The sequence below is a fragment of the Garra rufa genome, chromosome 8 (genome assembly GCF_049309525.1).
Source record: "Garra rufa chromosome 8, GarRuf1.0, whole genome shotgun sequence".
Lineage (NCBI taxonomy): Eukaryota > Metazoa > Chordata > Actinopteri > Cypriniformes > Cyprinidae > Garra > Garra rufa.
Genome location: NC_133368.1, coordinates 15,005,139 through 15,149,317, shown reverse-complemented (window position 1 = coordinate 15,149,317; position 144,179 = coordinate 15,005,139). Strand labels below are relative to the sequence as shown.

Genomic DNA, 144,179 nt, shown 5'->3' with positions numbered 1-144,179 from the left:
AACACATAATTTTTGCTTGGTTGGAACAGCAGCTATGCTAATTATTTCTCTATTTGTTTTCCTGTTTCTAGGAATTACACAAGATTCAGCCCGGATTCAGAAGAAGAGATGATGCCGACCCCTCAGAGGACCGCCGATGATGCCAGCCTTGAAACAACATACAGCACTACACCATTTTTCTACAAGTTTGATTGCAACACATACTCATTACTATTAGTGTTCATCATCTTTTTTTGATTACACCATTACTGTTTTTAATATTTATACCATATATACATCGACTTAACATACAGTAGTCACCACTAATAAGCTACTAAATATATTGTAGTAGCCTACATTTTTTTTGTACAGCTGCTTTGAAACGATTTGTATTGTGAAAAGCGCTATACAAAAAAACTTGAATTGAAATTGAATTGAACTGATGACAACAATCAGACATACAGCGGAAACAATATTGCAATATGACGGGTTTAGAAAGATACATTCATTTACATTCAAGCACGCACATTTAGCTCTCACTGAAGATAGCAGAGAATGAAACCGAAAGTAAGCTTGAACTTCGGCAAAACTACAGTCAGCGCTCTGTACACGCACAACTTAGTCACATGCCCAATAACAAGACTACCCTTACAAAACGAATAAGGAATTTAGTACATAGAGATTATTAAATAAATTAGCATGATAGTATTGATAAAGCACTGCAGTTTATGCTAGCCTGGGTTTTCCCATGCTGCCTTGAGCACAGCGTGGTTTTATTCACGCTGCTAGGCAGCCTGGAGTATATGGATCAAATTTTCACCTCAGATTGGGAACCAATCACAGAACGCGGAGGGAGCAGCAAGACGATGACGCCTTCTATGGGACTCACCGAAGCAGTTTTTTTATAACTATGGATCCAGCATGGCAGCAGACGCAAAGTTATCTTTCGATGCAGCCTTAATGTTCTAAGTGGTTTAGAAAGCAAGTTTATGTTTATGGTGTAATTGAAACGATTGGCTGTGAGCTACGCACAGGCACATTTGATAGACATTCGTAGAGCCCAATAAACGTCTCTGGGCATTCGTAAACCACGCCTCAAATACGAGAAAATGAACATGTGGTTCCCAGACCACGAATCATGACATTGTCATGACGTGGTTTGGCGTTAGCCAGGCTAAGTTTATGCACAAACGTATTTCTCTATTCTTTATCAGAACTTTAACCAATAACAACAAACATTTACTTTCCATCGACACATTTCTAGACAATTGCGAGCAAACAGATATTGCTGTTAGCCGGGTAGCCAGAGATCTTCAAGCTGCACAGAGCAAACACAACACCAGACATCCTCCCCTGCAAAACCTCATTTCAGGGAGGTAGTTCAAACTGCCCTCAAATCCAAAACGCAAAGAGCGGGAAAATTATGTTTTAATTGGTCAAGAATCTATTTGGGATGTGTCCAAAAGCAGAGTTTAAATACTCAGGACACTAACAAATCTTACTCGTTCGCGCTTCTTCGTGCCGCTGCCTTTCGACGCTGCTGTTAGAGATCTTTTTGAAAGCATGAGGAGATTGTTACACTTCTGTCTTTTACTTTAAGTCTTTTCTTTCCATTGAGAGTTTCATGTTCTAGTTAAGTTTTGCCGCAAGCCATGACCCAAACGTCTGCGCCCACCTGAACTTTAACCTGCGCACAACTCCGCATCCTCAGCCAACGGCCAACACTTTACATATGACCACGAGAACTTCCAACCAATCAACAACCTCAGGAAACCCTCTTTCTGGAACGACGCGATGAAAGGAATTCCCTCAACACAAAGGCAACGCAAGTACAACCTCCAGATTCTAGCTGAACTGGTGCATTTGATATAAAGTTTAATAACCTCATAGAGAGACTCAATACGAGGGTTAATGTAAGTGACTGATGGTTGTTCAAGTCTAAGCAATTGCACATATTGCTATAAACTTGGGACTTCATATTTTCATTCCTTTAAACTCATTATTTCCTCACTTTCTCTTTCTGCAACCTGTGTGAATGCGTGTGTTTATGTGTTGGACTAGTTTGTGTGTTTTAGGTTTATCCAATAAAATCATATTTTTATTTGAAAAGATAAGTATCTTGTGTTTCGTGCTTACAAGTTAATGTCTTAAACTGTTGATCTTGCTAATGTACTAATATAGTGTTTTCACTATATTCTGGATAGTAATATCCATTTCAGAGTTACGTTATACGGCTCATATGGAGCTCATATTATGACAAAACTTTTTGAATTTGAATTGTACAAATTTGAATTATTGACAAGTGTCATTTAAAAAAACTGAATATTATATGGTATTTAACATAGTTCTGAATTCGATTTTTTTAAAACTTGAATATTGAACATTTGAAATTGAACACAACTGAATTTTCAAATCGCAGATTTTCAAATAGACATGTATTTTCAAACAGCAGATTTTTGTTCTGATTTCTAAGACTTCAAATATTCAGTTTTTAAAAATACAACTTCAAGTTTTCAAGATGAAAAAAAATTCGGAACATCAAATTCAGTGTTCAAAATTCAAAGCGCAGAAATTCAGATCGTACAGAAAGTAGGTCAGAGGTTATGCACAGGGAAGAATAGATGATCTACGAAAAGTCGAACGAAGCATTCACTGTGACCGAGAGGGGGCATGTTTGGTTCACTTAGGCTAGTTTTGCCGTGGTCACAACATATTAACTCGTGGGTACGTGATAATACGCCGTGGCCACAATATATTATCTTGTGGGAACGTCATATTAACTCGTGGGAGTATGATGTCATGGCAACAAGATCTTTTTGTAAAGATAATGACATGCCGGAATCGCCGTGCGGCTGCTGCCTTCTCTTGTAGTGGAAGGGTTTTGTGCAGTTGAGGCGGTGTTCGCGACGCGGTCACAGTGCGGACGCTGCCGCTCACAAAAAGATTTAGAATTTAAAAAAAATTATCTTTGGCTGCGCCTGCTGCGAAGCGCCGTGTTCGTGGAAGCGGCAGGATTTTGGGTGCAGGAGCACAACTTGCACTTCGCCTCCGCGCCGCTCCCATTGAAAATGAACTAGACACTCGCGACTGCCGCGTCCCGTTTGAAAAGGCCTGAAGTGATTTGTGCTTTTTTGGGAAAGACATTGCTATAGTTGCAAACAACAAGATCACATTTGATTTCGTTAAAAATAAACACAACAGAAATGTACTATATGTGTTCTTCTATTTATAATTCATAGTCCCATGAATAGTCTTCATGTCAGGCACATCTCTGTAATTTTTTTTTTATTATTATTGATCATACTAGGAGAATTCCATTACATGATCTTCGTTTTCAACACTACCGACAAATGTTCTATTTGTTGTTAAAAATCTGGTTAAAGGACATAACATATTTTTTATCTCTGGCGGCGCCTGACGCAAAGAGACGTAAGTGGCAGTATTTTGGCTGCAGGAGCACCGCTTGCCTGTTAACGGATCGGTTCTTTATATTTCATATTTGTATATTATTATTATTAAACAGTAGGCTAATACAATAGGCCTAATTTTATAATAATTATATTAACTGGTTAGGGCTATATTTATGGGCTATATTAATTTTTTTTTATGCTTATTTCCCTTTCAGTTCGTGTAGTGCTTTAATTAACTCTCTGTATAATTATGCTAGTATTATTAATATGCTAAAATATTTTGCAAATACTGTAAACGCCTGACAATTATGCCAATTAAGTTTTTACTTTATTAATGTATTTACCCCAGTTTGTGACGATAAATGAGCATGTTGTGTTCATTGTGTTTCAAATGAAACTGCATGAATGATTTATTCCTTAACTATAAAAATGTATTAGTTTATCAATAAGCCGAAATGAAATATGTTATATTCACCCTTTAATCTGCACTTCCAGTAAAAATTCCTCGTCGGCAAAACTTTCAGAACCTGAAGTCAAGAGATCTCAAGTATGATACAAAGCTATAGACAACTAACACAACATTTTATAGCCCGCATACTAATAACAGCCTAGATATGTATGTAGTCTAATTGTTGGGGAGTCGCTCTCCAAACATCGGGTATTAAAATTGCCTTTGAATACGCGTGCGCGTTTTGCTTTCAGTTTCGTTTTACGCAAAGCCGACTGATAAAGAAGTGGGTATATGCCGTATAACTATGTATACACTGCCATCTTGTGGCCACGACATATTATCACGCTCCCACGAGTTAATATGATGTTCCCACGAAATTAAATGCTTCATTCGACTTTTCGTAGATCATCTACTCTTCCCTGTGCATAACCTCTGACCTACGTTCTGTACGATCTGAATTTCTGCGCTTTGAATTTTGAACACTGAATTTGATGTTCCGAATTTTTTTTCATCTTGAAAACTTGAAGTTGTATTTTTAAAAACTGAATATTTGAAGTCTTAGAAATCAGAACAAAAATCTGCTGTTTGAAAATACATGTCTATTTGAAAATCTGCGATTTGAAAATTCAGTTGTGTTCAATTTCAAATGTTCAATATTCAAGTTTTAAAAAAATCGAATTCAGAACTATGTTAAATACCATATAATATTCAGTTTTGTGAAATGACACTTGTCAATAATTCAAATTTGTACAATTCAAATTCAAAAGGTTTTGTCATAATATGAGCTCCATAGTTTCATGAAACGCGCTCCGACTCTGAACAGCCGTAAAACAGCGACTCTGTTCAAATTCCCTATCGAAACATAATCAAATCCCTTTGAGCTAAATTAAAAGTGTAATAACCCTACATTCACTTTGTAAACACTGGGTCGGCAGCGATGTAGGGCGGTTTTGAATTTGACCACTCCACTGGCTCCCAGTTATGGCCAGAATTAAATGTAAGGCAATAAAGCTGGTTTTCAGGACTGCAAGTACAAACTCCAGATTCTAATTGAATTGGTGCATTTAATATAACGTTCAATAGCCTCATTGAGAATCTTAATGCAAGGGTTAATCCAATGATTAATGGCTGTTTAAGTCAAGGCAATTGCAAATATTGCTATAAACTTGGGATTTTAAATTTTCACTCTTTATATTCTTTCCTCACTTTCTTTCTGCAACCTGTGTTAGTTTATATGTCTTAGTTTTATCCAATTAAGCCTTATTTATATTGAAAAGTGAAGTATCTTGTGTTTTTGTCTACAAGTTAATGTCTTAAACTGCTGATCTTGTTACTGTGCTGATAAATAGTGGTTTCAGTATATTTTAGATATTAAAGGTCCCATATCGTCAAAATCAAAATTTCCTGGCTTTTTTCATGATAACTACGGTCTAGGGGCTATCTAACTACCATATGAGTTTCAAAACAGTCAATCCACAGTAAACTGCACACAGCCTGCTTAAAGTAGCTGTTCATTTTCACGAGCAGCTGTGACTTCCGTAACGATGTGACGTCCGATCGACTCAAGTCACCGCCTTCAGTCACAAACCAACGTCCCACCCTCCTTTTGTCAAACCCCCAGACAACAAGGCATCCATTCCATTGAGCAACAACAACAGGAAAACAAGTTGAGAAAACCCTGTTCAGTCGATAGATGTCAAGCTACGATCATTGCACAGGCTTCAGAACAACGTTAATATAAGAGACCAGCGGCACGTCAACTTCAGCCTCTTTCACACAGCGATTCCGGTAAATACACGCATAATGTGTCCCACGATTTGTTCCGGAATTGTTTAATTTGGTTAATTCACAGTTGTTTTCCGGAATCTGTGCTTGCTTTACACACAAACCATAAAGACATGTGACGTTTGGATGTGAGATGTAATGCGACGCGTACGTTTCACTAAACTGAAACTAACCTGAACAAACTGTGCTTCAGCGCTGATAGTGAGGAGCTGGCTCTGCCTGATGATCGCTGCTTCATTCCACTTTGCACGTAACGTTATTTTTCGTTGTGAAGAGTCGCTTGATAACGTGCATCATTACTACAACACTGCCTTTAGGTTCTGGCTTTGGTTCACACAGTTCCCGTAATTTTTCAGAATCAGCGCGCATTGTGAAAGGGGCTTTACTAAAGCAACAGTTATGTAGCCTACTGCATTCGGTGTTTGTAAAAGAAAAAACATTAATGATCATTCTAAAATATCCTGTTGAGTATCAGCTCTCTCTATTGCTCTGAGCTCGCTTACGCTTACAGCATACATGACCGTAGTTACCTGTGATTGGCCTGGTTGTGCGTCACTCAGAAAACAACAGGCCAATCAGAAGAGAGGCTCATGAATATTAATTAGATGGGCCAAAATCGACCTGTTTTTGAAAGAGCTCCTAAAAAAGGAGCTGTAAAAATATATTGAGATGGATTTTGGCACTTATACCGTAAATATATATTCTTAAGGACATCAACAAATAAAATAAACCTCCAGAAATGTGTACGATATGGGACCTTTAATCTCCATTGCAGAGTTGATGTTATACGGCCCGTTCAATGAATCGCTGACTGACTCAGAACAGCAATTCTGTTCAAATGCCCTATAAAATCTTAATTATTTCCCTTTGAGCTTAACTGACCTGTTTCCCTTACAGCTAAATAGAAAAAAATGTAAATGTAAACTTTCCCAGCACCTCAGTCAGACATCAGGCATGATGATGCCAAATTAAAAGTGTTTACTTTTTTGGGGGTAGTTTGTACTTTGACTTGAGTACGGAACTTAAGGGCATTTTTCCAGAACTGTTTAACATGTAGACCACAGAAATGCACAGGACAGCACAGCTGAAGACTAAACCAAGAAGCAGCCAACAGTCATCAGTGGATCCTACAAAACATAGAACAAGATTAGAGAGCAGTCAGCTTACATCTTCCATAATAACAAAAACAAAGGCAGTTCACACCATGACGTTTTAAAAATCATTATAATTCTATTAAAATAATGAAGTTCGCATCACAACTCTAATGATAATGACACAGAGGAACAATATCGTTAGAATCAGAATGAAGTAGCTGCAAAACAAGAAGCAGCTAAAGAAACACCTCTTCTACAACCACTATCCACCTTTTTCTTTAATGTGGAAGTAAACATACAGTGAGGGAAAAAATTAGTTGATCCCCTGCTTATTTTGATCATTTTAATGAGTGAAATAAGTATTTGACCCCTTTGCAAAACATGACTTAGTACTTGGTGGCAAAACCCTTGTTGGCAACCACAGAGGTCAGACGTTTCTTGTAGTTGGCCACCAGGTTTGCACACATCTCAGGAGGGATTTTGTCCCACTCCTCTTTGCAGATTGTCTCCAAGTCATTAAGGTTTCGAGGCTGACGTTTGGCAAGTCGAATCTTCAGCTCCCTTCACAGATTAAGGTCTGGAGACTTGCTAGGCCACTCCAGAATCTTAATGTGCTTCTTCTTGAGCCACTCCTTTGTTGCCTTGGCCGTGTGTTTTGGGTCATTTTCATGCTGGAAAATCCATCCACGACCCATTTTCAATGAGTGAAGTACATGGTCCTGTCCCCTTAGTAGAAAAACACCTCCATGGCGGGGATGGTGTTCAAACACGGCGAGTTGAGTTGATGCCAAAGAGCTCAAACACTTTCACCCAGTTCTCCTCATAATCATTCAGATGTTTATTGGCAAACTTCAGACAGGCCTGTACATGTGCTTTCTTAATCAGGGGGACCTTGTGGGCACTGCAGGATTTCAGTCCTTCACGGCGTAGTGTGTTATCAAAAGATTTCTTGGTGACTATGGTCTCAGCTGCCTTGAGATCATTGACAAGATCCTCTCGTGTAGTTCTGGGCTCATTCCTCACCGTTCTTATGATCATTGAAACTCCATGAGGTGAGATCTTGCATGGAGTCCCAGACTGGGGGAGATTGACAGTTATTTTGTGTTTCTTCCATTTTCTTACAGCTGTTGTCACCTTCTCACCAAGCTGCTTGGCAATGGTCTTGTAGCCCATTCCAGTCTTGTGTAGGTCTACAATCTTGTCCCTGACCTCCTTGGATAGCTCCTAGGTGGGCAAATGTGCAAAATCAGCAGGAGATCCTTTTTTCCCCCCTCACTGTATGGGTGAGACTTCCGGTTCATTATCAACTATACACTCCCTGACATAAGTCTTGTCCCCTATCCAAGTTGTAGGAACAAAAAAATAACTTGACTTCTAGTTGATCATTTGGAATTAGAAGTGGCTTATTATGCATATTTTACCAAAAATAAAATCTTATCATGCCTTGATTTTTAATTATTTAATTAGGACAGAAAAGTCAGACTTTGCTTAGACAAAAGTCTTGTCACTTAACAGAATTAATGTACGGTACAGAACATAAAGTCATGGTGCAGTGTAAAAAGAATTAATATTGTGTATGACTCCCATGAGCTTAGAGGACTGCATCCATACGTCTCGGCAATGACTCAAATAACTCAAACAAATAATAAAGTCATCTGGAATGGCAAAAAATAAATGATTCATCGGAAAAAACAAACTTCTGCCATTTTTCCACAGCCCCTCCTTCCTGCAAGCTGTGGACCTTGGAAAATGCAACAAGTTTTATTAGTTGTCTTCTGTTTAATGCGGGTTTCTGAGCACTAATTACGGCCATTGAGACCACTGTGTGAGAGAGTTCGACAAACTGTTCTTGTAGATACAGGGGTTTCTGGTGACCAGTTGTTATGTAGCTCTGCTGCAGTTGAAAAAGGACTGGCTCTGGACTGTTGAAGCAACAAACGGTCCTCTCTAACAGTTGTCTTACGGGGTCTACCTGACCTGGGCCTGTCATGAACTTGACCAGTTTCTTATAATCTTTTTCTTATCCTCTCCACTTGATGTTTAGATACATTAAAGATGTCTGACACCTCAGCAGGAGACTTGATCTTCAGGCTCTTGATGATCAGCACTTTTTTCTGTGGTTGAATCTTTGGCATTCTGTCAGGTCAGGATGCATTTCAAATGAAGGTTGGGTGTGCTGGGGTTCTTCTTCTACACACCTGAGAATGTTTGTAGTAATTACAGAATTTGTCACAGATGACGCTTTAATCTGTGATTGGTTGAATTCTTTAAAGATGTGACAAGACTTTTGTCTAAGCAAAGTCTGACCTTTCTGTTCTAATTAAATAATTAAAAATCAAGGCATGATAAGATTTTATTTTGGTAAAATAGGCATAATCTAGAGGCCTTTGCCTTTCATCTTAAGCCACTTCTGATTCCATATGGTCAAGTCATTGTTTGTTTTTCCTTCAACTTAGGGGACAAGACTTTTGTCAGGGAGTGTAGGGAAATAATGAGAAGAATAACAAAGTACAGTGAACAGTAAAACTGATCACACTACAAACCAGTGTGTTCGTAATTAGGAAAATACATTAAAATAATATGGTAAGACACACTAGTTTGCAATCTCAAGCAGCAAAATGAGCTATACAGTAAAGTAGTATTATAAGACACTATGTGTCACGTATTGGTCGTCTTGTCATCATGAACTCTTGCACACACATTCAGGACTGCAATCCCCATAAGCCACTGCACCAATCACTGCACACAGCTGCTCCTCGTTTCCCACTGCACTGATTGCTGCACACATCTGTTTCACATTGACTCTCATGCATTTAAGCCACTGACACACACAGCCACCTTGCGAAGTCTTATTGTTCCGTATGGTCTGTATTTCCGAGCGTTTCTTCCCGAGTTTGTTTTCCCTGTGTTTTGATTCCTGGACTCCCTCCTGTGTTTGATTCTTGCTGCCAGCCCTGATCTTTCTGCCTGTGTTTGACCACTCTTTGGATTATCCTCGTTGTTGTTGTTTGCCGGTGATTGACCCTGTCTGTTTACCACGCCTTCCAAATAAAGCCTGCATTTGGATCCGAACGTCTGTCTCTGACCCTCCTGTGTTACACTATGTCTCTAATTATGATTTATGGCCTGATTTATGGCCCTGATTTATGGCTAGATTTATGGTACCTGTCAGCATTGATGGACATTTTGACATGTAAAATGTATGTAGAGTTGAATATATGAGAGGATTTATGGGGTTTGTGGCCCCTGTCACTCTGACAGGCATGTCACCAGGGGTCCTGTTACAGACAGGACATGACGTGACAGTGGGTGTGTAAATCAGAAGATCTAAGAACAGACATTATGTTTGACTTTAATTAGATTTATAAGTGAATTTGCGATGTTTTATCTCTCACCCCATCCGATCCCCTTGTGTTTTATGGTTGTTCCTTTTTGGTCAACTCAGTCTGGAAGGGGGTTTGGGTTCCCTTGATTGTGAAAAATGGCTGAGTAATTGTGTGTGTGTGTGTGTGTGTGTGTGTGTGTGTGTGTGTGTGTGTGTGTGTGTGTGTGTGTGTGTGTGTGTGTGTGTGTTGACACCTCAACAGAACGAGTTTTGTTTGATCAGTATGGTATATGTTAATGCAAACAGTGTACCTATCAGCCCATCTACATCCAGCCTGGATAAGGAGTTTGTCCTTAGCAGGATTGGTGCCTAGACACCAAAGTCCATAGCTTCTCTCCTACCTGTTTTCTACCACAATATAGTTGGTGTCTGATATGTTTTTAATTTTTTTTGTTAATGGGAATGTGCTTTGTTTGATGGTTAAAAGACATCCAAACACATGTCCATGTCAAACCCCTAAACAGTTCAGCTCTGCCTGATCTATAGGCTAAATGTTGAAAATTAAGACTTCACTGTTTTGATTGCATATGCCAATGCTGAAATGCTTTTGCAATACTAATGCACAAATATTTTCCATGCCAATTCCCAAAAAACTGAAAAAGAATGAAAAAAATTCACCAACATTCTAGTGTAAGCATGTTAAAGTTTCCACACTCTTGTAAAGAGTAAAGATTAGTTCAGCCCAACCTTTCGTGCAATCAAGAGACCAAAACACCAAGAAGGAGAATATAGCAAGAAAATACATGTTTATAATGAATATAGAATTTGGAAAAATCAGTTTTGGACAACTGTGAAAGTTTTTAAATGTAGATTTGTAAATTTAATTTTTATTACACCATTAGATTTAGCCATCTTGTTCACTTAGCAGATGACACAATTCACATCTCGTTGGTTTAGCTGTATTTGTTTTAAGAATTCTCTGTAAATTCATGCTAATCCTTGCATGGGAAAGAGAGCAGGATGAGCACATACCTATTCATTTAAGAAAATCATTAAATAGTTGACTAAACTTTTTATTTTTTATGTTGACAAACCTCCATTTCAATTTATTTACCCAAGGTGTTTATCCAGAGAATCTTTTGAACACATCCCGCTTGACGTTAAAAAAATAAAAGAATGTTTTAGAGTTACTATCGTCATCTTTGTTTCTCTACTTCTGTTATTTTTGATAGATGGACTACTCTTGTAATACAATCACATTTGGGAATTATGATGTTCCACACTTTTGTAAAGGTTATAGAAAAAATTAAAACATAATCTTTACTTAGAAATTATCTGTGCACAACACTGACTAAAAATCACTGAGTTACGAAATGCAAAAGTATGTATGGAATTCGACAAAAGAGAGGTTTAGCTGTAATGAGCACGTAAGACAGAAATCCTCTCTTCTGCTCTATTGTGAATTTGTGATTTGTAAATGCTATTTTCCATTAGAGATAATCGATGAGTCTGTTTCCATTTAGTTTTTTTGAATAGTTTTCAGGTGATGAATTCTGTCTGATTTTGGTCAAACATGCAGTACACGTTCACAGGAATTTATGAACAACTACAGCATAAAAAATAAAATGATAGTCCTTCTAGATGAGAGTGTGATATACTAAAAACTAAAAAGTGTGATATCCTTTTGGTTGTTTTTTTTTTCCAGTCCGGCTACCCATGCCACATCTTGCTATTTTTCTGTTATGACTGTTACACTTAATACTAACCCCATCTATTACACTTAAAGTTAGACATTAAACGTCAAGATTGCCACCGAAACTATTTCCTCTGTCTGTGTCTCTAAAGATTATTCCAGTAAATAATTCACAGATGACATGCAGTTAATTCATTGAAAGATGCATGTTTTTAGATGGCCTGCAGCATCACATCGACACATTTTAGGTATTCATCTGACCAAATGGTTTGATCGGAGAAAAACACACTACTACAACTGCGTGTTGTCATGATTGTCTTCATATTGTTTGACATTTATTAAAACAATGTGGCATGAAATTATTGTCCTTATCAGCACAGTCCCCTGAAATATTGTAGTATATCTTTATATTTTTTTTCTCTCTAAATATCTAAACATGTATTTGTCTTAAATATTAGTAACTGTAGTAACATGTTTGTTACTATGTTTTAAATTTATCATCACCTAAAAGTATTGTAAATGTTTATTTTTATAAACATGGGGATGTTTAGCATCATCTTTAAACTAACTGGATTATGTGTTTTATACGTTCAATAAACTTAAATGTTGAACACATGTTTAAAAATGTATGATGAATGATTGTTTTAGCTGTAGTAACATGTTTGTTACTTTGATGTTTTATAACTTCAATAAACTTAAAAATATAAAATGAACGTTGAATAATGATTTGTTTTGCTGTAGTAACATGTTTGTTACTATGTTTTATATTTATGATCAGCTACAAGTATTGTAAATGTTTATTTTTATAAAAATGGAGATGTTTAGTATCATCTTTAAAAGAAGCGCATGATATGTTTTATGCGCTCAATAAACTTAAATGTTGAATACATGTTTAAGATGTACAATGAATGATTTGTTTAGCTGCAGTAACTTGTTTGTTACTATGTTTTATAACTTCAATAAACTTAAAAATATAAAATGAACGTTGAATAATGATTTGTTTTGCTGTAGTAACATGTTTGTTTCTATGTTTTATATTCATGATCACCTAAAAGTATTGTAAATGTTTATTTTTATAAACATGGAGATGTTTAGTATCATTGTCACAAGGAGTCAGACTGAGACGTGCGGATCCATTTGCAGCATTTATTAGAATCGTCAACAGGCCAGAATAATCACCAGAAAACAGGAACAACGTAGGTAATCCGGGAAACCGTTCGATAGACAGGGAATGGTCGCAATGGCAGGAAGCAGGAATCGTCAACGGGGTACACAGTCCAGAGTCATACACAGATAATCCAACACAGAGATAAACGCTTAGAATTACGACCATAGGAACAATAAGACTTCGCAAGGTGGCTGTGTGTGTGAGTGGCTTAAATGCATATGGGTAAATGATAAACAGGTGTATGCAGCAATCAGTTCAGTGGGAAACGAGGAGCAGCTGTGTGCAGTGATTGGTGCAGTGGCTTATGGGGATTGAAGTCCAGAATGTGTGTGCAAGAGTTCATGTTGAGATAGACCAGATACGTGACAGAGCCCCTCCCCAAGGAGCGGCTTCCAGACGCTCTAACCACATAATACAACCTGGAGGGTGGTGGAGCGGAGGCGGAACAGGGGGAGGGATGGAGGGCCAGGTCCATGTAGGGGTACTGGAACCACGAACTGAGGCGGAAGGGTTGGCTCCTGCATGGGGCCGACCGACGGAGGTGGAGCCGGTGGAGCCCGAGGCGGAACCGGAGAGTCGATGGTCCTGGGCGACACAGAGGATCCGGAGGGCCAAGGCGGAACCCAAGGCTCTGGCGACCCTGGCGGAGATGGAGGTCCGGAGGTACGCAGCGGAGCCGGAGTGACAGAGGATCGAGGCTGTGCCCACGGGAGGGAGGAGGTCCACAGAGCTGGCAGGATGGAGTGACGAGGCGCAGCCGGAGGAGTAGAGTCCAGAGGCGAAGGTGGGGCGACGACTGACCGGGGCGGAGCCGGAGAGACGATGGAGCCCGGAGGAGCTGGTGGGCCGACGGCCGACAACGGAGACGAGGGAGCACAGAGCCGGGGTGGAGCCGCAGGGTCGGAGGGCCGAGGTGGAGTCCAGGACTCTGAGACTGGAGGTGATGGTGAGGGGTCCTTCAGTCTGGACACCGATGGAGACTGGCAGTCCCACGGCAAGTCCTCTGCACCGAAGGTGGGATGTGGGTGAGCAGAGGGACTGTCAGGAGACAGAGGTGGCAGAACTGGAGCAGCAGGGAGGGTGGGTGGGAACCCACACAGTCCATGCATGGCCTCCTTGACCAGAACCGGGTAGACAGGAATCTCAGGACAACTGGACAGGACCAGTGGAGGATCAGGAAGGCTGGGCGGAACCAGCGGAGGATCAGGAAGGCTGGGCGGAACCAGCGGAGGTTCAGGAAGGCTGGACAGGACCAGCGGAGGATCAGGAAGGCTGGGCGGAACCAGCGGAGTGTCTGGAAGGCTGGGCGGAACCAGCGGAGTCTCTGGAAGGCTGGGCGGAACCAGCGGAGTCTCTGGAAGGCTGGGCGGAACCAGCGGAGCCTCTGGAAGGCTGGGCGGAACCAGCGGAGGCTCTGGAAGGCTGGGCTGAACCAGCGGAGGCTCTGGAAGGCTGGGCTGAACCAGCGGAGGCTCTGGAAGGCTGGGCTGAACCAGCGGAGGCTCTGGAAGGCTGGGCGGAACCAGCGGAGGCTCTGGAAGGCTGGGCGGAACCAGCGGAGTCTCTGGAAGGCTGGGCGGAACCAGCGGAGTCTCTGGAAGGCTGGGCGGAACCAGCGGAGTCTCTGGAAGGCTGGGCGGAACCAGCGGAGGCTCTGGAAGGCTGGGCTGAACCAGCGGAGTCTCTGGAAGGCTGGGCTGAACCAGCGGAGTCTCTGGAAGGCTGTCTTGAGGAGCGGGCTCTGGACGACGCTCTTGTGAAGCGGGCTCTGGACGACGCTCTTGTGAAGCGGGCTCTGGACGACGCTCTTGTGAAGCGGGCTCTGGACGACGCTCTTGTGAAGCGGGCTCTGGACGACGCTCTTGTGAAGCGGGCTCTGGACGACGCTCTTGTGAAGCGGGCTCTGGACAACGCTCTTGAGGAGCGGGCTCTGGACAACGCTCTTGGAGAGCTGGACGACCCCAGCGGAGATTCAGGAGGGCTGGGCGTCTCCAGCGGAGACTCTGGAATGGCGGCAGCCATCTTGGGTGCAGATTCTGGAATGGCGGCCATCTTGTGAACTGGCTCAGGAACAGCAGCCATCTTGTGAGAGAAGTCAGAGGTGGTAGATCTCTTGTGAGCTGGGTTCAATTGGGTGACCATCTTGAACGCGGACTCAGGAAGAATAGTCATTCCGAAAGCAGATTCTGGAAAGGCAGCCATCTTGTGCTGAGGCTCTACCTCACCCACAGTAAATGGAGAATCACAAAACAGCAAAACAAAGTCTATATACTGTGTGAGGGTCCAACTGGGGTCTTCCTCAGGTAAGCTCAAACTGATATCAGTATCCAATCCGCTCCAAAAACATTCCTTAAGCATAGTTTCATCGCAAGGTGCCAGGTGACTATAAGCAAGGAATTTCTCCACATAATGCTCGATGGGACGGCCATCTTGAAAAATGGAGCAGAGTAGACTCACGGGATCGGACAGACTTCCTGATAGCTCCATTCTTGAGTGGTCGTTCTGCTGACGAATAAAGCCGCTGGATCCGGGTATTGGCGAAGTCTTCTGTCACAGGGAGTCAGACTGAGACGTGCGGATCCATTTGCAGCATTTATTAGAATCGTCAACAGGCCAGAATAATCACCAGAAAACAGGAACAACGTAGGTAATCCGGGAAACCGTTCGATAGACAGGGAATGGTCGCAATGGCAGGAAGCAGGAATCGTCAACGGGGTACGCAGTCCAGAGTCATACACAGATAATCCAACACAGAGATAAACGCTTAGAATTACGACCATAGGAACAATAAGACTTCGCAAGGTGGCTGTGTGTGTGAGTGGCTTAAATGCATGTGGGTAAATGATAAACAGGTGTATGCAGCAATCAGTTCAGTGGGAAACGAGGAGCAGCTGTGTGCAGTGATTGGTGCAGTGGCTTATGGGGATTGAAGTCCAGAATGTGTGTGCAAGAGTTCATGTTGAGATAGACCAGATACGTGACAATCATCTTTAAAATAAGTGAATTATGTGTTCAAAAAACTTAAATGTTGAACACATGTTTAAGTACAATGTACAATGAATGATTTGTTTAGCTGTAGTAACATGTTTGTTACTTTGATGTCATGTATAATTATATATGTATTACCATCTATTGTAACCCTCTGGGGACTGAGGGGGGTTTGGAAACGCTGCTGATGTTTTGTCCTACCCTGACATTTGTGTGTATCCAGCACCTTAAAACATATTTATGGTTATGATTATACTTTATTCATCACAAATTGGGCTACAATAATACGTGAGCAGCGTAATCGTACATGTTTGTGTTTTGAGAAAACAAAAATAAAAAAAAATTTAGTGACAATTTTTTTCTTTTTTACGTTTTTAATTTGTCTTTTGCTTGTGTTTTGTGTTTGAGTTTGCATCATGTGTTTGCTTTTTGTGTTTTATTTTGCATGTATGTTTGTGTTTTAGTCTGCATGATTGTGTTTTGTGTTTGAGTTTGCATCATGTGTTTGCTTTTTAGTTTTTAGTTTGCATGTTTGTTTGTGTTTTGTGTTTGCATGTTTGTGTTTTAGTTGCATGTATGTTTGTGTTTTAGTTTGCTTTTTGTGTTTTATTTTTCATGTTTGTTTGTGTGAGTGTTTGAGTCACTTTTTAGGTTGAAATGTTTATAGATCTTATAGACTTATCAGATCACAAATTTGTATAATAATTTGGATTTATGATGAAATGTCTTGAGTCCTACTATAATAATTTAGATGACTTACAATATTTTATTACAAATGGAAGTATGTTGAACTTTTTGTGTGATTGGTAGGTGTTCACTTTGTAGAGTACAAAAACTATAAAAAAGTAATCCAATGTAAATGATGTTTATTAAAAAATACAGAAAGTTTTAGTGTGATTGGGCAGGTTAAGGGGGGTGATACAGTTTCAAATTGACATGTCCAGGCATGTCCAGGGCACCATAACCCTTATAGTTTGGTCTGTTAAAATACATTTTTCCCTTTACTTATTTTGACATTGCTGGCTCCCCATTACTATATTTACTGCTACCTAAAAACTAGTGTAAATGTTTTGCTTTGATTTATCTCATGTGTGATCACATCATTTATATTCATTTCTTTTTATAGAAAAGAATAAGACTTGAAGGACTGAATGTGTGTTTGTGTACATGATTAAGCTACAATGTTGGACCCAAGTGTTATCATTCACACACACACACACACACACACACACACACACACACACACACACACACACACACACACACACACACACACACACACACACACAATTACTCAGCCATTTTTCACAATCAAGGGAACCCAAACCCCTTCCAGACTGAGTTGACCAAAAAGGAACAACCATAAAACACAAGGGGATCGGATGGGGTGAGAGATAAAACATCGCAAATTCACTTATATATCTAATTAAAGTCAAACCTAATGTCTGTTCTTAGATCTTTTGATTTACACACCCACTGTCACATCATGTCCTGTCTGTCAGGGGTAACAGGACTCCTGGTGACATGCCTGTCAGAGTGACAGGGGCCACAAACCCCATAAATCCTCTCATATATTTAACCCTACACATATTTGACGTGTCAAAATGTCCATCAATGCTGACAGGTACCATAAAGCAGGGCCATAAATCAGGCCATAAATCATAATTAGAGACATAGTGTCTTATAAAACTACTCAGTAAAAAATAGCCGGAAAAAAATAGCCACAACCATAAAACTGCTGATTGATACTAATTGCTGCGCCCACTCTTATCGGAAGAAAAAGGCGGATACACCCTGCATATAAAAACGACCTAACCATTTTAAAATATAAACATTAAGTGACTCACCAGTGTTATTCACATAGAGAAACCCCAAAGCACTGCCATACTGGTTTGATGCAGTACACATGTATATACCATTAAAATCAGAGGATGATTTTGAGATGAATAGCTTGTTGCCAACAGAACGAGGTGTACGTCCACTCACTCTGTTAATAAAGACACATTAGGGAGATTAGTGAATCCTACATGTGATATTTACATGAAAATATACATGTGATAAAGTAAAAGGGTAAAACAAAACAGTAATCTGAAAATTTGAGAAAAAAGCACTTAGCAGTCTTTTGTGTAGCCTTTTTACAGGACAGATATCAGTGTTGTAATCAAGTCACTGTGAGTAAGAGGCATTCCTAGATCAACAGCCTCTTTTGCATTCCTGACAAAATAACTAAAAATCACTAAAATCAGAGGGAAGGGTTGATCTAAACAATATAGACACCTTTAATCCTAATATAACCCCAACCCTGATATTAGGCCTAAATTTAACCCTAAAATCAAATGGATGATATTGACTCAGTGGAATCACTTCAGCAGATGGTGATCTCCTGTAATCTAACACTGTAAATACAACTGTATGATGCCAGTTTTGCCATATCAAGCCTGTGTATGATAATGAAAGTCAAGAAGATAAAATAAAAAGCTTTAATATGCATAAAAACATTTTATTAAAAAAACTAAAAATATCATTAGTTGGTTAATTTTGGAAGTCAATAAAATCAGTTAAAAAAAATTGTAAACTTAAGCTAATAATGATGAATAACATTTAGAAATTTATTTTTATTTTTTAAGAGACTGTCTTTGTAATATGTTCGATTCGACACTTGTGGTTGTCTGAAATAAATGTTCCCAAGTGCAACATTCCTAAATATTAAACTTTATATCAGTACGCGTTGTCCAAACTAATATTAAGTCATAATATCATAAATTAAATATTTATAGAAACAAAACAGCTATGCCTGGAAATGAACAAGCAACTCTGACATACAGTACATTTCTAAACACTACTAAAAACTTACTTGGTCCAGATGTAGCTGGTTGGTGTTGGGTTACAATCTGCTGAACAAAAATATTCTTGAGTGTTGTCCGGATCATCAGGAGATATCACCACTAATTCTGGAGGATCTAAGAATTGAATAATATAAAAAAAATAACAGTGACCATAAAAATAGCTCAGGTGGCTTTGAGAACAGCAGGAAAACCAAAAACCATACCAACTTTCTTATTCTAGAAACCTAGTCCAGATTCTCAGCACAATTTACAGTCACAGGAAATCTACAGGTATTCATTCAGCCTTTACGAGTAACTTGTTTATGATGTATACACTGTATGACTTGTACAGTGTTACTCACAGTGGATATTTATCACATGGTCAAGTTCCAGTTCCTTTGTCAGTGTGCTGTGTTTTACCACACATTGGATTTTCTTCTGGTTTAGGTATGTTAATGGCGCACCAAGTATGCTGGACACAGCTGTGGCGCTTCCATCTGGGTGCTCTGTGTAATTGGTTTCCACCTTCAATGAGTCATTCAGAGCTCCTAATCTCCAAAATATCTCTGCTGCAGGCCGGCCTTGGGAAGCAATACACGATGCCAGAATAATGTCGAAATGATCCGAAACATGTGTCTTCCCTGTCACATTCCCCACAGGAGGAACTACATTTGAAATAAAAACAACAGTTTTGAACAGTTAGATTTGTAATGATTTTTAAAGAAGTCTCTTCTGCTCACCAAGCCTGCATTTATTTGATTCAAAGTACAGCAGAAACAGTAAAACCTTTAAATATTTTTACTATCTAAAATAACCCTTTTCTATTGAAATATATTTTAAAATATGTATGGTGAAAACAGCAGAACTTCGTTCAGGTTTCTTTGACAGTTCACAAGAACAGTATTTATCTGAAGTAGAAATCATTTGTAGCATTATAAATGTCTTTATCATCACTTTAAAGCATTCTTGCTAAATAAAAGTATGAATTCATATAACCCCACCAAAACATTATACTGACTGCAAGGTTTTGAAATGTATAGTGTTTTATTTAAGTTAAATGCTGATCTTTCCAAATGTACTCAACTCAATATTTAAATATTGATAAAAAATAATTGAACAGCAAATTAGCATATTAGAATGATTTCTGAAAGATCATGTGATACTAAAGACTGCAGTAATGATGCTGAAAATTTAGCTTTGATCGCAGGGATACATTTTATTTTAAAATATATTCAAATAGAAAGCAGTTATTTTAAATAGTAAAAGTACTTCCAAAATGTACTCTTTTTTTTCTGTACTTTGGATCAAATAATTGCAGGCTTGATGAGCAGAATAGACTTAAAAAAAATACATTACTGTTCAAAAACTTTTGACTGGTAACTTAGCTCAGCTTTGCTTCAGATTATTACAAAAAAGCTACATTTTAAAATTCCATCCAATAGCCAATCATTATTTTCGACGTTTGACAAATTTCAGTATACAAAAACAAATTACACTGGATATAAAAAGGTAATTATAGAAAATATCATGATGAAACATTTAAAAGGAAAAATTCTGTCATACATTTTTTTCATGTTTTTTGGAAAAAAATCACAGGGCTTGAAAAACTGTTTATGAGCATGCATGAGTTATGTAAACTAGTGCTATGATGTTATGCTGCTATATATTTTTGCGCCCTTTTCTGATGTTTCACAGAGCTTGAACTACATGGGTTTGTAAATGATGACACGCCTGTATTTTTGGGTGAACTATCTTTTAAGAGCATTTACAAGTTTAACTTTTAAAGCAGCTTCAAATGGGAGAATACTATTCACAGTCTTACCAAGTACGTTGACATTGATGTTTGTCTGATTTTGCCCATTCGGAAATATGAAGATGCAAGTATAGATCCCATCATCCATCAAAGTTATTCCCAACAGCTGAATTGTTCCATTTTTCTCTTTAACATTCCCAACAAATTTGACCTTTTCCAGTAAGTTTTTGTGTTCAGTTTTGCCATCTTTGTCAATAGTCAAGAAGGTTTGCTGTTCAGGCTTTTCTCTTGTTTGTTTCCGCCAGACAATACGAGTTAAAGTCTCCTCTGTCTCAATCAGATCACAAAACAAAGTGGCATTTCCTCCTTTTAGGATTGATGTATCATGACTAATAATCTTAACACCTGCAAAATACATAAAAAGAAAAGAGTGAGTTAACATAAACGCTGAGCTGTGCTCACAAAACAAAACTGAATCAGGGTTGATTTGTGTTTTGTGTTACACAAATGCATCAAATTATTTAGATTTAATCTTCATTTACTGAATCTATGATATTACGTTATAACTCTCAAATCAATAAACCCTAAAATACAAAATTCAAGTCTTACATAGTTAACACATAGCAAATAAAGAAAGAAGTAGCAGCTTACCTGCTATGCTGATGCATCTGAAAACAATCAAAAACAGACCGCAGAATAATAGGTCAAACGCAGATCTTCTCACATCTAACAGATGCATGTTGTCCACAGCCGTTATAAATCACTTTTACTGGACTCTCATGTCTCTTGCTTTAGTCTATGTGCTCAATTTGAGCCAACTTACTTTCTCACATTAGAAAGCAAGTTTATTCAAGTCCAGTTTGCACAGTTGGATGAGCAGATGGGAGGGGAGGGGAGAGTAATGCTGGGTTCCTGGCAGGCTTTTTAACTGGTAAATCACCACTTCAAACCACAACTCATGACTTTGTAGTGTTCCAGGCAAGTCACGCCAAACTGCCTGAGCACATTTATGAATTATTATTATTTTTATATCATTATTTATTTGATTGCAACGTTATATTGTCCTAAGCTCTATTTTTCCACCGTGTGCCACTTGCATAAACACCGCACGCATTAGGGCTGACTTTGTTTTTTTTTTTTTTAGACTTATTTTTTATTGTTTTTTTAGAACAGAAAAAACACTTCACATTACAAAAAAGAATTACGCCCCGTTCACACTAGCAGCGACTTCTGTCGCTGCATGTCGCCAGAGGCTGGCGATGAGGTCGCTAGTGGGCGTTCTTATTACTGGTTGCTTAGTAACATCATTTAACAGACGTTTTTATCCAAAGCAACTTTAGAAACAAAGACAAGCATGTTACAATTCATTTTAATGCAGTTAATATTATTTTTAATATGGTACGTTTATTTGCTGTTTAATCATTTATGATTTTGTCTGTTGTCATACATTTAACACATTTTGGTTTTGATTTTTTAAGAGGTAATATCTAATTTTACATCCTATTAGTTCATTAAAAACCTACTTGGAATCCCCACGATATTGGCCACCCCTTTCCATGCCTCATTTTTAAAATTTATGTCCCTGTATGTGCTAACGGCAGGAATTAATTTCTCCTCTGCTGGAGCTGAAAGGAGAATGATCACATGAGCACTATCATCTTCTTTCCTATTGGCTGTCGCTCCCGAAAGTCGCTCTTCATTTGCATAAAGTTCAGAGATTCTGAACTTTGTCGCGTCGCTCGACACGCCCACATCCGGTCGCCAACGGTCGCTGTCGCTCTCGTTGCCGGAAATCGCCAGCTCTCCATGGAAATGAATGGGATCGCGTCGCTGTGTCGCGTGTAGTGTGAACGGGGCTTTAGAGAGAAAAAAATAATAATAAAAAATAAATTAGAATAATGAGGGTTGCCACACATTACATATAAACATTCACGAATAACAAAAGATTGTCATATGTTACATATAACTCTTATATAATACACAATTATATTCATTTACAAATGCAGATATTTAAACCACAAAGGAGCTTGTTAACCATTTCCTCCATTGGTTCTCAAAGATTTGTGTTTGTAGCCGAAGTGTATATGTAAGTCTTTCCATTTCTCTAACCTCTGTTACTATTTGAAACCAGTCTTCTCTCGTAGGTGGGTCTTCCTTGTACCATTTCCGGGTTATCGCTTTTTTACTTGTTGCCAATAAAATTTTAAATAAATATTTATCATCTTTCCCAACCTCATCTGGGATGTCTCCCAAGTAAAGAAGATAAAATGATTTTGATATATGTAGGGTGAAAATACTATTAATAGTAGACCGTACAACCTCCCAAAAACTATGCACTTTTGAACAATGCCAGAATATGTGTGTATGATGGGCCTTTTCTACACCACATTTCCTCCATCATGGGTAGGAGGTTCTCGTTTGTAATTCCTTAATTCTGGGTGTGATAAAAAAAACGGGTCAAATTTTTCCAACAAAACTCCCGCCACATTCTTGAGCTCGTTGAGGTATGTAGGATAGTACATATTTTATTCCATTGTTCAGGTAGCAAGGAAATGCCAACCTCTTTTTCCCATTTTAATCTTAAATATTCTATTGAATGATTCCTCAAATTACTTATCCCTTTATATAATTTGGACACAGTCTTACTTGTACCTTTCTTATATGCCTGTATAATAACCTGCACAATCTGATTAATCTCATCATTATTCTTTATTTCTTTCATATAATATTGACGAACCTGTAGATATCTAAATAGGTGGTGATTTACAAGACCAAACTTGTCTTTTAAAGCTTGAAAGCTCTCCATGTTTCCATTGTTGGTAATTGTGCAGAGTGCAGAAATTCCTAAGTAAATCCACTGTGTAAACCTATGATCTATTGTCCCTGGTTTGAAATCTGGGTTATATGCCACCCAGTTCAAAATCTGAATTTGTTTCTCCAAGTGAAATTCCTTGACGATTTTAAACCAGATTTTCAAAGTAAATTGAGTTATTGGGTTAATATATTGTATTTGCCTTTGAAAATGAGATTTTTTACCTATTAGAGCTTGAACTGGTACCCCTTGAAACTCGCTTTCTATTTCCTTCCACTTTGTCTCAATCTGTAAATCACACCAACACACCAATGGTCTCAGCTGAGCGGCATAATAGTAATCTTTCAGATTGTGGAGTGGCATACCCCCTTTATTTTTCTCCAATTGCAATGTTTTATATCTAGTTCTTGGTTTATTTCCATTCCAAATGAATCTAGAGATTTGTTTATCCCATTCTTGAAACTGTTTAGGTGGTATTTCCACAGGAAGTGATTGGAAGAGATATAACAGTCTCGGAAGTACATTCATTTTTATACTTTCAATTCTTGAACTAAAATCCAAATGTGGTAAAGAAGACCATCGCTTAAGATCTTCTTTAATTTTTCCATTGATTATATTATAATTCTTCTTATATAACTTTGTTAAATCTTGTGTTAGCCATACCCCCAAATACTTAATTGCTTTTTGATTCCAATTAATATTTAATCGTTGTCTGAGTTCTTTTATTGGATTGAAACCAAATGATAACATTTGGGTTTTCTTTATGTTTAATTTATATCCCGAGAACCGTCCATACTCCTCAAGAAAGTCAAATAACTTAGGAAGTGATATGTCTGGATTAGAAAGATAAACTAGCACGTCATCAGCATATAGTGCCATTTTATGTTCTACTTTATTAACTGTGATCCCTCCAATTATATTATTTTCCCTTATTGCCTGGGCCAAAGGCTCAATATAGATTGCAAATAATAAGGGAGAAAGAGGGCATCCTTGTCGGGTTCCTCTTTCTAAGTTTATCTTTTTTGTAAGGCCACCGTTTATTTTAATCCTAGCTTCTGGTTTGAAATACAGGGATTGGAAACTTCTGACTGAGTTTTCTGAAAAACCAAACCTCAAAAGAACCTGAAATAAATATAGCCAATTCACACAATCAAATGCTTTTTCCGCATCTAGGCTAACTAAAGTTGCTTTAATATGATCTTTTTTGATTTGTTGTATTATGTGAAGTGTTCTTCTAATATTATCAAAAGTCTGACGTCCTCTAATAAACCCCGTTTGATCGGAATCAATCAGATCGGGTAGAAATGTCTCAAGTCTTTTTGCTAAAATGGAAGCAAATAATTTGTAGTCCACATTTAAAACTGATATAGGCCTATATGAGGTACACAGGGTTTTGTCCTTTCCTTCTTTGGGTATAATTGAAATAATTGCTTCCCTCCAAGAAGGGGGAGTAACCGCTTCTTTAAGGGTCCAATTAAATGATGAAATAAGAAGTGGTGAAAACGCTCTTCTAAATGTTTTGAACCACTCTGAAGGCAGACCATCATTACCAGGCATTTTATTATTCTTAAGATTATTTAATGCTTTATCTAATTCCTCCTGTGTAATTTCTTTTACCAGAAGATTATTTTGTTTCTGTCCAATAGAAGGAAGGTCAAGAGAATCTAAAAATGTTTTAATTGAATCATTATTTACTTGCGTCTGTTGTGAATATAAGGATTTGTAATATAATTCAAATGCCTCTTTAATCTTATCCAAGTTATACAACATGCGCCCTGAAACTGGGTCCTGTATCTTATAGATTGTTGCCTTATGTTGTTGTTTTCTAAGTTTCCATGCTAATCTTTTAGTTGCTTTTATACCCGTTTCATAAAATGTTTGTTTTAGAAATTTTAGTTTTTTCTCTATATCATCTTTGTAAATCTCATTTATCTTATTTTTAATATCTTTGATCTGCTTCAAAATCTGAGAATCATTGCTAATTGCATGTTGTTCTGTAAGACGCTGTAATTCACCTTCAAGATTCTTAAAACGAAGTTCTCTTGCCTTCTTAAGGGCTGTGGTAATAGAAATGATTTTACCCCTTAACACAGCCTTGGCTGCATCCCATAATATAGGGGGGCTTACTTCCCCGTTATCATTGTTCTCCAAGTATATACTAATTTCTGATCTAATCTGGTCCACCACATTCGCATTACCTAATATGCTTGTATTAAGCCTCCATATTTTATCCATGAATTTATCATTTAAGTTTAGAATGAGACATATTATTGCATGGTCTGATATATCTGATGTTCCTATTGTACAATCTTTTACCCTGTGTCTATCTTTATTATACATAAAGAAATAATCTATTCTACTGTACACCCCATGAGGTGCCGAGTAATGGGAATATTTCTGTTCCAAAGGGTGGAAATCTCTCCAGACATCTATTAATCCCAAATCTTCTAATGAATTCCTAAAAATTTTGGATTGTGCTGTTTTAGTTCTCTTACTGTTGGATGAATCTAGTTTTCGGTCAAGCACAATGTTGAAATCACCACCACATATCAGTGTTCCTTTAGATTCTGTGGCTACAAGATCAAAAATTGTGTTAAAAAAAACTGTTTTACTTGCTGGGGGTGCATAAACATTTACTAGGGTAATTAGATGATCTATTTTTCCCTGTACCTGAATATATTGGCCTTCTTTATCTAATATCTCTTTCACCAAATCAAAATTTATAGAGTTATGTATTAATATGGACACACCCCTTTTATAAAATTTTCTAAAAGAACTATAAAACGTCTGTCTATACCCGTATTTTTTCAACTTGTCATGTTCAGATGGGGAAAGGTGAGTTTCCTGCAAAAATATAATCTGGCTCTTTTCACGTTTTAATTTGGCTATAACCTTGCTCCTTTTTATTGGGTTATTTAACCCATTTACATTTAGTGAAATGATTTTAACATATTGCTGCATAACGTTTTACAGATTAAGAACAAATGCTGGCAACCTCTAAAACAAACATAAAACTGAAATAAAAACGAACACTCTAGAACAGTGACTTCCACAGTTAAGGTCCATAGATGACCTGGTAAATCCCAGTTCCAATCCTGGGATGAGGGATCTTCTCCTACTTCTGGTAAGGGACCCTCGCTATCACCTAAATGGGGGATGACCTCCCTTAATAGTATAGCACCACTCATAAATCAGATGACCTAACTCGGTCAGCTTATATAGTTAAATGAAAGCAAAAAAAAAAAAAAGTATATATATATATATATATATATATATATATATATATATATATATATATATATATATATATATACATATACAGTTGAATCATTAAAACAAAGACTCGTAGAATTAGTAATTCTTTTACCTATAGAGGAGTATTCAGACTCGATGTTCGAAGCATATTCAGTCCGCCAAAATGTTATTTAAACCCTGTTAAATCTGCATACCTCTTCAGAGTTTAGTCAGGTAGTGTCCATTCGATTATTTTATTAATCCGATGGTAATGGTTGTCTCTGGAAGCCCTGAAGCTTCTCCCGTATGCGATTGTGAGCGCTGCTTTTCACTTTCTGCCACTGCGTGCGTCGCGTCAGCCTTTCTTCCCACCGGCGTTCAGATCCTTCGGATTCCGCTGTCAAGTCCACCGCATACCCCCTCTTATTCAGATCCTCTGCCACCTCCACTGCACTGTCATATAGCTGAGGTCCTGTCTCCCAATGGATTCGCATCTTGGCAGGGTAAGGCGTCTGGAATCGAATTTTGTTCTCCTTAAGGACTCGTTTAACTTCTTTATATTCCTTAAGCTTTGCGTTAATTTCCGCTGGATAGTCGTGCGCAAAAAAAACTGGTCTGCCCTCATAATGTATTCCTTTCGCCCACGCTGTACGCAGGACCAAATCTTTTGTACTGTATTGCAAGAAATTGACAATGATCGATCTCGAGTTGGCATCATTTTGAGGTCTTGGGCCCAGGGATCTATGTGCTCGCTGTATCTGCAGGTCTAGATCGTCATTTAGGGAGAGCTCTGTTTTCAGTAGGCCACTGATGAACTTGAGCATGGATGCCCCCTCAGCTCCTTCTTTAATGCCATAGATTCGGATATTATTTCGCCGTGACCGACCTTCGAGATCCGTGATCTTGTCCTGCATCGTCTTTTGATCTTTCAAAGCATGGACTAGCGCGTCCTTCAGTTCAACATTTTCAGATTCGAGTCCAGTAATTCGTTCTTCCGTCTCATCTAATCGCGTGCTATGCGACTGAATATCCTCAGCAATATCTTGCAGCTTCTTGTTTATGTCTGTTTTTAAATTTTCAACTTCAGTTTTTATATCCTCCTTAAATTCTTCCTTGAATTGGTTAAATTCTTTTCTTAACTCCGTCTTCAAGTCGGATATATCTTTGCTGAGTGCTCGCACTGCGCGTAAAGTTTCGGCGCCCTCATTCTCCGATGGAGGTTTATCATTGCCATCCACCGTCTGATTACTCTCCTCCGCTGTTTTTTGTTTCGTAAGTCCTTTTTTAGGCTTCGCCCCACTCATTTTACCGTCGTTTTTCGTATTTGAATTAGAAATTCTTAGAGTATTGGGGCTTTTTCCACTCAATGACCGGGAGCTATAGTTTTATGCTGCCATCTTGCGCCTCGCTCCAACCGGAAGTCAGGGCTGACTTTGTTGTTTTGCGGGCTATGTGACGTCAGAACTCGGAACTGGGAGTACATCGATCTAGTACGAGTTCACGAGTGGGAAGTCACGGGTTTGACTGCCGTTTCAGTGCACTTTCACTGGTAGAAGGTCGGAAAAACACGGGTTACGGGTTGTCTGGAACGCAGCATAAATTTCGTGGAAACATGTGATTCGCCACATTTGGAGAGGCTATCAAGCTGTGCGAGAAGACACCTCGCAGTGGGGTTTAAGTTGTACCCCTGGGGTGCAAAAGCCCCCCAAATTTGCCCCATTGACTTTCTATGGTAAGAGACGTCCCATGAAAACCCTTTGTTTTTGCATTGAACATAACTTTGCATTTCAGTGTCATAGAGACATGGGGGCGGGCTCATTTTACTAAGACAACCAATCAGACTTTCCGGATCACTGTGAACCTGTCAAGCCACGCCCTAGCAACCATTTAGAGCACCCTAGCAACTGATCCCATAGACTGCCATTATAATGACCCATATGTATATCTTTGGATCACAATGCCATAGAGACATGGGGGTGGTCTCATCTGACTCAGGCAGCAAACAGCCAATCACGAATCACCATAGAAACTTTCTAGCCACGCCCTAGCAACCGTTATCATGACCCTAGCAACTCAAACTCACACAGGCATATCTTCAGATCTGAATGTCATAGAGACATGGGGGTTGGTTTATATCGTTCATACTGGCAAGTAGACTTTGAAGTATCATCATTGGCCACACCCTAGCAACTAAATAGAGTACCCTAGCAACCATTTAACAATTCCTATATCTTTGCATTAGAATATCGTAGAGACATGGGAGTTGCTTCTTTTGGCTCATGCTAGCAAATAGAACTTCCAACATACTAGTCATGCTAGCAGTGAATAGCTACATGCTAATAGTGATTAGCTAAGGGCTAAATCAGGCTAAGAACTCTTTAACACTCAATAGTAACCATCTGTGACAACAAGCAACTGCCTAGCAACACCCTAGCAACCACCCAGTTACCATAGCAACCACTCCAATTACCCTAGCAACCACATAGCAACACCCTAGCAACCACCCTGGGTACCCTAGCAACGGCCCTAGCAACCACTCCGAGTACCCTAGCAACGCCCTACCAACCACCCTGGTTACCCTAGCAACCACCCTAGCAACACCCTAGCAACCACCCCGGGTACCCTAGCAACCGCATAGCAACCACTCCGAGTACCCTAACAACCGCCTAGCAACCACCCCGGGTACCCCAGCAGCGGCCATAGCAACCTCCCTGGGTACCCTAGCAACTGCATAGCAACACCATAGCAACCACCCCAGTTACCCTAGCAACCACCCTGGGTACCCTAGAAACGGCCCTAGCAACCACTCCGAGTACCCTAGCAACCGCATAGCAACACCCTAGCAACCACCCTGGTACAATAGCAACAGCCCTAGCAACCATCCTGGGTGCCATAGCAACTCCATATCAACACCCTAGCAACCGAGGGCCGAGTTTTGCCACAGCAAGCACCACTCACATTTTCTTCAGGAAATGTACATATCTAGAGGTCCACTAACAATACCACACACAACCAACAGGAATGACACTTTAAACTGAAATGAAAGTCAGTTGGGGGCATTTTAATGTGTCTTTCATGGGAAATATCAGTGAACATGATGAATTGAGCTGCAAATAATCCAATATACCAGTATCTGAATATTATTTTTCACTATATGGAAACTTTTGTGTAATGCAAAAGGTGTTACATAGATGTAAAAATTTTAAACCATAAATGTTTTTTATCTTTGACGACTTGAGTATGTATGTGTGTGTGTGTGTGTGTGTGTGTGTGTGTGTGTGTGTGTGTGTGTGTGTGTGTGTGTACCTGGTATTCATCACGTTGTGGGGACCAGATGTATAGGAATACCAGTAGATTTACCAGTAGATTTTGACCTTGTGGGGACATTTCTTAGGTCCCCATGAGGAAACAGGCTTATAAATCATGCACAATGATTTTTTTCTGAGGAAGTAAAAGTATGCACAATCTCCTGTGAGGGCTAGGTTTAGGTGTAGGGTAGGTGTAGGGCGATAGAAAGTACGGTTTGTACAGTATGAAAACCATTACGCCTATGGAATGTCCCCATAAAACATGTAAACCCAACATGTGTGTGTGTGTGTGTGTGTGTGTGTGTGTGTGTGTGTGTGTGTGCTTGTGTGAAATGTGTTTTGTTTTAAAGCCTGTATGTATTAGGAGTCATTCTGAAGTTGCATAACAACGTGGATGTGTGTGTGTGGGCTCACAAGGAACTGAGTGAAGCCAGCATATGCTGCAGTTTTTTCTTGGTTTGTTTTTTTCTTTGTTATTGTTTTGTTTAGCATTGCTGTTTATAGTGTTTCTATTGTGCGTATTTTCAATTCGCAATTGCAATTTTATGGATAATAGAAACTGATCATTGACGTTAAACTGGTGACACCATGCGTTGCCGAACTGTATTATGGATCCGTTGTGTCACGCCACTGGCATTGCTTGTGGCAGAAGTTGAAAAACTTTTTAAGGGCCAATGCAGCCGTCAGCCAATTAGAAAGCCTTATGCCAAACCCTAGTGCAGACTCTAGCCAATCGCGTTCATGCAACACCAGAAAAGTAAAGTGATTGGCTGTTGTCACCATGACGGTTGCATCACAACGGTTGATTAAATGGTTCCATAAAGAACCTTTAACATCTGAAGAACATTCCTGTTTCACAAAAAGGAGATTCTTCAGATTATGAAAAGGTAAGAAAGAGATGGTTCTTTAAAGAACCTTTGACTAAATGGTTCTTTGTGAAACCAAAAATGGTTCTTCTATGGCATCGCTGTGAAGACCCTATTAAAGCACCTTTATTTTGAAGAGAGTACAGACTCATGCCTCAAAAGGTCACTCAGTCAGGGCATTGAATACATATTCAATACTAATACAAGATTAATAATGATAGAAATATAATAGTTCATAAGACATATTCAGAATACAATTAATAATGCATGATCTTAGATATGAGTATGCAAATTCTTGTTAATTCCATCAAGTCGACACATCAGAAACATGGCTACTGTTTTTATTCAGGTTTTCGTACTTTACACTGAGACGATAACAATATCTGTTCAGAAACTTAGTAAGGAGATTGTTAAAATAGTTCATGTGACGTCTGTGGTTCAGCCGGAATGTCATAAAACTACGAGAATACCTTTTGAGCGCAAAGAAAACAAAAATCCAAAATTTTCGTATATGTTTTTCCATTTTATCGTATATTTGTCAACCGTTCCTATCACAATGCTTGCTACAGATGCAAAAAATCAAACAAAATCACAGACGAAAGTTTCAGAGGCAGTGTGCAAACGTGACTGACACAACGTGAGGTCGTATTTTTGCAGACTGCAAAAGCTGATTCCAAATCATCAGTACTCATTTTGCTGGACCTATCTGCAGCTTTTGACATGGTGAATCATAAGATCCTCCTGTCCACCCTCTCATCGCTGGGCATCACAGGGACTTCACTTCACTGGTTCAAATCCTACCTCTCTGGTAGGTCTTTCAGAGTGGCCTGTGTAGGGGAGGTATCCAAAACTCAACACTCACTCCTACCATTGCTGGTTATTATGCCTAAATATGGTATTTAGCCATAAAGACAGCAGTGTTTCTATAACCAAAGCATCCTGACGACTACAGTGCCTTAAAAGAGTTGTTTTAAAAAGAGAGTTTGTAAACGTGTAGAAATCATCAGAACTGAACACTGGCACTTTGGGCGGTGGGCGGATTGTAACTTAGCCACCTTCGATTAGCCACTGTGATTATCAAATCAACAGATATTTCTGTGATTGGCTATGGCTGAACGCCGTAAAAACACTTCTCCAAGTGGATGAGAAATCCCGAACCGCAAATTGAAATGATTTTTGTGATGGTGTTTTTGTCGCAGATCTAACAGTTAACAGTCAGTGTTCCAGTCTATCCGTACAGCATGTCCACATGTAAAAAAAGAAAAATAGACTAGCTGTACACTGAGGCATATGCCTGCTATATAATTTTATGTCCGACGGGAAGATCAAGACCGGTACTGTTCTTTAAAGCCCATAGTGTTTTAGTTTTGTCATGTTAATTAGATAGTTATTTAATTCATATATATTTAGTGTAGGCCTATTTATTTTATTCTTTTTTTTGTTTGTTTGTTTGTTTTCACAAGCGCTGCTGATGCCTGATAATTTGAGTATATGCGAATACAGTTTTTGTTGTTGCTCTGCTGCTCTGTATGCTGCTGTTTGCTCGTTAAAATGAAACATTTGCTTGTATTTTTATCATCACAGATACTCCTGCTAATTTATTATTCTAATTTTAGCAATTAACGGTTAATGTTTGGATAGCGAGCAGCGGTTGTCAGTCAGGAAAATTAACCAAAATGACCATCCCTATCTACCACCATGCAAAAGTTTGAGCAAGGCATGCTAACTGTTCTGTCATTGGCTGCACAGATGAGCACACAACACTATTTAGAGTCCCAGCTTCAGAGGAGACAAGAGAGCAGTGGATTTATTGATTTATTTACTGTATGTTATGCTACTAGCAAACAGTTTAAGTGCAATATGTCTTGAAAGAGATCTTAGTTTAGTATTCACATGTCGCGTCTGTCGTGGCGGCCCTTTCGGGGCACATGCTTTGGATATGTGCGCTCATATGTGCGCTAATAAAGTTTAAAGGGGTCATCAGATGCCCATTGTTCACAAATTGATATGATTCTTTACGGTCATAATGAAAAGTCTATAACATCCCTTACAAAAATGTCCTGTGGTATTCCATATGATAACACATCAAAAGTACCACATACTATTTGTGTGGTAATTGTGTAGTATTGTGTTGTTTTTTGGGACATTTTACCACAGAATTTTGTTGTACAGTATGTAATATTCCTGTAATATTCTTGTGGTAATGTGTGGTATTATTTTCACATTTTTTGTAGTACTTACCACATGATTTTGTTGTACAGTATGTAATATTCCTGTAATATTCTTGTGGTAATGTGTGGTATTACTTCAGTAGCACCTCACTGCAGAACATGAAATCCACTGGGAGGAGTTGGATCCAGATCCAAGGGGCGGAGTTGGATCCAGATTCAGGGGGCGGAGTTGGATTTCCTCCCACTGCATTCTGATTGGTCGACAGGTTCCTAGCGTTTCTCACAGGTTCGCGTTTAAAGGCTGTGTAGAGAGAATGGTGCCGTCAAGCTGCGCCTAATTTAATAACAAATGATCGTTGCGACGGAAGCGAATCAAACTAACTTTAGCTGGAAAATAACTTTATTAAAGAACCGCTATAAAGCCAAAACAATCTCCGTTTACTTAAATTATAAGTTTATCTCTGTAAAGCTGCTTTGAAACAAATCTACACTGATAAAAGCACTATATAAATGAAGATGATTTGACTTTTGATGGAAAAACAAACTTGCCGAAAACAAATCTTACTTAATAAAGTTTAAAAAGTTACAAGCATTGCAGTTTGTACATTGTGTGAATGTGATTTTTTTTTTTATTTGGAAAAATAAACCAAAAAATTATAATCCAAAATAAAAAGAATGATTAAAAATTCTTAAATTTCATCTTCCCTGAAAAGCATGTGGTTCCTTGTTACATGCAAGAATAAATATCTCTTAAAAGGAAATGTATTCTTTGACTGGCTGATCTTTTACCCCTCTCATTAATAAGTAGGCGCTTCTACTTTTGAATAATATTAAATCAAGTTTAAATTCAAGTAGAAAATGTGTGCTTTTCCACTACTGATTATGCAACTGTAAGTGACTAAATTATAGCACCACTAATTTTATACTTATAAATGAAGAGTATCTCACATAAATTCATTAAAAAAATTAATTACCAGCACAATTGAATAGGAGAAAAAAAAACATGTTTATTGACACACTAGGTAAAACAAACATTGTGAAAACAGTAGGGAAACTTTGAAGGCAGAACATAAGGAAAACCACATTGGGAGCACACGCAGAATGACACAAACATTACAGGGAAACCACCAGACATTCACAATTAACTATTTATCCTTTCAGGTCAGCACAGATCTGGCAGAACTCGCTGCAGAAGTCTGGGTGGGTGTCTTCACTTATTACTTTAAAAAGTTCCCCCTTTCTTCCTCGACCTCCATATCCTGTGGGTTAGCAAAGAAGGCAAATATTTCAATATTCATTATTTTTTAAATGTTTTAATTCATCATTGAAAGTAAAACACTCCATGGCAACAACTAACAATGCATACCTGGAGTGCAGTGTTTGTAAACATCACCACATTGCCTACACGTTTCCAGTTTGTACATTTTGTAAGTACTCCGCCTTGTAGTACGGTGAGAAAACGGTCCAATTTGTGACACCTGTAAACATAAAACATTTTTTTAAAATCACACATTCAAAAATACACAAGGCATTAAACAGCCAATCAATCAAAAATCACCTGAATTTTAATAAAAATATGTAACTTTTGAAAAAGTTATGCAAAAACTCTGCAATTAACACTTACTGTCAAACCAAAGAAAATGGGCTCGTCTTCTGAAGCCTTCCCGTGTCACAAGGTCTCTGAAGCGAGTGCACACAAGGGCCAGCTCTGTTCTCTGCACTGCAAGTTGCACTTGACAATTAGGAATTCTGAAAAAATAAAATTATTATATATAAAAAAAAAAAAAAAATATATATATATATATATATATATATATATATACACACACACACACATATACACACACACACACACACACACACATATATACATACTGTATATACACATATACATTATATATATATATATATATATATATATATATGAAATGTAAATAAAGGTATAACACTTAATGTCGTGAGTCATAATGGCATAAGTCGTGGTAATGTGGGTATGATAACTTATTAAATTAACACTTGATGTATTTTTTGGATTATGACTATATTACTTATGAAATAGACTGATGTAAGAAGCATGCTAAAAAAGGTCAACAATGTTATTTAACTGTTTAAGCATTACAACACTACAATACTTACATAAAACAAATTAGGCTAATAAGCAACCGATAACGTCAGTAAAATAATAATCAACATTAACAACGTTTATAATAATGAATTATGTTCAAATAACTTCGAATAAAAAAAATCAATGCCAACTTGCCTTGATGATGTACTGCCAACGATAAGTGGTTGGAGACATGATACTTCACCATGTGAAGTTCCGTGGTGGGATTGAAGACTTTTGTTCCGCAGAACGGGCAATGATAATTAGAGCAACAGCTCTGGCATCTCTGAAGGACAATCTGCCCATGTCGCAACACTGTTCTGTGCATCTATGAAGAACGTTAAATAAATTTCAAAGGTTATTTATTGCCAAGTTAGCGATGCCTAACCTGGCTAGTGGGTAGCGTGGCTAACCTGGCTAACTAGATAGCTACCTGACTGACAACATCACATGTTAGCTAAGTTATATACATAAGAACATACCAGCAGTATTATCCAAAGCTAATTAGTTTAGCTAAATAGATAGGCCACCTCTACACGTGCGTGCTAACGTTAACGCTACAAACGACCTAACTTACCATTAATGGATGGCAGTTTAGCGGACTAGTTAAATATGTCTTGGCGTTATCAAAAAGTATGGACACTGTCAAAACTTTAACATATATTTAAGTGTGATCATTACTTAAAGACGCACACTAAATTATTAATCTATTCTCGACTATTATTAGTAATCAAAATGCAGACTTACATTGATGAGAGCAAACAATGGACCACCTTCACCGATATGCAGGTTCATCTGGTTGTGGGGCGTCCCGGGCGTGGGGGCGAACTTGGCGAAGTATATATAGTGGGAGGAGTCGGATCTGGATCCAACTCCTCCCAGTGGATTTCATGTTCTGCAGTGAGGACCTTCTCTATTACTTTCACATTTTTTGTAGTACTTACCACATGATTTTGTTGTACAGTATGTAATATTCTTGTAATATTCTTGTGGTAATGTGTGGTATTACTTTCACATTTTTTGTAGTACTTACCACATGATTTTGTTGTACCGCATGTAATATTCCTGTAATATTCTTGTGGTAATGTGTGGTATTACTTTAACATTTCTATAGTATTTACCACAGGATTCTGTGTTGTACAGTATGTAATATTGCTGTAATATTCTTGTGTTATATAGCCATATTTCTGCAGTAATAATAGGAATTTCTTGTAATAAACCTGCGGCCTTTAATTGTTATATTTTTGGAGTACTCTGTGGTATTCCTTCAACCTTTCAAGTGAGGGTACACTGTAAACCCTGAAAACATTGAGTACAAGTAACTCAAACTTAATGACTTTGTCAGGGTTCTGCCCTGACAGCCCTGTCTGGGTTGTCATTGTTTTATGTCTCCATGTTTGTCTTGTGCCTGAGCACATGGCTGTGTCTTTGTTTATGTTGGCCATGTGCTCCCCTTGTCCTGCCTCCTCGTTTTCTGTCACCACGCCCCCTTGTTTAGCCCTCATTGCCGGAGTGTCTTCACCTGTTTTCCTTGTCTGGTCCTCGTTGGTCTTGATTGTCTGCACCTGATCCTCATGTGTCCTGTTCCTTTATATTGTGCTGTCTTCTCTATTGTCACTGCTGGTTCGTTGCGTTTGCTCTCTGCGCACAAGCTTCTTTAAAAGTCTTCTCCTAGTTGTATTAATAGTATCTTCATTTTTTCCCTCCTTGTCAGTCTAGTTTTTCATTTAGTTCTTTTGTAGCATATTGGATTTTCTTTTGTTTGTTATTTGATCCTATCTTGTGACCGCCTTTATTTTGTTTTTGCTTTTTCAAGCATTTAGTTTAGTTGTTTTATTTAGATTAGTCAGTCTAGTTTTTTGGGTTTTTGTTTCTAGCTTTTTGTTCTCTTGTCGGTTCTATTCTCTTGGTTTCTTTTCTTTTACTTTGTTTTTACAGTTTTAGTTTTTTCCCTGTGTGTTCTTCTTGTGGTCTTGTTCAAAGTCTTTGTGTTTGTCCTGTTCAGTGTCTTGTCCTTTCCCTCTGGCGGCAGCTCTTTGGACCTGGCTTACTGGACTGGTGGCTACAGCTCTGGACCAGGCCCTATCTGTGATGCTCCATCTCCCTGACCCTGCTGCCCTGCCTTGCCTGGGTCCGTCTCTGCTGTCACCTGTCTCCCCTGTCATCTGTCCCGCCTCACAGTCAAGAACGTCCACGATCATCACCTCCCTGTTTGCACTCCTGTCCATTCAATAAATGTTCCATTTCCGCTCATTCTGCGTTTGGGTCTTTTTCTAGTGTTCTGCGGAGTCAGAATCGTGACAGAACGAACCAGCCACCCACTAGACCCAGCAGAATGAGTTTCAAGATCCTCCCACCCGCCACAGCAGAAGAGGCATTGGCGCTCCAGCAGGCAGTGGCGTCCCTTCGCCAGGAGGGCAGGGAACCACGGGCCTATTCCCAGTTCTTCTGGACCATGGCAAGGGGTCTGGGTTATGACGACACGGCCCTGAAGGAGGCCTTCAACCTTACCTTGGATGACCCCTTGCCACGATGGGAGATGGAGCAACTACTCATTCTGGACTTCTGGGGTTTCTCAAACTATTTACACCATCGCCAGGACTGGCAGATTCTCAACCCTCCTGAGGGGGAAAGCAGTTACCACCCTGACCTCCTTTCCCCTTCCAGTCAAATCCGTGATCATCATCTGACTCCCACAAGGCAACGGAGGGAAAGAAGAAGGAGAGCGGCCCGTGCTGCTGTCTCTGCCACGGAATCCGCTCCAGTGTCGGCTCCAGCCCCTGAGTCCGCTCCAGTGTCGGCTCCAGCCCCTGAGTCCGCTCCAGTGTCGGCTCCAGCCCCTGAGTCCGCTCCAGTGTCGGCTCCAGCCCCTGAGTCCGCTCCAGTGTCGGCTCCAGCCCCTGAGTCCGCTCCAGTGTCGGCTCCAGCCCCTGAGTCCGCTCCAGTATCCGCTCTGAAGTGTAAGCAGAGAAGGAAGAGGGCAGCCCAGAAAACTGCCTTAGTCTCTGAGTCTCCCGAGCCAGCTCAAGTCATGCCGGAGTCTGCCAAGACCACTCCAGTCATTCCAGAGCTGGCCAAACACACTGCCACGCTTCCTGAGCCCAGTCGGGACACTGCCACGCTTCCTGAGCCCAGTCGGGACACTGCCACGCTTCCTGAGCCCAGTCGGGACACTGCCACGCTTCCTGAGCCCAGTCGGGACACTGCCACGCTTCCTGAGCCCAGTCAGGACACTGCCACGCTTCCTGAGCCCAGTCAGAACACTGCCATGCTTCCCGAGGCAGGTCAGGACACTGCTACGCTTCCCGAGGCAGGTCAGGATGCAGCCTCTCCTCCTGAGCACAGTCAGGTCACAGCTGTTCCTTCGGGGTCAGGTCGCATCTCACCCGAGCGTCCTGAGTCGGCTCCCAAGAGGGCCACCGATCCTGAGTCCCCGGCCAAGATGGCAGTCAATCCCGAATCACCGGCCAAAGAGGCCGCTGTTCCCGAGTTCCCGGCCAGGATGGCTGTTGATCCTGTATCCCCGGCCAAGAAGGCCGCCGATCCCGAGTCCCCGGCCAGGATGGCCGTTGACCCTGTACCCCCGGCCAGGATGGCCGTTGATCCTGTATCCCCGGCCAAGATGGCCGTTAATTCTGAGCCCCAGGCCAAAGAGGCCGCCGTTCCCGTGTTCCCGGCCAGGATGGCCGTTGATCCTGTATCCCCGGCCAAGATGGCCGTTAATTCTGAGCCCCAGGCCAAAGAGGCCGCCGTTCCCGTGTTCCCGGCCAGGATGGCCGTTGATCCTGTATCCCCGGCCAAGATGGCCGTTAATTCTGAGCCCCAGGCCAAAGAGGCCGCCGTTCCCGTGTTCCCGGCCAGGATGGCCGTTGATCCTGTATCCCCGGCCAAAAAGGCCGCCGATCCCGAGTCCCCGGCCAGGATGGCCGTCAATCCCGAGTCCCCGGCCAAGATGGCCGCCAACTCTGAGCCCCCGGCCAAAGAGGCCGCCGTTCCCGAGTTCCCGGCCAGGATGGCCGTTGATCCTGTATCCCCGGCCAAGAAGGCCGCCGTTCCCGAGTTCCCGGCCAAGAAGGCCGTCAATCCCGAATCCCCGGCCAAGATGGCCGTCAACCCTGAGTCCCCGGCCGAGATGGCCGCCAACTCTCTGTCCCCGGCCGTGAGGGCCGCCGTTCCCGAGTTCCCGGCCAAGAAGGCCGTCAATCCCGAATCCCCGGCCAAGAGGGCCGCCGTTCCCGAGTCCCCGGCCAAGGAGGCCGCCAATCCCGAGTCCCCGGCCAAGGAGGCCGCCGGTCCCGCATTCCCGGCCAGGATGGCCATCAAGCAGGAGTTCCCGGATTCAGTCCCCAAGCCAAGTCACAGGCTCCCTCATGTTAAGGGCACCCAAAGTCCTAGAGGGTCTGCTGGTAATTTTCTTGGTCCTCCCATCCCACCCCCAGTGCTGCCCGGGTCGAGTGGGCTTCTGGGGTGGGTTCCCCCCTTCCGGACCCTAAACCACCCCTCTGGATTATTTCCCTCCCCCCCAGTGTTTCCCACCCATGTTGGATTCCCCAATTTAGTGCCCCACCTACCCTCCCAGTCGATACCCCCTTGGTCCTTGCCCTTTGTGGACGCCTGGAGGCGTCCGTTCGGGAGGGGGTACTGTCAGGGTTCTGCCCTGACAGCCCTGTCTGGGTTGTCATTGTTTTATGTCTCCATGTTTGTCTTGTGCCTGAGCACATGGCTGTGTCTTTGTTTATGTTGGCCATGTGCTCCCCTTGTCCTGCCTCCTCGTTTTCTGTCACCACGCCCCCTTGTTTAGCCCTCATTGCCGGAGTGTCTTCACCTGTTTTCCTTGTCTGGTCCTCGTTGGTCTTGATTGTCTGCACCTGATCCTCATGTGTCCTGTTCCTTTATATTGTGCTGTCTTCTCTATTGTCACTGCTGGTTCGTTGCGTTTGCTCTCTGCGCACAAGCTTCTTTAAAAGTCTTCTCCTAGTTGTATTAATAGTATCTTCATTTTTTCCCTCCTTGTCAGTCTAGTTTTTCATTTAGTTCTTTTGTAGCATATTGGATTTTCTTTTGTTTGTTATTTGATCCTATCTTGTGACCGCCTTTATTTTGTTTTTGCTTTTTCAAGCATTTAGTTTAGTTGTTTTATTTAGATTAGTCAGTCTAGTTTTTTGGGTTTTTGTTTCTAGCTTTTTGTTCTCTTGTCGGTTCTATTCTCTTGGTTTCTTTTCTTTTACTTTGTTTTTACAGTTTTAGTTTTTTCCCTGTGTGTTCTTCTTGTGGTCTTGTTCAAAGTCTTTGTGTTTGTCCTGTTCAGTGTCTTGCCCTTTCCCTCTGGCGGCAGCTCTTTGGACCTGGCTTACTGGACTGGTGGCTACAGCTCTGGACCAGGCCCTATCTGTGATGCTCCAATTCCCTGACCCTGCTGCCCTGCCTTGCCTGGGTCCGTCTCTGCTGTCACCTGTCTCCCCTGTCATCTGTCCCGCCTCACAGTCAAGAACGTCCACGATCATCACCTCCCTGTTTGCACTCCTGTCCATTCAATAAATGTTCCATTTCCGCTCATTCTGCGTTTGGGTCTTTTTCTAGTGTTCTGCGGAGTCAGAATCGTGACAGACTTTTATTGAACAGAATTTTTTTAACCGCTTCTTCGCCATTTAACACAGTGAAAATTAATATTTAAAATACAACAATATATTGTTAATTGTGGAAAATCGGTTTCTACACACTGTAGAGTTTAAACATTTTCCACAATACCACAAAACTTTTACAACCTCAAAATGCAAAAGCATTTCATTAACAAATATCAAATGTAGATGTAATTTATACACCTTGATAAATTAAATACAAGTCTTTTTAACCTTTTAAAACAAAAGCGTTTTTGCCCTAAATTGCCCAGCCTCATCACTAACAAGAGTCAAGTAAATGTGTTTTATCAAGGCAAACCTGTAAAGGCAATGTGTACAAGGATATCTGGCTTCAAACTGAAAAGGACAAGACAGCAGCAACAATAAAATAACAAAATGCAAACACTTTACAAAATAATTTCTTGTTACATGTTTACATTCAATAACAGCTGTTAGTGATAAGACTGGGTGCATATATAATGCCAAAAAATTAGAGCAGACAGTAATTGTGCAAACAAGTGTCACCCATTCAAAAGATGAGAATTCCTGAAGTCAGCTGTGTTGCAGTTTGAAGCGGTTGGCCAAGCCCAGGCCTGGTTCTACAGGGGTCTGAGCAAAAGCACTCTCACTTAAAGCTGTAATAATAGCATGCTAGTGAAAGAGATCTAGCAAACTATCCCCGGAACATCTCCAAGATCTGGTTCATCTGACTCCTCCTGAATAAAAAAAAGAGAGAGATACAAACAGAAATTAATAACCAACTAACCAATATCAAGTCTAACATCATGGTATTTACACAACAGGTTGTGTCAAAGTAACTTTACAGTAATAAATAGGGCAATAGTGTGTCAATAATGCAAAGGTTCCATGTTGCAGCAAAGTCAGATTGCAGAGAGCAAGTGCCGTGTTGAAAAGTTTAAGTAGTACAAATGTAATGCGTAATTGTAATGTGTAATTGCGATACATTGATTTAACAATGAGAACAATTGAGGGACTCATAAATAAGTGTCAGTAAATGTTTTCACCTTTTGTAATAGTAGGCAACACAATGCATGGGGTGTAAACTTTTGAACAGGAATGTTTTGAATGTGTACATTTTTCTTGTTTGCATATTCATGGAGTCATTTTTATAAATTCAGTCCTGTGGAATTTAAATAAACATCTGTTTTGTGAAATATTCAGGTCAGTACTAAATAAAAAAAATAACATGCAATTTTCATGATCCCTATTACTTTTTATAACATTTTATAAAACTACATTTTTATAAAACTAATATTTTGTCATTGTACATTAAACTTAAACACCCAGAAAGCAGGAACCAATAATACAAACTCAAAGCCTAAAAAAGCCTAGTTCCTTAAATAAAAGTTAGAAACTTACTTTCTTTAGTAGAACACTAAAGACCCATGATCCCTTGGTCACTAACATCCTTGGTGGTCCACTTGTGCTTTTTCGATGTAGTGAGGTCTTCTGAAATGAAATAAAACAATTGGTCTGTGTAAGAAACTAAACATTATTTACAACATTACTCACATAATGACATACAGTACTTGTCTAGTTTGTAGATATTACAATTTGTAAATGTTTGCAAGGAAGACTCTTCAGCTCACCAAGGCTGCATTTATGTGCTCAAAAATACAGTAAAAACACTAACAGTGTCAACAAATGTTAAAATAACTGTTTAAACTGTTTGTAAAATACATTTTAAAGCGTAATTTACTGCTGTGGAGCAAGGCTGAAACTTAATTAACATTTAAAAAAAAAAAAGTATATTAGAATGATTTCTGACACAACTTACACTGCCAAATCATGCTGGCACCTAACCTGAAAGAAAAGAAAATGTCAAAGTTTAATCCTCCATCAAAAACATTACAGTTCATTGCTATGTAAACCTACCACAAATTGTAATGCAGTATAGTACAGTAAAACTGCAACGCTCCAGTAATTGAACTCCAGTCTTACAATTATTCCATAAGAAGACTAGAAACAACCACATTTTTTTCAAAAGCCTTCTTAAAACACATTTAAAATATATATAAAACACTTACTTTGAAACCAGTGATGACTGTCGTTGAAAAGTTAAGAGCACAGATCCAACCTTCCTCAAGAGTCGATTCCCGCCAGCGCCTTCACCACATACCTACAAAGCCAAAGATGCTCAATGCTCTGGAGCCTTTGGGGTTCAGCTGCTACTGACACAAAAACAAAGAAATGAGTCAGACAATGTATCTGTACAAATTAAAATGTATTGATTTTTAATAGGTGATTATTTACTCATCAGTGTGTTGAACATGGCAAATCCAAGATGCAGAATGACTAGATTGATCACAACAATCGGATGACAATCTGATAAAAAAGAACAAAAAATATATAATATTTTCATTATTAAAATTAATTATTTTACTTGTATATGACTTTTTTCTTCCCTGTATATGCAGGTCTAAAGGTTGACTTTTATTGTAATTCTTTGTTATTAAAAAAACAAGAATTATTATTATTATCTCTGTACACTGGTTTGTGAGTCTTTCCGTCTCTTGCTCGCTCTATCTCAAACGCATCGAGAGAGAGAGAGAGAGAGAGAGAGAGCGAGAGAGCGCGTGCGCGTTCAGTGTGTGCATCAGTGTCGCGCGCTCTCTCAAATCTGTGAGACAACACAATTTAAATGTGAAAATGTTACTGTTGATAATTGTAAAATTAATATATATTTTTAACTAACGTTACCTTGACCGACATGAATGTGAGGTTTTCTCCATTCTAGCAGATCTGCGCCAATGATGTCAAACAGATAACGGCATTAACGGTAATCAACGGTGCTGGAGAGCGGGCCATAAAAATAAAGACGGAAAGAGACTTGTTTATGTGAACAGTAGTTTTAGATATTGTACATTCAAATAACAGTCCGTTGATTTTACACTTACGTACACAAAAATACCTGAGGAAAGCTCTTCCGTGGAGCGATGTCCACTCAATCAAAGGGAGTCCGGCTGTGCGCATGACGTCACGTGAACTGATCACAGTTTAAATAGCCTCTGGTTCTTTCGCGGGCTTCGCACGTGAGGTGTAAAATAGTCAAAGTTATATTTATAACAATTTTATTCATTTAATTTTTATCATCTAAGATGTACATTTAGGTAATTATACCTTGTTATATTTCCAAGGCCCCCAATAAATAAATACATAAATATACATACATAGGCTACATATTTAATGTATGTAAAATTATTTTTTAAAAATATAACATATCAGTTAATAAAATATCACAAAAGTGTAACTCACTTATTTCAGAACCAGATGTCAGCAGAAGATCAATAGGTTCATTCTACACACTAAATTTTGCTTCTGTATTTGTATTTGGACATAAAATCACGATTATAACATTAAAAATCATATTTTGCCAAAAGTTTACCATGTCATACTGAGGTATCAGTTTTTGCAATTGCCACATAATTCCTAAACCCTTAATCTGTTGAAAGCATTTTATTAGCTCTGTTACAGACAGATACCATTCTATTTTTGGGGTGCAGAACAAACACACAGTCAGAAAGTGTTATATAATTTAGAGGAAGGGAACATTTTTAAATTATAAACAAAGTCCATGGTTGGCCTAAAAAATGAATATAAATATTATTTAAAATAGTAATACAACTAAATAAATAACAATGACAGGGCAAAGGTTTGACATCTCTAAAGCATTTAATAAAAATAATAATAATAATAATTTTGTAATTAAGTTAAGTGTGTTTTAATCTACATTGTGGGGACCAATTATTCACACAAAGAGTAAAACCTGAATTTTTGACATTTTTGTGACTTACAGCCAGGTATGGACCATAGTCGGGCTAAATGTGTCTAAATGTGCCGTTTCTCAACCAGAATCGGGTCAGATCCGCAGATCCAAAGCCTAGCCAAATCCGGCAACCATTGCTGGGCTCAGCCGCAATCGGCCCAATTCCGCTGGCTACCTTTGCTTTCAAAACGCGATAAACGACTTAAAGACGAAGTACTCCTGTGATAGTGCACAACAACAAAAAGTGCTGTAGTAATCCTATCATAATTATCTCTGCTTCAAAACTTTGGTTTTAGCATTCAAAAAAATAAAATACTGTACTATACAAAAAAAATAAAATAAGATACTGTACAGCAGAAAAGTGCTATGGTAATAAATTGTATTTAGCTTGTGTAAGTATTATCACAAAAGAACAACAGAAAAACCACATATAGCATTTAATGGTAAATTCTTGTGATACTGTACAACAGAAAGTGCTGTAATAATTCTATCGTAATTATATCTACTTCAAAACTTTGGTTTTACCATACAAAAAAAGAAAAAAAAAGAAAAAAAAGAAGAAGAAAAACAACATATGCCATCTAATGGAAAATTCTTGTGATACTGTACCGCAGAAAAGTGCTATGGTAATCCTGTCATATTTAGCTTGTGTTGTATTACCACAAAAAGAACAACAGAAAAACCACATATAGCATTTAATGGTAAATTCTTGTGATACTGTACAACAGAAAGTGCTGTGGTAATCCTGTCATATTTAGCTATGCTCATTTGTTGTGTGGTAAATTTATGTTGTACTGTTGCAGTACCACAGGATTACCACTGGACATTTTTGTAAGGGATGCTTTGGGTAAAATTTCTCAATAGTACTGTAAAAACACCCTTTTTACCATGTCAAAATCAGCTCTGTTCACAGCAACCTGTTTTGTTGCATGTCCCTTTTGTGCTCTGCACACCCCACCCCTCTCTTTCACATAGTGACAAGCCATACTTACCACATGTTGCATAACAATATCCTATAATTATAATTCATTCTGGATTCTTAAATTCTTGGGCTAATGGTGCGTTCACACCGGACGCGAATGAAGCAGCAAGCGTGAGTGATTTACATGTTAAGTCAATGCAAAGACGCGAATAGCCATCCTGCGGCGCGAAACGCGCGCATAGCGCGAATGAAGCGGCGCGCATTGAGCGTTTCAAGCGATTGCCGTGCGAGTTCAAAAATCTGAACTTTGGCGAAAATCCGCGCCGCGTTAACCAATCAGGAGCTTGCTCTAGTAGTGACGGAGGCAGAAATCCGAAACAACAATGGCGGACAAAATCACCGTTGCTGTCTGTGGTTCCTCGGAGCTGTACGATACATCTTTGGACTTTTGTACACTGTAAAAAATGATTTGTTGACTCAACTTGACTTGGTCAAGTCATCTTTTTGCAATGACTCAGTTAAGTTTAGCAAACACTAGGTGTCAAGTTCACTCAACTTAAATGTAGTTGTTGAAATAACTTACAGTAAGTTGAGCCAACTGACTATATCAATTAAAGAACACTTGAAATTTTTTGAGTCAACTTATTTTTTTATGTTTTCTCAACCATTAACCAAGTCTAACTGACATAACATTTTTATTTTTCCAAAATATTCTAACTTAACTACTTGAGTTTACTGGACTTCATTGCTTTGACAAGTAGTTTTAGATATCTCTGGAATCAGATTTTTTTAATGAAATTAACACAACAGCAAAATTGAAACTCTCAGCATTTATTTTTTAAACAGATACATTGCATTTAAAAACCTTCACATATACACACAGCTCACACAAACAAGTGTAAACTTCCCTATGCACAAACCCTATGCCCTCTATGCACCACATCTTAGTGCCAAAATAGTACAAATAACTCTCATTGTCATTATCAGATATTTCCATTGCAGAAACAAGTGTACATGAAGAATTCACAATAAGCAGTGTTAAAAAATCTTCACATTAAACTATTCAAAAATGGTCAATTACCAATTGTAGAAACATGACAAGGAAAGAGGAAGCAGTACAAAAAAACAACAAAAACAATCTTTGGACAAAAAATAAAAAATACCAATGTTCCATTTAAACAATCAGATCTAAAACAACAATGCTCTTAAAAGGAGAAGTTAGTTTTCAAAACAAAAAAATTACAGATCATTTACTCACCCCCTTCTCGTCCAAGATGTTTGTGTCTTTCCTTCTTCAGTCGATAAAATATTATGTTTCTTGAGGAAAACATTTCAGGAATTATCTCCATTTATTGGATTTCAATGGTGCCTCAGGTTTGAACTTCCAAAATGCAGTTTAAATGCAGCTTCACCCGGCTCTAAACGATTCCAGCCAAGGAATAAAGATCTTATCTAGCATACGATCAGTCATTTTCAAAACAAACTGACAATTAATGTACTTTCTTGTCCAAGTCTAAAAATATATAGTAGAAATATTTTTATTTTCTATACAACTGCTTTGCAAAGATGTGTATTGTGAAAAGCGCTAAACAAATAAACTTGAATTGAACTTAGACAATACAAGCTTTTGAGGTTAAAAAGAATATAAACTTAATTTGTTTCGAAAATGATCAATTGTTTTACTAGATAAGACCCTTCTTCATTGGCTGGGATCATTTGGAGTCATTTGAATTTTGAAGCTGCATTTAAACTGCATTTTGAAAGTTCAAACGTGGGGTACTATTGAAATCTATTATATGGAGATAATTCCTGAAATATTTTTTATCAAGGAACATAATTTCTTATTGACTGAAGAAAGAAATACATGAACAAGTTGGATGTCAAGTGGCTGAGTAAATTTTCTGTAAATTTTAATTTTGGAAGATAACTTCTCCGTTAAACTTTAAACCAGTACAATGATTAGGGAAAAAAACAGACCAGTACAAGAAGGAAAAAGATATTTAGTTTGTTTTATGTCTTATCGCAGTAACTTGCTCTTCAAGGATTGAATTCTTGGGTGTAGAAGTCTGATCAGACTCCAATAAACAGATAAATCATAAGTGAATCTTTTGGGTAGTCAAGGTTTAATGCAAACACCAGCCCCATTAGGTTCAGAAAAGCATTAGGTACATCACTAAGGTGACGCATTACCAATTCTTCCTCAATCACCAGGGCATTGTCATTGTAGAAGAATGGGAGACGTCCCATCATATTGTCCACAACCAATAGAAGTCCAATCGCCACACCATCGATTCCATCCTCATCACGGTCACTGGGCTTTATAGAACATAAACAAAACAAGGTACTATTACTCAAAAGCAATTACACAAACATAGTCCCCAGACCCCCGAAAATTAAGAGACCTAATGTTCAGTTTACACTTGTTTTTTCATAAAGCTCTGTTTACACCGGTGCGCATTCCTTTTAAAATGCCTAACTTTTGCTACGGTTAACATTTACACTACTCGTGCATTTTTGAATGGAGACTTTTGAATAAGCTACAGACCCCGTTTTAGTTTGAAAACTCCAGGGTTGCATTTTAGTGTAAATGGACCAAAACAGAGACTTTTGATAACGATGGCGTGGCTGCCCACATTCACTCTGCGTATGCTTAACCATCTTAAACAACAACATCATTCTAATTGTTGTATCAATATATATGTATAGATAGACGTCCCTTTCGAACGCTCCATGCATGTAGATGCTTCTACCATCTAAGTAACAGGGCATCTACCTATACACATCTATGGCTGTACGATAGTCATGTGGCATGCGTTTTCAGTTGTGTAGTAGTGTAGACTGAGAAACACAGTAAGCAGAGTAAACACCAGTGTAGACAAGGTTTTAATTTTAAAACACAAACGCACTAGTGTAAACGTGGGTTGTACATTTTTAAGCTTACCTTGCATGTCTTCATGAATTTTGTAGGAATCTCTCTCATGTACCCAGCAATGCTGCTGTCATCATCTTTTGGTTGTTGTCTGTAAAATATAGGATGGTTAAAGTACCAGCTTTATTCATTCAATCATTTGGTTTTCTTTATTCATTTATCTTTTCTCCCTCTCATCATGTCTTTCATGTTTTTTATAACAAAAATATAAATAAAATTTTATAATATAGATAAAAACACAAAAACAATAATTTTAAATTTGCACATTTAAACTTGTATAATTTTGTTAATTTGTTACCTTTTTGTTCAGCACCAAAATAAGATTTAATAGTGGCTGTAACATGCTCATGCCATTAAAATCAGGGTTGTCTAATCTGCTTCTGGAGGGCCAATAATTTATTGCAGAGTTTAACTCCAACCTGGTTAAACAGATCTGTCCGGAAGTTTAAAGTGATCCTGAACATCTTGATTAGTTGGTTTAGGTGTGTTTAATTGGGGTTAAAGCTAAACTTTGCTGGATCTTGGCTCCCCAGCAGCAGAATTGGGGTTGTAACAACACTTTAAGGGACAGGTTACCAAAAAGGTGATAATTGTCATTTACTCACTAACATGCCACTCCAAAAAAAATTAAAAAATTAAAATGTATTCCATTCGATACAATGAAAATGATCAGTGTTAAACTGTCAAAGTCCGCATTAAATCAATATTTATTAAGGTGAGCAATTAATCCATGCAAGTTAATCCTATGATTTTTTTTTTTTTTTGGTAATCTTAATCAAAATCTGATCATCTGCTTCTGCTTTAGAATGGCATTCTTTCTGTTTCATTGTATGAAAATATGTCACTATCACTTTTTTAATGATCTAAAATAAAAAGGGTCATAGAGGTTTGGACAAACATGAAGGTGAGTAAATGATCAGATTTGTTATTTTGGGCAGAGAAAGACTGATTTAAAATAAATGTACTTACATCATTATCAAGGCTCTCCAGTGTTGAAATCATATCTGGAATGTCCTCATGATGCTTTGACCTGAAAAACTGTATCAGCTTTGAGAGATGGTCATCTCTAGGCCTTGAAACAAAACAGACTTGCTCCGGTCCTTTGATACAAACCTGGTGATCTATAAAAAAAAATGCATTTACAAATTTCATTTGAAAGAATCGGTTAAAAAACTGTTCACATCAAGTAAGTTAATAATATCTATTCGTCCCAGCAGATGAAAATATGCTCAAACACATTCAAATAAAGTAATTTGCAATCATAACATCAGTTAAATCATCATCATAATCTTGAAAAAGTGACCAAGGCTGTTATGTACAAACAAATGTTTAGTTTTTAGCTTTGTACAGAAAGGAGGATTTATCTAATAAAGCTTAACAAACAACGTGCATACAAAAATAAATGGCAAATTTCATTTACGTTTTCACAGAACAGTTATTGCATGTTCCTCATGTTAAAAGTGTGTTTGATATAACTGATAGATCTTCATCTTCCAGTGGGCGCACGTTTTATTTGTTATTAACTTACATTTCGCCATATTCGCAGTGCCTTTACTGGAGATCCGAGAACCGCGGCTGTAACAGTTCGTTAGCTGTTAGCGCACACACACAAATGCTCAGTACTTCTATACTCTTTGGTATCAGCTGTTAGCTCGTGTTCGTCGGTTCTCTCAGCACAGCGTGTCTCACAGCATGTCAGCGAGTTAATGGCGTAACATATACTCCAAAATAACTACGAATTCGCCGGGCAATGTGCGCTTCTTCTGATTGTTAATCGAGTTGCAACATTAACATTACTAGTTAGCGAAATGTGATAGCCTGAAATCAAAACGCGGACAGTGAGCAAAACAAGCCTTAATTAACATTAAAGAAAGAACTAATCAGGTGATACTTACTCATTTCATTATTTGCAGTCCATAACGACCATCCGTTTTCGTTCAAATGCAGGCTTAGCATTGTTCTGGCATGATCAGCAACTCGTCGTGCAGAAAATGGCGGATAGCCCGTCTTTCTCAACTTGGTTAAAATAGTACGTCATCATGACGTAGAGTTACTTGCACATGCGCAGTACGCAGAAAATTGAGAGAACATATGTTTTGTTGTTATATCAACATGTTATTTAAAGTTTTAAAATTCTCTTCAAGTTGAGGTTGATACAACTCATCCTGTTGTGTAGTGAGACACTGCAAGTTGACTGGACATGGTTTCACTTGTCCACCTGACTAAAACTCAGAATCATTTTTTACAGTGTAGAAACAGGAATAAAAAGGATCTTGCTAGGAAGAAAGTGAGTGAAGAGGTCGGACAATCTGGTTAGTTTTAAAAAACGCTCTTTACTCAATTTGACCTACATATACATACATATTGAGACTACAAGCAAGCTAAAGCTGGCAAATTGAGCTCATTCACCTATTTTACAACTACTTTCCCGCTGGCAGAAGCCCCTCCCATGACGCGAATTCGCGTCTGTTGTGAAGAAAATGTCACGCGCGAATGACGCGAATTTTACAGCGCGAATGGCGCGAGTAAACTCAAATGTTCAAGCGTTCAACTACGCGCGAATAGCGCGTTTTTTCCGCGCAAGTCGCGTCCGGTGTGAACGCACCATAACACAGATGTTTCGCAACCAGTGTGTCAGATTTTCCCAAGTGTTTTAGCTCCTGCTTCATGGGCCCAGTCATGTAGTCCTTAGCTCTTTTAACAAACTGCAAATAACTGATTAAAGCTGCTTTTCCTCAGCATAGCTTTTAATCAAACTATGGCTGTAGTTACATCCTCACAGCAGCTAGATGTAACTGTATCCCCTCAACTAGGTGTTGTCAAGTTCTCATTTGCGCCATCTAGCTTAACCTCTGACTCCTCCATACTTTAGAAATTATATTATCTGACCAGTACAGTATTTACATAGACATGAAAACAAATCATGCTCACATTGCCTTGTTGCAGTTCAGTGGGGGCAGACGCTTGCAGGGAGAGTTTCCAACCCAAGTGTGTAATCCGAGTTGCCTGGATACATTCCAACATCCTGCCCTGAAATACCAGAAACAATTACAGCTATGATTCTGCTATATAACGGTAACTTTGTTACTTTGTTATTTTCATCTGGCATCAGCAAGTTGTGTCTAGTTTACAAAAATGTAAAACAGTGTACAAATCTAGAAATGTACCTCCTAGAGTGTGTAATCCAGGCCTGGCAGTCTTCAGGGGAAATGTCTTTGCAATCCACATTTATTGCATTCTGTAAAGTCATGTTGAAATACCACATTATCCTAAACAATAACACACCCCCACTGACTCAAGTCGATTATGCAGGTCATCCAGATAAGAAATGAATGCTGCACACATCGTGATGTTAGCTCCTCTTTGGCCTGTGACATCCACAGTTGCTCTCTATCCAAACAGACTTCTTCTATTGCGTGAGTCTTTGGCAAGATGAATCCAGCTTCATCCACAAAGATGAAACTATGTGCAGTTTGCCTGATTTTTATCTCTACTACTCTTTCGAAAGTGTGCATAATTCTGTTATGAATGTGTTTTTAAGGATTTTAAAAGCAGTGTGTTAGCATTTAAGGGCGTTTCTTCAACTAGGTGCACTTTTAGCCTTGAGAATTTGAAGAAAAAAAAATTTGTTCAAAAGTCACATAACAGTCTCATAAGTTTAAATAATTTGTCTAGTTTTAAGTCTGTAAGAGGACAAACTTAGATTACAAGAGAAATAGTTAATATTTTACTTTTTATTTTTGACCTGCAATGAACAAATGTGCATCTCAATATACAGCTGTTATTTAAAAAATAGAATAACTTTGGTTTTTATATTAAGTAGAGCATGGTTCATAAATTGTGGATATTTTTTTAATGTGTGATAAGAACCTTTTAAATATTTTTTAAAAAATGTGTTTGTGGTGGAAATGACATGGTGGTGGTGGAAATGACAGCGTATTGTGGAAATGACAAGAAATTAAGGTAAATATAGAAAAGCTTCGTCCCTATGCTGGAACATGACTGTTTCTGGATTGAAACGTTTGCAGATCATGCAAATCTATTTTCACAATCCATATAAATTGTACTTTGTAACCATAAATGTCATTTCCACCACAGAGGGCAGTGTGGTGGAAATGACTGTGGTGGAAATGACATTTCTGTAGTTTTTTGTGAAAAAATGGAAGATAGCTTCACTGACTGGCTTTGAATTATTACTTAGCATTTTGTGTATGTAAAATACTCTTATTTAACTTAAAATTTTTAGCACCCTTGATGGTACAGTATGTGGTGGAAATGACGTAGAATAAATATATTCACTGATCAAGCAATATTTACTTTGATTTTTCTTCATTTGTTGTTGATGAAAATTTAAATTCCCTCCATGTCCAACATGTGCTCTGATGTCCCTGAACATTTCCATTGAAACCACCTAAAAAATCTTTCACACAAACTTTTTTAAAGATACATTACAGTGCTGTGGTGGAAATGACACCAATACTGTGCGACAGCTATATTTTGTATAAAAAGAAATATTTATAGAGGTCTCACATTAAACACTATAATGTATTTTAATTATTTTACTAGTGCTTAATTCAGGTACATTAATAGTTACCAGATAAGTCATATTTTTAAACTCTATTTTCATTGTTAAAGTTTAAAAGTCTGGGTGTGCGACAAGGAGAAAACAGTGATTTTGACACCTATAAGAAGGTTGAAAAGTATGAAAAAATCATAATAGAAAGGTAGTAAATTTTTTTTAGGTTGGTTTTATTGTTAGCTTGACAAATAAAGAGGAATTTGTCCAAAATTGTATGTATTTTTAAAAATATGACCAAAGTACATAAAAGTGCCCATAGTCTAAGAATCACCCTTAAACATGTGCTGAAAAAACATACTGTATACCCTGCAAACAAGCCTGCAGTGGCCCTTTATGGACCCACTTAGGGCTTCCAGCAGGCTGCCAGCTCAGGGCCACTGAGACTTAGTGCTGGCCCTGCATGGAAAGCCCTCGTTAGGCCCACAAAGGGCCCGCACTATTAGTCTACTATAACTTAAGTCTTCATGAAAAACAGTTATTATACATCTGAAATGGATGCAGTCACCACATAACTAATATCTGTATTGTCAAAAATGTACAATAGTCAATGGGATTTCAAATAAATGGATTTACTAAATACAAAATAGAAAACATTTAATTCAGAATAATACTGTTAATTTAAAACTGAAAGGAACTACAAATTATCAATATAAATTAGAGGTGCACAATTAATTGAATTTCTAATCGCGATCACAATTACGGGGTGCCACGATTACATAAAAAAGTTCATTATTCTGCATACTTAAGAGGCATGTTCAGAGCTTATAATTATTTAGAACAAATCATTCATATTTATAGTCACACTAGTCACACTGCACAATACCACTGTTTGCTGTGTCAAAGACGCATTTGCCCTCTGATGTAGAGAAGCACATGGCAGAGCATGTGAGAGACACTCTGGATGAAAGCGCACTTTCATTCTCACAGCAGATGGTGTTAAACATAATTCAGTTGTTACCCCAGAAACCCTGTAAACAGTTTCTGTTCCTGCTTTCAGTTTCTGAAAAGTGTTGTGTATTTGCTATGGTGTTCATCACAGCACCTAATACTTAAACACTTAGACTTAACAGGCTATACACATAACATAAACCAATAATTAATTCTTATAAACATTCATTAATCGTAGGTAATTCCAATATTTAAAAACAAATTTTTAAAATCAAAAGTCACAACTGTGTTATTTAATGAGTTAACATACCTATTGATTTTTATAATCCTTTTGCACTTCAATCCGTGTAAATTTTTAACTTTATAATTTTTTGGTGTATTTCTTTATTGTATTTAGATTTTCAGTTATTTTTGTCATAATAAAGTAGTTATTAAACCTGTTATACTGTATTATTGTTACAAACCCTGCCTGTCCTTCTGCTCACCACCAGAGGTTGTCCGCAATTTTATTTTGACCCTTACATCTCACTGACCTATACACTTCACCCTGGACTACACTTCCCATCTCCCATTCCACCAACTTCTGTAATAATGGGACGTGAGACAGTTGGATCCATATGCAAGCTTTATTGAAATTAGGCACAGACGTGGTCAAAACAGGCAGTAGGGTCGGCAACAGCAAACAGATATATTAAAGGCAAAACACAAGAGTATTCCAAACAGGCGAGGGTCGATAACAGGAGTGAACATAATCCAGGGGGCTAGACAAACGGGTAATCCAAATAGACAGGCGGGAGATCAGGAAACCAGACATTAAATCAGAAAAAAGGAAACACATAACTAGAAAAACAAGGGAAACGCTTTGTATGGCTGCAATGCAAACTTAATTCTCTGCAGTGAATGAATATAATGGCCTCGCATTTATACAGTTCCTGATTGGATGTGGGTGAAAGTGCGGTCGGTGCAATGGGAGATGGGAAGTGTAGTCCAGGTCAACTCAATGTGCAGGCAACCTCCGGTGTTGAGCAGACGGAAAGACACAGGCAGGGTTCGTAACAGTTATGACACCGCTTTTTGCATATTGCTTATTTTTACCTTTTTATTTAAAGAAACCAATATATCGTTGACATTTGTGGCAATGAGAAAAGCAATAAAAGTATTTTAGGAAGAGTATCTTCAACTTGTTTATTTGTTTCTATATAAAATTATGGCATGCAGTTGCTTCAAACAATGGTATAAAGCTATTTAAAACATCAATCAATGTAAATTGATGATCGTAATTAAAAATGGCAATTACAATCCCTTACAAAGGGAATAATTGACATTTATGATTTTTGTCATAGCCGTGCAGCCCTAATATAAATACAAAAATAATAATTAACATAACAATTAAAAATGCCAAGTTATTACTGTCATGTATCTGGTCTATCTCGTCATGAACTCTAGCACACACATTCTGGACTGCAAACCCCATAAGCCACTGCACCAATCACTGCACATAGCTGCTCCTCGTTTCCCACTGAACTGATTGCTGCATACACCTGTTTATCATTTACCCACATGCATTTAAGCCACTCACACACACAGCCACCTGGCGAAGTCTTACCGTTCCCTATGGTCGTCTACGAGTCATTTAGCACCGGGTTTCTTTTCGCTTTAGGTGCATGTTTCGGGGTGGGGTGCGGCGCCCTACCCCGAAACATGCACCTAAAGCGAAAAGAATCAAGAGGACTTGGCTGAAAAGAGCATTTTCAACCAAGCTCTAAAACAGCAAATAGGCTCAAATCAGGGATCCTCATATCTGGTTTGTGAGATCTACTGGAGTTTAGCTCCAACTAAGGCTGCCTTCATGTGTTATCGGAAAATGTCCTATTTCCCACTTATGAAGTTGTGATTATGACGATTATACTTGATTATAGCAGACTGCCCACATTAATCCCATGATGGCCCGTGATGACCCACATTAATCCCATGATGGCCTGTGATGACCCACATTAATCCCATGATGGCCCAATGTGGGCCAGCCCATCTGGGCCCAGAGCAATTTTTGTACCTTGGGACCCATGCAGGTTTTGTGTAGGCAGCCCTGCAACTAGGAGAATACCAACAACATTGACTGGCCATTCTTTAGCCACTCAATTTAACTGGAATGGCTCAAACCAAATAAGACCTTTTCAGAACCTGTTGTTTCATGTAGGCCAGGGGTCCTCAAATTGGGGCCACAAGATGCACTTTCCAGAGATTAGCTCTAACCCTAATCAAACACACCTGAGCATGCTCATCAATGTCTTCAGGCTCATTAGAAAATCACAGGTGGGTGAGTTTGATCAAAGTTGAAGCTAAACTCTGCAGGAAAGTGGATCTCACAAGCCAGATTTTTGGATTCCTGATATAGGCCTAGCCTATTTGCTTTTCAGATCCTGACTGAAAATGATCCTTTCAGCCAAGTTCTACTGATTCTGAAGTTGATTGTGAGATAAAGGTGTGGTTGCAGAATTCAAGACACAGAGCAGATGGACCAAAATAGTGCTACCACGGTCTGCTGAATAGTTGAGAGACCTCGGGAGAAGAGTGAGTTTTGCCAGTGAATACTTTAGCATACCTAAACATATTTTCAGCAGAGGAATTTGGTATTTTTAATTATGTTAATTTGTCTTATTTTTATATTTATATAGATAATTTGTAGCCCCTTTCAGAGTGTTAAATTAGCACTATTAACCTAAATTGAATGTTTTCTATTTTCTTATGTGGTGACTGCAGCCATTTCAGATGTTTGCATGAATTGTCAATTTGTTTTGACAATGACCAATCGTTTTGCTACATAAGACTGTTCTTCCTCAGCTGGGATCATTTAGAGCCATTTGAAGCTGCATTTAAACTGCATTTTGGACGTTCAAACTTGGGGGCACCATTGACTCATTATATAGAGATAATTCCTGAATTGTTTTCCTCAAGAAACATAATTTCTAATCGACTGAAGAAAGAAAGTCACAAACATCTTGGATGAAAAAACAAATTTCAAAGATCTCCTTTAACACAGATATATTTCATGTGGTTTCAGTGGTTTCGTAGGTATGCAGATATTTCCTGAGACAGATTTTTTTTTTTTTTTAGAACAAGGAAAAAAATAAAGATCAGATAGGAAAAGCATTCTTAACTCTGGCCCACAAGGTCCATTTTCCTACAGAGTTTATCTCCAACCTTGATAAAACTCACTTGCCCGTTACTTTCTACTAAAGACCTTGATTAACTTGTCCAGGTGTGTTTGATTAGGGTTGAACTGAAATCTGCAGGAAAATGGATGCCGAGTTCAGACTGCGCGATTTTAGCCCCGATTTTGACTCGCCGACAGGTTTTGAGAAATCGCCAAAAAATGTCCGAAATCACAGGCAAATCGGTGCACGTTCACGTGAGTGACAATCACAGTGTGAACTATCAAAGACACGATCTGAGAGAATCGCTAACGAGTCGTCAACACCTGTGAGATATTTGGCAATATTGGCACAACTGCTTGTGACTGCAGTGAACAAACAACATGTGCAACCAGACGCAATACGTATTTTAATATAGTTTATAGCCCTATTGTAATTGCTTCCTGTGGGATTAATAAAGTGGTAAACTAAACTAAACTAATTAACTAATAGTTAACTATAGTTGAGGAAACACAAGATCAAATATATACCATCACGAACCACAAGGATAAATCTCTCTTGTACAAAACTCATAGACTCATGAGCAGGGCTGTAAAAAGTACTCAAAAATTATGCTCAAATTAAAGTATAAATGCTCAGTAACAGTTTTACACCAATTGAGGGTCATTCCACGAAATCAGTGCCTTTTCCACTTGGAAAAATTAAAAAATGAAATATGTTTAAACAACATTTTTTAAATATCTATGAAATGAAGACACATTAAAATGACAAGAAATTGATTGTGCCATCTCAGGCTCATGTTTTGGTATTTTTGTCAACCCTGTTATTGACACAAGCTTTAATAGACCCTATAGTTGTAATTAGTTGTAATGTGACAGTGGAGTTTCAGTGCATCATCTGATTTGATCTCAACAGCAGCGGTAGAGTTGGGTTTCCCTCAGTGTGATTCAACTGATGGATCCCATAAACCCATTACTCCTCCATTTGAAAATGCAAAACACTATTCCAACAGAAAAGTAAAATACTCCATTATATTGGAGACGGTTGTTGATCACAAATCATGGAGAGTGAAATTCAGTAATTCATCCAACTTTTTTTTTGCTTTAGTTAGGCTATATTTATATCCCAAGCTAACAGTTGTTTGTTGACTTACTAGTAGATGTAGCAGTATCAGTGGTCATGATGTTCGAGAGCTACAGAACTCCATCCTGTTCCAGATAGAAGAAAACGACAACCTTTTCATATCACTGAAACATGTTCAATCCAACAAAAACTGTTATGTTTTATTGTGCAGTGGATATGTACAGTAGGTTGTGCAGTGTTTTAGGATCTGAGTTTCTTCACTCATGATGTTCTGCTTCTCTTTGTAGGACACACAGGAGATTATGTTCATGTCTTCATTATGCTTCTTGGTGACCCGAACACCCCTCTTGAGCTGATTCATGAAGAGATTTCCAGACAATGGTCATCTGTCCTGAGAAGAGAGGCACTTCATCTCCTGTCTGAGCCGTGCACACATGACTGCTGGATGTGTGTTTGACCAGATGAAGAGGACTTGGAAAGTCAAAAAGTTCTTATTAGTTTCATGAAATAAATATGAGAATAACTTTAATATCACATTTCATTTGAGGGGCATTTATTTGTTCATCTCTCAATCATCACTGTATTGCATTGCATTATATTTTGCTGTTACAATAAAAACGTCTCGGGTTACGTATGTAACCCTGGTTCCCTGAGGGAACGAGACACTGCGTCATCAACGCTCTGGGGAATGCCATTGGCGAACCCGCCTCTGAATCAGTCTGTAGCCAATAGAACGACGGGAGTGACGTCACCGGCGCGGTGACGTCAGCGACCAGGAAGTATATAAGCACCGGCTTCAGCTTCCAGGAATGAAGCGAAGCGCGGCAGGAATGCGGGAATTATGGTCAGAGACGCAGTGTCTCGTTCCCTCAGGGAACCAGGGTTACATACGTAACCCGAGACGTTCCCTTCCGGGAACTCTACACTGAGTCATCAACGCTCTGGGGAACGATATACCAACTATCCATAATTCCAAGTTCCTGCCCAGTGGTGTTTGTCTGGGAAAGGAAAAAGGAAAGCGTTGCTTCTGGTGGATCAGGCCAGGAAGAGCTCTCTGCCTGGGGTTACCAGGACGAGAGAGAATATCCCTCTGTCTGGGGGACCAGCCCAGAGCGAGAGGGCAGTGCCAGAAGATACTTACCTGAGGGGCACTGATGGTTCTCCGCCTGGGAAACTGCCAGGACGAGAGAAATATTACACCTCTGTCCGGGATAAATGCCAGAGCAAGAGGGAGATGGTATATACCTCGGCCCTCGGGCTCACGAGGAAAGTGGTCGCTCAGTCTGGGGACACCAGCAAAGAGGGACCAGAAGAACTCCGCCTGGAAAACTGCCAGGACGTGAGTGTGATGACATCTCTGCCTGGGACGCACCCAGCGAAGAGGAAGAATGATGTGAACCTCGGCCCTCAGGCACACGAGGAAATAGTCCAAGGCTCCGTCTGGGGAACAGCCAGCACAGGAGGGACTGGATTGGCTCCGCCTGGAAAACTGCCAGGACGCGAGTGGGATTACATCTCTGCCTGGGAAACTCCCAGCGAAGAGGGATCTGATCCGCCTCGGCCCTCGGGCACACGAGGAAAAGAGTCCACCTCTGTCTGGGGACCAGCCAGACGTAGAGGGACAAGAGGTGTCTGGGGGTACCAGAACACCAAGTTGCTTCGCCTGGAAAACTGCCAGGACGCAAGCGGTATTACATCTCTGCCTGGGACGTACCCAGCGAAGAGGGATAAACCTCGGCCCTCGGGCTCACGAGATTTTGGTCATACACCCCAGTCTGGTCACCAGCCAGATAGGGGGTTCTCCTCGGCCCTCGAGCACACGAGGAGAAAGGATGGTCCTTTGTCGGGGCTTACCCGGATCAAGAGGGACCCAAGTGGTGCCTGGAAACTTCTGGCCAGGGCACTGAGATGGCTCCGCCTGGAAACTGCCAGGACGTGAGTAGAATTACATCTCTGCCTGGGACGCGCCCAGCGAAGAGGGAAGTAAAGCACCTCGGCCCTCGGGCTCACGAGGTGGAGGTCTCTGTCTGGTGACCAACCAGACCAAGAGGAAGGAGATATCCTCGGCCCTTGGGCACACGAGGAGACAATAGTCCTTTGTCGGGGCATACCCGGACAAGAGGGACACAAGTAGTGCCTGGAAACTTGTGGCCAGGACACTGGCATGGGCTCCGCCTGGGAAACTGCCAGGACGCAAGCGGTATTACATCTCTGCCCGGGGGGTACCCAGCGAAGAGGGAACTTCTACCTCGGCCCTCAGGCTCACGAGGTATAACTCCTGTCAGCTCAGGACAGAGGAGCCTGGAGTGGCTCGTAGGTCTAGCTCGTAGAACCTAACAAAGGTCAAAGGTGTAGACCAACCCGCCGCACTGCAGATGTCCTGGATAGGGACACCTGCCATCAGAGCTTTCGAGGCCGCCATGCCTCGAGTAGAGTGAGCCTTGACGCCCATCGGTGATGGGAGGCCAGAGGACTCATAAGCCGTAGTTATGGCATCTACGATCCATCTACTGATAGTCGGTTTGGTTGCAGGGAGCCCCCTCTTAGGGGGACCGAAGCAGACCAACAGTTGCTCTGATTTCCGCCACAGGGCAGCTCTGTGGACGTATTGGACACATACAATTATACTTCCGATGGTCGCTCTCCACGAATGGAGGAGGATAAAAGGCCTGCAGGGCGACTGGCTGTGGTACTGCTGTCGGTACCTTCGGTACGTACCCGGGTCTAGGGTAGAGGAATGCTTTGGCCAAACCAGGCGCAAAGTCAATGTATGAAGGGGCCACTGAAAGGGCCTGAAGGTCTCCTACTCTCCTCAGAGAAGTAAGAGCCAACAGCAGCGCCGTCTTAATAGTAAGGAAGCGATCTGAAATCTCCTCTAAGGGCTCGAATGGAGGCCTACAGAGGGCTTCAAGCACCACAGCGAGATCCCACGTGGGGATTCTGGGGTTCACCCGAGGCCTCAACCTGAGTGCACCACGAAGGAACCGTATGACCAGGGGGTTCTTACCCAATGACAGGCCACCGAGAGGGGCGTGGAAGGCCGATAAAGCCGCCACGTAAACCTTCAGGGTGGAGTGGGCTATCCCGGTGGAGAAGCGAGACTGCAGGAACTCCAGCACTGTACCAACTGGGCAGTGGACTGGATCAGCGTGTCGCTCTCTACACCAAGAAGTGAAGAGTTTCCACTTCAGGTCATAAAGTTTCCTTGTAGAGGGAGCTCTAGAGTGAAGGATGGTCTCAGCAACCTCAGTTGAGAGACCCTCACTTATGAGATGCGCCCCCCTTAGGGGCCACACCCATAGCTTCCATTTCTCTGGGTGGGGGTGGCAGATTGCGCCCCCAGCCTGAGAAAGAAGGTCCCTCCTGATCGGAATCTCCCACGGAGAGCCGTCTAGGAGGGCTATGATGTCCGAGAACCATACTCGGGTCGGCCAGTATGGGGCTACTAATAGTAGACTGACTCCGTACCGGCGTACTCTTTCTAGAACTCCCGGGAGCAGAGCGAACGGGGGAAAGGCGTACAGACGAAGCCTCGGCCACGTCTGTACCATGGCGTCCAGCCCCAGTGGAGCTGGAGGCGCTAGAGAGTACCAGAGGGGACACTGCGATGTCTCTTGAGTCGCAAAGAGGTCCACCTGAGCCTGGCCAAACACTCTCCATATCTGCTTCACCACCTGCGGGTGAAGCATCCATTCCCCGGGCTTTACTTGCCCCTGCCTCGACAGGACGTCTGCCCCCACGTTGAGATGCCCAGGAATGTGAACTGCACTCAGTGAGAGGAGTTTCCCCTGGGACCACAGGAGGATATGGGACGCCAGCTTGCATAAGGGGCGTGACCGCACACCTCCCTGGTGGTTGATATAATAAACCACCGCTGTGTTGTCGGTGCGGACCAACACATGGCGGTTTCTCAGGTCTGGGAGGAAATGCCTCAAAGCCTTGAAAACCGCCAGCATCTCCAGGCAATTTATGTGCCATGAGAGGTGCTGACTGGTCCACAGGCCGGAGGCCGAGCGGCCACTCATGACCGCTCCCCACCTGGAGAGGGATGCATCCGTCGCTAGCGTGACGCGGCGACATGGAGCTCCCAGAACCGGGCCCTGAGACAGAAACCAAGGTTTCTTCCACATGTTCAAGGCACGAAGGCATCGCCGCGTGACCTTGATCTTGCGGAAGGGATTTCCCCTCGGGGAAAAACCCTTGGTCTTGAGCCACCACTGTAGCGGCCTCATGTGCAGCAGGCCAAAAGGTATTACGTTGGCTGCTGCTGCCATAAGACCTAACAGTACTTGAAACTGTTTGAAAGTGAGTGACAGGCCTAGCTTGACCGCATTTACTGCAGTAAGGATCGACTCGATCCGAGCAGGAGACAAACGTGCCTGCATCGTGGTCGAATCCCATACGACACCTAGATAAGTGGTTCTCTGTAATGGAGACAGCACACTTTTCTTGGTGTTGAGTCTCAACCCCAAAGCTTCCATGTGAGCGAGAACAGCATCTCGATGCTGAACCGCTAACTGTTCTGAGCTGGCTAAAATCAGCCAGTCGTCTATGTAGTTGAGTATACGGATGCCCTGGAGTCGCAGGGGAGCCAGAGCAGCATCCATACACTTTGTGAAAGTACGCATCTTTGAGATCTATCGTGACAAACCAGTCCTCGGACCTGATTTGAGACACGACCTGTTTGACAGTTAACATACTGAACTTCAGTTTTCTGACTGAGCGGTTCAGTTGTCTGAGATCTAAGATGGGCCGCAGCCCTCCATCCTTCTTGGGAACAATGAAGTACCGGCTGTAGAACCCGGATTCTCTGAGCTGAGGAGGGACCACCTCGATGGCCTCCTTCCTCAGAAGAGAATCTACTTCTTGTTCCATTACCAGAACCTGCTCGGGGCCTACCGTAGTAGGAAATACCCCGTTGAAGGGCGGCGCCGGGGCGCCGAACTGAATTTGATACCCTCTTTCTACAGTACGCAGGACCCATGGAGACACATTCGGCAGTAGTTTCCACGCTGCCAGAAAGTGTACTAAAGGAACCAGCCTCTCGAGGCTGGTTTCTGGTAAACTTTGAGGAATTAATTCGGTGGCCTGTAACAGCTGACTGGCAGGCGACACCTGAACTAACTGCTCTGAAGACCCCCGTGGGGGTGACAAACTTACTGGGTCCGCTACGTTGCCGGGCGGGACCACCAGCAGAGGTTTGTGAGAGACTGTCGCGCCCTGAAACACTGGCAGGGTTAGCTGACTGGTCTCCTGAGGGCCCCGAGGAGAAATGGGCACCATATAATGTGGTGGACCCCACTTCCCCCCGAGAGGGGCTGCCCTCAACGGCCCTGAGCCACAGCAGTCAGGGCCGCTTAGCCGAGGACCTCTTCGACTGAAGCACGACCCTCAGGTCGGGCCTAGTCTTGGAGGCCCCCGACTTGGAGCGCTGCTCACCCTGCCCCCTTGATCTGTCAGGAGGGGTGCGGGTAGCAACGCTCGCTTTCTGCGCCTCGCGGCGTGAGGAGCTGGTACGCGGCTGGGGCTGCTCCCGTCCAGCAGCCCCAGAGGAAAAGACACGGCGAGGGAGGTATTGCTGGAAAGCTGCAGTTTGTCTGCGGGCCTCCTGGTACCTGCTGACGACCGCATCGACCGAGTCGCCAAACAGGCCAGGAGACTGAATTGGGGCGTCCAGCAGGAGGGCCCTGTCCTTCTCCTTCATGTCGGACAGGGACAACCATAGGTGCCTCTCCGCGACCACAAGGGCTGCCATAGACCGCCCAATAGCACGGGCGGTCTCCTTAGTGGCGCGGAGAGCAAGATCTGCTGTACGCCGCAACTCTGAGACATTAACCTCCCTGCCGTCGTCTAAATCCTTGAGCAGGTCGGCTTGGTATGCCTGCAACACAGACATAGTGTGCAGACATGACCCAGCCTGACCCGCTGCCGCGTACCCCTTGCCCAACAAGCTAGATGTTAGTTTAAGAGGCTTGGTGGGCAAGGTCGGAGCCTTCAAAGATGATGCCGCTGCAGGAGACAGATAGCTCTCGAGCGTCTGTTCAACTGCTGGCATCATCTTGTACCCGTGCTCCTCGACCCCTCCCACGTTACCGTAGTAACCGGAGGAGGGGGTGAAAACACGGGCCGAGAATGGTTTCTCCCATGATCTCGACAGCTCACTGCGTTCAAAGCGTTCATCTAACTTGCTTTCTGGCGGCTCATGGGATTGCTCGGCGGGCCAGCTGATGTTGAGTCTGGCTACCGCACGAGTTACCACCTCCAGGAGCTCCTCAAATTGTGGGGATTTCATAGGCGGTTGAGGGAGATCAACACTCTCTACATCAACCTCCTCGGAGGAAGATAAGAGAAGTGTTGAGACCTCCTCCCGGGGGGAAGAAACCGCAGTGCGGGCTTCCGCATCCAGGAGGAGATCAACCGATCTGCTGGGTGAGGAAGGAGATAGGGGATCACCCGTCTCCATACCCTCCAACAGATCGAGCTGCGAACCCCACGAGTGCAGCTGCCGCTCCGCCTCGGCGGAAGCGGGGCCAGACCCGCGAGGAACGCTGGTGAAGGCTCCCTCCTCGAAGAGAGCCCTCCGGGAACGAAGCACCCGCAGTGGAAGACGTTCACACTGCGGACAGCCAACCCCCTCAAGGGCTGACTGAGCATGCTCCGCTCCCAAGCAGAACACACACATCCTGTGTGTGTCCCCACCAACGATGAATCGCTGGCAAGGAGGAACACACATTCTGTGTGGCTGCTGAACCGCCTTAGAAATATCTAATTTCTTTCCCCTTTTGGCAGACATTGCTCAAACAAAAGCTGTGCAAACTGGCACAAAAAACAGCAATGAATAACCAGACAGACAGACCAACATAGAGCGCTTCGCTGAATGACAAAAGCTGAAGCCGGTTTGAAACGCACGTGCTTATATACTTCCTGGTCGCTGACGTCACCGCGCCGGTGACGTCACTCCCGTCGTTCTATTGGCTACAGACTGATTCAGAGGCGGGTTCGCCAATGGCATTCCCCAGAGCGTTGATGACGCAGTGTAGAGTTCCCGGAAGGGAACTACTGAGTTCTGATTATTTAAAGACACATTATTGGGAGATATACAGTAGTCAACATTTGAACTGGATCAAAAAAGTTCATCAAAGTTGTCCTAAGACAAGAACGGGTATTGTTTTGGTTTTAGGACAATTCTGATGAAAGGTTTTGATCCACTTCAAATGTTGACTATTATAGAGTTACAGCTGATATTTAAGTAGTCTACTATTCTGTTATAAAGATCTTACTGATTTACAAGTGATCAGAATTTCATCTTTTGACCAAATAAATATTAGCAACAACAAACTGCATATTTTAGCTCAGTTTGAATACTATCAAAGTGTTTTATTATCCATGATTATGAGCCCTATGTTTTCACTTTATCCTACTATGGGACACAAAACACTTATGTATCAGATATAAAGCACGTTAGATCATGTCTTCACAACATAAATATTGAAATGAAATGAGTAAAATGGCTTATATGATTATTATAAATGATTAATGGAGCCATTTTTTTTCCGTTGTAAATGAAAGATGTTTTCTGTGTTGAATTGGCTAAATGAACATCTTGTATGAATATAGTCTTATATTTCTTCATAAAAGTGTTTCAGTTTTCCTACATGAATAGAGAACCTCATCAAGTAACGTCTACTCACCTGTAAGTTTCTTGATGAGTACAGGAACATCATTCTCCACTCTTGCATTATGGTAAATTCATATAGCCATATATTTTTCGCTTCGTCTTGTTTTGAAGTGTTTTATTTATTTAGATTTGATCAATATTTTGGATAAATGTTAAGGTTTCTGTGTACCTTCGACTACTAAACTTCTTGTCAATAATTGGTTGCAGGGGAAAGCAGTTGAATTTAGACAGAGCTCATAATAACATCTCTGATTTATACTCATTTAACGTTATGCCAGTTTTTGGTGAATCTGACAAGTTAAAATGCGTAAAAAAGTGCGTAAAAATTCAATATATGCGATATATGCGTGCGCTTCCGCTGTTGTACTCAAGCACGCGACGTCCGGAGGTCCGCCTTGCAAATAAGTGATTCGAATTTTAGTTGCTATAGCAACGCGTGTTATGATATGAATTCTGACTGCATTTATAAACACTCGAACCCATCAATATCTGTTGGTTGAGAGACGAGGCGATTTCAGAGACTTTCGGAGACTATTTACTGTGTGCTGAGATTGTGATTGTCGGAGGAGTTCGGAGCGAGAGAAGACTTTTATTTTAGATTGGAGGATATTTTCTTTGAGTAGAGTTTTATTTTTGAAAGATTTCAGATTATTTCTGAGGAAAGTTTTATTTTATTATTCTCTTCTTTGTTCTCTACTTTCTTTCTATCTTTTTTCTTTCTTTCTTTCTTTTTTATTTCATTCATTCATTCTTTCTTTTTTGTTTTTATTGGAGTTTGAAGGAGATCGTCAATGACTGACTTTGGTGAAAGACGAGGTGAGTGTTTTAATTTTCATTTGTTTGTTATTGATATGTTATGATATGATGTTGTACATTGTTTGACTGAATTAATATAAAGAAATGTGTGCAGGTTAACTCATTTAATCACACGTTTTTCTTAGCTCAGTGATCACATGTATTTCATTCCTTGTAAATGAAAACCAGTGAAATAAATGTTTTATTCTTTGTCACAATTATAATGCTGGGAAACGCAACTGCAATGAAAGTTTAAAAATCTTAAGTTATAAAATTTGATGTGACCAGTGACACTGATTGTTGATTATCAATAAACATTACTAATAAAGCCTGTAAGTATTAGATGTGTGAAATATTGCATCCTCAGGCCGCTCCAGATCCAGGAGTGCTGCTTTCACCCAGACGGCTGCTCAGGATGTTGAGAGACGTGGCTCTGGTGATGGCACTCAGGAACCACTGACAAACCCAAACCAGACACTGAGCCAAGAGCTGCCTGGATATATTGCACCTCTGCCTTCCGAGTTGGCCGTTTCTGTGTCCACAGATCAGCCTCACAGGAAGAGGAAGTGGCAGAGCGGCAGCCAGGAGGATGAGCGTCTGTCCACCTCATACAAAAGAGCAGCAAAACGCTCCCGCAGAGGTCAGACTACACTGATATTAAACATGTGATGACTCAGTTTTTAAATGATATGCCACTGAAAATGCTGAATTAAAGAAACTATGTTTTCTGTTAAAGACATTTCTTGTGGTCTTGTGTTGCAGAAGCGTACGTGAAGGGCCCATTGCTGGGGCGAGGTGGATTCGGCTCTGTGTATGCTGGGACCCGCAGGTCCGATGGACTGCCAGTAAGACCCTTTCTTCATTCAAACAGCCTTTAGAAATGTTGATATCAGTAAATGTCATCTGTGATCATTAGTCAGTGTGATTTACTGTGCTTCATCTGTCTACAGGTTGCCATCAAGTACGTCTCTAAAAGCAGGACACCAGAGAGACTGAAAGTTGTAAGTTGAGTGTGAATCTGTTGTTGTGTTTGATCCGCATTCAGCGCTGGATATAATGGAGCGTTTGTCCTGCAGGAAGGTCAGGGTCGGCTGCCGCTGGAGGTGGCGCTGATGACCCTGGTCAATTCGGCTCCTGCCTGCCCCAATGTCCTGCAGCTGCTGGACTGGTTTGACCGTCCCCGACGCTACACCATGATCCTGGAGCGTCCGGATCCTTGCCAAGATCTGGAGGCTTTCTGTGAGGAGAACGGACCTCTAGATGAGAGTCTGGCCAAGAAAGTCCTGCTGCAGTTGATCACGGCGCTCAAACACTGCGAGAGCCGCGGAGTCCTGCACCGGGACGTCAAACCAGAGAACCTGCTGATCTCCACAGAGTCACACGACATCAAGCTGCTGGACTTCGGTTGTGGAGATCGGCTAAAACGCTCGGCCTACAAATACTTTGCAGGTTGGTTTGATCTCACTGCAGTGATCTGTGTTTGTTTGTCAACTTTCATGATCAACCAAAGGGAATCTGTTTGGACTGGAACCTTTTCAGATGATGTTTGTGGTCTTGTTGTGTCTCAGGCACTCTTCAATTCGCCCCTCCTGAGTGGTTTCGGCGGCACCGCTATCACGCAGGACCGGCTACGGTTTGGTCAGTGGGGGTGACGCTCTACAACATCCTGTGCGGCTGTTTCCCCTTCAGAGGCTCGTTGAGGGTCACCTCCAAAAGCAGACTGCACTTCCCTAGAGAGCTGTCTACAGGCAAGAGACAGAAATCACGTCCAGATCCAGGTGAAGTGTGTTGTTTTGTGTTTCTGAAGACTGTGTTGTGTGTAACAGAGTGCCGTCAGTTGATTGGCTGGTGTCTCAGTGCAGCGCCATCAGATCGGCCCACTTTAGACCACATTGAGAGCCACCCCTGGTTACACTGAACAGGTGGCCAGAGACACACACTTATCTGACTCACGGCAGTCATGGCTGGATTGTGTTGTTAGGATCAGACTAGATAAATGCTTTTGATTGTTTATAGGGTGAGCAGGAGTGACACAGGAAGTGCAGAGTACAGCTTCCTGATCACCTACAGAAAGAGCAGAGGATCATGGGCCAATGGCCGACACAAAATGAGGGGTTTTGATCTTCTGCTCCAGTCTGTGAGGGGCTCTGTATGGATGCTGGAGGAGCTGACAGGCCAAAAATCAGCTAGTCTGATGTAGCAAAACATGAAGTTTTTACACAATTACAGTGAAGAGTAGGGAGAAAAGTATAAACTAGCATAATGTGTTAATGTGAAAAATGATCTCATGTTCATCCTGTACTTTAGTACTCTCATAGCCTTCAGTAAACAAAGACTCCACTAGGAAGCACAAAAACTCAAAAACCTAATAGAATCTCTTCTAAATCTCCATCACAACTAATTATATTAAAACTATAAAACATAAAATTACACATTAAAAAACTTAATTTCAACTTTTACCCTCCTAATAGAGTATTATCCCCACAATGTTTACAATAGAAACATGTTGAAATTTAAAATTCTAATTTAAATAGATTGAACATAATTAAATTAAATTGTGACAAAATGTTCAAGAATTGTGTTGCTTCGGCGCAGTTTAACAAAAAAAAACAAATGAACAAGCAGGACAAAAGTATGTATTTCTTTGAATATGTATGGGGAAAGTCACTGTACTGCAGAAATAGAAATAAAACAAAATATAGAAATAAGAAATAGAAATAAGAATATCAAAACCCAGGACTTAAATTAAATGGCTTGCATCTCACCTTTAACCATTGAGTTCAATTTTTTTTTTTAGCAATTAATCTGCCAATTATATCTTAATAATTCATTTTTTTTAATCTTGATTTATTTTTATGATTATTTATCTATTTATTTATTACATGCTGTCCAAAGCCAAAAAAAAAAAAATATATATATATATATATATATATATATAGTTGCTTGCGACACTCACATGGAAAATGGGGAATGTGGAAGTAACATGTTTTAAGCGGCAATCAATAGTTTCAAACACTGAATATTTCCAGCTCTAAACCCCATTTATTTTAGTGTTATCTCAAGCACATTAACTGGTAATTTAAATAAAGAACTTAATTTTTGGACATTTTTAAATTGCCAGCTTACTTAATGTTTATCGTTAGATAATACATAGTTAAACTGTTATTGCCGTTAGATAATGTGAGCAGCACTAGCTATCATTAGCTACCAATGTAAACAAACTAGCTGTCATAACTAGATCTCAGGTAACTTACATTTACCTCAAATTAATTGTAGCTATTGGCATTTATTAAAAGCTTTACGCTAAAACAACTATCAAACTCTGAATGAGTTTCTATAAGGACTGCCCATTAAATAATAATAATAAAAAAAACTCTCACTGGATATATTATATAATAAAATGTTTTGTTGAGTGCATTTGGTTAGCATAATTATTATTCACAAAACTACTAGTTTGGGTTTATAGTGAACATTTGCTGGCATTTATTGTGATTTATTTATTTTCATACTTAAGTGAATCCCTTAAGATAACATTAGGGTATGAGTAATTATGACCATAATAGCATAAGAAAAACAATAAATCAATGCATGCATACTGTAAACGTATTCTACAGTATGTTATGGGACACTACAGAAATATGTGAACCAATTATAGCTTATATTAGTGATCTATCTAAAAGCCTGTCTTTTGAAAGTCATGCAAAAAGTGGAGATGAAGAGACTTTTTGAAAAGATAAAAATATAATACTAAAAAAGACAACAGGCACTTTATCTTCATGGAATGCATATCATGCTTGTTTAACCACAACTCATTGCAAAATATCGAGGAAAACATTTCAGCGTGAAATATTTAGAATATTTAAAATGTAAAGTGTTGTGAGTTTTTGGCTCAAGGTCTGCATTTAAAGTCACACCAGAGGTGTTCACCTGGGATTTGTTCTTCAACACTGACTGAATCAATCATTTCTATTTGAACATTGCTTTATACACAGGCATTGTCATGTTATAATTCCCTAGAACAGGGTTCGTACGGGTGCTTGAATTCCTTGAAAATGCTTGAATTTTAATGTAGTGTTTTCAAGGTTTGAAAAATGCTTGGATTTTGGATGAAGTGCTTGAAAGTGCTTGAATATGCAGTTGCATCGGTTTCATATTAATTCCCTTTCATACTAAATAGTTATTTTTTGTGATGCTTATAATATGTAAAAGAAAGAAAAGAAAAAACAGGTCCGCTCCAGTGTGCACGTGAGGCTGTAGTGTGATCCGCCGGTCTTTCTTGCTGCGCGCCCTCTGATGGAACAGAGAGCGGTAGATAAAACATGCCAGTTATCAGGAGGTTGTTGCATCAGTCCTCGATGGCTTGAAAACGACAAATAAGAATTATGTTTAAAACGAGAATTTGGGGATCGCAAAATTGCCAGCCCGATGTCCCGGGGCTATTGTGTTTTCCAGTCGGGCAACTAAAATGTTTCACCGGACTATCTTAACGTAGAGGGCTCGTGCGGGTCATTACAAACTCATCAATTTAGCCTTATCAAAGTTAAGGCCATACAAAGTTTTAAATGTTTTTCAATAGTATAAGAAAAGGTTTAATTATAAGTTTAAGAGTTAGGGACGGCTATACGAGAATCGCGATAGGGCTGGATAAAACTTCAAAAGGCAATGATATCATATTGAATAAACATACACACTGCACGTTTCAAAGTCAAAACGCGGCACGGATGTCTTTATATGAATGTATCTGAAGGGAACCGACTGTCCTCAGAAACGTGTCGTTGGCATTTTCATTTCATGTCTGATAAAACTGCGTTACTGCTGATTTGTGTACAGCCGTTATTAGGAAACCATAATATTTCAGCACTCCTAAAGCGCCCCCTCGTGACAGGGAATGAATTTGCGAATATTCAGCTGTTTAGCAAGATTATTACAAATATTGGCCCATGTTTTTATGCAGCAAACACATAAGAGTTGTAAAAGTTATCTGCTTTCTAAAAATCTAAACAGTTAAGACAGTAATATTTATGTTTTAAATAAATTATACTTGATATATCCATTTTAAAGGTATAAAGGCTGAAATGCCATTGTATAAGATGTTTTGTTTTTGTGAAAATCTGAATTATAAATCATGTCATTTTATGGCTTAATGTTACTGTACATTGTTCAACCCCACTACAGTGTTCATTTTACTTGTGCAGCTCTTAAAAAGGGTCATAAATTGCCTTAGATTGATATTTAAAAATTCCTTTAAATTTTAGTGAAGAAAATACCTTGATATTTGTGAATAGAAAATCAAATAGGAGTCTAAATGTCAATCAAAAATATTTTCAATGTTTAAAAAATGGTCTTTTTTCATTTGGGCCAGTTCAATTTTATTATTAATTTTATAGTGTCTTTTTGACTACCTTTTAGTACTTTTAGGCTGGAATGTGAAATGTATTTGTGAAAATCCTTCAAGTTTTAGAAAGTTTTTGAATTTTAGTTTATCATATTTTTTTTTTTTTTACAGTCATTTTATACCAGTCATTAATGTGTTACCATAGACATTGCCCTACTCCACTTATACAGTATTACTTTTATTTGTGCAGGTCCTAAAAAGCCTTTAAATTTTATTTTTAAAATACTACAGATACTCAGTAAATTATATTAATTCTATATTTTAAATTATATAATTTGTATACTGAATGTTGACTATTTATATGGGGCAATGTTATATGCAATCTAGACAGTTGTTTTTTAATTAGCACAATAACATCTGATTTACATGTATGTGAATATGTAATTTGCCACAGTGCTGGAAAATCTTGAAAATGCACCTTGAAAGTGCTTGAAAAGTGCTTGAATTTTACTTTGGAAAAGGTGTAAGAACCCTGCTAGAATATCATTATATGCTTAAACATTAAGATTTGTACTCATGGAAATTCCTAAAGTAGTCAAACTTGTTTATAAGAAGGGGGTGTCCCAATACTTTTGGCAATATAGTGTACAAAAACGATGGCGCCGACCCCATTTATGCATTAATTAAATTTTAACTTATTTACTTAGCAATAGCATTACATTCAATTTATAAATTTATACTGGATACAGACCAAAAAATAATAATAATTGTGATACATGTCCCTGTACATGGGATTAATAATACAACTCCAACACTTTGATTTCAGTAAAGTGATTAAAAATCTGCAAAAAGAGCACATAACGGCCAGAGAAATATAAATATGTGAAAATAAATAAAGAAATAAAATGAAGAAATAAAGAAATATGTGGAAAACCTGTAATAAAACGGACTTGAAGGCTAGTTTAAAGATAGTGATAGGCTTAGGCACTTAACTTGACATTTGTTCTTGTAGATTCTATGTTGTGTTATTTCAATTAAATTCATAATGTTAAAGGGAACCCCAGGTATTAAGACCTGTATGGCTTAATATAACGTAAATGATGTTTCTTACTAAAATATGTAGTAGAAAACCCATAAAAGACTTGCGTTATTTAAAAAAATCCACATCATTTTATATTTTGATGACGGGAAATGGTTGCACTCTGGCACTACCTGTTGCTATTTTTACCACAACACAACTCGGAAAATAAAATACTGATACAATGCAGCATTGTGTGGCTTTTGGTCGTAATTTTTTCAGTTGAAGAGCAACAAGAGAAGCGATGTGAGTCTTCACTGCATTCCTAGTGATAAGAAGAGTTGAATAAAACTTCCTAAAGACTTCCATCATTGTTCTTTCCACTTCAGCCCTGATGGCTTTGAGGCTTTTAGTAAAACACAGCTACTGACAGAGCTTACAGATGTTAGAGACAAGAAACGCTAGATGCCATCCTGGCAGGATGTGAACATGCCGACGCTTGTCATGATGTCACAGCCACTGAAGGAGTTTCTCAAGGTGCATTTCACTCCATATCTGGAAGCGTTAAGACTCCTCATGGGGAAGATCAATGGTACAGCATTTGGTTTAATCCTATGCCTTTATCTATCACCACCTGTAAGCTCTTTCAGTAGCTGTGGGCATCGTATCAGTGTTTATTCCGAGTGTTGTGGTGAAAATAGCAACCGAGTGCAACCATTTCACATCATAATGGTGCCAATAGTCCAAAATATGTAAAACAATGTGAATTTTTTAAAATATCTTTCAGGTGTTTTCTACTACAAATTTCACTAAGAGAAATTATTTACATTATATTAAGCCATACAAGTCTTAATACCCAGTGTTTCTTTTAATGAAAACATGTAATGACAAGCAAAGACTGTTGACACACATGAAGCAACGTGGATACGTGGATGAGTTATAAAAAGACACTAATAACTAATGCCCTGTGTGTTTTGTGTGTTTCCCAGATTTTTTATTGTCAGGAAACGGGAAAGTTTTGTTTTAGTGACAGCTTATGTGGAAGCTTTGATATCATTAATATTAATGAGGTGCTGCTGAGGAAAGCTGCTAAAGTTCTCAGCCCAGTTCACTGCAAGTTGATGTAGTTTATGAACTCTGTCTACAATTTTAAAAACAAGGTTGAGTATTGGTTGAGTAATGTTCTGTGAAAAACCTTGAACATCCATGTCCTTTATACAAAAGGTTTTTTTAGTGGAAAATTGGTCTTTAGATGACTAAAAATCATAGTTCACTCTAAGGAAAAAAGGTTATTTGGGGAACCTGTCCTTCTAAGTCATTGCTGCTGCTTCTGCTGCTGCAAAAAACCTTCTCGAACCTTTTTTTAAGTGTGTATGACATTACTGTACTGTGGATCAGGGTCTTTATTTATGTGAGAAAATGTTTCAAGGCTCTGGTCATGCTTTTGGACAGTTGCAAAACTCAGTTTGTCCAGTAGAGGTCGATGAAGCTGCAACTTTGCATAGGGAAATTGTGAATTAGTGATAGAATTTAACACACTGTACAGTAGATGCTTGAGCTTTGGCGCAAAATAACCCGGTGCTTTTTTATTATTATTAATTATTATTATTGTTTTAATAGTGAAATGTGGTCTTGCGCACATCTAACAAAATATAAGAACAGGTAATAACCTAAAAGAATACATGCGAAAAAATAATACCCTATGATTGCGGCATCACAATAATCACGAGAGTTTTGAAAAGCCATTAAGACTGCATTTCCCAGTGTCACCGAGGATGAGCGTCCTCATAATAATAAAACACCCCAGTTATGAAAAGGATGAAGGGAGGAATGCGTGATCGTGACGTCAGCAAGTGATAAAGAAAACCTGTAATGTTATTAATTGTGCCAGAGGATATCTGTCTTTGTAATTAGATTTTTTAAAGGATTCTTATTGTGTTATTTACTATTTGTAGGTATTTATGAGTGATTGAGTTTATTTTGAAGCATGTGCAATACGTATTTTAATATAGTTTATAGCCCTATTGTAATTGCTTCCTGTGGGATTAATAAAGTGGTAAACTAAACTAAACTAAACTAATTAACTAATAGTTAACTATAGTTGAGGAAACACAAGATCAAATATATACCATCACGAACCACAAGGATAAATCTCTCTTGTACAAAACTCAGACTCATCAGCAGGGCTGTAAAAAGTACTCAAAAATTATGCTCAAATTAAAGTATAAATGCTCAGTAACAGTTTTACACCAATTGAGGGTCATTCCACGAAATCAGTGCCTTTTCCACTTGGAAAAATTAAAAAATGAAATACCTTTAATCAACATTTTTTAAATATCTATGAAATGAAGACACATTAAAATGACAAGAAATTGATTGTGCCATCTCAGGCTCATGTTTTGGTATTTTTGTCAACCCTGTTATTGACACAAGCTTTAATAGACCCTATAGTTGTAATTAGTTGTAATGTGACAGTGGAGTTTCAGTGCATCATCTGATTTGATCTCAACAGCAGCGGTAGAGTTGGGTTTCCCTCAGTGTGATTCAACTGATGGATCCCATAAACCCATTACTCCTCCATTTGAAAATGCAAAACACTATTCCAACAGAAAAGTAAAATACTCCATTATATTGGAGACGGTTGTTGATCACAAATCATGGAGAGTGAAATTCAGTAAATTATCCAACTTTTTTTTTGCTTTAGTTAGGCTATATTTATATCCCAAGCTAACAGTTGTTTGTTGACTTACTAGTAGATTTAGCAGTATCAGTGGTCATGATGTTCGAGAGCTACAGAACTCCATCCTGTTCCAGATGGAAGAAAACGACAACCTTTTCATATCACTGAAACATGTTCAATCCAACAAAAACTGTTATGTTTTATTGTGCAGTGGATATGTACAGTAGGTTGTGCAGTGTTTTAGGATCTGAGTTTCTTCACTCATGATGTTCTGCTTCTCTTTGTAGGACACACAGGAGATTATGTTCATGTCTTCATTATGCTTCTTGGTGACCCGAACACCCCTCTTGAGCTGATTCATGAAGAGATTTCCAGACAATGGTCATCTGTCCTGAGAAGAGAGGCACTTCATCTCCTGTCTGAGCCGTCCACACATGACTGCTGGATGTGTGTTTGACCAGATGAAGAGGACTTGGAAAGTCAAAAAGTTCTTATTAGTTTCATGAAATAAATATGAGAATAACTTTAATATCACATTTCATTTGAGGGGCATTTATTTGTTCATCTCTCAATCATCACTGTATTGCATTGCATTATATTTTGCTGTTACAATAAAAACTACTGAGTTCTGATTATTTAAAGACACATTATTGGGAGATATACAGTAGTCAACATTTGAACTGGATCAAAAAAGTTCATCAAAGTTGTCCTAAGACAAGAACGGGTATTGTTTTGGTTTTAGGACAATTCTGATGAAAGGTTTTGATCCACTTCAAATGTTGACTATTATAGAGTTACAGCTGATATTTAAGTAGTCTACTATTCTGTTATAAAGATCTTACTGATTTACAAGTGATCAGAATTTCATCTTTTGACCAAATAAATATCAGCAACAACAAACTGCATATTTTAGCTCAGTTTGAATACAATCAGTGTTTTATTATCCATGATTATGAGCCCTATGTTTTCACTTTATCCTACTATGGGACACAAAACACTTATGTATCAGATATAAAGCACGTTAGATCATGTCTTCACAACAGAAATATTGAAATGAAATATAAATGGCTTATATGATTATTATAAATGATTATATGATTAATGGAGCCAATTTTTTTTTCCAGAGTAAATGAAAGACGGTTTCTGTGTTAAATTGGCAAAATGAACATCTTGTATGAATATTAGTCTTATATTTCTTCATAAAAGTGTTTCAGTTTTTCTACATGAATAGAGAACCTCATCAAGTAACGTCTACTCACCTGTAAGTTTCTTGATGAGTACAGGAACATCATTCTCCACTCTTGCATTATGGTAAATTCATATAGCCATATATTTTTCGCTTCGTCTTGTTTTGAAATGTTTTATTTATTTAGATTTGATCAATATTTTGGATAAATGTTAAGGTTTCTGTGTACCTTCGACTACTAAACTTCTTGTCAATAATTGGTTGCAGGGGAAAGCAGTTGAATTTAGACAGAGCTCATAATAACATCTCTGATTTATACTCATTTAACGTTATGCCAGTTTTTGGTGAATCTGACAAGTTAAAATGCGTAAAAAAGTGCGTAAAAATTCAATATATGCGATATATGCGTGCGCTTCCGCTGTTGTACTCACGCACGCGACGTCCGCCTTGCAAATAAGTGATTCGAATTTTAGTTGCTATAGCAACGCGTGTTATGATATGAATTCTGACTGCATTTATAAACATATATATCTATGTTTATAAACACTCGAACCCATCAATATCTGTTGGTTGAGAGACGAGGCGATTTCAGAGACTTTCGGAGACTATTTACTGTGTGCTGAGATTGTGATTGTCGGAGGAGTTCGGAGCGAGAGAAGACTTTTATTTTAGATTGGAGGATATTTTCTTTGAGTAGAGTTTTATTTTTTGAAAGATTTCAGATTATTTCTGAGGAAAGTTTTATTTTATTACTCTCTTCTTTGTTCTCTACTTTCTTTCTATCTTTTTTTCTTTCTTTCTATCTTTCTTTCTTTTTTATTTCATTCATTCATTCTTTCTTTTTTGTTTTTATTGGAGTTTGAAGGAGATCGTCAATGACTGACTTTGGTGAAAGACGAGGTGAGTGTTTTAATTTTCATTTGCTTGTTATTGATATGTTATGATATAATGTTGTACATTGTTTGACTGAATTAATATAAAGAAATGTGTGCAGGTTAACTCATTTAATCACATGTTTTTCTTAGCTCAGTGATCACATGTATTTCATTCCTTGTAAATGAAAACCAGTGAAATAAATGTTTTATTCTTTGTCACAATTATAATGCTGGGAAACTCAACTAACAATGAAAGTTTAAAAATCTTAAGTTATAAAATTTGATGTGACCAGTGACACTGATTGTTGATTATCAATAAACATTACTAATAAAGCCTGTAAGTATCAGAAGTGTGAAATATTGCATCCTCAGGCCGCTCCAGATCCAGGAGTGCTGCTTTCACCCAGACGGCTGCTCAGGATGTTGAGAGACGTGGCTCTGGTGATGGCACTCAGGAACCACTGACAAACCCAAACCAGACACTGAGCCAAGAGCTGCCTGGATATATTGCACCTCTGCCTTCCGAGTTGGCCGTTTCTGTGTCCACAGATCAGCCTCACAGGAAGAGGAAGTGGCAGAGCGGCAGCCAGGAGGATGAGCGTCCGTCCTCCTCATACAGAAGAGCAGCCAAACGCTCCCGCAGAGGTCAGAATACACTGATATTAAACATGTGATGACTCAGTTTTTAAATGATATGCCACTGAAAATGCTGAATTAAAAAAACTGTTTTCTGTTAAAGACATTTCTTGTGATCTTGTGTTGCAGAAGCGTACGTGAAGGGCCCATTGCTGGGGCGAGGTGGATTCGGCTCTGTGTATGCTGGGACCCGCAGGTCCGATGGACTGCCAGTAAGACCCTTTCTTCATTCAAACAGCCTTTAGAAATGTTGATATCAGTAAATGTCATCTGTGATCATTAGTCAGCGTGATTTACTGTGCTTCATCTGTCTACAGGTTGCCATCAAGTACGTCTCTAAAAGCAGGACACCAGAGAGACTGAAAGTTGTAAGTTGAGTGTGAATCTGTTGTTGTGTTTGATCCGCATTCAGCGCTGGATATAATGGAGCGTTTGTCCTGCAGGAAGGTCAGGGTCGGCTGCCGCTGGAGGTGGCGCTGATGACCCTGGTCAATTCGGCTCCTGCCTGCCCCAACGTCCTGCAGCTGCTGGACTGGTTTGACCGTCGCCGACGCTACACCATGATCCTGGAGCGTCCGGATCCTTGCCAAGATCTGGAGACTTTCTGTGAGGAGAACGGACCTCTAGATGAGAGTCTGGCCAAGAAAGTCCTGCTGCAGCTGATCACGGCGCTCAAACACTGCGAGAGCCGCGGAGTCCTGCACCGGGACGTCAAACCAGAGAACCTGCTGATCTCCACAGAGTCACACGACATCAAGCTGCTGGACTTCGGTTGTGGAGATCGGCTAAAACGCTCGGCCTACAAATACTTTGCAGGTTGGTTTGATCTCACTGCAGTGATCTGTGTTTGTTTGTCAACTTTCATGATCAACCAAAGGGAATCTGTTTGGACTGGAACCTTTTCAGATGATGTTTGTGGTCTTGTTGTGTCTCAGGCACTCTTCAATTCGCCCCTCCTGAGTGGTTTTGGCAGCACCGCTATCACGCAGGACCGGCTACGGTTTGGTCAGTGGGGGTGACGCTCTACAACATCCTGTGCGGCTGTTTCCCCTTCAGAGGCTCGTTGAGGGTCACCTCCAAAAGCAGACTGCACTTCCCTAGAGAGCTGTCTACAGGCAAGAGACAGAAATCACGTCCAGATCCAGGTGAAGTGTGTTGTTTTGTGTTTCTGAAGACTGTGTTGTGTGTAACAGAGTGCCGTCAGTTGATTGGCTGGTGTCTCAGTGCAGCGCCATCAGATCGGCCCACTTTAGACCACATTGAGAACCACCCCTGGTTACACTGAACAGGTGGCCAGAGACACACACTTATCTGACTCACAGCAGTCATGGCTGGATTGTGTTGTTAGGATCAGACTAGATAAATGCTTTTGATTGTTTATAGGGTGAGCAGGAGTGACACAGGAAGTGCAGAGAACAGCTTCCTGATCACCTACAGAAAGAGCAGAGGATCATGGGCCAATGGCCGACACAAAATGAAAGGTTTTGATCTTCTGCTCCAGTCTGTGAGGGGCTCTGTGTGGATGCTGGAGGAGCTGAACACACAGCGTCAGCTGAAACTGCAGCCTGATAGGCCAGAGATCAGCTTGTAGTGCCTGGAGCCAATCAGACATGAAATAACTAGTTATATTCCTTAAATGACTTCTCCCCCATGATTAACACCTATGTGCTATGAGCCAGTCCTTTGTTCACTATCCAGCTCATCCCCCCACCATCAAGATAAGACTCCTACAGGAATGCAGGGAAAGATAGACTTTCCTTATTCAGACATGCAGTCCCACATACAGTTATATAGAAATGTACACGTATCAATGTGTTACCTTTTCTTATATTGTTGTTTCTGTTATGTATGTCGGCCTCAAACATTAATCCGCAATAGGTGAATTATTGTGCATGCTAAGACTCACGTTTAGAATCACTCAGTCAACCGAGAAGATTCATAGATCATGTTTGGTGTCTATGAGCAGCATTTATTATTCCCTAAATGTTAATGTTTGTGGCATCTTAATAACTCCTTGCTTTATATGTATTATTGAACTTTTGAAAGTTTTGTGGCCAAACAACCAATCAGCTTCCACATGCGAAACAACATTTTGAGAGACAAAGACTTTCAATCTTCCCTCCAAAACTCAGATCAACCGGATTGGACAAGGTCCAACTGTGGGCGTGAACGACCTACAGGTTTATAAACCTTCCCTCATCTCTCTCTCGCTCTCTCTTGCCTTCGGGACACAAAGACACGTCACCCGCACCTCCCCCCAGATCCATGGGGGGGGGGGGGGGGGTCTCACCTAGCGGAGGAGATGATGAGGCCTGCAATACTCTCAAGGAACTGGAAAGGACTTTCTGAACTGAACACATACGGAACCAATGCACAACAACAACAAGCTTGCAAGTATCCGTCCTTTCTACAAACGTAGATAGCTGCGTTTAAGGCGTTTTATAAAAGAAACGATTTCAGGATGTTCAGAACCGTTTCATTCCTGTCCCTTTGCAAACTCACTTTCTGTCTCTCTCTCTCTCTCTCTCTCTCTTACTCTCTCTCTCTCACGCATTCTCTGTCTATTTGTGTTTTATGTACGTTTGTCTATGTGCGATCGTTTGTAAGTAGAATAGTTTAATAAACAACCATATATTCACATATAATGATTCTCTGTGCTGAATGCTTACATTACAAAGTCACTTAAACTGTTTCGATCTCATATTGCTACCTTAAGCCCTATTCTGTTCAATTGTTTTAACTCCGTTCTGGTTAGTAAAAATGCGTTGCCGTGACGACGGGCCAACGTCAGAGTAATGGGTATCGCTGAACAATTTGCTGGACAAAGAAACCAGTCGATATCGTTATTACTGTTACTGATCAGAAACTGGAAATTGCGTATATTTAATGACGATTATTATACACGATTTCCTGTGAGTTAAACTACTTTCCCTGACTGAAATGTATGTTTTAAATAACTCATTTCATCCTATTCATTGGTCGTAAGACCTGGTGGAGTTTGCAGTGTATATGTGATGAGAGAAACAGTCTCATGCATATACACACATATATTGATCATCTTAAATTCTTTGAGCTAACCAAAATTCTCTACATTAATTGGCGTTAGAATGCGGGGCAGTTTTAAACTATGTGATGTGAGCGGCTCAGGAATAGTTTGTGTGTCTGCATGCTTGTTTATTCAAACTCGGCTCGCGACTCGCGTCTCTTTTGTTTGTGTGTGTGTGTGTGTTAGAACGGTGTGGCCAAGCCCACCTTTAACACCTTCACAGATGTTTGAGCCTCTCGCACAGAGAAACTAAACCGCTGTTGAAGATGTAACTTAACTGCAGTTTATATATTGACCCTATAAAACGAAGAAATCTTTTATAGCGCGTCTTAAAGCCACCCTAAATTGAGCGAAGAAACCCTCTATTTTTGCGTGAAGAAGCTGATTGAGCGATGTTCCTCTTTCACCTTACAAAGGCCATATCTTTATATTTTGAGTGTAGATAGATTAGCCATTGATGTGCACTCCAATGCTAATCAGCTATCTTGCTCCTTTGGGTTAAAACCTCAGCTTAGCTAACTGATTAGGTTGACCCCGTTTGCTCGTCGAATAGATTTAATATAGTAAACAACTTCGCGTTATTACTGTACAAATCTTGATCGAGTGTTATTTATTTGTTTTGTGCAAAGCACACACAAGTCTTGTGTCAGCAGGCTGACTCAAGATCAAGGTGCACGCATCGTAACTAAGCAACCTTTTAATAGTTTAACCATCCTATTAAGTTAAAGTTTGCAAAACACATGTACCTGTGTTCAGTAAAACGGACACAAGAAAGATACACCCGCGATAACACATCGCCATGCAACTGCGCTTAGATGCGCGTTTAAATCCACACAAGGTGGAATCTGAAATCCCGCATAAAAGGTATTTCCTTCTATTAAAAGATAGAAGTCTGTCTAAAACCTCTTCCAATACCTATGCCTGATTTCATATTTTTTTTTTTTTGTTTTCTTTGAGCAACAACGCTTATGGATAGTCAGTCTCTCCCTTCTCTTTTCCTTTTTTTTACATTATTAATTATTGTTATTTAAACCATAATGATAATTAACATAATGTATGTTTTTTTTTTGTGTGTGATTTAATTTTAATTATTTCACCGCCTTAGATTCAACTCTCCCTTTAGCAATTATAATTGTATTTGCTCATTTTAAATTTTTGATTAAACAGTCTTGATTTAAATTTAAACTTTGACCAAATCGATCAAGTTGCACTCTCACTACCCCGGGTAATTCGGCCCATCCCAGGGGGGCCTCTCTCTCTTTTGCTCTCTCAGCTCTGCCATTTCCCAGGTGTGACGACTCCATAGCGCCCCCACCCGGCGGGCCCCGTCACTGACCCCAGGGCTGGCAGTCAGCTCACTTTCTCTCTTTTGCTTTAACCCTTTATACCTCTCTTTCTGATGGATTTTGTTCTTATTTTTCTCCCTATTAGAGACTGAACCTGTCTGAACATCAGTGAAATCTTTTGGTAACTACACCGATGAACTGAATAGCTCCAAAGTTAATCGCTCATCATTAAGTTTACTCATAGTTTCCTGTGTTTACCCACACAAACTATCTGACCCCTTCTTTACAGCTAGGATAAGCGTTTAGTTTGCGTCACCATCTGATGACATCAGTTAAGGCGCAACACATAGCAACATTTTAGCTCATTAGTTCTGTATGGACTTGCATTGGCTCGTTGTGCTTTGTCTCTCCCTCTCTATTTGTGTCAACATGTCACCATCCAGTCTCGCCATCCAGTCCAGACAAGGCAAAGAGGCCATCCTGCCCTGGGTCTAGTGACTACAGCCCCTGAGCGGAGAACAGCCGGACGACCGCGCACACAGGCGAATGGATCACGATCCAGTCAAGAGCTACGGCTGCAGAGAACCAATCAACTCATCTACAGCCCGGACCATCAGTGACCACGCCCTCAACAAGATCGTCTGACTAAAGCCGCAGCGGAGAAAGCTTCACCCACGACGGAACCAGGACAGCGCGCAGAACCGCCTAGACCATCTGGATGTTCAGAGATAGCGGATGAAGAGGACAAGGACCTACACGAGGAGAGAGGAGAAAAGCTTCAAGACACGCCTGCAACACCCCCACAGACTGAGCGCAGAGAGCAGTACAGGAGAACACTCCTAAACAGCGGAAGCTCTCTTTACAATGAACCCAGCACACCTTAAAGAACTCAAATTCTTGCAGATAACAATATGAACAAACAGGAGAGCTCAACACAAAATCTCTCCCGGGCCTAACAGCCCACCGTTCACACCTCACACGCCAGCAAGCTGGCCGGGAATCTGACAGCTGTCACCACAAAACGCTGTCTTCCTGAACACTGCAGTAGGCTACAACACACGCCTGTCTGCAAAACATTGACTTTTAAGCAAGAACATTTGCCCAGTGTGACCACGAGACAGATCTGCTTAGCTCCACCTCCAGCTAACAGGACCCCAGCCATTTGTACCAGCAGTCAAAACTGTCAAAACTGAATACAGCAGCTAAGAACACGACTGCTACGACCAGCATCTGAGCCTACGTGAGACAACGCGACAGGCACCAAGGGAAGATGGCATCAACGCCAGAAAATCTTTCCCCTCAGATATCCACATCACACTGTGAGTCACCACCCAAATGCTACAGCCTTCTTCCGTACAGCGATTGCTCGATTCAGCGGACTCTACAGACCGCCGGAAAACAGCCAAGCACCAGAAGGCAATAAAGATTAGCAAAGTGATTGTCCAGCTGCCCCATGCCAAGGGGGGACGTCTGACTGACCAAGGTGAACAAACATACAGTGGTGTATGGGAGCTGAACACGCAGCGACATCACTGTGTGGGAGTGATCTGAGATCAGTGCAGGCCAACACTGAGGACACCTGTGCTCTGAACTTAACCTGGAATAGACAATGCAAAACCTGCTACGTCCTGTTTCTCACAGCCCTACGATACTCCCTCAACTGCGAGAAAGCCTTGCTAGATAAGATTACTCCCAGATGTTTACACTCTGGCGAACGAACTACCTGCATTCACCAAAAGGGGTCACTGTTCGGCTCAAAACACAGTGTGGCTAAAACCCTAATGCTGCACACACATTCAATGGAATACGTGAAGCAGTGCCCACTCTAGAAGCCACACCCCCTTTCTGAAAAGTAATCTTTTGCAGTGTACATACCATTCAGGTATTTCAAAGACTTTAAAGTGCATATTGCAGGTTAAAAAAAAATCGAGATAAACATATATTCGTGAATGAAAATACTATACGAACCGTTAATGCACTATTTGAAAATATTTTACAAGACCTAAGGGCACAAATTTAGAAGACAAAGTGACGATTTCCTTGACCGCTCTCAAAAACAACTTTTTTTTCCACACCGCGTCATATGACGTCACGAGAGGGAGTCGTTCGCCAAGCTCTGTTGCTATTCAGTAGGAGCAGTCGTGAGTTAGTGTGTTTTCGGTAGTTATTTTTAATTTCAATTGATCATCGTCATGGTAAATTATTGTGTTTATGGAGGCTGCACAAACTCCAGCCTGTCAGGACATCGTGTCCGCGGGTTTACTTACAATAAAAAGAACGGTGCTATCTTCCGTATATGGGTGCGTTTGTGGGATGAAGTGACGGGCCTATACTAATGCATCTGCTTCGAAAAACGCGTTCACTTTACACTGGAGGATTATCATCCCGGCGATGTGATGCAGTTCAACATGAGATGCTGAAGCAAGAACCAAGTGAGGCTCAGAGCCGGTGCAGTTCCTTCGGTGCACACAGCAGCTTCATCGGGTCCGCTGTCAGACTGTGGTTCGTCCGAAGCAGTCAGAGATGCAGCTCGACGAAAACGTGAAATGCACCGTAAGTCTTGTTTTTCTTCTCATAACTTCTCATAAATACCAAATCCGTGAACATATTTATTTAAATAATGAGACAACGAGATGTGTATAAGTTTTTGTAAAGCACCGTAGCTAGCTTGTAAGCATTAGCAATATCATTTTAAGAACCGTGTAAAAACGGTACCATAGGAGAAGGCATTACTGGTCAGTTATCCTCAGTTTGTTAATATTATAATCATCAAGTCTAGTTACAGCTTGGTCACATTAGTTTGCACAGCTAATTTGTAATTTATTGTCATGTGTTGTGTTTATAGGGCTTTGGGAGACATTGCAAGACATGAGGATGTGTGAAGATCTGAAGCAGTGGAGCCAGCTGTTATTAACCACCTCTAAAATAACACATTAGTGTGATACCCACACTGAAAATATTTTTCTTTCAGTAGTATATGTTTTGTACATCTACATGTATATATTAACAGTTGCAATGTTGTGTTTTAAGTTGGGTATTAACAGTACTATGAAATAAGATTTATGATTTATTGCTGTATAAATTAAACTGAATTGAATTAGCCATAAATGCAGATCTGCTTGATATATATGTTGTAAACTTCATAAAAAATGTTATACAGTAAGACAATTTGTGATTGTGATTATTTTTTTTATTGTTTGTCACCAAAATGTGGCCATTCAAAACCTTTATAAAGTAATCCTTCCTCTGTAAACTGTCTAATAGCTGACACAACACATGCAGGTGAGGGCTTCCTGATGAATACCAGCGCGCACAACTTGACTGTATGCTGTCAATATTAATTGTCTTATACCAATGGCATCAAAAAGTTTTACTTTACATGTATTTGTCACCTAAATATAGTCAAACTGTAATTGAGATTAAATTTTACTGTTTATTTGTACGTACAAGTATAAAGGTTGCCTAAGGTTTTCAACAACAAAAAACCCACCCACCCAACCCAAGCATCGCTTCTAAGCCACAAGCAAATCCCTCCCGCTGCTACGCCGCCTGCATCACACCCATGCACACTGGCTCCACCTACAAAATAGCTCTGCTAAAGCAGCCTCCACTGCTCCCAAGCAATGCTGACACTTTGCACTGTCCGACCACACTAAGGCACTAAGCCGAAAACAACTCAGTGATGTCACACACATGCCGCATCTAGATGACACATCCTCACATTTGTTCCTGATAACCAAACACCGCCACAGCTCCCAGCTTTCCAGGAACAAAGGGGGGTCATTGCTGATGTATGCCCAAGATGCACCGTGCAGAATACACCAGAGTACCAAAGCCACTACCAATGCAAAAGTGGCGCACTGCCAAGCATGCAGTGACAGAGGACATCAGAATATGCTAAGTTTGATGCCAGCTCGAAACCAGCGGATTTCAAACGACACAGCCTCTCTACGATGCAAAGCAGTCAGCCGACGAGAAACATCTGTGAACGTTTACCACCAGATGGCACCAGAAACGACACCCGTGTCAACTAAGAGACCACCCGTGTCACCACCTACATTGCTCACCAGTACTTCAGTGAAACATGCCCGAGTGCGACACCTGCATCCAAAGAGCGCAGGAAGCCAAAAGCATGCCGCAGCCAGCGAGATTCACAATAGGAACTGTGAACCAGCGTGTCTCGGACATCCAGCCCTGCCACTCACCAGGACCAACTGGAGACTCAGCAGAGTACAGAGAACGGCATCCTTCAGCCTAAAGCAGCCAACGGCCTGCAATGGCAGAGAAAGGAACAGCAGGACTGCGACAAATGGACAACTCACATCCAGCCTGGACAACCAGGAGCTGAGCAGCATCGTCTTCTCCTTGGCCCACACCCTCAAGGGCCTCAGACAGGAGGTAAATGAACTGAACCTGCAAGTCTCCGAGTACCAAAGTTAACCGACACCCACAAGGACAGCTGGACACGCCTGCTTTTCCAGAACAGAGTTTCTGATGCTAACAAAGAGCTCCTTGAATGAAACTCCACTGAGAAGTACTGAAAGATCAACTTCTGACTCCTTGCCCAACGCAACACCGCATTAGACTTCCTAAAAGGAAAAAGCATCCCATGAGACCAGCCGACAGCTCAGGAGCAGCCAGACAATGTTGAACGGAGCAACGGGCCCACAGGACCAACAGCAAAACCCCTACCAACACAACTCAGACCCGCTCAAGTCAGTGTCGACACCCCCAACATCAGACGCCTGATGACATTTGAGCAAAACAGCGGGATAACAGACACCTGCTGCCCTCCTGCACCCTAACCGGGCCCGTCGGAAACTTCTTTACACTACAAAATCTTTACGACAATTCTCTGCGAACCCTGGAACTACCTGCCCTCTCACAAGTGAGAGTCCAACCAGCGATTCCAGACTGCAGGGACCACAGATACTAGATAACAACCACCTGACACAGACCAACCTGGGTCAGGATGACAAGTGACAGTGCCTCGACACCTGTTGCACAAATCTCGAGGACCCATACCTTGCCACTGTCTACATTATCACACCTGATAACGTCGACCACGGCACCACAGCCACTCCTTGAAGCACCAACCTCCAGAGAGCCACCTCTCTCTTCCAGCCATGAGTGCCGGGTGCATGCCTGATTGTTCCGCACCTTTGACGTCGCTCGCTGTTGTCTGTTGGACGGACAACAACGTTCGAAAGAGGGGATATGTAGTGCCTGGAGCCAATCAGACATGAAATAACTAGTTATATTCCTTAAATGACTTCTCCCCCATGATTAACACCTATGTGCTATGAGCCAGTCCTTTGTTCACTATCCAGCTCATCCCCCCACCATCAAGATAAGACTCCTACAGGAATGCAGGGAAAGATAGACTTTCCTTATTCAGACATGCAGTCCCACATACAGTTATATAGAAATGTACACGTATCAATGTGTTACCATTTCTTATATTGTTGTTTCTGTTATGTATGTCGGCCTCAAACATTAATCCGCAATAGGTGAATTATTGTGCATGCTAAGACTCACGTTTAGAATCACTCAGTCAACCGAGAAGATTCATAGATCATGTTTGGTGTCTATGAGCAGCATTTATTATTCCCTAAATGTTAATGTTTGTGGCATCTTAATAACTCCTTGCTTTATATGTATTATTGAACTTTTGAAAGTTTTGTGGCCAAACAACCAATCAGCTTCCACATGCGAAACAACATTTTGAGAGACAAAGACTTTCAATCTTCCCTCCAAAACTCAGATCAACCGGATTGGACAAGGTCCAACTGTGGGCGTGAACGACCTACAGGTTTATAAACCTTCCCTCATCTCTCTCTCGCTCTCTCTTGCCTTCGGGACACAAAGACACGTCACCCGCACCTCCCCCCAGATCCATGGGGGGGGGGGGGTCTCACCTAGCGGAGGAGATGATGAGGCCTGCAATACTCTCAAGGAACTGGAAAGGACTTTCTGAACTGAACACATACGGAACCAATGCACAACAACAACAAGCTTGCAAGTATCCGTCCTTTCTACAAACGTAGATAGCTGCGTTTAAGGCGTTTTATAAAAGAAACGATTTCAGGATGTTCAGAACCGTTTCATTCCTGTCCCTTTGCAAACTCACTTTCTGTCTCTCTCTCTCTCTCTCTCTCTCTCTTACTCTCTCTCTCTCACGCGTTCTCTGTCTATTTGTGTTTTATGTACGTTTGTCTATGTGCGATCGTTTGTAAGTAGAATAGTTTAATAAACAACCATATATTCACATATAATGATTCTCTGTGCTGAATGCTTACATTACAAAGTCACTTAAACTGTTTCGATCTCATATTGCTACCTTAAGCCCTATTCTGTTCAATTGTTTTAACTCCGTTCTGGTTAGTAAAAATGCGTTGCCGTGACGACGGGCCAACGTCAGAGTAATGGGTATCGCTGAACAATTTGCTGGACAAAGAAACCAGTCGATATCGTTATTACTGTTACTGATCAGAAACTGGAAATTGCGTATATTTAATGACGATTATTATACACGATTTCCTGTGAGTTAAACTACTTTCCCTGACTGAAATGTATGTTTTAAATAACTCATTTCATCCTATTCATTGGTCGTAAGACCTGGTGGAGTTTGCAGTGTATATGTGATGAGAGAAACAGTCTCATGCATATACACACATATATTGATCATCTTAAATTCTTTGAGCTAACCAAAATTCTCTACAAGCTAAAGTAGCAAAATATGTAGTTTTTTTCCCCCAAATACAGTATAGAGAAGGGAGAAAAGTGTAAATATCAGGAGCAGGAAAAGATTGCATAAAAGCTCTGGCTTTGCTGTGCTTGTTTCTCTGCACAATTAGGTCAAATGTTTTGTGATTGTTTATATGACTAAAGTATATTGTATGTATTTTAAAAACATATTGTCAAAAGTTTTGTGATCGTAAATATGACTATTATAAATTAGTTTTATAATTATTATTACTAAATAAAAATGTTAAACTGAAAAACAAATACTACTGTTTTAATATTTAATAAAAAAAGTAGTACTTAAGAATTGCTACAACCTCTCGGACTAGTCATAAAAGAAGATATGTCACGTATCTGGTCTATCTCGTCATGAACTCTAGCACACACATTCTGAACTGCAAAACCCATAAGCCACTGCACCAATCACTGCACACAGCTGCTCCTCGGTTCCCACTGAACTGATTGCTGCATACACCTGTTTATCATTTACCCACATGCATTTAAGCCACTCACACACACAGCCACCTTGCGAAGTCTTATTGTTCCATATGGTCGTAATTCTAAGCGCTTTTCTCTGTGTTGGATTATCTGTGTATGACTCTGGACTGTGTACCCCGTTGACAATTCCTGCTTCCTGCCATTGCGACCATTCCCTGTCTATCGAACTGTTTCCCGGATTACCTACGTTGTTCCTGTTTTCTGGTGATTATTCCTGCATGTTGACGATTCTCAATAAATGCTGCAAATGGATCCGCACGTCTCAGTCTGACTCCCTGTGACAGAAGACTTCGCCCAGTAAGGATCCAGCGGCTTTGGTGTCATTCGGTTCCAGCATGAATCCCACGGTGCAGATCATGCTTCTCAAGCAGGGTGAGCAGACAATTGAGGATTATGTCATGGCTTTCATTGATTTGGCAAATCTGTCTTCGATGGATGAGACATGCCTCATGATTTTTTTTCGTGGAGGACTCTCAGAGCCATTGGCTTCCAACATGCCAAATTTTGAACTTGGCTGGACTCTGCATCACTACATGGATCTGGCTCTTTTGTTGTGTGGCTCTCCGTTTACGGTGGGTGAGGTAGAGCCACAGCACAAGATGGCAACCGCCTTCTCACAGTCTCCGCTGGTTCCGCCCAGCCTTCCAGAGCCTCCGCTGGTTCCGCCCAGCCTTCCAGAGTCTCCGCCGCCAGAGCGCCCTCCTGTGACCGCTCGCCCAGAGCCTGCTCTTCCAGAATCTCCGCTGGAGACGCCCAGCCCTCCTGAATCTCCGCTGGGGTTGTCCAGTTCTCCAGAGCCCGCTCCTCAAGAGCGTTGTCCAGAGCCCGCTCCTCAAGAGCGTCGTCCAGAGCCCGCTTCACAAGAGCGTCGTCCAGAGCCCGCTCCTCAGCCCAGCCTTCCAGAGCCTCCGCTGGTTCCGCCCAGCCTTCCAGAGACTCCGCTGGTTCCGCCCAGCCTTCCAGAGACTCCGCTGGTTCCGCCCAGCCTTCCAGAGACTCCGCTGGTTCCGCCCAGCCTTCCAGAGCCTCCGCTGGTTCAGCCCAGCCTTCCAGAGCCTCCGCTGGTTCAGCCCAGCCTTCCAGAGCCTCCGCTGGTTCCGCCCAGCCTTCCAGAGACTCCGCGGGTTCAGCCCTGCCTTCCAGAGCCTCCGCTGGTTCCGCCCAGCCTTCCAGAGACCCCGCTGGTTCCATCCAGTCGTCCTGAGATTCCTGTCTGCCCGGTTCTGGTCACGGAGCTCATGCATGGACTGTTCCCACCCACCCTCCCTGCTGCCCCAGTCCCGCCACCTCTGTCTCCTGACAGTCCCTCTGCTCACCCACATCCCACCTTCAGTGCAGAGGACTTGACGTGGGACTGCCAGTCTCCATCGGTGTCCAGACTGAGGGATCCCTCACCATCACCTCCAGTCTCAGAGTCCTGGACTCCACCTCGGCCCTCCGACCCTGCGGCTCCACCCCGGCTCTGTGCTCCCTCGTCTCCGTTGTCGGCCGTCGGCCCACCAGCTCCTCCGGGCTCCATCGTCTCTCCGGCTCCGCCCCGGTCAGTCGTCGCCCCACCTTCGCCTCTGGACTCTACTCCTCCGGCTGAGCCTCGTCACTCCGTCCTGCCGGCTCTGTGGACCTCCTCCCTCCCGTGGGCACAGCCTCGATCCTCTGTCACTCCGGCTCCGCTGCGTACCTCCGGACCTCCATCTCCGCCAGGGTCGCCAGAGCCTTGGGTTCCGCCTTGGCCCTCCGGATCCTCTGTGTCGCCCAGGACCATCGACTCTCCGGTTCCGCCTCGGGCTCCACCGGCTCCACCTCCGTCGGTCGGCCCCATGCAGGAGCCAACCCTTCCTTCATCATGGCTTCTCCCTCCGTCGGCTCCGCCTCAGTTCCTGGTTCCAGTACCCCTACATGGACCTGGCCCTCCATCCCTCCCCCTGTTACGCATCCGCTCCACCACCCTCCAGGTTGTATTAGGTGGTTAGAGCGTCTGGAAGCCGCTCCTTGAGGAGGGGCTCTGTCACGTATCTGGTCTATCTCGTCATGAACTCTAGCACACACATTCTGGACTGCAAACCCCATAAGCCACTGCACCAATCACTGCACACAGCTGCTCCTCGGTTCCCACTGAACTGATTGCTGCATACACCTGTTTATCATTTACCCACATGCATTTAAGCCACTCACACACACAGCCACCTTGCGAAGTCTTATTGTTCCATATGGTCGTAATTCTAAGCGTTTTTCTCTGTGTTGGATTATCTGTGTATGACTCTGGACTGTGTACCCCGTTGACGATTCCTGCTTCCTGCCATTGCGACCATTCCCTGTCTATCGAACTGTTTCCCGGATTACCTACGTTGTTCCTGTTTTCTGGTGATTATTCCTGCATGTTGACGATTCTCAATAAATGCTGCAAATGGATCCGCACGTCTCAGTCTGACTCCCTGTGACAAGATAAATCTTTCTGGAGACTTTACACCAAAGAGAGATAATACATTTTATGCAAACCATTAAGTTAAGTTTTAAGTTTAACAACTTTATTAATCCCACAAGGGCCATTAAACAAAGTGATAAAGATCTGTACATAAATAAACACCTTTTGTGAACAAAAATCTCTTGAAAAACGTTCATGCAGCACTTTTATTGAGAGTAATTTAAGCTTTCATTTCTATGTTGGTTTTCATCACTTTCTCAAAAGAGAAAGAAGCGCTTGCAAATTATAGTTAAGACCTGTTGAAAAATTACCAGCATGATCTGCTGAGTCTAACTGAGTTTTATGAGCAGCAAGTGATAAAGAAAACCTGTAATGTTATTAATTGTGCCAGAGGATATCTGTCTTTGTAATTAGATTTTTAAAAGGATTCTTATTGTGTTATTTACTATTTGTAGGTATTTATGAGTGATTGAGTTTATTTTGAAGCATGTGCAATACGTATTTTAATATAGTTTATAGCCCTATTGTAATTGCTTCCTGTGGGATTAATAAAGTGGTAAACTAAACTAAACTAAACTAAACTAAACTAATTAACTAATAGTTAACTATAGTTGAGGAAACACAAGATCAAATATATACCAACACGAACCACAAGGATAAATCTCTCTTGTACAAAACTCATAGACTCATGAGCAGGGCTGTAAAAAGTACTCAAAAATTATGCTCAAATTAAAGTATAAATGCTCAGTAACAGTTTTACACCAATTGAGGGTCATTCCACGAAATCAGTGCCTTTTCCACTTGGAAAAATTAAAAAATGAAATACGTTTAAACAACATTTTTTAAATATCTATGAAATGAAGACACATTAAAATGACAAGAAATTTATTGTGCCATCTCAGGCTCATGTTTTGGTATTTTTGTCAACCCTGTTATTGACACAAGCTTTAATAGACCCTATAGTTGTAATTAGTTGTAATGTGACAGTGGAGTTTCAGTGCATCATCTGATTTGATCTCAACAGCAGCGGTAGAGTTGGGTTTCCCTCAGTGTGATTCAACTGATGGATCCCATAAACCCATTACTCCTCCATTTGAAAATGCAAAACACTATTCCAACAGAAAAGTAAAATACTCCATTATATTGGAGACGGTTGTTGATCACAAATCATGGAGAGTGAAATTCAGTAATTCATCCAACTTTTTTTTTGCTTTAGTTAGGCTATATTTATATCCCAAGCTAACAGTTGTTTGTTGACTTACTAGTAGATGTAGCAGTATCAGTGGTCATGATGTTCGAGAGCTACAGAACTCCATCCTGTTCCAGATGGAAGAAAACGACAACCTTTTCATATCACTGAAACATGTTCAATCCAACAAAAACTGTTATGTTTTATTGTGCAGTGGATATGTACAGTAGGTTGTGCAGTGTTTTAGGATCTGAGTTTCTTCACTCATGATGTTCTGCTTCTCTTTGTAGGACACACAGGAGATTATGTTCATGTCTTCATTATGCTTCTTGGTGACCCGAACACCCCTCTTGAGCTGATTCATGAAGAGATTTCCAGACAATGGTCATCTGTCCTGAGAAGAGAGGCACTTCATCTCCTGTCTGAGCCGTCCACACATGACTGCTGGATGTGTGTTTGACCAGATGAAGAGGACTTGGAAAGTCAAAAAGTTCTTATTAGTTTCATGAAATAAATATGAGAATAACTTTAATATCACATTTCATTTGAGGGGCATTTATTTGTTCATCTCTCAATCATCACTGTATTGCATTGCATTATATTTTGCTGTTACAATAAAAACTACTGAGTTCTGATTATTTAAAGACACATTATTGGGAGATATACAGTAGTCAACATTTGAACTGGATCAAAAAAGTTCATCAAAGTTGTCCTAAGACAAGAACGGGTATTGTTTTGGTTTTAGGACAATTCTGATGAAAGGTTTTGATCAGTACCGCCGCTCCCTATACGCAGAGTACGCAGTCTGCGTAGGGCACCAACTCCCAGGGGGGCACCATCCCAGCTGCTCAAAAATAAATATTTTTATTATTTTATTATTTTTTATTATTATTTATTTTAGTTTTTATATAGCCTATTATAATAATACATTAATATTAATAATATACATATACAAATAAACAAAAATATAAACGTGCAGTATATATTGCATTTTCTGTGAACGCAGAGTAGGCTAGTAAGCACACGTGATGACGCGCAACGACGCGCCTTTACCTCTGTTTACGGCTGCCTATTTGGCCAAAAATGATGATAATAATTGATGAACAAAATGCCTGGTCCTGGAAAGAGACATCAACAGTCCGGCGCCGAGAAACGAAAGAAAAAAAAAAGCCCAAGATGAAGCCCGTGCATCACTTAGGTACGTTCATAATCCTGTGAAACTTTATTTTATTCTGTCGACGTTAATAGTGTTTTAATGTCGGTAATAATTTCACGACTAAGGCATCTTTCTTAATATGAATATAAGCAGATCTAAGTAAACAAAATGACTTAAAATGCATTATATTAAAACACAGAGGCAATTATGATTATTGATTAATAATGACCATATGGTGTCATTAAATAACAGTGTTAAAATACATAATATAATACAAAATTAACAGTTTACATTACAATTTTAATAGAAATACCTGAAAAGGGCACCAAAGGCCTGGTAAATGCAGTTGTTACACTTACATGATGATCGAATTCCTTGTTTAATATTGACCAAACATTTAATTAAAATGTCCACATAATCTTTCCTATCATTTCCTGAACAAAAATATGTGGACATCATAACCCTTGTCTGCTTTATTGTCATAGTCTGCTTTATTGTCAAAACTGCCACATGTACAGTGCATGTACAGGTAAAAACACAGAATAAAAATATATTTTAAAAAATACAGACAAATACAAATATTATATATTCTATAAAACACAATTTACAAGCATGTATATGATAGAAAGATAGATAAAAAGGCAGATAACCATGGTTTGTATAATAGTAAAACTGCTTATTTTCCTTTTGTATGATTCTGAGATTATTAAATCAATCAGACAACTGTATAAATAAAATCATAGCCATTGGAGGTAACTCTTTTTTGTCGATAAAACTCTTGCTCTTGATCTTGCTATTTCACTATTTACCTTTTTGACCAAAAATAACTTCCGTAATATTTTGGGGAGGGGGCACAAAAGTAAATTTCTGCTTAGGGCACCCATTTGGCCAGCAGCGGCCCTGGTTTTGATCCACTTCAAATGTTGACTATTATAGAGTTACAGCTGATATTTAAGTAGTCTACTATTCTGTTATAAAGATCTTACTGATTTACAAGTGATCAGAATTTCATCTTTTGACCAAATAAATATCAGCAACAACAAACTGCATATTTTAGCTCAGTTTGAATACAATCAGTGTTTTATTATCCATGATTATGAGCCCTATGTTTTCACTTTATCCTACTATGGGACACAAAACACTTATGTATCAGATATAAAGCACGTTAGATCATGTCTTCACAACAGAAATATTGAAATGAAATATAAATGGCTTATATGATTATTATAAATGATTATATGATTAATGGAGCCAATTTTTTTTTCCAGAGTAAATGAAAGACGGTTTCTGTGTTAAATTGGCAAAATGAACATCTTGTATGAATATTAGTCTTATATTTCTTCATAAAAGTGTTTCAGTTTTTCTACATGAATAGAGAACCTCATCAAGTAACGTCTACTCACCTGTAAGTTTCTTGATGAGTACAGGAACATCATTCTCCACTCTTGCATTATGGTAAATTCATATAGCCATATATTTTTCGCTTCGTCTTGTTTTGAAATGTTTTATTTATTTAGATTTGATCAATATTTTGGATAAATGTTAAGGTTTCTGTGTACCTTCGACTACTAAACTTCTTGTCAATAATTGGTTGCAGGGGAAAGCAATTGAATTTAGACAGAGCTCATAATAACATCTCTGATTTATACTCATTTATGCCAGTTTTTGGTGAATCTGACAAGTTAAAATGCGTAAAAAAGTGCGTAAAAATTCAATATGCGTGCGCTTCCGCTGTTGTAGTCACGCACGCGACGTTCGCCTTGCAAATAAGTGATTCGAAGTTTAGTTGCTATAGCAACGCGTGTTATGATATGAATTCTGACTGCATTTATAAACAATCGAACCCATCAATATCTGTTGGTTGAGAGACGAGGCGATTTCAGAGACTTTCGGAGACTATTATTAACTGTGTGCTGAGATTGTGATTGTCGGAGGAGTTCAGAGCAAGAGAAGACTTTTATTTTAGATTGGAGGATATTTTCTTTGAGTAGTTTTATTTTTGAAGGATTTCAGATTATTTCTGAGGAAAGTTTTATTTTATTATTCTCTTCTTTGTTCTCTACTTTCTTTCTATCTTTTTTCTTTCTTTCTATCTTTCTTTCTTTCTTTTTTATTTCATTCGTTCATTCATTCTTTCTTTTTTGTTTTTATTGGAGTTTGAAGGAGATCGTCAATGACTGACTTTGGTGAAAGACGAGGTGAGTGTTTTAATTTTCATTTGTTTGTTATTGATATGTTATGATATGATGTTGTACATTGATTGACTGAATTAATATAAAGAAATGTGTGCAGGTTAACTCATTTAACCCTCTGGGCCTCTTCGGTCATTTTTGACCGAAAAATTTTATGTTTTGAATTTTTAAAAATCGTAGCTTCATCAGAATGAGATGACACTTGGTGACTTTTGTTGCATTAGCTACGTGAGTACAAAAAAAAATCAGTGACATGATTCGGATATGTTAAAGGGTCAAAAAAAAAATAGTCACACTTGGCTCCTTCGCGGTCAAAAATGACCGACATAGGAAATGAATGGGAAATACGAAAAAATGTGATAATTCAGATAATCTTTTGGTAATACAAGCTACAAATGAGCAACTGTGCTGAAAAGAAGTGTTCAGCAAGCAAGGACTGACACTCTAAAATAACAAAAGTACAGAACTGACACACACATGCACACACACGCGCGCACACACACACACAGACACACACAGAGACACACAGAAAAAAGCAGAAAAATGCAAAACCTGATATTTATCCAATCAAAAAAATATCTAAACCTTGCCAAAATTTATCTTTTAGAATGTCTGAATATATTTCTAAATGCAAAGCCTAATAAAATGAAGAAACAATAAAAAGAAAAAAAACAATAGGAATCCCAAAGCCCCTGTATATATGTATATAGGGAGATACAGGAGTTTACATGGCATTATACAAGTTTTTATTTTTTATGCCACTAGATGGTGCAATTTTCACTTTAAAAAAATGGATTTTAAATGCTTTTACTCTATTTTAATGTGAAATGTTGTATTTATTGAAAAATAATAAATACATAATTAATTAAAAAATATAATATAAAATATAAATCTACTGGGAAAAAATTGCTCATTAAAACTGTATATATATTGCATAGATTCATAAAAAATGCTCAAAATTCTAAATAATAATTACAAAATATTATTGAACAAAAATATATTTAATTGATTTTCCTGAAGAAAAAAAAAAGTAAATTTTTAAGGCTTCGGTCACTTTTGACCGCGAGGGAGCCAAGTGTGACCCCTTAATGAGGAGGCCCAGAGGGTTAATCACATGTTTTTCTTAGCTCAGTGATCACATGTATTTCATTCCTTGTAAATGAAAACCAGTGAAATAAATGTTTTATTCTTTGTCACAATTATAATGCTGGGAAACTCAACTAACAATGAAAGTTTAAAAATCTTAAGTTATAAAATTTGATGTGACCAGTGACACTGATTGTTTATTGTCAATAAACATTACTAATAAAGCCTGTAAGTATTAGATGTGTGAAATATTGCATCCTCAGGCCGCTCCAGATCCAGGAGTGCTGCTTTCACCCAGACGGCTGCTCAGGATGTTGAGAGACGTGGCTCTGGTGATGGCACTCAGGAACCACTGACAAACCCAAACCAGACACTGAGCCAAGAGCTGCCTGGATATATTGCACCTCTGCCTTCCGAGTTGGCCGTTTCTGTGTCCACAGATCAGCCTCACAGGAAGAGGAAGTGGCAGAGCGGCAGCCAGGAGGATGAGCGTCCGTCCACCTCATACAGAAGAGCAGCCAAACGCTCCCGCAGAGGTCAGACTACACTGATATTAAACATGTGATGACTCAGTTTTTAAATGATATGTCACTGAAAATGCTGAATTAAAGAAACTATGTTTTCTGTTAAAGACATTTCTTGTGGTCTTGTGTTGCAGAAGCGTACGTGAAGGGCCCATTGCTGGGGCGAGGTGGATTCGGCTCTGTGTATGCTGGGACCCGCAGGTCCGATGGACTGCCAGTAAGACCCTTTCTTCATTCAAACAGCCTTTAGAAATGTTGATATCAGTAAATGTCATCTGTAATCATTAGTCAGCGTGATTTACTGTGCTTCATCTGTCTACAGGTTGCCATCAAGTACGTCTCTAAAAGCAGGACACCAGAGAGACTGAAAGTTGTAAGTTGAGTGTGAATCTGTTGTTGTGTTTGATCCGCATTCAGCGCTGGATATAATGGAGCGTTTGTCCTGCAGGAAGGTCAGGGTCGGCTGCCGCTGGAGGTGGCGCTGATGACCCTGGTCAATTCGGCTCCTGCCTGCCCCAACGTCCTGCAGCTGCTGGACTGGTTTGACTGTCCCCGACGCTACACCATGATCCTGGAGCGTCCGGATCCTTGCCAAGATCTGGAGACTTTCTGTGAGGAGAACGGACCTCTAGATGAGAGTCTGGCCAAGAAAGTCCTGCTGCAGCTGATCACGGCGCTCAAACACTGCGAGAGCCGCGGAGTCCTGCACCGGGACGTCAAACCAGAGAACCTGCTGATCTCCACAGAGTCACACGACATCAAGCTGCTGGACTTCGGTTGTGGAGATCGGCTAAAACGCTCGGCCTACAAATACTTTGCAGGTTGGTTTGATCTCACTGCAGTGATCTGTGTTTGTTTGTCAACTTTCATGATCAACCAAAGGGAATCTGTTTGGACTGGAACCTTTTCAGATGATGTTTGTGGTCTTGTTGTGTCTCAGGCACTCTTCAATTCGCCCCTCCTGAGTGGTTTTGGCAGCACCGCTATCACGCAGGACCGGCTACGGTTTGGTCAGTGGGGGTGACGCTCTACAACATCCTGTGCGGCTGTTTCCCCTTCAGAGGCTCGTTGAGGGTCACCTCCAAAAGCAGACTGCACTTCCCTAGAGAGCTGTCTACAGGCAAGAGACAGAAATCACGTCCAGATCCAGGTGAAGTGTGTTGTTTTGTGTTTCTGAAGACTGTGTTGTGTGTAACAGAGTGCCGTCAGTTGATTGGCTGGTGTCTCAGTGCAGCGCCATCAGATCGGCCCACTTTAGACCACATTGAGAGCCACCCCTGGTTACACTGAACAGGTGGCCAGAGACACACACTTATCTGACTCACAGCAGTCATGGCTGGATTGTGTTGTTAGGATCAGACTAGATAAATGCTTTTGATTGTTTATAGGGTGAGCAGGAGTGACACAGGAAGTGCAGAGTACAGCTTCCTGATCACCTACAGAAAGAGCAGAGGATCATGGGCCAATGGCCGACACAAAATGAGGGGTTTTGATCTTCTGCTCCAGTCTGTGAGGGGCTCTGTATGGATGCTGGAGGAGCTGACAGGCCAAAAATCAGCTAGTCTGATGTAGCAAAACATGAAGTTTTTACACAATTACAGTGAAGAGTAGGGAGAAAAGTATAAACTAGCATAATGTGTTAATGTGAAAAATGATCTCATGTTCATCCTGTACTTTAGTACTCTCATAGCCTTCAGTAAACAAAGACTCCACTAGGAAGCACAAAAACTCAAAAACCTAATAGAATCTCTTCTAAATCTCCATCACAACTAATTATATTAAAACTATAAAACATAAAATTACACATTAAAAAACTTAATTTCAACTTTTACCCTCCTAATAGAGTATTATCCCCACAATGTTTACAATAGAAACATGTTGAAATTTAAAATTCTAATTTAAATAGATTGAACATAATTAAATTAAATTGTGACAAAATGTTCAAGAATTGTGTTGCTTCGGCGCAGTTTAACAAAAAAAAAACAAATGAACAAGCAGGACAAAAGTATGTATTTCTTTGAATATGTATGGGGAAAGTCACTGTACTGCAGAAATAGAAATAAAACAAAATATAGAAATAAGAAATAGAAATAAGAATATCAAAACCCAGGACTTAAATTAAATGGCTTGCATCTCACCTTTAACCATTGAGTTCAAATTTTTTTTTTAGCAATTAATCTGCCAATTATATCTTAATAATTCGTTTTTTTTAATCTTGATTTATTTTTATGATTATTTATCTATTTATTTATTACATGCTGTCCAAAGCCAAAAAAAAAAATATATATATATATATATATATATATATATATATATATAGTTGCTTGCGACACTCACATGGAAAATGGGGAATGTGGAAGTAACATGTTTTAAGCGGCAATCAATAGTTTCAAACACTGAATATTTCCAGCTCTAAACCCCATTTATTTTAGTGTTATCTCAAGCACATTAACTGGTAATTTAAATAAAGAACTTAATTTTTGGACATTTTTAAATTGCCAGCTTACTTAATGTTTATCGTTAGATAATACATAGTTAAACTGTTATTGCCGTTAGATAATGTGAGCAGCACTAGCTATCATTAGCTACCAATGTAAACAAACTAGCTGTCATAACTAGATCTCAGGTAACTTACATTTACCTCAAATTAATTGTAGCTATTGGCATTTATTAAAAGCTTTACGCTAAAACAACTATCAAACTCTGAATGAGTTTCTATAAGGACTGCCCATTAAATAATAATAAAAAAAAAAACTCTCACTGGATATATTATATAATAAAATGTTTTGTTGAGTGCATTTGGTTAGCATAATTATTATTCACAAAACTACTAGTTTGGGTTTATAGTGAACATTTGCTGGCATTTATTGTGATTTATTTATTTTCATACTTAAGTGAATCCCTTAAGATAACATTAGGGTATGAGTAATTATGACCATAATAGCATAAGAAAAACAATAAATCAATGCATGCATACTGTAAACGTATTCTACAGTATGTTATGGGACACTACAGAAATATGTGAACCAATTATAGCTTATATTAGTGATCTATCTAAAAGCCTGTCTTTTGAAAGTCATGCAAAAAGTGGAGATGAAGAGACTTTTTGAAAAGATAAAAATATAATACTAAAAAAGACAACAGGCACTTTATCTTCATGGAATGCATATCATGCTTGTTTAACCACAACTCATTGCAAAATATCGAGGAAAACATTTCAGCGTGAAATATTTAGAATATTTAAAATGTAAAGTGTTGTGAGTTTTTGGCTCAAGGTCTGCATTTAAAGTCACACCAGAGGTGTTCACCTGGGATTTGTTCTTCAACACTGACTGAATCAATCATTTCTATTTGAACATTGCTTTATACACAGGCATTGTCATGTTATAATTCCCTAGAATATCATTATATGCTTAAACATTAAGATTTGTACTCATGGAAATTCCTAAAGTAGTCAAACTTGTTTATAAGAAGGGGGTGTCCCAATACTTTTGGCAATATAGTGTACAAAAACGATGGCGCCGACCCCATTTATGCATTAATTAAATTTTAACTTATTTACTTAGCAATAGCATTACATTCAATTTATAAATTTATACTGGATACAGACCAAAAAATAATAATAATTGTGATACATGTCCCTGTACATGGGATTAATAATACAACTCCAACACTTTGATTTCAGTAAAGTGATTAAAAATCTGCAAAAAGAGCACATAACGGCCAGAGAAATATAAATATGTGAAAATAAATAAAGAAATAAAATGAAGAAATAAAGAAATATGTGGAAAACCTGTAATAAAACGGACTTGAAGGCTAGTTTAAAGATAGTGATAGGCTTAGGCACTTAACTTGACATTTGTTCTTGTAGATTCTATGTTGTGTTATTTCAATTAAATTCATAATGTTAAAGGGAACCCCAGGTATTAAGACCTGTATGGCTTAATATAACGTAAATGATGTTTCTTACTAAAATATGTAGTAGAAAACCCATAAAAGACTTGCGTTATTTAAAAAAATCCACATCATTTTATATTTTGATGACGGGAAATGGTTGCACTCTGGCACTACCTGTTGCTATTTTTACCACAACACAACTCGGAAAATAAAATACTGATACAATTATGCAGCATTGTGTGGCTTTTGGTCGTAATTTTTTCAGTTGAAGAGCAACAAGAGAAGCGATGTAAGTCTTCACTGCATTCCTAGTGATAAGAAGAGTTGAATAAAACTTCCTAAAGACTTCCATCATTGTTCTTTCCACTTTAGCCCTGATGGCTTTGAGGCTTTTAGTAAAACACAGCTACTGACAGAGCTTACAGATGTTAGAGACAAGAAACGCTAGATGCCATCCTGGCAGGATGTGAACATGCCGACGCTTGTCATGATGTCACAGCCACTGAAGGAGTTTCTCAAGGTGCATTTCACTCCATATCTGGAAGCGTTAAGACTCCTCATGGGGAAGATCAATGGTACAGCATTTGGTTTAATCCTATGCCTTTATCTATCACCACCTGTAAGCTCTTTCAGTAGCTGTGGGCATCGTATCAGTGTTTATTCCGAGTGTTGTGGTGAAAATAGCAACCGAGTGCAACCATTTCACATCATAATGGTGCCAATAGTCCAAAATATGTAAAACAATGTGAATTTTTTAAAATATCTTTCAGGTGTTTTCTACTACAAATTTCACTAAGAGAAATTATTTACATTATATTAAGCCATACAAGTCTTAATACCCAGTGTTTCTTTTAATGAAAACATGTAATGACAAGCAAAGACTGTTGACACACATGAAGCAACGTGGATACGTGGATGAGTTATAAAAAGACACTAATAACTAATGCCCTGTGTGTTTTGTGTGTTTCCCAGATTTTTTATTGTCAGGAAACGGGAAAGTTTTGTTTTAGTGACAGCTTATGTGGAAGCTTTGATATCATTAATATTAATGAGGTGCTGCTGAGGAAAGCTGCTAAAGTTCTCAGCCCAGTTCACTGCAAGTTGATGTAGTTTATGAACTCTGTCTACAATTTTAAAAACAAGGTTGAGTATTGGTTGAGTAATGTTCTGTGAAAAACCTTGAACATCCATGTCCTTTATACAAAAGGTTTTTTATAGTGGAAAATTGGTCTTTAGATGACTAAAAATCATAGTTCACTCTAAGGAAAAAAGGTTATTTGGGGAACCTGTCCTTCTAAGTCATTGCTGCTGCTGCTGCAAAAAACCTTCTCGAACCTTTTTTTAAGTGTGTATGACATTACTGTACTGTGGATCAGGGTCTTTATTTATGTGAGAAAATGTTTCAAGGCTCTGGTCATGCTTTTGGACAGTTGCAAAACTCAGTTTGTCCAGTAGAGGTCTACACATCTAGCACATCTAACAAAATATAAGGACAGGTAATAACCTAAAAGAATACATGCGAAAAAATAATACCCTATGATTGCGGCATCACAATAATCACGAGAGTTTTGAAAAGCCATTAAGACTGCATTTCCCAGTGTCACCGAGGATGAGCGTCCTCATAATAATAAAACACCCCAGTTATGAAAAGGATGAAGGGAGGAATGCGTGATCGTGACGTCAGCAAGTGATAAAGAAAACCTGTAATGTTATTAATTGTGCCAGAGGATATCTGTCTTTGTAATTAGATTTTTTAAAGGATTCTTATTGTGTTATTTACTATTTGTAGGTATTTATGAGTGATTGAGTTTATTTTGAAGCATGTGCAATACGTATTTTAATATAGTTTATAGCCCTATTGTAATTGCTTCCTGTGGGATTAATAAAGTGGTAAACTAAACTAAACTAAACTAATTAACTAATAGTTAACTATAGTTGAGGAAACACAAGATCAAATATATACCATCACGAACCACAAGGATAAATCTCTCTTGTACAAAACTCAGACTCATCAGCAGGGCTGTAAAAAGTACTCAAAAATTATGCTCAAATTAAAGTATAAATGCTCAGTAACAGTTTTACACCAATTGAGGGTCATTCCACGAAATCAGTGCCTTTTCCACTTGGAAAAATTAAAAAATGAAATACCTTTAATCAACATTTTTTAAATATCTATGAAATGAAGACACATTAAAATGACAAGAAATTTATTGTGCCATCTCAGGCTCATGTTTTGGTATTTTTGTCAACCCTGTTATTGACACAAGCTTTAATAGACCCTATAGTTGTAATTAGTTGTAATGTGACAGTGGAGTTTCAGTGCATCATCTGATTTGATCTCAACAGCAGCGGTAGAGTTGGGTTTCCCTCAGTGTGATTCAACTGATGGATCCCATAAACCCATTACTCCTCCATTTGAAAATGCAAAACACTATTCCAACAGAAAAGTAAAATACTCCATTATATTGGAGACGGTTGTTGATCACAAATCATGGAGAGTGAAATTCAGTAATTCATCCAACTTTTTTTTTGCTTTAGTTAGGCTATATTTATATCCCAAGCTAACAGTTGTTTGTTGACTTACTAGTAGATGTAGCAGTATCAGTGGTCATGATGTTCGAGAGCTACAGAACTCCATCCTGTTCCAGATGGAAGAAAACGACAACCTTTTCATATCACTGAAACATGTTCAATCCAACAAAAACTGTTATGTTTTATTGTGCAGTGGATATGTACAGTAGGTTGTGCAGTGTTTTAGGATCTGAGTTTCTTCACTCATGATGTTCTGCTTCTCTTTGTAGGACACACAGGAGATTATGTTCATGTCTTCATTATGCTTTTTGGTGACCCGAACACCCCTCTTGAGCTGATTCATGAAGAGATTTCCAGACAATGGTCATCTGTCCTGAGAAGAGAGGCACTTCATCTCCTGTCTGAGCCGTCCACACATGACTGCTGGATGTGTGTTTGACCAGATGAAGAGGACTTGGAAAGTCAAAAAGTTCTTATTAGTTTCATGAAATAAATATGAGAATAACTTTAATATCACATTTCATTTGAGGGGCATTTATTTGTTCATCTCTCAATCATCACTGTATTGCATTGCATTATATTTTGCTGTTACAATAAAAACTACTGAGTTCTGATTATTTAAAGACACATTATTGGGAGATATACAGTAGTCAACATTTGAACTGGATCAAAAAAGTTCATCAAAGTTGTCCTAAGACAAGAACGGGTATTGTTTTGGTTTTAGGACAATTCTGATGAAAGGTTTTGATCCACTTCAAATGTTGACTATTATAGAGTTACAGCTGATATTTAAGTAGTCTACTATTCTGTTATAAAGATCTTACTGATTTACAAGTGATCAGAATTTCATCTTTTGACCAAATAAATATCAGCAACAACAAACTGCATATTTTAGCTCAGTTTGAATACAATCAAAGTGTTTTATTATCCATGATTATGAGCCCTATGTTTTCACTTTATCCTACTATGGGACACAAAACACTTATGTATCAGATATAAAGCACGTTAGATCATGTCTTCACAACAGAAATATTGAAATGAAATATAAATGGCTTATATGATTATTATAAATGATTATATGATTAATGGAGCCAATTTTTTTTTCCAGAGTAAATGAAAGACGGTTTCTGTGTTAAATTGGCAAAATGAACATCTTGTATGAATATTAGTCTTATATTTCTTCATAAAAGTGTTTCAGCTTTTCTACATGAATAGAGAACCTCATCAAGTAACGTCTACTCACCTGTAAGTTTCTTGATGAGTACAGGAACATCATTCTCCACTCTTGCATTATGGTAAATTCATATAGCCATATATTTTTCGCTTCGTCTTGTTTTGAAATGTTTTATTTATTTAGATTTGATCAATATTTTGGATAAATGTTAAGGTTTCTGTGTACCTTCGACTACTAAACTTCTTGTCAATAATTGGTTGCAGGGGAAAGCAGTTGAATTTAGACAGAGCTCATAATAACATCTCTGATTTATACTCATTTAACGTTATGCCAGTTTTTGGTGAATCTGACAAGTTAAAATGCGTAAAAAAGTGCGTAAAAATTCAATATATGCGATATATGCGTGCGCTTCCGCTGTTGTACTCACGCACGCGACGTCCGCCTTGCAAATAAGTGATTCGAATTTTAGTTGCTATAGCAACGCGTGTTATGATATGAATTCTGACTGCATTTATAAACATATATATCTATGTTTATAAACACTCGAACCCATCAATATCTGTTGGTTGAGAGACGAGGCGATTTCAGAGACTTTCGGAGACTATTTACTGTGTGCTGAGATTGTGATTGTCGGAGGAGTTCGGAGCGAGAGAAGACTTTTATTTTAGATTGGAGGATATTTTCTTTGAGTAGAGTTTTATTTTTGAAAGATTTCAGATTATTTCTGAGGAAAGTTTTATTTTATTATTCTCTTCTTTGTTCTCTACTTTCTTTCTATCTTTTTTTCTTTCTTTCTATCTTTCTTTCTTTCTTTCTTTTTTATTTCATTCATTCATTCTTTCTTTTTTGTTTTTATTGGAGTTTGAAGGAGATCGTCAATGACTGACTTTGGTGAAAGACGAGGTGAGTGTTTTAATTTTCATTTGCTTGTTATTGATATGTTATGATATAATGTTGTACATTGTTTGACTGAATTAATATAAAGAAATGTGTGCAGGTTAACTCATTTAATCACATGTTTTTCTTAGCTGAGTGATCACATGTATTTCATTCCTTGTAAATGAAAACCAGTGAAATAAATGTTTTATTCTTTGTCACAATTATAATGCTGGGAAACTCAACTAACAATGAAAGTTTAAAAATCTTAAGTTATAAAATTTGATGTGACCAGTGACACTGATTGTTGATTATCAATAAACATTACTAATAAAGCCTGTAAGTATCAGAAGTGTGAAATATTGCATCCTCAGGCCGCTCCAGATCCAGGAGTGCTGCTTTCACCCAGACGGCTGCTCAGGATGTTGAGAGACGTGGCTCTGGTGATGGCACTCAGGAACCACTGACAAACCCAAACCAGACACTGAGCCAAGAGCTGCCTGGATATATTGCACCTCTGCCTTCCGAGTTGGCCGTTTCTGTGTCCACAGATCAGCCTCACAGGAAGAGGAAGTGGCAGAGCGGCAGCCAGGAGGATGAGCGTCCGTCCACCTCATACAGAAGAGCAGCCAAACGCTCCCGCAGAGGTCAGACTACACTGATATTAAACATGTGATGACTCAGTTTTTAAATGATATGTCACTGAAAATGCTGAATTAAAGAAACTATGTTTTCTGTTAAAGACATTTCTTGTGGTCTTGTGTTGCAGAAGCGTACGTGAAGGGCCCATTGCTGGGGCGAGGTGGATTTGGCTCTGTGTATGCTGGGACCCGCAGGTCCGATGGACTGCCAGTAAGACCCTTTCTTCATTCAAACAGCCTTTAGAAATGTTGATATCAGTAAATGTCATCTGTGATCATTAGTCAGTGTGATTTACTGTGCTTCATCTGTCTACAGGTTGCCATCAAGTACGTCTCTAAAAGCAGGACACCAGAGAGACTGAAAGTTGTAAGTTGAGTGTGAATCTGTTGTTGTGTTTGATCCGCATTCAGCGCTGGATATAATGGAGCGTTTGTCCTGCAGGAAGGTCAGGGTCGGCTGCCGCTGGAGGTGGCGCTGATGACCCTGGTCAATTCGGCTCCTGCCTGCCCCAACGTCCTGCAGCTGCTGGACTGGTTTGACCGTCGCCGACGCTACACCATGATCCTGGAGCGTCCGGATCCTTGCCAAGATCTGGAGACTTTCTGTGAGGAGAACGGACCTCTAGATGAGAGTCTGGCCAAGAAAGTCCTGCTGCAGCTGATCACGGCGCTCAAACACTGCGAGAGCCGCGGAGTCCTGCACCGGGACGTCAAACCAGAGAACCTGCTGATCTCCACAGAGTCACACGACATCAAGCTGCTGGACTTCGGTTGTGGAGATCGGCTAAAACGCTCGGCCTACAAATACTTTGCAGGTTGGTTTGATCTCACTGCAGTGATCTGTGTTTGTTTGTCAACTTTCATGATCAACCAAAGGGAATCTGTTTGGACTGGAACCTTTTCAGATGATGTTTGTGGTCTTGTTGTGTCTCAGGCACTCTTCAATTCGCCCCTCCTGAGTGGTTTTGGCAGCACCGCTATCACGCAGGACCGGCTATGGTTTGGTCAGTGGGGGTGACGCTCTACAACATCCTGTGCGGCTGTTTCCCCTTCAGAGGCTCGTTGAGGGTCACCTCCAAAAGCAGACTGCACTTCCCTAGAGAGCTGTCTACAGGCAAGAGACAGAAATCACGTCCAGATCCAGGTGAAGTGTGTTGTTTTGTGTTTCTGAAGACTGTGTTGTGTGTAACAGAGTGCCGTCAGTTGATTGGCTGGTGTCTCAGTGCAGCGCCATCAGATCGGCCCACTTTAGACCACATTGAGAACCACCCCTGGTTACACTGAACAGGTGGCCAGAGACACACACTTATCTGACTCACAGCAGTCATGGCTGGATTGTGTTGTTAGGATCAGACTAGATAAATGCTTTTGATTGTTTATAGGGTGAGCAGGAGTGACACAGGAAGTGCAGAGAACAGCTTCCTGATCACCTACAGAAAGAGCAGAGGATCATGGGCCAATGGCCGACACAAAATGAAAGGTTTTGATCTTCTGCTCCAGTCTGTGAGGGGCTCTGTGTGGATGCTGGAGGAGCTGAACACACAGCGTCAGCTGAAACTGCAGCCTGATAGGCCAGAGATCAGCTAAAGTAGCAAAATATGTAGTTTTTTTCCCCCAAATACAGTATAGAGAAGGGAGAAAAGTGTAAATATCAGGAGCAGGAAAAGATTGCATAAAAGCTCTGGCTTTGCTGTGCTTGTTTCTCTGCACAATTAGGTCAAATGTTTTGTGATTGTTTATATGACTAAAGTATATTGTATGTATTTTAAAAACATATTGTCAAAAGTTTTGTGATCGTAAATATGACTATTATAAATTAGTTTTATAATTATTATTACTAAATAAAAATGTTAAACTGAAAAACAAATACTACTGTTTTAATATTTAATAAAAAAAGTAGTACTTAAGAATTGCTACAACCTCTCGGACTAGTCATAAAAGAAGATATGTCACGTATCTGGTCTATCTCGTCATGAACTCTAGCACACACATTCTGAACTGCAAAACCCATAAGCCACTGCACCAATCACTGCACACAGCTGCTCCTCGGTTCCCACTGAACTGATTGCTGCATACACCTGTTTATCATTTACCCACATGCATTTAAGCCACTCACACACACAGCCACCTTGCGAAGTCTTATTGTTCCATATGGTCGTAATTCTAAGCGCTTTTCTCTGTGTTGGATTATCTGTGTATGACTCTGGACTGTGTACCCCGTTGACAATTCCTGCTTCCTGCCATTGCGACCATTCCCTGTCTATCGAACTGTTTCCCGGATTACCTACGTTGTTCCTGTTTTCTGGTGATTATTCCTGCATGTTGACGATTCTCAATAAATGCTGCAAATGGATCCGCACGTCTCAGTCTGACTCCCTGTGACAGAAGACTTCGCCCAGTAAGGATCCAGCGGCTTTGGTGTCATTCGGTTCCAGCATGAATCCCACGGTGCAGATCATGCTTCTCAAGCAGGGTGAGCAGACAATTGAGGATTATGTCATGGCTTTCATTGATTTGGCAAATCTGTCTTCGATGGATGAGACATGCCTCATGATTTTTTTTCGTGGAGGACTCTCAGAGCCATTGGCTTCCAACATGCCAAATTTTGAACTTGGCTGGACTCTGCATCACTACATGGATCTGGCTCTTTTGTTGTGTGGCTCTCCGTTTACGGTGGGTGAGGTAGAGCCACAGCACAAGATGGCAACCGCCTTCTCACAGTCTCCGCTGGTTCCGCCCAGCCTTCCAGAGCCTCCGCTGGTTCCGCCCAGCCTTCCAGAGTCTCCGCCGCCAGAGCGCCCTCCTGTGACCGCTCGCCCAGAGCCTGCTCTTCCAGAATCTCCGCTGGAGACGCCCAGCCCTCCTGAATCTCCGCTGGGGTTGTCCAGTTCTCCAGAGCCCGCTCCTCAAGAGCGTTGTCCAGAGCCCGCTCCTCAAGAGCGTCGTCCAGAGCCCGCTTCACAAGAGCGTCGTCCAGAGCCCGCTCCTCAGCCCAGCCTTCCAGAGACTCCGCTGGTTCAGCCCAGCCTTCCAGAGCCTCCGCTGGTTCCGCCCAGCCTTCCAGAGACTCCGCTGGTTCCGCCCAGCCTTCCAGAGACTCCGCTGGTTCCGCCCAGCCTTCCAGAGACTCCGCTGGTTCAGCCCTGCCTTCCAGAGCCTCCGCTGGTTCAGCCCTGCCTTCCAGAGCCTCCGCTGGTTCCGCCCAGCCTTCCAGAGACCCCGCTGGTTCCATCCAGTCGTCCTGAGATTCCTGTCTGCCCGGTTCTGGTCACGGAGCTCATGCATGGACTGTTCCCACCCACCCTCCCTGCTGCCCCAGTCCCGCCACCTCTGTCTCCTGACAGTCCCTCTGCTCACCCACATCCCACCTTCAGTGCAGAGGACTTGACGTGGGACTGCCAGTCTCCATCGGTGTCCAGACTGAGGGATCCCTCACCATCACCTCCAGTCTCAGAGTCCTGGACTCCACCTCGGCCCTCCGACCCTGCGGCTCCACCCCGGCTCTGTGCTCCCTCGTCTCCGTTGTCGGCCGTCGGCCCACCAGCTCCTCCGGGCTCCATCGTCTCTCCGGCTCCGCCCCGGTCAGTCGTCGCCCCACCTTCGCCTCTGGACTCTACTCCTCCGGCTGAGCCTCGTCACTCCGTCCTGCCGGCTCTGTGGACCTCCTCCCTCCCGTGGGCACAGCCTCGATCCTCTGTCACTCCGGCTCCGCTGCGTACCTCCGGACCTCCATCTCCGCCGGGGTCGCCAGAGCCTTGGGTTCCGCCTTGGCCCTCCGGATCCTCTGTGTCGCCCAGGACCATCGACTCTCCGGTTCCGCCTCGGGCTCCACCGGCTCCACCTCCGTCGGTCGGCCCCATGCAGGAGCCAACCCTTCCTTCATCATGGCTTCTCCCTCCGTCGGCTCCGCCTCAGTTCCTGGTTCCAGTACCCCTACATGGACCTGGCCCTCCATCCCTCCCCCTGTTACGCATCCGCTCCACCACCCTCCAGGTTGTATTAGGTGGTTAGAGCGTCTGGAAGCCGCTCCTTGGGGAGGGGCTCTGTCACGTATCTGGTCTATCTCGTCATGAACTCTAGCACACACATTCTGGACTGCAAACCCCATAAGCCACTGCACCAATCACTGCACACAGCTGCTCCTCGGTTCCCACTGAACTGATTGCTGCATACACCTGTTTATCATTTACCCACATGCATTTAAGCCACTCACACACACAGCCACCTTGCAAAGTCTTATTGTTCCATATGGTCGTAATTCTAAGCGTTTTTCTCTGTGTTGGATTATCTGTGTATGACTCTGGACTGTGTACCCCGTTGACGATTCCTGCTTCCTGCCATTGCGACCATTCCCTGTCTATCGAACTGTTTCCCGGATTACCTACGTTGTTCCTGTTTTCTGGTGATTATTCCTGCATGTTGACGATTCTCAATAAATGCTGCAAATGGATCCGCACGTCTCAGTCTGACTCCCTGTGACAAGATAAATCTTTCTGGAGACTTTACACCAAAGAGAGATAATACATTTTATGCAAACCATTAAGTTAAGTTTTAAGTTTAACAACTTTATTAATCCCACAAGGGCCATTAAACAAAGTGATAAAGATCTGTACATAAATAAACACCTTTTGTGAACAAAAATCTCTTGAAAAACGTTCATGCAGCACTTTTATTGAGAGTAATTTAAGCTTTCATTTCTATGTTGGTTTTCATCACTTTCTCAAAAGAGAAAGAAGCGCTTGCAAATTATAGTTAAGACCTGTTGAAAAATTACCAGCATGATCTGCTGAGTCTAACTGAGTTTTATGAGCAGCAAGTGATAAAGAAAACCTGTAATGTTATTAATTGTGCCAGAGGATATCTGTCTTTGTAATTAGATTTTTAAAAGGATTCTTATTGTGTTATTTACTATTTGTAGGTATTTATGAGTGATTGAGTTTATTTTGAAGCATGTGCAATACGTATTTTAATATAGTTTATAGCCCTATTGTAATTGCTTCCTGTGGGATTAATAAAGTGGTAAACTAAACTAAACTAAACTAATTAACTAATAGTTAACTATAGTTGAGGAAACACAAGATCAAATATATACCAACACGAACCACAAGGATAAATCTCTCTTGTACAAAACTCATAGACTCATGAGCAGGGCTGTAAAAAGTACTCAAAAATTATGCTCAAATTAAAGTATAAATGCTCAGTAACAGTTTTACACCAATTGAGGGTCATTCCACGAAATCAGTGCCTTTTCCACTTGGAAAAATTAAAAAATGAAATACGTTTAAACAACATTTTTTAAATATCTATGAAATGAAGACACATTAAAATGACAAGAAATTTATTGTGCCATCTCAGGCTCATGTTTTGGTATTTTTGTCAACCCTGTTATTGACACAAGCTTTAATAGACCCTATAGTTGTAATTAGTTGTAATGTGACAGTGGAGTTTCAGTGCATCATCTGATTTGATCTCAACAGCAGCGGTAGAGTTGGGTTTCCCTCAGTGTGATTCAACTGATGGATCCCATAAACCCATTACTCCTCCATTTGAAAATGCAAAACACTATTCCAACAGAAAAGTAAAATACTCCATTATATTGGAGACGGTTGTTGATCACAAATCATGGAGAGTGAAATTCAGTAATTCATCCAACTTTTTTTTTGCTTTAGTTAGGCTATATTTATATCCCAAGCTAACAGTTGTTTGTTGACTTACTAGTAGATGTAGCAGTATCAGTGGTCATGATGTTCGAGAGCTACAGAACTCCATCCTGTTCCAGATGGAAGAAAACGACAACCTTTTCATATCACTGAAACATGTTCAATCCAACAAAAACTGTTATGTTTTATTGTGCAGTGGATATGTACAGTAGGTTGTGCAGTGTTTTAGGATCTGAGTTTCTTCACTCATGATGTTCTGCTTCTCTTTGTAGGACACACAGGAGATTATGTTCATGTCTTCATTATGCTTCTTGGTGACCCGAACACCCCTCTTGAGCTGATTCATGAAGAGATTTCCAGACAATGGTCATCTGTCCTGAGAAGAGAGGCACTTCATCTCCTGTCTGAGCCGTCCACACATGACTGCTGGATGTGTGTTTGACCAGATGAAGAGGACTTGGAAAGTCAAAAAGTTCTTATTAGTTTCATGAAATAAATATGAGAATAACTTTAATATCACATTTCATTTGAGGGGCATTTATTTGTTCATCTCTCAATCATCACTGTATTGCATTGCATTATATTTTGCTGTTACAATAAAAACTACTGAGTTCTGATTATTTAAAGACACATTATTGGGAGATATACAGTAGTCAACATTTGAACTGGATCAAAAAAGTTCATCAAAGTTGTCCTAAGACAAGAACGGGTATTGTTTTGGTTTTAGGACAATTCTGATGAAAGGTTTTGATCCACTTCAAATGTTGACTATTATAGAGTTACAGCTGATATTTAAGTAGTCTACTATTCTGTTATAAAGATCTTACTGATTTACAAGTGATCAGAATTTCATCTTTTGACCAAATAAATATCAGCAACAACAAACTGCATATTTTAGCTCAGTTTGAATACAATCAGTGTTTTATTATCCATGATTATGAGCCCTATGTTTTCACTTTATCCTACTATGGGACACAAAACACTTATGTATCAGATATAAAGCACGTTAGATCATGTCTTCACAACAGAAATATTGAAATGAAATATAAATGGCTTATATGATTATTATAAATGATTATATGATTAATGGAGCCATTTTTTTTTCCCAGAGTAAATAGAAGACGTTTTCTGTGTTAAATTGGCAAAATGAACATCTTGTATGAATATTAGTCTTATATTTCTTCATAAAAGTGTTTCAGTTTTTCTACATGAATAGAGAACCTCATCAAGTAACGTCTACTCACCTGTAAGTTTCTTGATGAGTACAGGAACATCATTCTCCACTCTTGCATTATGGTAAATTCATATAGCCATATATTTTTCGCTTCGTCTTGTTTTGAAATGTTTTATTTATTTAGATTTGATCAATATTTTGGATAAATGTTAAGGTTTCTGTGTACCTTCGACTACTAAACTTCTTGTCAATAATTGGTTGCAGGGGAAAGCAATTGAATTTAGACAGAGCTCATAATAACATCTCTGATTTATACTCATTTATGCCAGTTTTTGGTGAATCTGACAAGTTAAAATGCGTAAAAAAGTGCGTAAAAATTCAATATGCGTGCGCTTCCGCTGTTGTAGTCACGCACGCGACGTTCGCCTTGCAAATAAGTGATTCGAATTTTAGTTGCTATAGCAACGCGTGTTATGATATGAATTCTGACTGCATTTATAAACAATCGAACCCATCAATATCTGTTGGTTGAGAGACGAGGCGATTTCAGAGACTTTCGGAGACTATTATTAACTGTGTGCTGAGATTGTGATTGTCGGAGGAGTTCAGAGCAAGAGAAGACTTTTATTTTAGATTGGAGGATATTTTCTTTGAGTAGTTTTATTTTTGAAGGATTTCAGATTATTTCTGAGGAAAGTTTTATTTTATTATTCTCTTCTTTGTTCTCTACTTTCTTTCTATCTTTTTTCTTTCTTTCTATCTTTCTTTCTTTCTTTTTTATTTCATTCGTTCATTCATTCTTTCTTTTTTGTTTTTATTGGAGTTTGAAGGAGATCGTCAATGACTGACTTTGGTGAAAGACGAGGTGAGTGTTTTAATTTTCATTTGTTTGTTATTGATATGTTATGATATGATGTTGTACATTGATTGACTGAATTAATATAAAGAAATGTGTGCAGGTTAACTCATTTAATCACATGTTTTTCTTAGCTCAGTGATCACATGTATTTCATTCCTTGTAAATGAAAACCAGTGAAATAAATGTTTTATTCTTTGTCACAATTATAATGCTGGGAAACTCAACTAACAATGAAAGTTTAAAAATCTTAAGTTATAAAATTTGATGTGACCAGTGACACTGATTGTTTATTGTCAATAAACATTACTAATAAAGCCTGTAAGTATTAGATGTGTGAAATATTGCATCCTCAGGCCGCTCCAGATCCAGGAGTGCTGCTTTCACCCAGACGGCTGCTCAGGATGTTGAGAGACGTGGCTCTGGTGATGGCACTCAGGAACCACTGACAAACCCAAACCAGACACTGAGCCAAGAGCTGCCTGGATATATTGCACCTCTGCCTTCCGAGTTGGCCGTTTCTGTGTCCACAGATCAGCCTCACAGGAAGAGGAAGTGGCAGAGCGGCAGCCAGGAGGATGAGCGTCCGTCCACCTCATACAGAAGAGCAGCCAAACGCTCCCGCAGAGGTCAGACTACACTGATATTAAACATGTGATGACTCAGTTTTTAAATGATATGTCACTGAAAATGCTGAATTAAAGAAACTATGTTTTCTGTTAAAGACATTTCTTGTGGTCTTGTGTTGCAGAAGCGTACGTGAAGGGCCCATTGCTGGGGCGAGGTGGATTCGGCTCTGTGTATGCTGGGACCCGCAGGTCCGATGGACTGCCAGTAAGACCCTTTCTTCATTCAAACAGCCTTTAGAAATGTTGATATCAGTAAATGTCATCTGTAATCATTAGTCAGCGTGATTTACTGTGCTTCATCTGTCTACAGGTTGCCATCAAGTACGTCTCTAAAAGCAGGACACCAGAGAGACTGAAAGTTGTAAGTTGAGTGTGAATCTGTTGTTGTGTTTGATCCGCATTCAGCGCTGGATATAATGGAGCGTTTGTCCTGCAGGAAGGTCAGGGTCGGCTGCCGCTGGAGGTGGCGCTGATGACCCTGGTCAATTCGGCTCCTGCCTGCCCCAACGTCCTGCAGCTGCTGGACTGGTTTGACCGTCGCCGACGCTACACCATGATCCTGGAGCGTCCGGATCCTTGCCAAGATCTGGAGACTTTCTGTGAGGAGAACGGACCTCTAGATGAGAGTCTGGCCAAGAAAGTCCTGCTGCAGCTGATCACGGCGCTCAAACACTGCGAGAGCCGCGGAGTCCTGCACCGGGACGTCAAACCAGAGAACCTGCTGATCTCCACAGAGTCACACGACATCAAGCTGCTGGACTTCGGTTGTGGAGATCGGCTAAAACGCTCGGCCTACAAATACTTTGCAGGTTGGTTTGATCTCACTGCAGTGATCTGTGTTTGTTTGTCAACTTTCATGATCAACCAAAGGGAATCTGTTTGGACTGGAACCTTTTCAGATGATGTTTGTGGTCTTGTTGTGTCTCAGGCACTCTTCAATTCGCCCCTCCTGAGTGGTTTCGGCGGCACCGCTATCACGCAGGACCGGCTACGGTTTGGTCAGTGGGGGTGACGCTCTACAACATCCTGTGCGGCTGTTTCCCCTTCAGAGGCTCGTTGAGGGTCACCTCCAAAAGCAGACTGCACTTCCCTAGAGAGCTGTCTACAGGCAAGAGACAGAAATCACGTCCAGATCCAGGTGAAGTGTGTTGTTTTGTGTTTCTGAAGACTGTGTTGTGTGTAACAGAGTGCCGTCAGTTGATTGGCTGGTGTCTCAGTGCAGCGCCATCAGATCGGCCCACTTTAGACCACATTGAGAACCACCCCTGGTTACACTGAACAGGTGGCCAGAGACACACACTTATCTGACTCACAGCAGTCATGGCTGGATTGTGTTGTTAGGATCAGACTAGATAAATGCTTTTGATTGTTTATAGGGTGAGCAGGAGTGACACAGGAAGTGCAGAGTACAGCTTCCTGATCACCTACAGAAAGAGCAGAGGATCATGGGCCAATGGCCGACACAAAATGAGGGGTTTTGATCTTCTGCTCCAGTCTGTGAGGGGCTCTGTATGGATGCTGGAGGAGCTGACAGGCCAAAAATCAGCTAGTCTGATGTAGCAAAACATGAAGTTTTTACACAATTACAGTGAAGAGTAGGGAGAAAAGTATAAACTAGCATAATGTGTTAATGTGAAAAATGATCTCATGTTCATCCTGTACTTTAGTACTCTCATAGCCTTCAGTAAACAAAGACTCCACTAGGAAGCACAAAAACTCAAAAACCTAATAGAATCTCTTCTAAATCTCCATCACAACTAATTATATTAAAACTATAAAACATAAAATTACACATTAAAAAACTTAATTTCAACTTTTACCCTCCTAATAGAGTATTATCCCCACAATGTTTACAATAGAAACATGTTGAAATTTAAAATTCTAATTTAAATAGATTGAACATAATTAAATTAAATTGTGACAAAATGTTCAAGAATTGTGTTGCTTCGGCGCAGTTTAACAAAAAAAAACAAATGAACAAGCAGGACAAAAGTATGTCTTTCTTTGAATATGTATGGGGAAAGTCACTGTACTGCAGAAATAGAAATAAAACAAAATATAGAAATAAGAAATAGAAATAAGAATATCAAAACCCAGGACTTAAATTAAATGGCTTGCATCTCACCTTTAACCATTGAGTTCAAATTTTTTTTTTAGCAATTAATCTGCCAATTATATCTTAATAATTCATTTTTTTTAATCTTGATTTATTTTTATGATTATTTATCTATTTATTTATTACATGCTGTCCAAAGCCAAAAAAAAAAAAATATATATATATATATATATAGTTGCTTGCGACACTCACATGGAAAATGGGGAATGTGGAAGTAACATGTTTTAAGCGGCAATCAATAGTTTCAAACACTGAATATTTCCAGCTCTAAACCCCATTTATTTTAGTGTTATCTCAAGCACATTAACTGGTAATTTAAATAAAGAACTTAATTTTTGGACATTTTTAAATTGCCAGCTTACTTAATGTTTATCATTAGATAATACATAGTTAAACTGTTATTGCCGTTAGATAATGTGAGCAGCACTAGCTATCATTAGCTACCAATGTAAACAAACTAGCTGTCATAACTAGATCTCAGGTAACTTACATTTACCTCAAATTAATTGTAGCTATTGGCATTTATTAAAAGCTTTACGCTAAAACAACTATTAAACTCTGAATGAGTTTCTATAAGGACTGCCCATTAAATAATAATAATAAAAAAAACTCTCACTGGATATATTATATAATAAAATGTTTTGTTGAGTGCATTTGGTTAGCATAATTATTATTCACAAAACTACTAGTTTGGGTTTATAGTGAACATTTGCTGGCATTTATTGTGATTTATTTATTTTCATACTTAAGTGAATCCCTTAAGATAACATTAGGGTATGAGTAATTATGACCATAATAGCATAAGAAAAACAATAAATCAATGCATGCATACTGTAAACGTATTCTACAGTATGTTATGGGACACTACAGAAATATGTGAACCAATTATAGCTTATATTAGTGATCTATCTAAAAGCCTGTCTTTTGAAAGTCATGCAAAAAGTGGAGATGAAGAGACTTTTTGAAAAGATAAAAATATAATACTAAAAAAGACAACAGGCACTTTATCTTCATGGAATGCATATCATGCTTGTTTAACCACAACTCATTGCAAAATATCGAGGAAAACATTTCAGCGTGAAATATTTAGAATATTTAAAATGTAAAGTGTTGTGAGTTTTTGGCTCAAGGTCTGCATTTAAAGTCACACCAGAGGTGTTCACCTGGGATTTGTTCTTCAACACTGACTGAATCAATCATTTCTATTTGAACATTGCTTTATACACAGGCATTGTCATGTTATAATTCCCTAGAATATCATTATATGCTTAAACATTAAGATTTGTACTCATGGAAATTCCTAAAGTAGTCAAACTTGTTTATAAGAAGGGGGTGTCCCAATACTTTTGGCAATATAGTGTACAAAAACGATGGCGCCGACCCCATTTATGCATTAATTAAATTTTAACTTATTTACTTAGCAATAGCATTACATTCAATCTATAAATTTATACTGGATACAGACCAAAAAATAATAATAATTGTGATACATGTCCCTGTACATGGGATTAATAATACAACTCCAACACTTTGATTTCAGTAAAGTGATTAAAAATCTGCAAAAAGAGCACATAACGGCCAGAGAAATATAAATATGTGAAAATAAATAAAGAAATAAAATGAAGAAATAAAGAAATATGTGGAAAACCTGTAATAAAACGGACTTGAAGGCTAGTTTAAAGATAGTGATAGGCTTAGGCACTTAACTTGACATTTGTTCTTGTAGATTCTATGTTGTGTTATTTCAATTAAATTCATAATGTTAAAGGGAACCCCAGGTATTAAGACCTGTATGGCTTAATATAACGTAAATGATGTTTCTTACTAAAATATGTAGTAGAAAACCCATAAAAGACTTGGGGAACCTGTCCTTCTAAGTCATTGCTGCTGCTGCTGCTGCAAAAAACCTTCTCGAACCTTTTTTTAAGTGTGTATGACATTACTGTACTGTGGATCAGGGTCTTTATTTATGTGAGAAAATGTTTCAAGACTCTGGTCATGCTTTTGGACAGTTGCAAAACTCAGTTTGTCCAGTAGAGGTCGATGAAGCTGCAACTTTTTATAGGGAAATTGTGAATTAGTGATAGAATTTAACACACTGTACAGTAGATGCTTGAGCTTTGGCGCAAAATAACCCGGTGCTTTTTTATTATTATTAATTATTATTATTGTTTTAATAGTGAAATGTGGTCTTGCGCACATCTAACAAAATATAAGGACAGGTAATAACCTAAAAGAATACATGCGAAAAAATAATACCCTATGATTGCGGCATCACAATAATCACGAGAGTTTTGAAAAGCCATTAAGACTGCATTTCCCAGTGTCACCGAGGATGAGCGTCCTCATAATAATAAAACACCCCAGTTATGAAAAGGATGAAGGGAGGAATGCGTGATCGTGACGTCAGCAAGTGATAAAGAAAACCTGTAATGTTATTAATTGTGCCAGAGGATATCTGTCTTTGTAATTAGATTTTTTAAAGGATTCTTATTGTGTTATTTACTATTTGTAGGTATTTATGAGTGATTGAGTTTATTTTGAAGCATGTGCAATACGTATTTTAATATAGTTTATAGCCCTATTGTAATTGCTTCCTGTGGGATTAATAAAGTGGTAAACTAAACTAAACTAAACTAATTAACTAATAGTTAACTATAGTTGAGGAAACACAAGATCAAATATATACCATCACGAACCACAAGGATAAATCTCTCTTGTACAAAACTCAGACTCATCAGCAGGGCTGTAAAAAGTACTCAAAAATTATGCTCAAATTAAAGTATAAATGCTCAGTAACAGTTTTACACCAATTGAGGGTCATTCCACGAAATCAGTGCCTTTTCCACTTGGAAAAATTAAAAAATGAAATACGTTTAAACAACATTTTTTAAATATCTATGAAATGAAGACACATTAAAATGACAAGAAATTTATTGTGCCATCTCAGGCTCATGTTTTGGTATTTTTGTCAACCCTGTTATTGACACAAGCTTTAATAGACCCTATAGTTGTAATTAGTTGTAATGTGACAGTGGAGTTTCAGTGCATCATCTGATTTGATCTCAACAGCAGCGGTAGAGTTGGGTTTCCCTCAGTGTGATTCAACTGATGGATCCCATAAACCCATTACTCCTCCATTTGAAAATGCAAAACACTATTCCAACAGAAAAGTAAAATACTCCATTATATTGGAGACGGTTGTTGATCACAAATCATGGAGAGTGAAATTCAGTAATTCATCCAACTTTTTTTTTGCTTTAGTTAGGCTATATTTATATCCCAAGCTAACAGTTGTTTGTTGACTTACTAGTAGATGTAGCAGTATCAGTGGTCATGATGTTCGAGAGCTACAGAACTCCATCCTGTTCCAGATGGAAGAAAACGACAACCTTTTCATATCACTGAAACATGTTCAATCCAACAAAAACTGTTATGTTTTATTGTGCAGTGGATATGTACAGTAGGTTGTGCAGTGTTTTAGGATCTGAGTTTCTTCACTCATGATGTTCTGCTTCTCTTTGTAGGACACACAGGAGATTATGTTCATGTCTTCATTATGCTTCTTGGTGACCCGAACACCCCTCTTGAGCTGATTCATGAAGAGATTTCCAGACAATGGTCATCTGTCCTGAGAAGAGAGGCACTTCATCTCCTGTCTGAGCCGTCCACACATGACTGCTGGATGTGTGTTTGACCAGATGAAGAGGACTTGGAAAGTCAAAAAGTTCTTATTAGTTTCATGAAATAAATATGAGAATAACTTTAATATCACATTTCATTTGAGGGGCATTTATTTGTTCATCTCTCAATCATCACTGTATTGCATTGCATTATATTTTGCTGTTACAATAAAAACTACTGAGTTCTGATTATTTAAAGACACATTATTGGGAGATATACAGTAGTCAACATTTGAACTGGATCAAAAAAGTTCATCAAAGTTGTCCTAAGACAAGAACGGGTATTGTTTTGGTTTTAGGACAATTCTGATGAAAGGTTTTGATCCACTTCAAATGTTGACTATTATAGAGTTACAGCTGATATTTAAGTAGTCTACTATTCTGTTATAAAGATCTTACTGATTTACAAGTGATCAGAATTTCATCTTTTGACCAAATAAATATCAGCAACAACAAACTGCATATTTTAGCTCAGTTTGAATACAATCAGTGTTTTATTATCCATGATTATGAGCCCTATGTTTTCACTTTATCACTTTATCCTTTCTCTTTCACGGTTGGACTTTGGAACTGTCGATCAGCCGTCAACAAAGCCGACTTCATTTCGGCATTTTCCTTGCAATCTGGCCTGAGCATCCTAGGTTTGACTGAGACCTGGATACGTCCAGATGACTCTGTAACCCCAGCTGCTCTATCTAATAAATTCTCCTTCTCTCACACCCCTCGTCAGACTGGAAGGGGTGGGGGTACGGGACTTCTGATTTCCAACAACTGGAAATACTCAACCCATTCTCCTCTATGCAATTATAACTCATTTGAATCTCACACAATCACTATAACATCTCCTATCAAACTCCATGTTGTGGTCATTTACCGCCCTCCTAGTCAACTTGGCATCTTCTTAGAAGAGCTGGATGGGCTGCTATCCTCTTTTCCAGAAGATGGCAGCCCACTTCTGGTCTTTGGAGATTTTAACATACATCTGGACAAACCCTATGCTGCAGACTTCCATTCACTTCTTGCTTCATTTGACCTAAAACACACTACCACTGCATACACTCATAAATCCGGCAACCAACTTGATCTCATCTACACACGAAACTGTACTTCAGACGACATTGTGGTCAAACCCCTTCACATCTCTGACCATTTCTTCATTACACTAAACCTACATCTTGCTACTTGTGCACCCCCACCCCCCCTACCCGTTACTTTTAGACGAAACCTACGCTCTCTCTCACCCTCCCATCTTTCTTCATCAATATCCTCCTCTCTTCCCTCTCCTACCCACTTCACATCTCTGGATACTAATGCAGCAACCGACACGTTATGTTCCACTCTTACTTCTTGCCTAGATGAAATATGCCCTCTCTCCTCCAGGCCAGCACGGGCTGCTCCTTCCAACCCTTGGCTATCCGATGTTCTTCGTGAGCATCGGTCCAAACTTAGGGCAGCTGAGAGAAAATGGCACAAATCTAAGGATCCATCTGACTTGAGTATGTATCAGTCTCTGCTGTCATCTTTCTCTACCCATGTCCATACTGCCAAATCTTCATACTTCCACAACAAGATCAACAATGCTCCGGACACACGCAACCTTTTCAAAACTTTTAATTCACTGCTCTGTCCCCCTCCACCACCTCCCACCACTTCTATAACAGCTGATGATTTTGCCACATTTTTTACAGACAAAACTACATCTATCAGTAATAAGTTCTCAGCTCCACACATACAGGAACTAAAACTGACCACACCCACGGCTGAAACTCCCCTCTTCTCCTTCCATCCCCTTTCTGAGGCAGAAGTAACCAAACTTCTCCTCTCCAGCCATCCGACGACATGTCCTTTAGACCCCATCCCCTCACACCTTCTCCAAGCAATCTCTCCTACAATCCTACCAGCGCTCACACACATCATCAACACATCTCTTCTCACAGGCACTTTCCCCACTACATTTAAGCAGGCCCGGGTAACCCCACTGCTCAAAAAACCTACACTTAACACTTCACTCATAGACAACTATAGACCTGTCTCTCTCCTTCCGTTCATAGCAAAAACATTGGAACGAGCTGTTTTCAACCAGCTATCTTTATTTCTCTCACAGAACAACCTATTGGATGCTAACCAGTCAGGGTTCAAGAGTGGCCATTCAACTGAGACGGCACTACTGTCTGTCACTGAAGCCCTGCGGATTGCAAAAGCTGATTCCAAATCATCAGTACTCATCTTACTGGACCTTTCTGCAGCATTTGACACGGTAAATCACCAGATCCTCCTGTCTACCCTCTCATCGTTGGGCATCACAGGGACTTCACTTCGCTGGTTCAAATCCTATCTCTCTGGCAGGTCTTTCAGAGTGGCCTGGGGAGGGGAGGTTTCCAAAACTCATCAACTGGTCACTGGGGTTCCTCAGGGATCAGTTCTTGGACCCCTCCTCTTCTCCATATACACTACATCTCTGGGCCCCATCATACAGGCACATGGCTTCTCCTACCATTGCTATGCTGATGACACACAGCTCTATCTTTCTTTCAAACCAGATGATCCATCAGTAGCTGCAAGGATCTCTGGTTGCCTGGCGGATATCTCTGCATGGATGAAGGAACACCATCTTCAGCTCAATCTAGCTAAAACTGAGCTCCTTGTCTTTCCCGCCACTCCAACTTTACAACATGACTTCTCCATCCAGTTAGGTTCATCAACAATTACCCCATCGACTTCAGCCAGAAATCTTGGTGTAATCTTTGATGACCAATTGACTTTTAAAGAACATATAGCTAAAACTGCTCGATCCTGCAGGTTTGCGTTGCACAACATCAGAAAGATCAGGCCCTTCCTAACAGAGCATGCTGCACAACTCCTTGTCCAGGCCCTGGTCATTTCCAGGCTGGACTATTGCAATGCTCTTTTAGCTGGTCTTCCAGCATGTACAATCAGGCCTCTACAAATGATTCAGAATGCAGCAGCACGGCTCGTCTTCAATGAGCCCAAGAAGGCCCATGTCACACCTCTCTTCATATCCCTGCACTGGCTACCGGTTACAGCACGCATCAAATTCAAGACACTGATGCTGGCCTATAGGACAGCCACCGGCTCATCACCGGCCTACCTCCATTCACTACTACGCATCTACACTCCCTCCAGAAGTCTGAGATCCTCTAGCGAAAGACGCCTTATTGTACCACCACAGAGAGGCACGAAATCACTTTCCAAAACATTCTCCTTCAATGTCCCTGCCTGGTGGAATGATCTTCCCACCCCCATCCGAAACGCTGACTCCATTACTGTCTTCAAGCGACTGCTGAAAACCCATCTTTTTCGACACTATCTGACTATCTGAAAAAAAAAAAAAAAAAAAAAAATTCTCCTCTCTTTCCTGATCTTCCCTTTCTAGCCCGTACTCATCTAACAACGCCTGACATATGGTACTTTTGAGCACTTCCTATGTCGATCTGCCTCCTTAGGATGAATTATTTGTTGTATTCCCAATTGTAAGTCGCTTTGGATAAAAGCGTCTGCTAAATGAATAAATGTAAATGTAAATGTAAATCCTACTATGGGACACAAAACACTTATGTATCAGATATAAAGCACGTTAGATCATGTCTTCACAACAGAAATATTGAAATGAAATATAAATGGCTTATATGATTATTATAAATGATTATATGATTAATGGAGCCATTTTTTTTTTCCCAGAGTAAATGAAAGACGGTTTCTGTGTTAAATTGGCAAAATGAACATCTTGTATGAATATTAGTCTTATATTTCTTCATAAAAGTGTTTCAGTTTTTCTACATGAATAGAGAACCTCATCAAGTAACGTCTACTCACCTGTAAGTTTCTTGATGAGTACAGGAACATCATTCTCCACTCTTGCATTATGGTAAATTCATATAGCCATATATTTTTCGCTTCGTCTTGTTTTGAAATGTTTTATTTATTTAGATTTGATCAATATTTTGGATAAATGTTAAGGTTTCTGTGTACCTTCGACTACTAAACTTCTTGTCAATAATTGGTTGCAGGGGAAAGCAATTGAATTTAGACAGAGCTCATAATAACATCTCTGATTTATACTCATTTATGCCAGTTTTTGGTGAATCTGACAAGTTAAAATGCGTAAAAAAGTGCGTAAAAATTCAATATGCGTGCGCTTCCGCTGTTGTAGTCACGCACGCGACGTTCGCCTTGCAAATAAGTGATTCGAATTTTAGTTGCTATAGCAACGCGTGTTATGATATGAATTCTGACTGCATTTATAAACAATCGAACCCATCAATATCTGTTGGTTGAGAGACGAGGCGATTTCAGAGACTTTCGGAGACTATTATTAACTGTGTGCTGAGATTGTGATTGTCGGAGGAGTTCAGAGCAAGAGAAGACTTTTATTTTAGATTGGAGGATATTTTCTTTGAGTAGTTTTATTTTTGAAGGATTTCAGATTATTTCTGAGGAAAGTTTTATTTTATTATTCTCTTCTTTGTTCTCTACTTTCTTTCTATCTTTTTTCTTTCTTTCTATCTTTCTTTCTTTCTTTCTTTTTTATTTCATTCGTTCATTCATTCTTTCTTTTTTGTTTTTATTGGAGTTTGAAGGAGATCGTCAATGACTGACTTTGGTGAAAGACGAGGTGAGTGTTTTAATTTTCATTTGTTTGTTATTGATATGTTATGATATGATGTTGTACATTGATTGACTGAATTAATATAAAGAAATGTGTGCAGGTTAACTCATTTAATCACATGTTTTTCTTAGCTCAGTGATCACATGTATTTCATTCCTTGTAAATGAAAACCAGTGAAATAAATGTTTTATTCTTTGTCACAATTATAATGCTGGGAAACTCAACTAACAATGAAAGTTTAAAAATCTTAAGTTATAAAATTTGATGTGACCAGTGACACTGATTGTTTATTGTCAATAAACATTACTAATAAAGCCTGTAAGTATTAGATGTGTGAAATATTGCATCCTCAGGCCGCTCCAGATCCAGGAGTGCTGCTTTCACCCAGACGGCTGCTCAGGATGTTGAGAGACGTGGCTCTGGTGATGGCACTCAGGAACCACTGACAAACCCAAACCAGACACTGAGCCAAGAGCTGCCTGGATATATTGCACCTCTGCCTTCCGAGTTGGCCGTTTCTGTGTCCACAGATCAGCCTCACAGGAAGAGGAAGTGGCAGAGCGGCAGCCAGGAGGATGAGCGTCCGTCCACCTCATACAGAAGAGCAGCCAAACGCTCCCGCAGAGGTCAGACTACACTGATATTAAACATGTGATGACTCAGTTTTTAAATGATATGTCACTGAAAATGCTGAATTAAAGAAACTATGTTTTCTGTTAAAGACATTTCTTGTGGTCTTGTGTTGCAGAAGCGTACGTGAAGGGCCCATTGCTGGGGCGAGGTGGATTCGGCTCTGTGTATGCTGGGACCCGCAGGTCCGATGGACTGCCAGTAAGACCCTTTCTTCATTCAAACAGCCTTTAGAAATGTTGATATCAGTAAATGTCATCTGTAATCATTAGTCAGCGTGATTTACTGTGCTTCATCTGTCTACAGGTTGCCATCAAGTACGTCTCTAAAAGCAGGACACCAGAGAGACTGAAAGTTGTAAGTTGAGTGTGAATCTGTTGTTGTGTTTGATCCGCATTCAGCGCTGGATATAATGGAGCGTTTGTCCTGCAGGAAGGTCAGGGTCGGCTGCCGCTGGAGGTGGCGCTGATGACCCTGGTCAATTCGGCTCCTGCCTGCCCCAACGTCCTGCAGCTGCTGGACTGGTTTGACCGTCGCCGACGCTACACCATGATCCTGGAGCGTCCGGATCCTTGCCAAGATCTGGAGACTTTCTGTGAGGAGAACGGACCTCTAGATGAGAGTCTGGCCAAGAAAGTCCTGCTGCAGCTGATCACGGCGCTCAAACACTGCGAGAGCCGCGGAGTCCTGCACCGGGACGTCAAACCAGAGAACCTGCTGATCTCCACAGAGTCACACGACATCAAGCTGCTGGACTTCGGTTGTGGAGATCGGCTAAAACGCTCGGCCTACAAATACTTTGCAGGTTGGTTTGATCTCACTGCAGTGATCTGTGTTTGTTTGTCAACTTTCATGATCAACCAAAGGGAATCTGTTTGGACTGGAACCTTTTCAGATGATGTTTGTGGTCTTGTTGTGTCTCAGGCACTCTTCAATTCGCCCCTCCTGAGTGGTTTCGGCGGCACCGCTATCACGCAGGACCGGCTACGGTTTGGTCAGTGGGGGTGACGCTCTACAACATCCTGTGCGGCTGTTTCCCCTTCAGAGGCTCGTTGAGGGTCACCTCCAAAAGCAGACTGCACTTCCCTAGAGAGCTGTCTACAGGCAAGAGACAGAAATCACGTCCAGATCCAGGTGAAGTGTGTTGTTTTGTGTTTCTGAAGACTGTGTTGTGTGTAACAGAGTGCCGTCAGTTGATTGGCTGGTGTCTCAGTGCAGCGCCATCAGATCGGCCCACTTTAGACCACATTGAGAGCCACCCCTGGTTACACTGAACAGGTGGCCAGAGACACACACTTATCTGACTCACAGCAGTCATGGCTGGATTGTGTTGTTAGGATCAGACTAGATAAATGCTTTTGATTGTTTATAGGGTGAGCAGGAGTGACACAGGAAGTGCAGAGTACAGCTTCCTGATCACCTACAGAAAGAGCAGAGGATCATGGGCCAATGGCCGACACAAAATGAGGGGTTTTGATCTTCTGCTCCAGTCTGTGAGGGGCTCTGTATGGATGCTGGAGGAGCTGACAGGCCAAAAATCAGCTAGTCTGATGTAGCAAAACATGAAGTTTTTACACAATTACAGTGAAGAGTAGGGAGAAAAGTATAAACTAGCATAATGTGTTAATGTGAAAAATGATCTCATGTTCATCCTGTACTTTAGTACTCTCATAGCCTTCAGTAAACAAAGACTCCACTAGGAAGCACAAAAACTCAAAAACCTAATAGAATCTCTTCTAAATCTCCATCACAACTAATTATATTAAAACTATAAAACATAAAATTACACATTAAAAAACTTAATTTCAACTTTTACCCTCCTAATAGAGTATTATCCCCACAATGTTTACAATAGAAACATGTTGAAATTTAAAATTCTAATTTAAATAGATTGAACATAATTAAATTAAATTGTGACAAAATGTTCAAGAATTGTGTTGCTTCGGCGCAGTTTAACAAAAAAAAAAACAAATGAACAAGCAGGACAAAAGTATGTATTTCTTTGAATATGTATGGGGAAAGTCACTGTACTGCAGAAATAGAAATAAAACAAAATATAGAAATAAGAAATAGAAATAAGAATATCAAAACCCAGGACTTAAATTAAATGGCTTGCATCTCACCTTTAACCATTGAGTTCAAATTTTTTTTTTAGCAATTAATCTGCCAATTATATCTTAATAATTCATTTTTTTTAATCTTGATTTATTTTTATGATTATTTATCTATTTATTTATTACATGCTGTCCAAAGCCAAAAAAAAAAAAATATATATATATATATATATAGTTGCTTGCGACACTCACATGGAAAATGGGGAATGTGGAAGTAACATGTTTTAAGCGGCAATCAATAGTTTCAAACACTGAATATTTCCAGCTCTAAACCCCATTTATTTTAGTGTTATCTCAAGCACATTAACTGGTAATTTAAATAAAGAACTTAATTTTTGGACATTTTTAAATTGCCAGCTTACTTAATGTTTATCGTTAGATAATACATAGTTAAACTGTTATTGCCGTTAGATAATGTGAGCAGCACTAGCTATCATTAGCTACCAATGTAAACAAACTAGCTGTCATAACTAGATCTCAGGTAACTTACATTTACCTCAAATTAATTGTAGCTATTGGCATTTATTAAAAGCTTTACGCTAAAACAACTATTAAACTCTGAATGAGTTTCTATAAGGACTGCCCATTAAATAATAATAATAAAAAAAACTCTCACTGGATATATTATATAATAAAATGTTTTGTTGAGTGCATTTGGTTAGCATAATTATTATTCACAAAACTACTAGTTTGGGTTTATAGTGAACATTTGCTGGCATTTATTGTGATTTATTTATTTTCATACTTAAGTGAATCCCTTAAGATAACATTAGGGTATGAGTAATTATGACCATAATAGCATAAGAAAAACAATAAATCAATGCATGCATACTGTAAACGTATTCTACAGTATGTTATGGGACACTACAGAAATATGTGAACCAATTATAGCTTATATTAGTGATCTATCTAAAAGCCTGTCTTTTGAAAGTCATGCAAAAAGTGGAGATGAAGAGACTTTTTGAAAAGATAAAAATATAATACTAAAAAAGACAACAGGCACTTTATCTTCATGGAATGCATATCATGCTTGTTTAACCACAACTCATTGCAAAATATCGAGGAAAACATTTCAGCGTGAAATATTTAGAATATTTAAAATGTAAAGTGTTGTGAGTTTTTGGCTCAAGGTCTGCATTTAAAGTCACACCAGAGGTGTTCACCTGGGATTTGTTCTTCAACACTGACTGAATCAATCATTTCTATTTGAACATTGCTTTATACACAGGCATTGTCATGTTATAATTCCCTAGAATATCATTATATGCTTAAACATTAAGATTTGTACTCATGGAAATTCCTAAAGTAGTCAAACTTGTTTATAAGAAGGGGGTGTCCCAATACTTTTGGCAATATAGTGTACAAAAACGATGGCGCCGACCCCATTTATGCATTAATTAAATTTTAACTTATTTACTTAGCAATAGCATTACATTCAATCTATAAATTTATACTGGATACAGACCAAAAAATATATATATGTCCCTGTACATGGGATTAATAATACAACTCCAACACTTTGATTTCAGTAAAGTGATTAAAAATCTGCAAAAAGAGCACATAACGGCCAGAGAAATATAAATATGTGAAAATAAATAAAGAAATAAAATGAAGAAATAAAGAAATATGTGGAAAACCTGTAATAAAACGGACTTGAAGGCTAGTTTAAAGATAGTGATAGGCTTAGGCACTTAACTTGACATTTGTTCTTGTAGATTCTATGTTGTGTTATTTCAATTAAATTCATAATGTTAAAGGGAACCCCAGGTATTAAGACCTGTATGGCTTAATATAACGTAAATGATGTTTCTTACTAAAATATGTAGTAGAAAACCCATAAAAGACTTGGGGAACCTGTCCTTCTAAGTCATTGCTGCTGCTGCTGCTGCAAAAAACCTTCTCGAACCTTTTTTTAAGTGTGTATGACATTACTGTACTGTGGATCAGGGTCTTTATTTATGTGAGAAAATGTTTCAAGGCTCTGGTCATGCTTTTGGACAGTTGCAAAACTCAGTTTGTCCAGTAGAGGTCGATGAAGCTGCAACTTTTTATAGGGAAATTGTGAATTAGTGATAGAATTTAACACACTGTACAGTAGATGCTTGAGCTTTGGCGCAAAATAACCCGGTGCTTTTTTATTATTATTAATTATTATTATTGTTTTAATAGTGAAATGTGGTCTTGCGCACATCTAACAAAATATAAGGACAGGTAATAACCTAAAAGAATACATGCGAAAAAATAATACCCTATGATTGCGGCATCACAATAATCACGAGAGTTTTGAAAAGCCATTAAGACTGCATTTCCCAGTGTCACCGAGGATGAGCGTCCTCATAATAATAAAACACCCCAGTTATGAAAAGGATGAAGGGAGGAATGCGTGATCGTGACGTCAGCAAGTGATAAAGAAAACCTGTAATGTTATTAATTGTGCCAGAGGATATCTGTCTTTGTAATTAGATTTTTTAAAGGATTCTTATTGTGTTATTTACTATTTGTAGGTATTTATGAGTGATTGAGTTTATTTTGAAGCATGTGCAATACGTATTTTAATATAGTTTATAGCCCTATTGTAATTGCTTCCTGTGGGATTAATAAAGTAGTAAACTAAACTAAACTAAACTAATTAACTAATAGTTAACTATAGTTGAGGAAACACAAGATCAAATATATACCATCACGAACCACAAGGATAAATCTCTCTTGTACAAAACTCAGACTCATCAGCAGGGCTGTAAAAAGTACTCAAAAATTATGCTCAAATTAAAGTATAAATGCTCAGTAACAGTTTTACACCAATTGAGGGTCATTCCACGAAATCAGTGCCTTTTCCACTTGGAAAAATTAAAAAATTAAATACGTTTAAACAACATTTTTTAAATATCTATGAAATGAAGACACATTAAAATGACAAGAAATTTATTGTGCCATCTCAGGCTCATGTTTTGGTATTTTTGTCAACCCTGTTATTGACACAAGCTTTAATAGACCCTATAGTTGTAATTAGTTGTAATGTGACAGTGGAGTTTCAGTGCATCATCTGATTTGATCTCAACAGCAGCGGTAGAGTTGGGTTTCCCTCAGTGTGATTCAACTGATGGATCCCATAAACCCATTACTCCTCCATTTGAAAATGCAAAACACTATTCCAACAGAAAAGTAAAATACTCCATTATATTGGAGACGGTTGTTGATCACAAATCATGGAGAGTGAAATTCAGTAATTCATCCAACTTTTTTTTTGCTTTAGTTAGGCTATATTTATATCCCAAGCTAACAGTTGTTTGTTGACTTACTAGTAGATGTAGCAGTATCAGTGGTCATGATGTTCGAGAGCTACAGAACTCCATCCTGTTCCAGATGGAAGAAAACGACAACCTTTTCATATCACTGAAACATGTTCAATCCAACAAAAACTGTTATGTTTTATTGTGCAGTGGATATGTACAGTAGGTTGTGCAGTGTTTTAGGATCTGAGTTTCTTCACTCATGATGTTCTGCTTCTCTTTGTAGGACACACAGGAGATTATGTTCATGTCTTCATTATGCTTCTTGGTGACCCGAACACCCCTCTTGAGCTGATTCATGAAGAGATTTCCAGACAATGGTCATCTGTCCTGAGAAGAGAGGCACTTCATCTCCTGTCTGAGCCGTCCACACATGACTGCTGGATGTGTGTTTGACCAGATGAAGAGGACTTGGAAAGTCAAAAAGTTCTTATTAGTTTCATGAAATAAATATGAGAATAACTTTAATATCACATTTCATTTGAGGGGCATTTATTTGTTCATCTCTCAATCATCACTGTATTGCATTGCATTATATTTTGCTGTTACAATAAAAACTACTGAGTTCTGATTATTTAAAGACACATTATTGGGAGATATACAGTAGTCAACATTTGAACTGGATCAAAAAAGTTCATCAAAGTTGTCCTAAGACAAGAACGGGTATTGTTTTGGTTTTAGGACAATTCTGATGAAAGGTTTTGATCCACTTCAAATGTTGACTATTATAGAGTTACAGCTGATATTTAAGTAGTCTACTATTCTGTTATAAAGATCTTACTGATTTACAAGTGATCAGAATTTCATCTTTTGACCAAATAAATATCAGCAACAACAAACTGCATATTTTAGCTCAGTTTGAATACAATCAGTGTTTTATTATCCATGATTATGAGCCCTATGTTTTCACTTTATCCTACTATGGGACACAAAACACTTATGTATCAGATATAAAGCACGTTAGATCATGTCTTCACAACAGAAATATTGAAATGAAATATAAATGGCTTATATGATTATTATAAATGATTATATGATTAATGGAGCCATTTTTTTTTCCCAGAGTAAATGAAAGACGGTTTCTGTGTTAAATTGGCAAAATGAACATCTTGTATGAATATTAGTCTTATATTTCTTCATAAAAGTGTTTCAGTTTTTCTACATGAATAGAGAACCTCATCAAGTAACGTCTACTCACCTGTAAGTTTCTTGATGAGTACAGGAACATCATTCTCCACTCTTGCATTATGGTAAATTCATATAGCCATATATTTTTCGCTTCGTCTTGTTTTGAAATGTTTTATTTATTTAGATTTGATCAATATTTTGGATAAATGTTAAGGTTTCTGTGTACCTTCGACTACTAAACTTCTTGTCAATAATTGGTTGCAGGGGAAAGCAATTGAATTTAGACAGAGCTCATAATAACATCTCTGATTTATACTCATTTATGCCAGTTTTTGGTGAATCTGACAAGTTAAAATGCGTAAAAAAGTGCGTAAAAATTCAATATGCGTGCGCTTCCGCTGTTGTAGTCACGCACGCGACGTTCGCCTTGCAAATAAGTGATTCGAATTTTAGTTGCTATAGCAACGCGTGTTATGATATGAATTCTGACTGCATTTATAAACAATCGAACCCATCAATATCTGTTGGTTGAGAGACGAGGCGATTTCAGAGACTTTCGGAGACTATTATTAACTGTGTGCTGAGATTGTGATTGTCGGAGGAGTTCAGAGCAAGAGAAGACTTTTATTTTAGATTGGAGGATATTTTCTTTGAGTAGTTTTATTTTTGAAGGATTTCAGATTATTTCTGAGGAAAGTTTTATTTTATTATTCTCTTCTTTGTTCTCTACTTTCTTTCTATCTTTTTTCTTTCTTTCTATCTTTCTTTCTTTCTTTCTTTTTTATTTCATTCGTTCATTCATTCTTTCTTTTTTGTTTTTATTGGAGTTTGAAGGAGATCGTCAATGACTGACTTTGGTGAAAGACGAGGTGAGTGTTTTAATTTTCATTTGTTTGTTATTGATATGTTATGATATAATGTTGTACATTGATTGACTGAATTAATATAAAGAAATGTGTGCAGGTTAACTCATTTAATCACATGTTTTTCTTAGCTGAGTGATCACATGTATTTCATTCCTTGTAAATGAAAACCAGTGAAATAAATGTTTTATTCTTTGTCACAATTATAATGCTGGGAAACTCAACTAACAATGAAAGTTTAAAAATCTTAAGTTATAAAATTTGATGTGACCAGTGACACTGATTGTTTATTGTCAATAAACATTACTAATAAAGCCTGTAAGTATTAGATGTGTGAAATATTGCATCCTCAGGCCGCTCCAGATCCAGGAGTGCTGCTTTCACCCAGACGGCTGCTCAGGATGTTGAGAGACGTGGCTCTGGTGATGGCACTCAGGAACCACTGACAAACCCAAACCAGACACTGAGCCAAGAGCTGCCTGGATATATTGCACCTCTGCCTTCCGAGTTGGCCGTTTCTGTGTCCACAGATCAGCCTCACAGGAAGAGGAAGTGGCAGAGCGGCAGCCAGGAGGATGAGCGTCCGTCCACCTCATACAGAAGAGCAGCCAAACGCTCCCGCAGAGGTCAGACTACACTGATATTAAACATGTGATGACTCAGTTTTTAAATGATATGTCACTGAAAATGCTGAATTAAAGAAACTATGTTTTCTGTTAAAGACATTTCTTGTGGTCTTGTGTTGCAGAAGCGTACGTGAAGGGCCCATTGCTGGGGCGAGGTGGATTCGGCTCTGTGTATGCTGGGACCCGCAGGTCCGATGGACTGCCAGTAAGACCCTTTCTTCATTCAAACAGCCTTTAGAAATGTTGATATCAGTAAATGTCATCTGTAATCATTAGTCAGCGTGATTTACTGTGCTTCATCTGTCTACAGGTTGCCATCAAGTACGTCTCTAAAAGCAGGACACCAGAGAGACTGAAAGTTGTAAGTTGAGTGTGAATCTGTTGTTGTGTTTGATCCGCATTCAGCGCTGGATATAATGGAGCGTTTGTCCTGCAGGAAGGTCAGGGTCGGCTGCCGCTGGAGGTGGCGCTGATGACCCTGGTCAATTCGGCTCCTGCCTGCCCCAACGTCCTGCAGCTGCTGGACTGGTTTGACCGTCGCCGACGCTACACCATGATCCTGGAGCGTCCGGATCCTTGCCAAGATCTGGAGACTTTCTGTGAGGAGAACGGACCTCTAGATGAGAGTCTGGCCAAGAAAGTCCTGCTGCAGCTGATCACGGCGCTCAAACACTGCGAGAGCCGCGGAGTCCTGCACCGGGACGTCAAACCAGAGAACCTGCTGATCTCCACAGAGTCACACGACATCAAGCTGCTGGACTTCGGTTGTGGAGATCGGCTAAAACGCTCGGCCTACAAATACTTTGCAGGTTGGTTTGATCTCACTGCAGTGATCTGTGTTTGTTTGTCAACTTTCATGATCAACCAAAGGGAATCTGTTTGGACTGGAACCTTTTCAGATGATGTTTGTGGTCTTGTTGTGTCTCAGGCACTCTTCAATTCGCCCCTCCTGAGTGGTTTCGGCGGCACCGCTATCACGCAGGACCGGCTACGGTTTGGTCAGTGGGGGTGACGCTCTACAACATCCTGTGCGGCTGTTTCCCCTTCAGAGGCTCGTTGAGGGTCACCTCCAAAAGCAGACTGCACTTCCCTAGAGAGCTGTCTACAGGCAAGAGACAGAAATCACGTCCAGATCCAGGTGAAGTGTGTTGTTTTGTGTTTCTGAAGACTGTGTTGTGTGTAACAGAGTGCCGTCAGTTGATTGGCTGGTGTCTCAGTGCAGCGCCATCAGATCGGCCCACTTTAGACCACATTGAGAACCACCCCTGGTTACACTGAACAGGTGGCCAGAGACACACACTTATCTGACTCACAGCAGTCATGGCTGGATTGTGTTGTTAGGATCAGACTAGATAAATGCTTTTGATTGTTTATAGGGTGAGCAGGAGTGACACAGGAAGTGCAGAGTACAGCTTCCTGATCACCTACAGAAAGAGCAGAGGATCATGGGCCAATGGCCGACACAAAATGAGGGGTTTTGATCTTCTGCTCCAGTCTGTGAGGGGCTCTGTATGGATGCTGGAGGAGCTGACAGGCCAAAAATCAGCTAGTCTGATGTAGCAAAACATGAAGTTTTTACACAATTACAGTGAAGAGTAGGGAGAAAAGTATAAACTAGCATAATGTGTTAATGTGAAAAATGATCTCATGTTCATCCTGTACTTTAGTACTCTCATAGCCTTCAGTAAACAAAGACTCCACTAGGAAGCACAAAAACTCAAAAACCTAATAGAATCTCTTCTAAATCTCCATCACAACTAATTATATTAAAACTATAAAACATAAAATTACACATTAAAAAACTTAATTTCAACTTTTACCCTCCTAATAGAGTATTATCCCCACAATGTTTACAATAGAAACATGTTGAAATTTAAAATTCTAATTTAAATAGATTGAACATAATTAAATTAAATTGTGACAAAATGTTCAAGAATTGTGTTGCTTCGGCGCAGTTTAACAAAAAAAAACAAATGAACAAGCAGGACAAAAGTATGTCTTTCTTTGAATATGTATGGGGAAAGTCACTGTACTGCAGAAATAGAAATAAAACAAAATATAGAAATAAGAAATAGAAATAAGAATATCAAAACCCAGGACTTAAATTAAATGGCTTGCATCTCACCTTTAACCATTGAGTTCAAATTTTTTTTTTAGCAATTAATCTGCCAATTATATCTTAATAATTCATTTTTTTTAATCTTGATTTATTTTTATGATTATTTATCTATTTATTTATTACATGCTGTCCAAAGCCAAAAAAAAAAAAAAAAATATATATATATATATAGTTGCTTGCGACACTCACATGGAAAATGGGGAATGTGGAAGTAACATGTTTTAAGCGGCAATCAATAGTTTCAAACACTGAATATTTCCAGCTCTAAACCCCATTTATTTTAGTGTTATCTCAAGCACATTAACTGGTAATTTAAATAAAGAACTTAATTTTTGGACATTTTTAAATTGCCAGCTTACTTAATGTTTATCATTAGATAATACATAGTTAAACTGTTATTGCCGTTAGATAATGTGAGCAGCACTAGCTATCATTAGCTACCAATGTAAACAAACTAGCTGTCATAACTAGATCTCAGGTAACTTACATTTACCTCAAATTAATTGTAGCTATTGGCATTTATTAAAAGCTTTACGCTAAAACAACTATTAAACTCTGAATGAGTTTCTATAAGGACTGCCCATTAAATAATAATAATAAAAAAAACTCTCACTGGATATATTATATAATAAAATGTTTTGTTGAGTGCATTTGGTTAGCATAATTATTATTCACAAAACTACTAGTTTGGGTTTATAGTGAACATTTGCTGGCATTTATTGTGATTTATTTATTTTCATACTTAAGTGAATCCCTTAAGATAACATTAGGGTATGAGTAATTATGACCATAATAGCATAAGAAAAACAATAAATCAATGCATGCATACTGTAAACGTATTCTACAGTATGTTATGGGACACTACAGAAATATGTGAACCAATTATAGCTTATATTAGTGATCTATCTAAAAGCCTGTCTTTTGAAAGTCATGCAAAAAGTGGAGATGAAGAGACTTTTTGAAAAGATAAAAATATAATACTAAAAAAGACAACAGGCACTTTATCTTCATGGAATGCATATCATGCTTGTTTAACCACAACTCATTGCAAAATATCGAGGAAAACATTTCAGCGTGAAATATTTAGAATATTTAAAATGTAAAGTGTTGTGAGTTTTTGGCTCAAGGTCTGCATTTAAAGTCACACCAGAGGTGTTCACCTGGGATTTGTTCTTCAACACTGACTGAATCAATCATTTCTATTTGAACATTGCTTTATACACAGGCATTGTCATGTTATAATTCCCTAGAATATCATTATATGCTTAAACATTAAGATTTGTACTCATGGAAATTCCTAAAGTAGTCAAACTTGTTTATAAGAAGGGGGTGTCCCAATACTTTTGGCAATATAGTGTACAAAAACGATGGCGCCGACCCCATTTATGCATTAATTAAATTTTAACTTATTTACTTAGCAATAGCATTACATTCAATCTATAAATTTATACTGGATACAGACCAAAAAATAATAATAATTGTGATACATGTCCCTGTACATGGGATTAATAATACAACTCCAACACTTTGATTTCAGTAAAGTGATTAAAAATCTGCAAAAAGAGCACATAACGGCCAGAGAAATATAAATATGTGAAAATAAATAAAGAAATAAAATGAAGAAATAAAGAAATATGTGGAAAACCTGTAATAAAACGGACTTGAAGGCTAGTTTAAAGATAGTGATAGGCTTAGGCACTTAACTTGACATTTGTTCTTGTAGATTCTATGTTGTGTTATTTCAATTAAATTCATAATGTTAAAGGGAACCCCAGGTATTAAGACCTGTATGGCTTAATATAACGTAAATGATGTTTCTTACTAAAATATGTAGTAGAAAACCCATAAAAGACTTGCGTTATTTAAAAAAATCCACATCATTTTATATTTTGATGACGGGAAATGGTTGCACTCTGGCACTACCTGTTGCTATTTTTACCACAACACAACTCGGAAAATAAAATACTGATACAATTATGCAGCATTGTGTGGCTTTTGGTCGTAATTTTTTCAGTTGAAGAGCAACAAGAGAAGCGATGTAAGTCTTCACTGCATTCCTAGTGATAAGAAGAGTTGAATAAAACTTCCTAAAGACTTCCATCATTGTTCTTTCCACTTTAGCCCTGATGGCTTTGAGGCTTTTAGTAAAACACAGCTACTGACAGAGCTTACAGATGTTAGAGACAAGAAACGCTAGATGCCATCCTGGCAGGATGTGAACATGCCGACGCTTGTCATGATGTCACAGCCACTGAAGGAGTTTCTCAAGGTGCATTTCACTCCATATCTGGAAGCGTTAAGACTCCTCATGGGGAAGATCAATGGTACAGCATTTGGTTTAATCCTATGCCTTTATCTATCACCACCTGTAAGCTCTTTCAGTAGCTGTGGGCATCGTATCAGTGTTTATTCCGAGTGTTGTGGTGAAAATAGCAACCGAGTGCAACCATTTCACATCATAATGGTGCCAATAGTCCAAAATATGTAAAACAATGTGAATTTTTTAAAATATCTTTCAGGTGTTTTCTACTACAAATTTCACTAAGAGAAATTATTTACATTATATTAAGCCATACAAGTCTTAATACCCAGTGTTCCTTTTAATGAAAACATGTAATGACAAGCAAAGACTGTTGACACACATGAAGCAACGTGGATACGTGGATGAGTTATAAAAAGACACTAATAACTAATGCCCTGTGTGTTTTGTGTGTTTCCCAGATTTTTTATTGTCAGGAAACGGGAAAGTTTTGTTTTAGTGACAGCTTATGTGGAAGCTTTGATATCATTAATATTAATGAGGTGCTGCTGAGGAAAGCTGCTAAAGTTCTCAGCCCAGTTCACTGCAAGTTGATGTAGTTTATGAACTCTGTCTACAATTTTAAAAACAAGGTTGAGTATTGGTTGAGTAATGTTCTGTGAAAAACCTTGAACATCCATGTCCTTTATACAAAAGGTTTTTTATAGTGGAAAATTGGTCTTTAGATGACTAAAAATCATAGTTCACTCTAAGGAAAAAAGGTTATTTGGGGAACCTGTCCTTCTAAGTCATTGCTGCTGCTGCTGCAAAAAACCTTCTCGAACCTTTTTTTAAGTGTGTATGACATTACTGTACTGTGGATCAGGGTCTTTATTTATGTGAGAAAATGTTTCAAGGCTCTGGTCATGCTTTTGGACAGTTGCAAAACTCAGTTTGTCCAGTAGAGGTCGATGAAGCTGCAACTTTGCATAGGGAAATTGTGAATTAGTGATAGAATTTAACACACTGTACAGTAGATGCTTGAGCTTTGGCGCAAAATAACCCGGTGCTTTTTTATTATTATTAATTATTATTATTGTTTTAATAGTGAAATGTGGTCTTGCGCACATCTAACAAAATATAAGGACAGGTAATAACCTAAAAGAATACATGCGAAAAAATAATACCCTATGATTGCGGCATCACAATAATCACGAGAGTTTTGAAAAGCCATTAAGACTGCATTTCCCAGTGTCACCGAGGATGAGCGTCCTCATAATAATAAAACACCCCAGTTATGAAAAGGATGAAGGGAGGAATGCGTGATCGTGACGTCAGTGATGCACCTGCGAAGCGCTCTGTCGCATCATCTCACTGGCGCTGCTTTATGAACGAGAGCGAGTTGCTCGGCATCAGACGCGAACGCGCACGGAACCGCTGGAACGCAACATGCCTAAACGGAATGAACGCTGAACTTCCGAGGACTACGTCCGCTCCTCTCGCGGAGGATCTGTTGTTTTAAGTTTGCGAATGATTCGTGGAGCTCTGCACTCACATAAATGACCGATCAAAACGCGCGTCCCTTTCCTTTTATTTACAGATGACCGTAGCGGCAGCAATGGCAGGGTCAAATATGGTCTTTTCCGACGTGGAAAGTTTTCTAGACGAGCACCCGGATTTATTAGAGGACTATCTGAACAGAAAAGGCAAGGCGAGTATGGTGGAAAAGTGGCTGAAGAACCACCACCACCCGACTAAAACTCCGGCGAACTCCAGCGCGGAAGCGGAGAAAGCGCCGAACGCGTGTAGTAAAGACAGCTGGGCGAGCAGAGGCGATGGGCTACAGAGACGCGCGTCGCAGAAAGAGCTGCGGAAAACCTTCGCTAGATCCAAAGCCATCAACGCCAACAGGACTTACGATGAGCACGTCAACTCCAGAGCCCAGGAGCCGCTGACCAGCATGAGGAGGCGAGCGCTGCTGCGTAAAGCCAGCTCTCTGCCGCCGACCACCGCGCACATCCTCTCCGCCCTGTTGGAGTCCCGGGTCAACATCCCTCAGTACCCCTCCACCGCCGTAGACTACAAATACTACCTGAAAGAGCACAACGAGAGGGAGTTCTTCCTGGAGCTCGTCAAAGACATCTCCAACGACCTGGATTTGACCAGTCTCAGCTACAAGATCCTGGTGTTTGTGTGCATCATGGTGGATGCTGACCGCTGCTCCTTGTTTCTGGTGGAGGGACCAGCCAATAAAAAGACTCTGGTGTCCAAGTTCTTTGATGTTCATGCTGGAACCACTGTGTTGCCCTCTCTCAGTAACTCAGATGAGGTGCAGGTGCCCTGGGGAAAGGGCATCATTGGATATGTGGCTGAACATGGGGAAACGGTCAACATTCCCGATGCATATCAGGTGAAAACATCAGGGATAAAGTGATTGTTTCTTGTCGGAAAACAAAACAAAACTCAAGGATGTGTATTTGGAATCACAGTTGTAAAAAAGTGACAGTTTTCTTTTTCGGGTTTTCAGTTTTCTTTTTTTAATTCTTATAGAATTCATACAGCCCTTTAGAATGTTTTAGGATTGGTTCTAAATAATGATAGGAATTCCTTTAGAATTAGGAACACATTGTTTACCACACTTGGTGAGGTCACTCACATTACATTTACCCATATAGATAATTAATTATCATATAGACAGGACAATTGTTGATGGTCAAACACAATCACATATCAGATGAAGTGGAAGATGACTGTTTAAAAATGCAAATCCTAGTTTTATTATTATTATTTATTTACTTTAGTTTCAAATAATGTTTTATTTTTTTATTTATGTGTTTATTTTTAAAATGTATTTATTGTGACTAGTACTGGGCAACGATTAATCACGATTAATCGCATCCAAAATTAACATTTTTGTGTACATAATTTATGTGTGTACTGTGTATATTATGTATATATAAATATAGACACACATAAATGTATAAATATTTAAGAAAAATATGTCATGCTTATATATTAAATGTTTATATATAAAATAAATGATATAGACTTATAGATTTACAGGTAAATATTTTCAAAATATGTACTGCATGTGTTTTTATATGTATATAATAAATATACACAGTATACACACATATTATAACATAAACAAAAATTGTATTAATATTTACGTATGCTAATATTAATAATATTTATTTATTTATTTATTTATTTTAACTAGGATCAGATAGGCAGGAAAGTATTTTAATAAGACAATTATTGATGATGAAACTCAAAATATCAGGTGAAGCTGATATAAAATGATTGTTTCAGGCCCAAAAATCCTGGAAGATGATGCTGATGGAAGTTCTGCTGTAATTTCGAACAAATGTAAAGAGATTAAAGTCATGATCGGAATCAAATGAGATTCTATTTTAATTGAAAGAGAGACAAAGTTTAGTAAAAGCTTTTAAAACTTCCAAATCCCAGACGAATTTCTATGATACAACTGTTTTAAATGATCATGGACATAAAAATTTACAGTATATTGTAATTTCTATATGGAACTATTGTAAAGGGACCAAATTAGTAGTCAAATGACTCTTACTTTGATACAATTTTTTCAAATTGTGATATATAGAAATTTAATTAAGATAATGTATTTTGGAGGATCTGTTGGAAGGCTAGTCATACTACATTTTACCATATGAATCAAATAGACAGGAACACATTGTACTGATATCACTCTGATGAAAAAACCACAATCTTTCCTGATGCATAACAGATGAAGCAGGAATAAAACAATAGTTCTTAGTGTAAAAATACTGAAAGATGTGAACAGATTTTCTAATGCAATGTCTGTTATTATTTGGAATCAAAAAATAAGAATCCTTAAAGAATCAAGTAAGATTACAGTTTTTATATCACTGCTCAAAAGCTATCCACATTGTGGATAGACCTTAATCTAGGTATTGACATTTTTAAAGTTTGACAGGAATGAAATCAATTTATTGGATTGTACTGTTTTTTAACAATTACCGATTGTTTAGCTGGCAAAACATATTTCCGTAACTTTCGATTGTAAAACAGTTTTGAAAGTTGGAAAAAAATTGTGTGATCTGATTTGTTAAATTTAATATAGTGTCCCTAGTGAAAAATAAACATACCAAAATGTATTTTAAATAATAATAAAAATATCTTGCAATTGTACTTTTACTATACTAAACTGGTATATTTAAAGTCTGCTAAATTGAAACAACTAATTTTGTACCTAATTCACTTTAATTGTGCGGAAGTAGTGCTGAAGTTCAACTAAAGATATACTTAAGTATTTTTGACTGTGCTAAAGTGGATTTATTGCAAGTGTACTTCAGGTACACTTCAAGTATCTTGCATTTAAAGACTGATATTATTTAAAGATCATACAATCCTCATCAAACATATTTTAGGCTTAATATTTAGAAATGTGCATTGTGCACAATTTTACTCCAAATAAAGTTTAATTACCATTTTTATATGAGTAAGTCTCAAGGGATATTTAAACTGCATTTAAACTGCATTTTGGAAGTTCAAACTTCACCATAGAAGTCCATTATATGGAGAGAAATCCTGAAATGTTTTCCCCAAAAACATAATTTCCTAACGACTGAAGAAAGAAAGACATGAACATCTTGGACGATAAAGGGATGAGTACATTATCTGTAAATTTTAGTTCTGGAAGTGAACTACTACTTTAAGTAAATATGTGAATAGCCTTAAACTATACTTAGCATATAATAAATGCATTTTAAATGTATTACTTTTGTACTAGGGGTCTAACCAGAATAAAGTCTAAAATCAAAATGATAAAAACTAGATTAGAAAACAGCCCAAGGTATGTTCTTCTGAACAGATTTGATGGTTTTAGGGGAGTTTTGGACACTTTTTAGCTGGTCCACCACCTTAAGCTGTTTTTTATCTAGTAGGATTGTATTTGATTCCTAAATGATTCTCATTTGAGGCCAGTAGAAATTCAATTAGGGTTGACTATTGCATCTATGTCGAGGTCACTCACATG

At 39.6% G+C, this 144,179-nt stretch overlaps 7 protein-coding genes and 1 long non-coding RNA gene across 8 annotated transcripts; 7 read left to right on the top strand and 1 right to left on the bottom strand.

The window, feature by feature from the left end:
• Positions 1-33,857: 33,857 nt before the first annotated feature.
• Positions 33,858-35,834, bottom strand: LOC141340290 (uncharacterized). Its single transcript, XR_012356549.1, has 5 exons — positions 35,714-35,834; positions 35,123-35,294; positions 34,487-34,611; positions 34,229-34,340; positions 33,858-34,121 (listed from the first exon to the last, which is right to left on the bottom strand). It is a non-coding gene; the product is annotated as an uncharacterized lncRNA (long non-coding RNA).
• A 30,559-nt stretch (positions 35,835-66,393) lies between these two features.
• LOC141340097 (serine/threonine-protein kinase pim-3-like) lies at positions 66,394-75,887 on the top strand. Its single transcript, XM_073845031.1, has 9 exons — positions 66,394-66,418; positions 66,756-67,037; positions 67,160-67,242; positions 67,348-67,398; positions 67,474-67,846; positions 67,966-68,175; positions 68,224-68,305; positions 68,414-68,586; positions 75,718-75,887. The coding sequence occupies exons 1-9, from the start codon at positions 66,394-66,396 to the stop codon at positions 75,885-75,887; spliced, it is 1,449 nt and encodes a 482-aa protein (XP_073701132.1).
• Positions 75,888-77,491: 1,604 nt separating this feature from the next.
• LOC141340096 (serine/threonine-protein kinase pim-3-like) lies at positions 77,492-93,772 on the top strand. Its single transcript, XM_073845030.1, has 9 exons — positions 77,492-77,516; positions 77,855-78,136; positions 78,257-78,339; positions 78,445-78,495; positions 78,571-78,943; positions 79,063-79,272; positions 79,321-79,402; positions 79,511-79,674; positions 93,603-93,772. Exons 1-9 carry the CDS (start codon positions 77,492-77,494, stop codon positions 93,770-93,772), a joined length of 1,440 nt encoding a protein of 479 aa, XP_073701131.1.
• A 3,283-nt stretch (positions 93,773-97,055) lies between these two features.
• LOC141340095 (serine/threonine-protein kinase pim-3-like) lies at positions 97,056-105,138 on the top strand. Its single transcript, XM_073845029.1, has 9 exons — positions 97,056-97,080; positions 98,010-98,282; positions 98,405-98,487; positions 98,593-98,643; positions 98,719-99,091; positions 99,211-99,420; positions 99,469-99,550; positions 99,659-99,831; positions 104,969-105,138. Exons 1-9 carry the CDS (start codon positions 97,056-97,058, stop codon positions 105,136-105,138), a joined length of 1,440 nt encoding a protein of 479 aa, XP_073701130.1.
• Positions 105,139-106,751: 1,613 nt separating this feature from the next.
• On the top strand, positions 106,752-113,492 carry LOC141340094 (serine/threonine-protein kinase pim-3-like). The gene is made up of 9 exons (XM_073845028.1): positions 106,752-106,776; positions 107,115-107,396; positions 107,519-107,601; positions 107,707-107,757; positions 107,833-108,205; positions 108,325-108,534; positions 108,583-108,664; positions 108,773-108,936; positions 113,323-113,492. The coding sequence occupies exons 1-9, from the start codon at positions 106,752-106,754 to the stop codon at positions 113,490-113,492; spliced, it is 1,440 nt and encodes a 479-aa protein (XP_073701129.1).
• Positions 113,493-115,064: 1,572 nt separating this feature from the next.
• LOC141340093 (serine/threonine-protein kinase pim-3-like) lies at positions 115,065-121,522 on the top strand. Its single transcript, XM_073845027.1, has 9 exons — positions 115,065-115,089; positions 115,428-115,709; positions 115,832-115,914; positions 116,020-116,070; positions 116,146-116,518; positions 116,638-116,847; positions 116,896-116,977; positions 117,086-117,258; positions 121,353-121,522. Exons 1-9 carry the CDS (start codon positions 115,065-115,067, stop codon positions 121,520-121,522), a joined length of 1,449 nt encoding a protein of 482 aa, XP_073701128.1.
• A 4,594-nt stretch (positions 121,523-126,116) lies between these two features.
• LOC141340092 (serine/threonine-protein kinase pim-3-like) lies at positions 126,117-132,565 on the top strand. Its single transcript, XM_073845026.1, has 9 exons — positions 126,117-126,141; positions 126,480-126,761; positions 126,884-126,966; positions 127,072-127,122; positions 127,198-127,570; positions 127,690-127,899; positions 127,948-128,029; positions 128,138-128,310; positions 132,396-132,565. Exons 1-9 carry the CDS (start codon positions 126,117-126,119, stop codon positions 132,563-132,565), a joined length of 1,449 nt encoding a protein of 482 aa, XP_073701127.1.
• Positions 132,566-134,141: 1,576 nt separating this feature from the next.
• On the top strand, positions 134,142-136,346 carry LOC141340091 (serine/threonine-protein kinase pim-3-like). The gene is made up of 8 exons (XM_073845025.1): positions 134,142-134,166; positions 134,505-134,786; positions 134,909-134,991; positions 135,097-135,147; positions 135,223-135,595; positions 135,715-135,924; positions 135,973-136,054; positions 136,163-136,346. Exons 1-8 carry the CDS (start codon positions 134,142-134,144, stop codon positions 136,344-136,346), a joined length of 1,290 nt encoding a protein of 429 aa, XP_073701126.1.
• Positions 136,347-144,179: the final 7,833 nt, after the last annotated feature.

What these genes read in the sequence shown, in the direction of transcription:
- LOC141340096 (XM_073845030.1), top strand. Translation starts at nt 77,492, where the DNA reads ATGACTGACTTTGGTGAAAGACGAG. An exon ending in TGACTTTGGTGAAAGACGAG is followed by an intron (nt 77,517 to 77,854) that starts GTGAGTGTTTTA and finishes TGTGAAATATTG; the next exon opens with CATCCTCAGGCCGCTCCAGA. An exon ending in GCAGGTCCGATGGACTGCCA is followed by an intron (nt 78,340 to 78,444) that starts GTAAGACCCTTT and finishes ATCTGTCTACAG; the next exon opens with GTTGCCATCAAGTACGTCTC.
- LOC141340092 (XM_073845026.1), top strand. Translation starts at nt 126,117, where the DNA reads ATGACTGACTTTGGTGAAAGACGAG. An exon ending in AGCCAAACGCTCCCGCAGAG is followed by an intron (nt 126,762 to 126,883) that starts GTCAGACTACAC and finishes CTTGTGTTGCAG; the next exon opens with AAGCGTACGTGAAGGGCCCA. An exon ending in CACCAGAGAGACTGAAAGTT is followed by an intron (nt 127,123 to 127,197) that starts GTAAGTTGAGTG and finishes TTTGTCCTGCAG; the next exon opens with GAAGGTCAGGGTCGGCTGCC.
- LOC141340094 (XM_073845028.1), top strand. Translation starts at nt 106,752, where the DNA reads ATGACTGACTTTGGTGAAAGACGAG. An exon ending in TGACTTTGGTGAAAGACGAG is followed by an intron (nt 106,777 to 107,114) that starts GTGAGTGTTTTA and finishes TGTGAAATATTG; the next exon opens with CATCCTCAGGCCGCTCCAGA. An exon ending in AGCCAAACGCTCCCGCAGAG is followed by an intron (nt 107,397 to 107,518) that starts GTCAGACTACAC and finishes CTTGTGTTGCAG; the next exon opens with AAGCGTACGTGAAGGGCCCA.
- LOC141340097 (XM_073845031.1), top strand. Translation starts at nt 66,394, where the DNA reads ATGACTGACTTTGGTGAAAGACGAG. An exon ending in GCAGGTCCGATGGACTGCCA is followed by an intron (nt 67,243 to 67,347) that starts GTAAGACCCTTT and finishes ATCTGTCTACAG; the next exon opens with GTTGCCATCAAGTACGTCTC. An exon ending in GAAATCACGTCCAGATCCAG is followed by an intron (nt 68,176 to 68,223) that starts GTGAAGTGTGTT and finishes TGTGTGTAACAG; the next exon opens with AGTGCCGTCAGTTGATTGGC.
- LOC141340095 (XM_073845029.1), top strand. Translation starts at nt 97,056, where the DNA reads ATGAGCAACTGTGCTGAAAAGAAGT. An exon ending in GCAGGTCCGATGGACTGCCA is followed by an intron (nt 98,488 to 98,592) that starts GTAAGACCCTTT and finishes ATCTGTCTACAG; the next exon opens with GTTGCCATCAAGTACGTCTC. An exon ending in GACAGGCCAAAAATCAGCTA is followed by an intron (nt 99,832 to 104,968) that starts GTCTGATGTAGC and finishes TTCTCTTTGTAG; the next exon opens with GACACACAGGAGATTATGTT.
- LOC141340093 (XM_073845027.1), top strand. Translation starts at nt 115,065, where the DNA reads ATGACTGACTTTGGTGAAAGACGAG. An exon ending in GCAGGTCCGATGGACTGCCA is followed by an intron (nt 115,915 to 116,019) that starts GTAAGACCCTTT and finishes ATCTGTCTACAG; the next exon opens with GTTGCCATCAAGTACGTCTC. An exon ending in CACATTGAGAACCACCCCTG is followed by an intron (nt 116,978 to 117,085) that starts GTTACACTGAAC and finishes GATTGTTTATAG; the next exon opens with GGTGAGCAGGAGTGACACAG.
- LOC141340091 (XM_073845025.1), top strand. Translation starts at nt 134,142, where the DNA reads ATGACTGACTTTGGTGAAAGACGAG. An exon ending in TGACTTTGGTGAAAGACGAG is followed by an intron (nt 134,167 to 134,504) that starts GTGAGTGTTTTA and finishes TGTGAAATATTG; the next exon opens with CATCCTCAGGCCGCTCCAGA. An exon ending in GCAGGTCCGATGGACTGCCA is followed by an intron (nt 134,992 to 135,096) that starts GTAAGACCCTTT and finishes ATCTGTCTACAG; the next exon opens with GTTGCCATCAAGTACGTCTC.